Below are 144,179 nucleotides of genomic sequence, written 5' to 3' on the forward strand. Positions count from 1 at the left end.
TAGCTGAGCTGTGAATAGAATCATAAGACTGGAAGGCACCTCTAGAGGTCTTCTAGTCTAGTCCCCTGCACTCCTGGCAGGACTAAGTATTATCTAGACCAGGGGTCCCCAACGCGGTGCCCATGGACGCCATGGTGCCCACTGGAGTGTCTAAGTGCACCCGCGTACTGTCCAGCAGATGAGCATCTGCCAAAATGCCGCCGACAAGCTGCGTCATCCAGAGGCGTCACCACAGAAATGCTGCCAATTTTCGGCGGTATTTTGGCAGCAATGCATCTGGATGACGCTACTTGTGGGTGGCATTTTGGCAGCGACGCCTATGGACGTTGCCGCTTGTCAGCAGAATTTCAGCGGATGGTTGTCCGCCACCACAGTCCTCCGTGGCTCGTCGTCTGGCGCCCGCCAGACAAAAAAGGTTGGGGACCACTGATCTAGACCATCCCTGTCAGGTATTTGTCTAAACTGCTCTTAAAAATATCCAATGATGGAGATTCCATAACCTCCTTAGGCAAATTATTCCAGTGCTTAACTACCCTGACAGTTAAGAAGTTTTTCCTAATATCCAACCTAAACCTCCCTTGCTGCAATTTAAGCCCATTGCTGCTTGTCCTATCCTCAGAGATTAAAGAGAACATTTTTTTCTTCCTTCTCCTTGTAACAACTTTCTATGTATCTTTACTCAGCCCATGCCCCATTATGCATTGGTTATAAGGTGTGCAGATGCTAATATGCACTGAGGGGTTATGTTTTTTGTTTTGTTTTTTTGTTTGGCTTTTTGATAATTTATGCCATATTATGCACCCCTCCAATAAACACAAAGATACCTGTATAAAATAGGTAACTATGAAGAAAGGGGGCCTCAAAATTCACTATAAGAGGGCTAAGCTATACGACTCAGAATACATCTTCATGAAGGCATGCTGAGTTTGTTGACTTTAAGGCCACAGAGGAGTTCATTAACTTGAGTCTATCAAAGATATTATCTGAACAAGAGACTTACTGAGATAAGCTTCTGCACATATTTGAATTTTCTTATGATGATGTTGATATCCAGGATTGTATATCATGTTAAAAAAAAAAAAAAGACTCAGATCCAGGTGTAATTAAAGAGTTCTCACTAAATGTATGTTCTGGTTTTGTTAACGTTATAATGCTAAACAAGACAAGAAAAAATTGTGATGCCTAATGCTCACTTGTGACTGAATCACCTTATCTCATCTTAACTGTACAGTATTTGGTATTGATAATTGGATGCAAAACTATTCGGCACTAGGTTATCTGTTAAAATCTAGACCAGATCAGGTGGAGCTTTGAGTTGCTATTAGAACTAATCAGGAGACAGGAGAAAAAAAATCCACAGAAAACTGTGCTGAATTTTCTTTCCCCTTTCCCTGACTAGCTCTAGTCACTACCATTTAGTGCTGTCCCACCTTGGGGATATTTATTTTTATTTAGATTTATAAAACTTGCTGCATCCATTCTCTGGATGTATTTAAAAAAAATGAGTTAAAGGCTGAATACACATGGAGACTGTTTCTTACTCTTTCCCAGAAGTGTCACTTCCTAATCAAGGTCAAGACATGGAGAAATTCTAGGGGGACATTTTTTACAGGAGTAGCCCTAGCTGTTTTGCAAGCCAGGAAGAAAACATTTTTGGTGCTCTCCTCCCCTCCCCTTTCCTTCCTGTCCCCCCAAAAAAATACAGCCCCAAAAGCCCAGTGGCAAAGCAGAATGACACCCCCTGAAAGTTGTCTCCTACGGTGAACTCCCTGCTCACCTGCCCCCATGACCAATCCTGTACTTTTACTGTCTGTGCTTCATCAATTCAAGATTTTCAAATTGACACTCTTCAGGGGCAAAAAAATAAAATAAAATGAATGAATAAAGAAGATTGATCTGCTCACTTTTTGACTAACTGTTTTCTATATATCATCTCCCTGTCAGTCAGCTTCCCTATTTTTGCTGACTCACCAGATTCCTAATTAAATATCACTAGGAACATTTTCCATATGATTTTTCTTTTAATCCTTTATAATGTACTACAGTATCTTGCATAAATGATCCATAACAATCTTACAATAGTGCTACTATACGAGGTATCTGGTTGTTGTGTAATACTATAGTATCTTTAGTAAGGAATGCCAGAATGACTGGTGTAGAAAAATAGAGGCAATTTTGAATTGTGCTATTTAAAGGAAGCAAAAATGCTCCTAAAAATTATCTCTGGAGAAACTTTTTTTTTTTTTACACTGTGCTTCATGCATGCAGAATGTTTAGCATTTGGTCATCCAAATGTGACTGAGAAAGCAGTTCTGCAGAAAATACAGCTAAGCAAACTGGAGTATTAAAAAAAGGGATTAGAATTATGATGGGTTATTGTCCAACCTGGAAGTGGAGTGCAATTTTGTTCATTCAATTTTTATTTCTGGGACCTAGTTTCAAATCTCATTTTGATCAAAATGACACGATGTGATTTCAGCCGAATGTCTGCTGCCCAGGTAAGAACTAAAATGGGTCCATGTGGATTAATATAGCCCCACATCCAGAGGAGAATTCAACACAGAGATAATCAAAAATATCATTAATTCAGAGGTGTCCACACATAGGAGGTATCATAAGTGACAGTGTTATGCAGCACCCTGTAACAGTTGACCTTTGAATCCAATTACCATCATATTCTATTTTGCGAAACCTGGAAGATTTTTACTAGTGGCTTATGGGTGGGTAGCTATTTGCAGAGTTGAACTGCATGCAAATAATTTGAAATATCCTACCCCATCTCTGAAAATGTGACCTAATATTCTATTCTACATGTTTTAAAGAAAACTCTGGCCTCCTATTGCTTAAGCAAGCTGCATATATGAAATATTGTCACTTACTGTTCAGTAAAAAAATGTCTGAGAAATTAAATTAAATTAAGAATGAAAATGTGAGGGGGAAATGATCATGATAGAACCCAGAAGGTTCACTTTCATGATTTTTTTTTTTAAGGCAAAATCAGTGACAGTACTAATCAACCCCTGAAACTCTTTGGATTTCAAAGATCTGATGAGAAATATTTAGATTTGTCAATGTAATATGAATTGGAATTTATATATATGGCATATTTGTTATGCTTTAAATGTATGTGGCACTTTACAAAACACAGACTAAGACATGATCCCTGCCCGAAGAGTTCACAACCTGTATCAAACAAAATACATTAGCAACAACATTTCAGATTGGCACTGATTTGGAAACATTAGACATACAGTAATGAAGACTCACATTAACACCTTTTGAATATGTAATATGGTATGCCCCTTTTAAGGACCAGAAGCCTGGAGCCGGCTAGCCCTGTCCACCACACCTGGGATGGAGTGTGTGGTTTAATTAGTAGAACCAGCTGGTTAAGGAGTTGCTGATTTCCCTGTGAAGAGCAGCAGGAAGCTAGGAAGAAAGACAACTGGAGTGAAGCTGGAGTGAAAGACTTCAATGGAGGCCTATCAAGGCAGGGAATTGCTGCTAGGAAAAGAGTGGCTTTTAGGTTTACTAGAGGAGAAAGTATTGAAAAGCAGAGAGACCAGAGAAGAAAAGTGGAAAATAATGAAGCTATGGATAAGACTTTTATCAGTTGAGATGGAAAGGAAGGGATGGATTTTGTTGATAATGTATAGGAAGTGGTAGCAGCACTTTCCAAGAGCCAAGGTACAGAGGCAGGAGGATACGGGAGATGAAGATGACACATACATTGTGATCCCGATTATAACAGTTGATACTGTAGTTGTCTCTGGTAGACAAGAAAGTGGAGAGGAAGGATAGGAAGTGCATTTTTTTTGGCATATTAAGTTTAAGATGTTTATGGAGATCTAGATGCTGGGGAAATAGTTAGTTATATGTTGCTTGAGACAGGAGGGGGTGCTTTGTATCCAGGTAGCTTTGAGAGGCAGCAGTATAGTTATTTCAGCTAAAATTGTGGATGTAGATGAGGTCACCTGAAGAAAGAGTATAGAGAAAAAGTGAATCAAATGGACTCATACTATCCAAGCCCTGGTCAATTCTAATAATGAATCAGAAGTCAATAAAAAATACTGGAACATTTCAGAATCTTATAACATATGCAATTCAAGTTCAGAATGAGCAACGTTTTGAACTATATGTATTAGAGTGAATCTTTGCAAGTGAGGAGGTCTTTTTTTTAACAATTACTATCTTCATTTATTAACTAAAACTTGAGAAATAGCAAGAATTTGTTGTTACAAGGTAAATAAGTAGTTATGATTACTGTTTTTGGTGACACTAACCCCTGATTCAAAATTATCAGACCATTAAGGTTCTGCCTACAAAATAATCACCTTTTCTTAGTGTGTATATATAGTACTTCTAGTAAGAGAAAAGAAATGGATTGAGAAATCTTAAGGTTGTTACAATTAGTGCAGAATTCAGAGAGAGAGAGATGTTCACCACTGTTTGACAAAGGGGGAAAAATGTTTGGAATAGAAGATACCCTATAATGAATGTGTTGAATTTATGTATGTGTTTAGATTTAGTTGAAACCTTCAATTCCAGTTCTAGCTGCTAATTCTTCAGTCTTTGGAGGACTCTTGTATGACATCTCTTATTAATGCTTATAAAATCTCGTGGGCACACATTTTAGTTAGTGTTTTCTAAAAATGCTGCTTGGATCCTCCTCACATCAGCAAATTAAACATGAGCGGGCTGATGATGATGATTTTATATTTTCTGTATAATAATTTATTTAAGGGGTAGCGTCCCCACCCTTCTAACTGACTTCCAAATATTTACCTGTATTTGAGTATCTACAAGATGAATGTGTTTGTGAAACAGGAGTGCGTGGATGACACGCACACTTACTGACAGCAAGTGTAACATTTTATCACAGCTATTAGTGCTGTACATGATCATGGGTAATGATCATTAAGTGGTAGAATATTTTAGTATTTGGAATTTTATTTTGGGAAATTGAATCTTAAATTGTTCTTTGCCATTGGGAATGTCAAATGGAGCAGAGCAGAATGATGGTATAATTCGCTAGTTCTTTCTAGTTCTGATATGGGATGATCATGGATAATGTCTCAGACATAAGGGAGATCCTAAAATATCTGTACTTACTGTCTGCTGTCATTCAGATTGTGCATATGTGTGTATGCATAGAGAACTTTTTTTAAAAAATCTAACTACTAAAACTAAAATAGTTTTCTAATGTGCCTGATAGTTTCATGTGCCTGGTGTAAAACTGAGCTGTTGAGGTTGTCTTTATAAAAGATATATACACAAGAAATAGAGGAGTGACTCACATGTCTGAATATAGCCCACTGTCTTCACAACTCTATTCATCCTGCACAGTGGGAGCTTAGAATGTAGGATGAAGTCCTAAAATCTGGACTTGACCTTGATAAAGTTTCATTGAAGGATAGCTTAGTGTTAATTAGAATATAACACTTCATTATTCATCTTTCCTTCTGTTTATAAATTGTATGCACTTTTTCAAATCATGTTGTTTTTTCAAAACAAAACCAAACCAACATACTTGAAACCGTATGTCTGATTGCTGAAAATGGTCAGGACTGATATTGTGCTCATCTCCAATAAAACTATTGGAATCATAGCTAACATAGCCATCAGCAAATCACTCTTTTGGAGAGGATGGAAGGGAAGAGGAATGGAAATTATGGGCTAAACAGTGGCTGGCAATTTAAATGCAATTAGCTGGGCATTACTGTCAGTATTAATATGTTGACAGTGAGTATTCACAATGAATATGCCTATGCATTGGTTATTCCCTTTTACTTTCAATGGGACAGATCTTAGTGTTTCTATGATCCAAATTATCCTCATTTAGACTGAAGTAAATAGAATTGTATACCAGGGTAATCATGTTGTTGAAATACTATTTCCTTTCACACCACAACTAACACTATATAATCACATTCTTCAGAACAACACATATCAAATAGTGATTTACAAAAGAGAAAATACATATGATGTATATTGAGTATATCTATGCATTCCAAATGTCCCCATCGCTGTGGTCTTTTGGTTGCTACCCGTGAGTAAATAAACATATAATTTTGAATAAATGCTTATAGGATAGCTAAGTTCCCTCACTGTGAGTTTCAGCTGCTATTACTATTTCTTTGTTTTGTTTAAATGAGGAAAGGCATATTTATAGCGTGTGTGTGTGTGTGTGTGTGTGTGTGTGTGTGTGTGTGTGTGTGTGTGTGTGTGTAAAATATATATATGGTACTTAGTCTTAACTGAGATGTATTGGAGGACAATTGTAAAAATTTCAAACCTCTTAGTACTAATTAGAGTTTTTAAAAAGTGCCAATAAAATGACACGATTCAGCTGTAGGATAGGCAAATATTTGGTACTGGTAATAGTTTCAGGTCCACTACTTTCAAACCATTAGAAAAACAAAATGGTCTTGTAACCAGGTTTTAGATTCACGCTACAGCTCAATATTATATTGAGGCAATCTGAATTGACATGGGGAGGTTTTTTTAAAAAACAAAAACACAAGTCTGCAGCATTTCTCTATTTTTTTTCTGTAAAATGTGCCAAAATATGGTAACCACAAATTAGTTGTGTGGTTCACCTTAAACAAATAGCAATAAAACCTTTTATACCACATGACTCCAAATGGCAATTGTCAAGATTTTAATAATCGCCAGTTTGGGCATGATGTGTATTACTTAGAACCAATCTCCCTAGCCTTCCAAAAATACACCCAACAAATGATGATAAATGTGTGTGTCTATAAATATATGGAACTATGAGCTAGTTTCCTCCCCACTTTATGCTGATATTGACTTGAGGGAGGCTGTTCAGAGTATAAATGAAGACCAAATTTGGATTACTGTTTTATTTACACTATGGTTTGGCTGAAGTTTCTCTGTGCGTTGTCAGTCATTACACTCAATTCCCAATCTTCATTAGGACTGTCAATAATCCATATCTTATTAGTGCCCACAGAATATGTGCTGAAACTATTTGAACTGATGTTTATGATGCAAGCTAAGTCCTCTCCAAAAACCTGTAGTAAGAAAGGTCCCTGCTATCAGGCATAATTAGATTTTAATTATCATTGACACGTTACTTTGAAAGTGGCTTTGTCAGAACTTGTTTGTTTCTCCTTTTCTCTGCTCTTCCTTTCTTTCTTGTACTTAGAATGCCCACCATTTCCTTTGGAATATGTCAGTTTTCTTTTCTTAGGTAAAATAATTATTTTAAACTTACGGTTACAAAAATGTATTTGTAATAAAAGCCTAATGAGCAAACTCTGCATATTTATATGCAGGCTTCACTTAACCTATTCTAATTCTCCAGTTCAGCTGAGTTGTACACTAGACCAAAGAACATGTGGGTCAACACCTGTGTCACAAAAAATGCTTTGAGGGAGGCTTGTATTCCCTCTTTGTCAATGGCAAGTGATATGTTGAACAATCTAACCAATTATCTATCTGTTATCACTCTTCCCTTTTTGGATAAGGTGGCAGAGAAAGTTGTGGAAAGACACTTGTTACAGCTTGTTACTTCAGCTATCCGTTACCCTGGTCACAGACACACCTGGTTATGGATGTATGATACAGAAACCACGCTTATTCTTTGGCTGACAATTTCCTCCTACTAATGCATAATGATCTGATTGTCTATCCTGAAGCTATTAGATTTGTCAGCAGGCTTGGATATCATTGATCATGAGGTGGTGCTGCTAGCTGCTGTTGTATGCACGAGTTGATAGGGCTGATTTTGACTTGTTCTATTCCTTCCTGGTTGGGAGAACCCAAAAGGTTGTGTTGGGAAATTGCCCATTAAATTTGAGAGCACCCTCTGTCATAAACAGATAGTTAAGGGTTAATGCCTCTTTTACCTGTAAAGGGTTAAAAAGTTCACCTAGCCTAGCTGACACCTGACCAGAGGAACCAATGGGGGAACAAGATGTTTCAAAAGGAAGAAGGGAAGTTTCCTTTGTTTAGTCAGTTTCAGTTTCAGCCAGAGTGGAAAAGATCAAGAAACCAGCCTCTTATCAGAGTAGTAAGTTTTAGAAAGGAATAAATAGGTTTATGTTTATTTTCTTTTTTAACTTGTCTTTGTGCAATTAAGGAAATTATCAAATTGGGTATTATTGTGTGTATTAAGGTTTTTGCCCAGGGAAACACGCTGTGTTTTAAATCTTGTCTGTGAAATTAGCTGGTATGCTGTCTCTCAGAGGTTTTTTTTCCTTTTACCTTTCTTTTCTTTAATTAAAAGCCTTCTTTTTAAAAACCTAATTGATTTTGTCCCCTGTTTTTTAGATCTAAGGGAATTGGATCTGGACTCACCAGGGAATTGGTGGAGTCATCTCTCAAGGCTACCCAGGGAGGGGAAGGTTTTTTTGGGGGAAGAGAGTTTTCCAGGTACTCAAAAATCTAGATGGTGGCAGCGAGACCAAATCTAAGCTGGTAGTTAAGCTTAGAGGTGTTCATGCAGGTCCCCACATCTGTACCCTAAAGTTCAGAGTGGGGGTAAAACCTATGACACCCTCATACAAGGTGTTATAGGGGTTACATCATTCTATCACTCCTATTCATTAGCATTCATTACCAGTTGCTACTGCATATCTCCCATTAGTTAAATCCATTTTCCTGTCTTTCTTTAAACAAACAAACAAACTTTTGTGCCAGATGCATCATTTTCTCTCCTCTTCTCTCCTACCACCAGAGAAATGGAGAAAGTAGCAGTAGCTGAAAGTGAGGCATGGGTAGTAGCTGCTGGCATATACTAGCCACTTCAGTAAAGCAGGACTATAGAGTGCAGTCTGGGGCGGGGGAGGGGGCCTTAAGCCTCTGAGAGTGCCTCCCTCCATTGAAAGAAGAGAACAGGGATACAATCAGAGCAGGCTCAATCCTTGCCTTCTCAGTCCTTTTGGGGACTAAGTAAAATTTTCCCCAAAGAGTCTGAGCAGTTTTATCAGGGCCAGATTAAGCAAAATCACCACAGATCCGTGCCAGGAGTGGTGGCTCCTGAAGGCATGTGATTTAAATCAGTGTTTTCATTTTATTATATGTATAGTGTGCTAAATAAAAGTAAGCTTCTGTTCTTCAAGTTTAGGAAGAAAAGTTTGAAAATGTGACTTGAGCATAATCAACAGTGATGACTTCTGGATTCTGCAGAAAGCCTGAAACAAGAGCTATGTACTGTCACAGGCATCTCATTGGGGTTAACTCAAATACCCTGACTATCTACCCCAGGAGAGAACTCTGGTAAAAGAATGAAGTGAGCCCAGTCTGCTCACCAAAGCTGATTTCTGAACTACTGCCTCTCCTCATCCTATGCTGCTTACTCTGCCTTTCTGGGTTTGCTGGTGGCAAAGGAGAGTGGATCCAATTGCTACTCATAAAAGGGGTCAGTGGGGCCCATGCTACTGCCTCTGCCTCCTTGGGAGGGAAGGACCTTCCTTTATTGCCACCACCCTTTTCAAATTGGTATCGGTGTACCAGCAGTAAAAAAAAAATCCTCAGTGAGGTGAGAGAAACAATGGGAAGTAACGGACAAGCTTGATATAGCCTCCAGAGCAGACAGCATGTGCTCACCTTTGGGAACAACCATTAATAATCTAGGAATCATCTTGAATTCTGAAAGAAGGAAATAAAGAATAGCTGATAAGAAATTATTTCATCTTTTTCAGTTTATACTCAATGAACTGGAGCTATAAAACAGAAGCAGAGATCCCCAGGGTCAGACTGGGTTACCCCTAAAAGACATTTAATGCTGACAGACTCAATGCTGGTCCAGAGTCAGAATAATAGAATTCAAGGCCAGAAGAGACCACTAGATCATCTAGTCTGGTCATCTTTTGAAACCGTGATTCATTTGTGTATATGGTCTATATGCTTGCCTGCTTTAACGTTGAAATAATTCTCTCATTTACTTTCTTAGCTGATAAATTCTTACATAATTTACTATAGGATTGGCTACAAGTGTTGTCTTTGAAGTTACAAATTGACCAGATGTGAGTGACTGGTTTCTTGGGATTGTGAGCAACCTGAATATTTTATGATCTTTGGTGTATGGCAACCATCTATCGCTAAGTCCAGCTTGTCTGGGTCGCAAAATAGTCCCCTCGGACATTCCAGTCTATCTGTGACTCCATCGTAAGACTGTTACAGTGTTTCAGGAGTTCACACTTATCACTGAATTGATGAAATTGAATTATCGAACATAGAGACACTATAGGGGTTGGGGGTCTGCCCTGCTTCTTGATGATCTGCCCTGAGGTTGGCATTCACAGTAGTGATCCACTCCAGACAGTGTTAACATATGGTTCTTTCTTTTAGATGTAGTTTCATGCTTTTTTTCAATTCACAATTAGACTGGTGTAACATGCTGTACGTAGAACAGCATCTTCAGTCTTTCATCTATTAGGAACCTGAAACTCGTACACAAATTGCATGCTTTGTAATGGATACATGATACCTGTGCTTTGTAATCAGCAATTGTGGCCACTTGGCTCTTGGATAGAATTTTAATGTTAGTTTTGCGCTGTACAATTTTGTGTTGTTAGAGAGACTGGCTCTCTCTCTATGCTCTGTTGCCACAGTTTTATTCAGCAAAAGTGTTTAAGTTGGAACCCTCTCTATATAAGAGAGAGGCAACTGCAGGCAGGACATTCTCCCAGAAGAACCCTTGAATTTGGATTTCACTCTCTGCTTTGATCCAAAATACATAGTTACCCTTCAGAAAATACCATGAGGTCCATCATCTTACTGGGGTATCTGGGACTGCGGAGGGGTAGCATCTGAGCTGGATAAATAGGTATGCCAATGCCCCATTTTATCATGTGATTAAAGATTGATTTTTGTTAGGAGTTGAAGCCTACCAGGGAGTCTTGTTGTATTTTGCCGCCTTGTATGTGATTTCAGGTGGTGGCAAGGTTCCCAGACCATTTGGATGTATGCTTTTTTTTGTATTTGAAAAATCAAAGTAAAATTAATTTGCTGTCTAGTATCCCTGCACACAATGGTTTGCAGTCTGAACACCTGTATAATTAAACATTTAAAAAACAAAAAGCTTTTGGGAAAACAAGGTGATAAAATTAAAATAATTCTAGCTGTAAAGAATCGAAAACATGGCATCATCTTTTATTTATTTATTTATTTATTTTGACATGTAGTAATTTGTTACAGAAAACAGATCCCTACATTTGAGAGTCCTAGTGATGTGCAAGAGATTAGAGGGGAAAATTATGATTGATTTTATGTACGAATCCAGAGGTGAAACACACTCAAGATGGGGAGAGAAGGGGGAGAAACATTGTCCAATTTCAAGTGTTCACACTCTTTAAAGTAATGAGCACATATATGCAGGAGAAATTTAACTAATGAGCTGCTGATTCCTAATCAAAGAATAAAATCTAATGGCATAATGACAGGCTGCCCATTTCAATGTCATTCATGTATTTTAGTTTAATGACTCTAGAGAGTCTATTTATGTTAAAGTAAAACATTTTTTACTCAGTTACATCACAATATTTAATGATTGAAGGGAAAAGGAAAATATTGATAAATATCATTATAAAAGACTCTAAAAATGCTGTATCTTATAATAAATTAACTTAGTGTGCCATGTTCTGACTAGTAATGGAGGTAAGACTGATCACTGAAGAAATTATGGGTAGAAAATAGCAAAAGACTTTTGGCATTTAGAAAGAAAAAGAAGCGTTTTTTTTCTCTCAGAAAGAAAGCAGTGCTACATATCTTGCATCATTCTAAGTGAAAATACAGGACCGTACTTTTAATAAGATATTTCATGTTCTGTCCCAATAATGCACTCACATCAAAGAACTACAAAGAAAGATGTCCAACACATCTACAAGGGAGAGAATACAAGAGGGAAGGGAAGACCATAGTAAAAGAAGCAAAGAGGAGCATAAAAGAAAAAACAGAGAAAAAAACACATTAACAAATTTCCAGAAATTCGTAAAGATGCCTCCAATTCTGGATCCTCCTACTTTTAAATTAGCAGGCCATAGCCTTCCTGATTATCTACTGCATGGTCTAATCTTACACTGTGATGCTATTCAAATGTACCACTCTGTCTACTCTTTATTTAATGGGAAGTAGTATCTCAAGAAATTATGGGTGTGATTCCCTGGATTTTAAAACACTGGATATTATTCCAAAACTAAGCATTTAAAATTAATAAAAACAACCTTACCTGGCACTTTTCTGAATTTCTGTCCTAAACAAACTTGCCAGTGGCAAATTGTTCTGTTGAAATTCCTTTTTGCTTTCACTTAATAGAATAAAGATTGCTTTCAAACCAATACAGTTCTTTTAATAAAAGACAAAACCCAGAGGAGACAGTCAAATGAAAAAAAAAACATCAGCAGGGAGGTGGATGGGGTCAATCACTCTTCCTGTACCCTGCTGTACAATGGGCACATGGCTCTTGGGGAGAGCTAGCATGGGGATGGTCTGATAATCATTTCTGTCCCCACACTTTCCACAGTGTGGAATGATCTGATCATTATGGAAGATATCTCACTGCTGAGGGTGAGCAGGGAATCAAGGGAGTGTTTTCTCCAAGCCTGCAGCTTCCACCCTGGCCCCTATGCAGTTCACCTGTGTGCAGGCAATGGTGTGTCTTCTCCTACTCTGTGACAGCACAATGGTGCAGGAAAGTTACCGTTAATGGGGCAAGAAACAAAGCAGCTCTGCCAAGGAACCTGCGGCAGCAGATTGTCCAGTATATCCACAAGAATTTCCTGGAGATCTCTGAGGGAGATTCCCATAAAGTGAGGGAGTTTATCAACAGTCTGTTCTGCTGCTCAGACTAGGCGTGCAGTGGGGGACAAGCCTGCTTTCTGCAACCCTCCTTCCCCCAACAACTCGCTTCAGCAATTCCCCAAATCAGATCCACTTACCAGGGGCCTCCTCTCCTGTTTGCGCTTTGCGAAGATCCAACTGCTGTGACTGGCTAGGCTCCACCGGGATAGAAGAGAGCTCCTGGCTGTATGCATCTCTGGCCTCTGAGTCATCCTCTGCCTCTGGGTCCCGCCCTCTTTCTCCCTCCAAGATTTCCTTCTCCTGGCTTGGCTCACCACTGAGTATCATATACAGCTCTTTATAGAAGTGGTAGCTCATGAGCATAGCACCGGAGTAGTGGTTTGCCTCCCGCACCTTGGGGTAGGCGTTCTGCAGCTCCTTCACTTTGACCCTGCACTGCAATGTGTCCCAGTCATGGCCCCTTTCTGTCATGTGTCGTGAAATTTGTCTATAGGTATCATAATTCCTACAGCTAAAGTGCAGCTGTGACTGCACAAGCTCCTCTCCTCAAATGCTGATGGGGTCCAGCAACTATGTATTGCTCCAAACATGGGATCACCTGGTGCATGGAGCAGGCATGGCCACCTGGAAAGATGCATTGAGACCACTGCATGCATCACCGAGCAAACAGGAAGGGGACTTTCAATTTGCAAAGGGTGGAGATGACTCTTGGTCACCTGAGGGCAGTGCAGTCAAGTTAAAATTGATGACCAGAGAAGTGAGAACAGGCATTATTGGGAGATTGGAGGCCAATTGCAGTGCTGTAACTCCCATGGTGTCTACAGTGGCACTGTAGCCCCAGTGCAGAACGCCGCACGCCTCTCATTGGGATGTTTTTTTGAGCGCTACAGCTGCGCAGTTTCTACCACAAAGTGGCTTGGCAGTGTGTACACCATGGGAGTTACAGCACAGAAAGCTGCTTCATTGTGCAGAAACTTGCCAGTGTAGACAAGGCCTCAGTCCTTGGCTGCTGCATGAATTGTGATAACATAAAGATAGCTTGAAATTCCCTTTTTCTTCCCACTCCCCCTAAGCTGATATCAGGCAGCTTAGGATCTGGGTCCTTAATTGTTGCATTTCCTGACAATTTTGTATTTAAAAATGAACATTAATTTTGCTGCCCTCCAAGTTTGTTGTCTTAAACTTAACTATGATGTTTCTTTTCTACTTTCCCCCCTTCCTCCTCTCTTCTTTAATTCTTCTTCAATTGAGGGTTATTCATTCTGAATAAATGTTTCCTTTAGAATTTCTTTTACAAATTTAACAAAATGCACAACTGACACCACTCTCCTCACATTTAGTAATTCTTTGTTTTATTGATTCGGTGAAACACTCTTCATTCATACTGACTATTTCTCCCACCATCATCTTTGTTTGCCTTCTGCTGGCATACTAATGCCCACATTCAAGTATTGAACACAAGAAATAATAAGAATAGACTTGAAATTCCGTTCTCAGTATGAGTCTTTGGCTCTTTGTCAAACCAAGAAACAAAAGGATGGTTTCTTCAGTAAATGTGAAGATATTTATCAGACTTTCAGTGGTGTTTGAAAGATTAAAATTTGCATACAGAACTTGAGTGTATATATGCTAACTATTACTATTATCTTTCCAGATGTTGTTAAGCAGGAAGATATAAAAATATGTAAATTTATCGGCCTATATAGTAATTTATTATACTTTAAATACAACAAATAGCCACATATATTCCTTCCTTTACTCTATCATGCAGTTTGATGTAGTGGTAATTACCAGAATATATTTTTCTTTGCTAACTTGAATAAAAGAAAGAGATCTGCCTTTTTAATGACAAATTTAATCTTCATCTGGATTCAGCAAAGAAAGAGAAAATATCCAGCTCATAAGGATTTTTTTTTTAACTGGGGTTGCCCTTTTAAAATACAGTCACCATGGCTGACACAATTGCATGCATGCATGGAGTGCTTTATTTAATAAAATAAAATAAAATAAATAAAGTCCTCGGGGTTTATACCAAGCAGAAGTGTAAAATAAGTTTGACTGTTAAAGAACAAATTTGCATTTTATTTGGTAACATTCCATTGTGATTAAATAGGAATAGTGATTATTTTTGTTAATATTCAGCATTTTTTAAAATCCAAGTATTTTATGGAATGTATGCTATTGTGTTCAGTATTATGTAATATTATGTACTCCTTCAGTGCATAAAGCCATACTACCTGTGTCTTTGGTAAATTTAGAACAAATTACTAATACTGTGAATTTTTTTTAAAACCAATGCCATGAAATCCTGTCATGGTGGAAGCTGCTCATACTTTTTAACACACCTTTTCACCATGATTCCTAATGGGCTCCTATACAAGCTTTTGATTACTATGCTATATTTTTAATCACTTCTACTTTAAACCTGTAAGGTTAGGACAGGCAAAGGTATTCATATTCCAGGTTTGCTTCTAATTGATACGTTGTGGTATATATGATTAATGTACAATTTTAAATCAAAGTTAATGCCCCAACTTCCCCATCTCCAGCCTCAGAGGGAGGGAGGGATTTTGTCTGGGACAGCAGGGCAAAAAAAAGCCCTTTGTATTGCTGCATACCCTCCCTCACTAATCAGTTTGAAGGAAGTAGGAGGGGATCTCTGTGGCAATTGGTTGCATAGAAGGGTGCAGCATAAGCCCACTGTTTTCTGGGCACCCAAGATTTATAAAGCCTTGCCCAAGAACACCATTCTGTGCTGGGTTGAAATTCTCCTTCACCCACCCTTGGGATTAGAGTAGGACCAGGTGTTGTGTCCTTGCTGTGGGCATCATGCTAGTCACCTTTTTTGAGCTAGAAAAGGAATTTTCCCTTCACAGAGAGATTGAGGTGGGTGAAGTGGCATTTTTCAATTTCCTCTCAGGAGCCAGGGCCACAGTGGGTAGGTTATGTTGTAAAATACATGTCACAATTTGACAGGTGCCTAGTGCAGGTATTTGTTCAGTATTGAGTCCAGTTTCCTGATATACTGATATCAGAAGCAAAGTAGAAGAATAGGGCTGGGTAACTAATGTCTGGTAGGGTGAGAATATAACCCCCTATTTGCCCCCTCCATTACTTTCATATGACAGGAAGGCAATGGGGTCCTAGCACCAGATTAGTGGATAAGGGGTGTTGACATGACCAGATGGTATGGATTAGAAGGGAAGCGTAACCTGTGCTAACTAGTTATTGCCAAATAGTTTCCAGTTTAGTAGAATTTAAGGCCAGAAGGGATCATTAGTTCATCTAGTCAGGCTTCCTGTATAACACCAGCCATAGAATTTCACTTAATTATGCTAGACTGATCCTAAAAATTTGTGTTTGGCTAAAGCATATCTTCCAGAATGGTATCTTGTCTTGATCTGAAGAAATAGAGAGAAAATCTCGGCAAAGGGAGGGGGGCCCAGGGCCCGGCAGAGCCCCCGAGAGAGCCCCCCCTCTCCGCCGAGGCCTCCTGGAGCCTCAGCCCGATCTCGCCCCCGCCCCTGAGCCGCCCCCGCCCCCGAGGAGGAGGGGAGGGTGAGGGGCGGGGCTGGGAGGGGCCTGGGGGCCCGCGCCCCGCCCCGTGGGCTGGGAGCCGGAGGGAGCGGGGGGGGGAGGGGAGGCCCGCCCCGCTCGAGCGCAGAGGGGAGGGGGCGGCAGGGGCGGCCAGCCGGGGAGCTCTCCCCCCGCCCCGCCCCGCCTCACCACGCGGCACGAGACGGCGGCCAGGCCCGGCCGCGCTGGCCCCGAGGGAGAGAGAGAGGCTGGGGGAGAGGGGGGGGGGGGGGGGCGGGCCGCCCGCGCGCGCGGCGCCCGCCCGGCCGGGCGGCGGGGGCGGTTTTCGGGACCACGCCTGTGCCAAGTGCCCCTCGGGCGGGCGACCGCCACCGACCACCGCCACCGCCCCTGGCGCGGCGCGGGGCGCGGTCCCGGGCGGCAGCGCGGGGGGGGGGGGGGCGGCGCCGCCTCGGTCTTCTTCGGGGGCGGCGGTCCCCGGAAGGAAGGGCCCGCCGCGAAGACCCCCCGGCCCTCCCTCTGGGCGGCCCTGGAAAATCTATTAGTAGTTTGTTCTAATGACTAATTTTTCTAATCACCCTTGCTGTTAAAAATGTATTTGCATTCTAGTTAAACTACATTCTTGGTGTCTTGTCTTTCTTCCTACTGTGCATGGGACAATATTGACATTTTATCCACAGTCAATGTGTATTCTAATGTTACCGCATGCACAACATTTAGATTAAAAAAAATATGGCACACATTTAAATGGATTCAAAACTGACTGATAGGTCTCAAAATGTAATTGTAAATGGGGAATGGTCATTGAGTGGGTGTGGTTCCAATGGGCTCCCACGGGGATCGGTTCTTGGCCCATCATTATTTAACATTTTTAGCAATGACCTGGAAGAAAACATGAAATAATCACTGAAAAAGTTAGCAGATGACACTAAAGTTGGAGTGATAAACAATGACGAAGACTGATCCGGAGTGGTTTGGATCTTTTGTTAAACTAGGTGCAAACAAACAATATATGTTTTAATTTGGCTAAATGCAAATGTTTACATCCAGGAACAAAGAATGGAGGTTATATTTACATGATGGAAGACTCTATTCTGGGAAGCAGTGACTGAGAAAGAATTGGGGGTCAGGGTAGATAATCAGTTGATTATGAGGTCCCAGTGTGATGCTGTGGCCAAAAGAGCTAATGTAATCCTGAGATGCATAAACAGAGGAATCTTGAGTAGAAGTAGAGATGTTATTTTACCTTTTATATTTAGCACTGGTACAACCAAAGCTGGAATATTGTGTCCAGTTCTGGTGCCTATAACTCAAGGATGAAGTTGATAAATTGGAAAGGGTTCAGAGAAGAATCACAGTGAACGATTAGAGGGTTAGAAAACATTCCTAACAGTGATAGATGCAAAGAGTTCAAACTATTAAGCTTAACAAAGAAAAGGTTAAGAGGTGACTTGATTACAGTCTGTAAGTACCAACATGGGGAACAAATATTTAATAATGGGCTCTTCAGTCTAGCACAGAAAGGCATAATATGATCCAATGCCTAGAAGTTGATGCTAGAGAAACTCAGACTGGAAATAAGGTGTAAAGAGAGCAATTAACAACTGGAATAATCTACCAATGGCTGTTTTGGATTCCCAATCATGGGAAATTAAAAAAACATAAATCAATATTTGATATTTCTTAAATATATGTCCAAGGAATTATTATGGAGAAGTTCTATGTCATGCATTATACAGGAGGTCAGACTAGATAATCACTGTTGTCCTTTCTGACCTTGGAATCTATGAAACCATGAATGGGTATGATAGGTTTACATGCAGTAGCTTGCATAGCAATTTTGTGTTCATAGATTATAAAGCCAGATGGGATTATTTTGATTGTCTAATCTGACCTGTAAAACACAGGCCATACAACTTTCCTAAATAAATTTCTGTTTGAACTAAAGCATATCTTTAGAAATGCATGAAATCTTGATGTAAAACTTTCCCATGATGGTGAATCCACCATAATCCTTGGTAAATTGTTCTAGTGGTTAATGCCCTCACTGTTAAAAATGTGTCCTTAATTTGAAAGAGAAGGCGAGTGAGGTACTGTCTTTTATTGGACCAACCTTTGTTGATGATAGAAACATCTTTAATTGAAGACTTAGTCTTTAAATCATGATTTGAGGACTTCAGTATCTCAGCCAGGGGTTAGGGGTCTATTACAGGAGTGAGTGGGTGAGGTTCTGTGGCCTGAAATGTGTAGGAGTTTAGACTAGATGATCATGATGGTCACTTCTGGCCTAAATCTGAGTTTGTATCTGCCTAGTTTCAACAGGTGGCCAGTTCCTTTTTTTCCTCAAATCCAGCAGGATGGTGATTTCCTAAACTGGCTGTCCAATAATTCCTCACCATCACTGTAGTATCTGTACCTTATCCTTCCAGATCACAAATCTTTTCTTCCAGAATAGCATTAACCTTAAGTTCATGATCCAGATTTGTTCACTGTCAGCTTCCACTGAAATATCACTTCTCTTTCCAGGGAAAGAGAGAATCTTTTGTTTGTTAGCAACTGTCTTGATAACAAAATCTGACTAACAAGATGTAAGGAAAAGACCCTCTAAAGTCCTGGAACTGATGATTACATGGGTGTCGCTAAGACAAGCTGTGTATGGGGGAAGTGGGGCAGAGAGAGAGAGGGAGGAGAAAGTGGCTAATGCAGTAATAATTCATCCTTGTAGCCAGCTTTACGGTGGGCAACCGGGGTAACAAATGCACGGCAACTGCTTTATCTAAAGTATCTTGAACATAAACTGATCTAACAATATAATACTGTGGCATGCAGCCAGCTAGTTTTATATCTTAAATCTCAGGAGCACCACCAGCTTACAGCATACATTCATCTCTGAACTTTAAGAGTGCCCAATATAATAATGTCAGTTAGTTACAGTAAATAATGAACAAATGGCTGTCCATAACATTAACGCTGCCACATAATGGCTGTTTAGAGAGGGAAAATGTCAGTGGCTAGAGGCATAGAACTCTAATTTTTGTTAGACGAACACAGCCCTTGGCACTAATAATTCAATAAACATTTGTTTTAGAAAGGCTCTATCTTACTGGTGGCTATTCTATAATGGTGGTTTTACAACAAGTACATTGTGATGTCACTAAATTCTACTATTTCAAATGGTTCCTTCTAATGAAGGCTCAGAAAATGAATGAATAATGAAGGCTGAGGGTAAGCCCTGCAAACTGTACATGAAATTCAATATGATTGGTGGAGATAATGTATGCTGTTATGAGTACTATATAAAAAAATAAAACCCTCACACAAAATAGTGAAAGCTTGTCTCTCATAATTCAGGGGGTTTTATCCATATTTATTAATATTGCACTGAAATTTAGGTACAACAAAGAAAAATGAGGATAAACAGTTTGGGGGTTTTAGAAGAAAGGTTTGAAGAATAAAATGTTGTTTTTTCAGGATACAATAGCAGAGAAAACTATGGAGTAAAATGGTAAGGAGAGACTTCCTTTAACTTAAGAGTTGTTTGGTCTTTTCAAGTATATCTTTGGTTTTGACTTTATAGAAAGAAATGTGTCAAATGTCAATAATGCACTTCTAAATTTGATGGGTTTTTTTCCACAACAAAAATCCCATACTGCACAGACCTGTGATATTTTCATTTTTCTTTGATTGTGCAGTGTGTGTATTGCTTTGCTAATCTATGTTAGCTGCATGAGTTAGGGCAGAACAGGACCCTAGAGTGTGTACTTAAGTAAATATTGAGTATATAGTATGACTTTTTTCAGTGTGGCTATCTCCTTGATATGAAAGGAGACCCACAGCTTTGCCTTTTATATTAAAATATGCGGTACAAAGAAAATGTAATAGTTACAGTTCCTCTACATTTCTATAGCTACATAGACCTTAAGCCATGACTCTTCTTTGTTCTGTACTTTGTTCTGTTCAGCACTTAACTAATAACTGGACCTGACTGAAAAATTGTCCCCCAAAATAAATAAATTCATAAATCAAATCTGTTTATCAGAAAATCTTGACAAATTTTCAACTACCTATAACAATAACAAAATGGTAGCAATTATTTAATAAATGTTGCTGATACTTAGGTGATCTTTATAAAATAATGAAAGATTATACTATGCTATGTTAAGTTAAACTGTATGTGCTTTTGCATTTTCTTTTAATAATGATAATAAAAAAGCACCTTTAATCCAACTCTTTTTTGGCTGCATTTTGAAGATGTAAAATTTAGCTTTAAACAGAAACATAACTTAGTGGGAGTAAATTACATTCTCCCCTCCTCCGGCCCTTTTTTATATAGCCACCACTCCCGCTGTATGCTCGCTTTACATTGCCTGAGCAGTAAAAAGGGGTCTTAGTGTTCATGTGAATCAGTTCCATCTTGCTGTCGTGACTAAAATAAGATTTAGTACATCTCCTCCTGCTTGCCCTAGGAGCCAACACAGCTTGGAAAAGAGTGAGCTAGATTCTATTCCTTTTCATATACGGTAAACAGAAGGATAGATTCGCTACTACGTGCTGCCTTAGGGATGCATAACAGCTGTAAAACCATCTTAACCAGTTAGTTACACCAGGTTTATGGCTGCTTTGCATTGCTGAAGCAGTAAAAAGTAACTAGCACATACCAGCAAATCTGAATCCGAATTTAAATTTAAATTTCAAGAAATAATTATGCCCTCCATTGTATTTGTGAATCCCTATTTAAGACAGTGGAGCTACACAAGTGTAACTTAAAACAGAATATGAAGACAATGGAGGTTACACAGGTATTGCTAGGGATAAAATTTGGCTCTCAAAATTACCCCCCCCCAAAAGTGTGAACAATTCCAAATTATGCAAAACACAGTAATATCATGGAGGTCAGAACTGGATAAATTGTTCACAGTGAATACTGATAATTTTACTAATCTTTGGTATGTCAAATCATTTAACAACTTGTTTATCAAACATATATCAGAGTATGGAATGATCACAAACCATTGCTTTGAATATTTGCTTTTCATTCTGATTGGTCACTTCAGTCACCTGGTGGTGTTTCTGCTCCCTGACTGGATGATTCTCAACCCCTCACAAAAAAATTTAAGATGGCCACACAAACCTTTCCATTGCTAGTACTCATGCAAATACACCAACAATTCTGTGTATGCTAATATTTTGATTTGTATACACAGACATATTTGGGGTACTCTAATTGGGTACTTTATTAGTGCTTCAAGGTCAGTTTGCATGCACAAATCTGAGGTTTTTCTCAGTGCTAAAACTTGGGCAACAAGTTGGTACAGTTTTAGAAGTATTTGAAATGTAACCTCTCTCCCTATTTCCCCATCCATGCAAGAGACAACTGCAGCATTTTTGACCTTGTACTCCTATAGCATTGTTGATCTTGTACTCCTTTAGGACCATTTTTAGAACTGGAATACTACTTTTTTAAGTGACCTTGGGGTTTGCGTTTTCTGTATTTTTTTTTTTGCCTGATGTGCAAACTTGCCTTTACCTGTCTGCCAATCAATTTCAGTGCTGACCTCCAGCAACACCTTCTCTGATATGAGACTCCTAATCAATTCAAACTGTGCCAGATAAATAATGGAATCATTTCCTTGTCTCATAACTCTTTCCTAAATTCCTATAAATATTTATTCAGTATTTTTATTATCTAGTATTTAGTCCAAGTGAACATATGCTTGAATACTGAGCAGAAAAAAATGTTAAGGTGAATTCCCTCTGTAGAACTGTGGAAATATTAATTTTTCTGTTAAATGAATATTCCAGATGTTTGCAGGAACACGAGAGCAGAGTGAAAGAATTAAATTCAGTAATGATGTACCATTTAGCTTAGACTGGTTATGAGAGGTCTAAATGTCAGAATCATCATCTTCTGTGCTGTCTCACAGATGAGATTCCAACTCCACTGGGGCTCCATGGTTCTGTCACTATGCAGAGTTGTTCTGCGTTTGGACAGTTTTTTTGTTTTGTTTGTTTTGCTGTGAGCTTATCCCCAATAAGAAAATAAATTGATGTCATTTGTAAAGGAATAAAAGTGACTGATTCATGGTTATAGATTGTTTAATAATCACTGATAAGTAGAAAACAAATAAAAGTAATAGAGAATCTGGTTTGTCAGATACAGGACATAAACATTAGTCAAGGCAATCAACATACATTAATCATTCTTTGCTACTACACATTTGCAAAGTATTTACACAGTGATAAAAAGACAATGTTTGCTTGTGGCATCTCAAGCTGCAAAACATTAATATTTTATCATTCCTTCTTTATGAGGAAAAAAATAGAAATATTTGAAGTTTGCCTAGCAGAATTATACTAATTCCGAGTGATGAGAAGGACATGAGCTCCAAATGAGCTCCTGAGTTACATGGATTGTCCAAAATGTAAAATAAAAACACATTTTTGATCAAAAGCAATTATCTTTTTTCCCTCTGAAGTATGACATTTCACTGTGTAACTGCACAGGAAATTAAAACTCTTTTCACAGGTTTAATAATAGATGAGATATAGGCTTTAAAATAATTGTTTTTATTGAGTTCTGTCATTCTCTAGCACAGCATGCAAGCTGTGGTTCACAACTTGCACCTCTGTCAACTCCAAGACAGATTAGAAAAAAGCAATAAAGGGTTCCATTTGGAGCCCCCCAGGAAACAAACAGGTGTCGGAAACAAAAGCAAATTTCCAACATTTTCCTTTTCATTCAGATTGCTTTTTTTCAGTCATGTTTGCTTGCCTGACAGAGTTCAGTGCAGTATCATACTTCTCATGCCAAATTTCTAATGAACATGCCTCTATAGTCCATGTGGCAGCCACTGCCTGTTTTCATACCTATAGATCAGATTCTGTTTTCATGTAAAAGGACACTTTTAAATTTCTATGTAGTGCCCAGAGGAATGTAAGTGTGAATTAATATCACATCTTATTAGATATGGGCCCCCATCAGAACAACCCCAAACTATGGGATTGTTGAACACTGTATCCGGATCTTAATGTTGCAAATGGAATCATAAAAAGTTAGGGCTGGAAGCGACCTCCAGAAGTTATCAAGTCCTGCCCTCTGCAATGTGACAGGACCAAGTAAATGTAGACTATCACTGACAGATGTTTGTCCAGGCTGTTTGTTTTTAAAAATCTCTGGTGATGTATCTTCATAATAAGCTGAATCACAACACCAGATCCAAACTTACAAGTGTTTGAGATCCAGATCAAGAGTTGAATTCTGGACTTAATTCACTATAATATTACTCCAGTTTCACAGTGGTGTAATTGCATTGAAGTTATAGCAGTCTAAAAGTAGAGTAACACACTAATGAATCAGGACACTCTTTCATTCTATCCCTGTATACTATTCGGTGGGCTAGGTCCTGCAGTCCTTACTGAAGAATTACACAGACCACGCTCTCATTTAAGTTGTCAGTTTTGCTTGAGTGTGCCTTGCATAAGGATGACAGGCTCTGCTCTTATGTGTATGAAGAAATTAGAATGACTTTTATTCCTGATACAGGCTGAAAAGGGAATGTGCTGTAAATTATAGCATTATGTTTGTTGGGCAGGAATTCAAAAAGCCAGTTTTACACATTTGTCAGGAATGATGGCTTCTGTTTTCCCTTTCCTTTCATTTTCTGGTTTGAAAATAAAAGTTTTGTGGTGGATGATGATTCAGAAGCAGAGAAATTAAAATTGGTGACACCTGTTGAGGAAAAATCAGAGGTGGGGCTGCATGAGATGTGTTGCCTAGTAACCATCAATAGGCAAGCATTTAAATAGAGGGAAGTGAATGAATCTGAATCTCCTCTCATGTACTCTGGTTTTACAGGGACACCATTGATTTCAAAAGTGTTACTTTTTGCTCTACAATTGGTGTAAGAGGAGAATCAGGCTGTGTTTTGTTTGTTGTTGTTTTTCTTGTCCCTTCAGTATCAATGAAAGATGGAAAGCAGAAAAGTCATTCTTTGAAAACTCTGTAGCATGGCATATGCTATACAGTACCATTGTGAATTCCCTGTCTCTTGATAATGTTGTGAACCCGTTTGTCTTCCTAATGCTGGGCCCAGCTGTGCAAGGGGCCAAGCACACTCAACTCCCATTGGCTTAAATGGGAGATGAGTGTGTTCTATTCCTCTCAGGAGTTGCTCAGCATCTTGCAAGGTCTAGCTTTGTCAGTACAGTGGGCAGTGGTGCCATATGCTCTAATTAGAAAAAAGGAATAGCATGATGCAGCAAAAAAACTTCCTCTAGGAACTTCTCAAGCAAAAAGCATGATTGTATTCCAGTCAGTCACATTTGTGTCATACTTTATATTAAGGTTACATGTATAAATGGTTTATAAAATGTTAATAAATCATAGAATATCAGGGTTGGCCAGGACCTCCTGAGATCCCATCCAAGCCCCTGCTTAAAGCAGGACCTATCCCCAGACAGACTTTTGTGCCGTATCCTTAAATGGCCTGCTCATGGATTGAGCTCACAACCCTGGGTTTAGCAGGCCAATGCTCAAACCACTGAGCTATCCCTCCCCTGTGAATAGATGTTTGAAGAAATGGCTAACAAGGTTGTTAATGTGCTAACGATTTATCAATGGCTTATAGCTATGCTGTATAACTATCTATAGTACAACTTTTAGATAATGTTTTCACCTCTTAGCTCAGAGAGTCAAGAAGCGAAAACATTATCTAAAAGTTGTACTACTCATGTAGTCACATGCTTGTAACATCTATTCATCATTTATTAATGCTTTATAAGCCATTTATAAATGTGCCCTTAGTATAAAGTGTGAGCCACATTTGTATAGCATCATATAAGTATGATGTGATGGAAGTAGAACTGATATATAATATTGTTATGAATAACGTAGGAGATATTACACAATAATCTAAGACTACTGAGCTGTAACAATTTTATTAACCCTATAGATGACCTGGTTAGTGAGGGGAAGTTTTGTATATTGGTTTAAAAGACTGCTGTGTATGAATGTATATATGGACAGAAGGGCTTGGCAGACCTGGAGGTCCCTTCCAGTTCATGTCTTATGTTCCTAAAATTTCATCCATCATGGTTTCAGCTGATCACCTGTAGGGGTCAGAAAGGGATATTTTTCTCACCAGTGCATTCTGGGTTTTTGTTTTGTTTTGTTCCTCTGAAACCTCAGAGATGACCACAGCTGGAGATGGGACCCTAGATGGGGTGGGCCAGGGCTCTGAAATGGTCCTGAGAATTCTAAGGTGCTTGGCTAGGTGTTGTTCTTATTCACATGTTCAGGGTCTAACTTATCCCATATGTGGAGTCACAAAGGAATTTTCCTGCAGGTATGATTGACAATGATCTTTGGGAGGGGATGGGTCTCCTTCAACATGCGGTGCAGATCACTTGCCAGGATCACCTGGGTATTTCTCACTTAAGCAGTTCCCTGCCATTACAGGAGCCTCAGGCAATGGTACACCTCTGTCCTTCCTGTTCTCAGTACGTGGCACACAATAGTTTAGTCTCCTGAGGACTGTAATACTTTTTGTCTACCTCAGGTTGTTTGGTTTAGTGTGTGAGTGGCCTATGAGACATATATATAAATCAAAGTAGATGATCTGCCTTGAATTCTATCACACTATATTTGCATTGATCTAGCTTAATAGGGGGCAGTGGAAAGAATGAACAGGAAGGGGACACAGTGGCTGCCCAGAAAAGTAATCTCCAACTGAACACTTGAGGTGGCAGGTGTAAGACAATTGCTTACTTCCAGATTGAAATGACCCAGCTGTTTTGCCAGGTTGAGAACAAGAGAGAAAAGGGAAAGCTAAAAAGTTACATAAATTCTTCTCAAAAGAAGGGGGCTCAATTGTCAGTGAACTCTGACAGTTAAGCAGTCTGACAGGCTCTGAGGAGGAGTCTGTTCCATTCTAAGCCAGGTGGCAACTTGAGGCCTGAGACCTGGAAAGGGGGAGCACTCAAGAAGACCCAGAGGAGTGGAAGATGCAGTTTGCCTAGTAACTGTGAAATATATTCTAATACCATGTATCTATACTTATATCACCACATATTTCCCTTTGCTTAGCAGAAAAGAGATTCTATTAGAACGCTATTAAATTCAGATAATATTAAACTGTTTCCAGATGTCAAAAGCAAAAAAGTAGGTATGAATTACTCAAAATGTTGTCCATGTTCAAACATAACAGAGAAAACTCAACATGAATACATTAAAAAACAGATGTATTTACATTCTTTTGACACACACTTCAGTCTCTGACCCAGTCAGCTGTGTATCATAGAATCATAGAAATGTAGAGCTGGATGGGACTTCAAGAGGTCATGAAGTCCAGCCCCTGTGCTGAGGCAGGACCAAGCATTCATATTCAAATGCTACGGTAATTTGGTAAAACTTCATTTCACTGAGAAATGTATGTAGGTAGTAAGGAGACACTGTTGCTCTGAATATCAAGAGAGCACAAATACAGACTCTCCATTTTCAATGGGCATGTCCAATATATAGTATTACATATATTAATTAAGCCCCACTTAACATCCTTGAAACTGTTCTATTAGACTGGACTTAATTCATTGTGAGTATGCAGAAGTAACTGTGGTTATGATTCTAGGCCATGGTTTCTCAGCCTGAGAGTTGACTCCTAAAGTGATCACAAACCAGTCTATAGCGGGTTTTGATCACTCACCCATTTATGTTAGATATAGTTCCCTGTTTATTTTGTAGCTAAAGGTTCTGTTGTAATATGGAGTCATAGTATAAAAAACTTGTGAACCACTGTGTAGGCAAAATAAAATCAAACAAGGTAAGCAATACGTTTTGACCCTAACCTATTCAAGTCTAGGTTGAACAGTATTGGGGCATAGATATCCAGTAAAAGAGACTGCAGATCTGCAGGGATCCACACATGTTTCCTAATTTGGAATAATGTGGCAGACCACAAGTTACATTGACTAAAATAATGTACAGTGATCATATATATTGGTTTGAGTGTTTGTGTGACTATTACCATTTTTCTTCTGGTCAAAGGTTATACCCCTTTCGGAGATCACATGTCTCAAACAAGAAAGCTTTATCTGTCTAGCATGATACTTAAAAACATTCCTTTTCAGTAAAGCCTTATCTACACATTTAACCACAGATCTCAAATTTTCTTTATGGTATGTCAGAGTGTTTCTGTACACTTTAATAGCATCCAGAATCCCCTAGACTGGCCTTTCAACATCAGTGACATTAACAATTTGTAGGCTTAAATCTGTAAAAAGGACCATTAGCAGTTTCAAATTTCAGATCTGAAAACTCTGCAGGTATACAAGTGTCACCAGTGTATTAAGGCAGCAAAGCACAGGGATTGCTTTCTTCAAATAAGTCACAAAGCACAGATGAGATTTTGTAAGCTGTGCACTCTGAAAACATTGTAGGTAAATAGATTGTCACGACTGACACAACTAAATCAGCATCTAGCATCAGTTTATTGGAGTGTATATTTTCTCCAGAGGTTCAAATGTCAAGATAGTAAAGTATTTTTTGAACAGGTTAAGGTGAACTGCAGTTATCTACACTAAGGACCGTTAATGCCAAGGGGCAGTAACTTCATGTAACTGATTTCTGTGGTGAGAAGTTGAGGCATATTTAAGCAAAATCTCCCCCCCTCCGCCCCCCTGCATTGATGACTGTGATCATCTTTTGCAAAGAATCCTATATTGCAAGCTATGTTGAGCATGACTGATGCATGGAAGTGGCTGACATTCATGATGCTTACTATATATATGAACCATAATGTGTTTATGACTCTTCCAGTCTGAAGCCAGTCTTGGAGACTGCAGTGTTAATTTAGTGTTTGAACATAGTGTACAATAGCCTGAGCAATTCCTTGTCCACTGCTATGGTTCATGCAGTTAATGTAACTATGCACAGAATTCTGAAAAGTGGCGTCTGTTTCAAGTAGTACTCACTCTCATAAGCTACAGTATAATTTCCCATTCATCCCACCTTAGGCGGCCATACAATGGTGGAGGAGGGTGTAAAGAGTCCTGACCCATGCTGGCCTAGGTAAGGGCTGGATAGCAGCCTGTGCACTTGGAGAGGGTCAGAGGCCACTAGCCAGTTGCTCCTTACTGGAAAAAACTCTTCTGTGGGAGGGAAGAAGGTGAAGCTGTTGTGCCCCTCTCAGGGGTGGCTCTAGCTTTTTTGCTGCCCCAAGCACGGCAGGCAGGCTGCCTTTGGTCCCGCAGATTCGGCGATATGCCTGCAGGAGGTCTGCCGGTCTCACGGCTTCAGCATACCGACCGCCGAATTGCCACTGAATCCGCGGGACTGGCAGACCTCCCACAGGCAAGCCACTGAAGGCTGCCTGACTGCCGCCCTCGCAAAGACCAGCAGGCCCCCCCCCCACAACTTGCCGCCCCAGGTAAGTGCTTGGAGCTCTGGTGCCTGGAGCCGCCGCTGGCCCCTCTCTAGCAAGAGGGAGGCACCACTTAATGGGTGTAGCAACTTACTCCCTCAGCACAGGCAGGAATATCTAGGTATCCTTGTCCCTCCCTGAAGAATACCTGCCGATGTTCACCATTCGATGGAGTGGGCAGCAGAGAGCCTACTCAAAAAACGATAGAGAATTTTCACTTTAAAAAATTATGAATCACTTTGTTCCACAGGTTTCGATTCAGTTCAGTTGGTTTTTTTAACATGGACATTTTTATTTAAAAAAAAATCCGTTTTTAAATGGTTCAGATTTTTTCCTCCATTTCTCCTTCTCTCTCTCCTCTCCCCACCAGTCTTTTCCCCCTTTTCTTCCCTTGCCATTTGACATGGGCTGCAGATGAAAAAGGGGAATAAAAGGGGATTATCCCCCACTCTCCGAAAACTTTAAACAGCTCTACCTGTAGCTAACATTCAATATGATATGGTGCAAATTAGGAGTAATTCAACTGAAACCGATAGACTAGATCCCTGGGTACTGCCAAGGTGCTCTCTGTGTAACATCTAAAAGATAGATAGAAAGTGGCTGTAAACCACAATTCTGTTTCCCAATCCTGGAGAGAGCCTGGGGCTGCTATGAATTATTGTAACAGTAACGGTCCTCTAAAGCAGCGGTCCCCAACCTTTTTGGCACCAGGGACCGGTTTCGTAGAAAAAAAAAATTCCGCAGACCTGTGGGATGTTTTTGGGACAATTCAAGCGCATTACATTTATTTTTGTACTTTTATTTCTATTATGATTGTAATATATAATGAAATAATTATACAACTGACTATAATGCAGAATTAGTGGGAGCCCTGAGCTTGTTTTCCTGCAACTAGACGGTCCCATCTGGGGGTGATGGGAGACAGTGACACCCGAAGTGTGTTGCTTATGTCCAGTCTACTCAGTAATCTCGTTTTGGTTGCTGTCACTGCAGAAAACCCTGCTTCACAAAGATAGGATGTTGAAAATGGAAGTAAGCTTTTCAGTGCTTTTGTGGAAATCTCAGAATATTCCACCTTGACTTTAATCCAGAACGTATGGAGATTTGAAGTCATCTCAAACATACTTTTAAGGCCACTGTCATTTGTGATCTCAAGCAGTTGATCCTCTTCTAGCACAGATAAAGTTGATTCACCTGGCTTATTCACAAACGGGTCGCGGATCCATTCCTTCCCAGGTCGGGGGTCTTTTGTGGTTGGGAAGTAATGCTCAAACTCTTTTGAAAGCTGAGATAGGTGATCATGCACCAGCTGGGAAAAAGAAGGCCCTGGCTCAGTCTCTTTCAAAATCTCTGTTAATGTTTGAAACATGTCAAAAATCCCAATGTTCACTCGTCGCCCCCATAATTCTAGTTTGGCTTTGAATGCAGCCACTTTATCTGCCGACTTGAACACAGTTGTCGTTCTCCCCTGAAGTGACAGATTGAGTTCGTTGAGCAGGTTGAATATGTCACACAAGTAAGCAAGTTTTATGACCCATTCTGTGTCACTGAAATGTGCTGCCCGTGGTGACTGTTTTTCTAAAAGAAATCTCTGGAGCGGCTCTCGTAACTCAAAAACTCTGGCCAGTGATCTACCTTTAGGAAGCCATCTCACTTCTGTGTATAAGAGAAGACGTGTGTGCTCTGCGTCCATCTCTTCACAGAGCTGCATGAACAGACGTGAGTTAAGGGCATGTACTTTAATGTGGTTGATAATTTTAATCACATCCTGCAAAACTTTGTTAAGTTCAGATGACATTTTTTGGCTAGCTAGCATTTCTCTATGGATGACACAGTGCGTAGACTCACATTCAGAAGCGACCTCCTTGACCCGAGTAGTGAAACCAGAAAGCCGTCCAGTCATGGCAGCTGCTCCGTCCGTGCATATAGAGACACAAAATGACCAATTCAGTTTTCCTGACATGTAATCATTCAAAGACTTGAATAGTTCTGCAGCTGTGGTGTTGGTTGGCAACAAAAGTGCACATAACATATCCTCATGCACATCCTCCTGAAAAATATATTGCACAAAAACAAGCATTGTTGCCTTCTTGTCAACATCGGTAGACTCGTCAACCTGGATTGCATACCATGGTGACTCATTCATCCTCTCTAACAATTGTGCCTCAATATCCTCTGCTATTTCATCAATTCGTCTAGTTATGGTGCTAGCCGAAAGAGGAACACGTGCCTCTCCTAAAAGTTCACGACAAATGTCCTTAGCAGCAGGCAGGATCAACTCTCCACCAATAGTAAAGGGCTTCTTAGCTTTAGCAATGCGGTTAGCCACTAAGAATGATGCTTTCAGTGCAGACACATTTGATGAAGTGGTGGCCTTCAGTAATTGCTTCTGTTCTTAGTGTTCACATTTTTTTCTTTTGAAAAACTCCAAAGGCTTGTCTTTTAATGCAGGGTGCTTGGTCTCCATGTGGCGAAGCAGTTTTGAAGGTTTCATGGCTTCGTTGGATAGCCGGTCGCCACATACTATACAAAGCGGGAGTGGAGAATGTGAGTCACCTGTTGCAATGAACCCGTAATTTAAGTAGGACTCTTGGTATTTTCTTTTAAATGCAGCTTTCTTTTTGTTGGCCGTCTTAGAGTCTTCTGCTGTCTCATCATTGGGTCTTTCCCCCTTTTCAAAGAAGCTTTGCAGCGACGTTTGTTTTTTACTCATTTTGGCCAGGGTTAGCTTGTGGGCTTACCAAAACTGTGCGGGAAAGAGACACGGACGGAAGTGGTAAATAAAATAATGGGCGGGCCACGTGCGGACTAATATAAGTATCGGATTCTGACTTAAAGCCTGCCACCAGATGCAGCTGTAAATTGAAGTACATCAACTCACTTGCCACTATAAAGCCTGCAACCAGATGCAGCTTAATTGTCACTTGCCACTCACTGATAGGGTTCTGATATTAGTCTGCAAGCGATTGATTTATTATGGTCTCTGTGCAGTGAAACCTCTGCTAATGTAATCTGTTTTTGCAGCCGCTCCCCAGCGCTAGCATCATGGCCTCAGCTCCACCTCAGATCATCAGGCGTTAGATTCTCATAAGGAGTGCAAAACTCCCTCCATCGCATGTGCAGTTTACAGTAGGGTTCGCGCTCCTATGAGAATCTAACATCTGACAGAAGGCGGAGCTCAGGCAGTAATGCAAGCGACGGGGAGCGGCTCTAAACACAGATGAAGCTTTGCTAGCTCACTCACCGCTCATGTCCTAGCCGCTCATGTCCTGCTGTGCACTCATCCCTCATGTCCTGCTGTGCGCTCGGTTTGCGGCCCGGTTCCTAACAGGCCATGGACCGGTACCGGTCCGCGGCCTGGGGGTTGGGGACCCCTGCTCTAAAGAACCCTTCCATTAACTGCTGATTCCTTTTTCCCCTATGTCCCAGGGCAAAGACTGGGTGGCATAGAACTGATGTTGGCTTTATGCCACAGAATGATTCTTTTACATCACTGGAATCCTGAGATCAGGGCCGGCTCCAGATCCCAGCGCGCCAAGCGCGTGCTTGGGGCGGCGTGCCTGCGGGAGGTCCACCGGAGCCACAGGACCAGCGGACCCTCTGCAGGCACGTCTGCAGGAGGTCCACTGGAGCCGTGGGACCAGCGACCACCAGAGCGCCCCCCGCGGCGTGCCGCCCTGCTTGGGGCAGCGCAATTCCTAGAGCCGCCCCTGCCTGAGATGCTCCATTGGAGTAGTTTTCCAGCTCTTAATTTGCTGCTGGAGTAGCAAGAAGCAACTGGAAAGGACGGTCAAGGATCTGGTCCAGTGGCATTATGAAACTGCTATGAGGGGAGAATCAGGCAAATAATTTTGAACCTCATGAGAGTCATCTGGCTAGTTTATTCCAACAGCAACTAAAATCAATACGTAACATTGGTTCTACTCTCTTGTGATGACAGAAGTTATCTGCAGGTATTCTATGATTTTGGTGTGTCCAATAGCTTTGGAATAAAATTATTTTTAACAGAAATATATCCATATGCAGCAGAGAATAATACCAGGATTTCCAACATACAATTCTGGAGCCTTAATGTTTCATCTGTCCTATAATAAAGATGGTTGTGGTGTTTTTTGGTTTTGTTTTGTTTTTTTCCCTGCAAGTTCTCAGAGGCATTGTGAATTTGCCGTACATGGCAGTAATCTCCTGGAGGAGAATAGAACTCTATAACTATTCTGGTTACACTTCTTGGGGCAGAGCAGAAATCTCCAAGTAAACAATCATAAAATTAATGCATAAGAACATAAGAATGGCCATGCTGGGTCAGACCAAAGGTCCATCTAGCCCAGTATCCTGTCTGCCGACAGTGGCCAATGCAAGGTGCCCCAGAGGGAGTAAACCTAACAGGTAATGATCAAGTGATCTCTCTCCTGCCATCCATCTCCACCTTTTAACAAATAGAGGCTAGGGACACCATTCCTTACACATCCTTGCTAATAGACATTAATGGACTTAACCTCCATGAATTTATCTAGTTCTCTTTTAATCCCTGTTATAGTCCTACCCTTCACAACCTCCTCAGGCAAGGAGTTCCACATGTTGACTGTGCGCTATGTGAAGAAGAACTTCCTTTTATTTGTTTTAAACCTGCTGCCCATTAATTTCATTTGGTGGCCCCTAGTTCTTATATTATGGGAACAAGTAAATAATGTTTCCTTATTCACTTTCTCCACGACTCATGATTTTATATACCTCTATCATATCTCCCTTTAGTCTCCTCTTTTCTAAGCTGAAAAGTCCTAGCCTCTTTAATCTCTCCTCATATGGGACCCGTTCCAAACCCCTAATCATTTTAGTTGCCCTTTTCTGAACCTTTTCTAATGCCAGTATATCTTTTTTGAGATGAGGAGACCACGCAGTATTCAAGATATGGGCATACCATGAATTTATATAAGGGCAATAAAATATTCTGTCTTATTCTGTATCCCCTTTTTAATGATTCCTAACATCCTGTTTGCTTTTCTGACTGCCGCTGCACACTGCCTGGATGTCTTCAGAGAACTATCCACCATGACTCAAGATCTTTCCTGATTAATTGTAGCTAAATTTGCCCCCATCATATTGTATGTATAGTTAGGGTTATTTTTTCCAATGTGCATTACTTTACATTTATCCACATTAAATTTCATTTGCCATTTTGTTGCCCAATCACTTAGTTTTGTTAGTTCTTTTTTGAAGTTCTTAACAGTCTGCTTTGGTCTTAACTATCTTGAGCAGTTTAGTATCGTCTGCAAACTTTGCCACCTCACTGTTTATCTCTTTCTCTAGTTACCCCTCTCCATTCTGAAAATTTACCATTTATTCCTACCCTTTGTTCCCTATCTTTTAACCAGTTCTCAGTCCTTTCAATCCTCTTATCCCATTACAATTTAATTTATGTAAGAGACTTTGGTGAGGGACCTTGTCAAAAGACTTTCTGGAAATCTGTCCCCACTGGATCCCCCTTGTCCACATGTTTGACCCCTTCAAAGAACTCTAATAGATTAGTAAGACATGATTTCTCTTTACAGAAACCATGTTGATTTTTGTCCAACAATTTATGTTCTTCCATGTGTACAACAATTTTATTCTTTACTATTGTTTCAACTAATTTGCCCGGTACTGACGTTAAGACTCACCAGTATGTAATTGCCGGGATCACCTCTAGAGCCCGTTTGAAATATTGGTGTTACATTAACTATCTTCCAGTCATTGGGTACAGAAGCTGATTTAAAGGACAGGTTACAAACCATAGTTAACAGTTCCACAATTTCACATTTCAATTCTTTCAGAACTTCTGGGTGGATGCCATCTGGTCCCAGTGACTTGTTACTGTTAAATTTATCAATTAATTCCAAAAACCTCCTCTAATGGAACTTCAATCTGTGACAATTCCTCTGATTTCTCACCTACAAAAGCCGGCCCAGGTTTGGGAATCCTCAGCCATAAAGACTGAAGCAAAGAATTCATTTAGTTTCTCTGCAATGACTTTATCATCTTTAAGTGCTCCTTTTGTATCTTGATCATCCAGGAGCCCCACTGGTTATTTAGCAGGCTTCCTGCTACTGATGTAATTAAAAAACATTGTTATTACCTTTTTAGTTTTTGGCTAGTTGTTCTTCAAACTCCTTTTTGTTTTTTTTCTTATGTTTTTACACTTAATTTGGCAGTGTTTATGCTCCTTTCTATTTACCTCACTAATATTTGACTTCCACTTTTCAAAGGATGCCTTTTTATCTCTCACTGCTTCTTTTACTTGGCTGTTAAGCCACAGTGGCTCTTTTTTAGTTCTTTTACTGTGTTTCTTAATTTGAGGTATACATTTAAGTTGGGCCTCTATTATGGTGTCTTTGAAAACTGTCCATGCAGCTTGCAGGGATTTCACTCTAGTCACCGTACCTTTTAATTTCTGTTGAACTAACCTCCTCATTTTTGCATAGTTCCCCTTTCTGAAATTAAATGCCACAATATTGGGCTGTTGAGGTGTTCTTCTCACCACAGGAATGTTAAATGTTATTTCCAAGATAATGCCAAAGATAATATATTCCTAAACAAGATGCATCTTGTAGCTCCAAATTCCTATGTCTCAAGATGACAAAAATAATAAATAAAAGAGCAAGGCAACAAAAAACTGTAAACCTACATAAATCATTTTAGAAGTGCACAATGGTCTTGCCATTTCTCAAATAAAAGAATGCTGTATGTGGAGGCTGCTTGTGAAGCCTCTCAGTAGCTGTCCAGAGGGCCTCTGGCATAGAAGGCACAAATGAAGGGGGTAAATAAAGTTTAAATGAGTTTCATGAGACAGGTTGATAAGGTCACTGAATATACATAAATTGAGAGAGAGAGAAACAGAGGTGTCAGTACTGTGGCTCTTCTGTGCATCTATGTAAGCTTTTGGGGCTGAAGTGCCTAGAATTTGAACTGGCAAATTTTATTTTTGGTCATTGCTCACATCCCTCGTTTGAGCAAAACTATTTTAATGATTTAGACCAAATTCTGCAGGTGCAAATCTGGAATAATTTACTTGGTTTCAATGGCTTCAATTTACCTCTTGGTCCATAATTGGCAATGGCTCCTGAAGTCTCTCTTCTGCTGCTGTGGGTGTTCTCACTTCACTCTCTCTCTCTCTCTCTCTCTCAAAAAAAATTCAAAATATAGGCCAAATTTTCAATAGATTATGCATGTTCCAGTGTCAGGAAGCAGAAGATATAAAAAATCAGATTAGAAATTAGGTGCACATTTTTCACAGTGACGGTATTCAACCATTAGAACAACTTACCTAGGGAAGCAGTGAATTCTCTCTAACTTGTAGTCTTTAAATCAAGATTGGATATAATTCTAAAGAATATGTTGTAGTGCATCCAGACGTTAGGGGCTTGATACAAAAATCACTTGGGTAATTCTATGGCCTGTGTTGCATAAGTCAGACTAGATGGGGAAGGTAATATCTTTTATTGGAACAACTTCTGTTGGTGAGAGAGACATCAACTTATTCAGAGGCTATTCTTGAAAGCTGGTCTCTCTCACCAAGAGAAGTTGGTCTAATAAAATATATTACCTCATCCACCTTGTCTCTCTCATATCCTTGGCCTGACACAGCTACAACAACACTGCATAGGTCAGACTAGATAATCAGTCAGCCCAATAATGTCCATTAATTTTATATTTATTTTTTCTCCCACTGTTTTCTCTTGCAAAGATCAAACATCTGGATGGTGTTGCACAGCTACCAGAGGCTAATGTTACCACAAGGCGATAATATATTATATACAAGAGTTTGGTGGCAGTGGGCTAGTAAAACAGTTAACATATTTTTAAAATGTGTAGGTGGCGAGAGCATGAAGAGTTCAGTTTGTTAATTAACCTTGCAGCATAGACCTAGCACTGCTATGAAGTCAATGCAGTTATTTCATATACAATGGATGTAACTGATTGGTCCAGTGGGTTGATTTTATCCCATTTATTTTAATGCAGTTCTACCAGGAATGAATTTGGCCCGCTCTATCTTGCATAAGTGTTTCTCTAGAGAATGTCTGTCTGAGCTTGCTAAATTCTCAATAAAACACTTTTTTAATACTTCACTTTAATTATGTATTTATTTATCTGTCTGCTGTTAGCCTGGCAGCCTCATGTGCAGTTCCTGTAAAGTGATGATTTACAATTCTTGTACTCTGAATATTTATGCATGGTCCTTGGGGGCTCAGTAAGTAAGATCTACATAGTGTACTGTACACAATTTATAAGGTTGTGGTGACTAGTGTCTGAGAACTTGAATTCACTAAATAGGGACTTATTGTAGACTAGAATTAATCAGACAATGATAAATTTAAAAATAGATTTTTTTTGGTAAATATAAAAAAATATTCTTATTTCTGCCTGCTTGTTATCTGGCACTATGTTATTGACTCTAGGAATATTATTTGTGTAGCAATTACTTGTGTCATCTTAGGGTTGAATAAGACCTATCTAAGCTACCAGCAAATCAGATCAGGTGACCTACTTGTAAATTGGTTGCAAAATGCTTAGCAGGCAAGGTAATTAGCAAATATTTTTCAAAGATTGTAACAAATATGAGGTGCACAAATACCCTTTCTATTCTAAACTCATAGTCCTCTTTGCACCCTGCACTGCTAATAAATGCAAGAAACCTGAAGAATATCTTTTTACATAAGAATATTTTAGGATAATATATATAAAAAGAAGGCAATTTGTAGGTAATCCTTAAATCCCATTCGAACCAACAACAACAACAACAACAAAAAGTTTTGCAAAGTGAAATTTGTTTTTCCCACTTCTATCAAATTTCCATGTGTGCAAATGGTAGCAGGCAAAACTGTGACTGCTTGGGAGTTTTGTTTTACAAAACAAAACCAGAGATGTTTTCAGATATGGCATCCTTTTAGTCTGAAACCTTCTTGCCTCCTAAAGTTCTGGAAAAAGGAGTGCAGATATAGTGTTATACCTCAGACCCATCTATATTAATTCTGCAAAATTTAAAGAGGGAAAAAAACCCACACTCCTTTGATCTTTGAAGGCAAAACACCTTTTTATAAATGCATTTGTTTGTTTAGAGGGGAAATGTGTGCTATATTTGGTAATAGGTAATACTATTCATCTATGGTCTCTACCATGAGAAGAAGGATGATTCAGTGGTTAGAGCAGTAGCCTGGCATTCATTTGAACCAGCAGATATTCTTTCCTGTGCTAAAGACTTCCTATGTGTCTTTGGACAAGTCACTTCAGAGTATGTCTACTTTGGAGTTGGAGATATAATTTCTCTCTCAGATTGCCATAGGCCCACTAGTTCTGATTGAGCCACAATGCATAAAACAGTGGTGCAGTAGTGGCGATGCTACTGGCAGCATAATAGGCTAGATGCCTCAAGTACAATACAGTCTTAAACCCCAGGGACCTAGTCCATCCCACTGTCCATGCAGCCATGTCTGCACTGCTATTTTTAGTGTGCTAGGTGGATCAGAACTAATGCAGATATGTCTACCCAAGATGGAATTTACACCTCCAGCTCCAGTGCAGACATACCCTTAGTCATCAAGGCCCAGATCCTCAAAGGGAGTTCCCCATCTGTAAAAGAGAATAATATTACTGCCCTACCTCACAGAGGTGTTGAGGATAAATATTATTTTAAAATGTGAGATGTTCAGATACTTCAGTAATGGTGGCTTTATAAATACCTAAGAGAGATTAAAGGTTTTCAACCCTCCAGCCATAACTATAATATACATTTTAAATATGTTGTGATGAAAGCAAGGGAAAAATACTGTGTTGTAAATTGTTTCTTTCACACCATTTTATCAGAAGTAAAGATGGTGCCTTAACCCATGATTACAAATTTCTATTCCAAACTCCATGATTGTGACTTTGAAAAAAAATCTTTGTTGATAGACTGATAAATTATATCTATGAAAACATAAATCATCCAGTTGTGTGGAATATTGCATTATACAATCTATTATATTTAAATGTAAGGAGTTTGTGGTTTTGTTTTTTTTAAACACCTCTTGTTCTTCCTCTTAGTTCACAATTGTCATAATGCAGAAGAAAAAGCAATCATTTTATCTTAGAACTTCTTCTGGAAATATATATAAATGTATATTTAAAGCACATATTCCATTCCAATATAGCACCCAGTAGATAACTCAAACAACTTGATTCTCCAGTTAGAAGTGGATGAAAATTTACAGTGTGATATTACTTTGAAAAATTTCTGCTGCTGATGGTAGAAACCAAAACTCAATAATACTAATTACTAGAAAAATACATTTTACAAGTACATATTACAATGCATTTCTTAAACATACACATTTGTTAATAAAGAGGATCATAAAGGCAGAAGAGGTTTTTTTCCTACTGAAAATTTGTCTAATTAGAGAGGACACAAATCATAACCTTTTAATCCTCCCTCTCTTACCAACACTGTCTTAAAACTGGGGAGGGGGGCATTCTGTATAATTCAGATAAAATGAAGCTCAGTTTGGTTTAGCTTTATAAATCAAGTCCCTCCCTTTTTTTCCTCCTGTTTTCCTTCCCCAAAATTTCCTTTTCCTATTGCCTGCATCAATTTTCTCAAGAAATTAGTGTAATTTAGAGGTTTGATTTTGCAAAACCTCCATTCACACATTTTCTGCTAGACAGAGCTTTGATGACTACATATAATTAACTAACTTTCTTTAGTTTATATTGTGCTAATCAAATTGTCTTAGGTAAAAAAATTGTCTTGCCCCAACCTTCTGTTCGTTAACAGTGCAGGCTCTGGAGTAGGACCATGAATTTAGAACAGCAAGGATATTTGTGTACCTTCTCATGTATGCTGCAATCTTTGCAACACAAATATATCTCTTCTCTTAGGTTGCTTCTTGATACTCTCCCTATCTTCAGGGGATGGTATCAGACTCTTCCTGCCTATCTTATCATCTGAGATATAAATTAAGTAATAGATGAGAAATCACATACAAAATGGTTATACTACTATACTAGCGCTAAAATGGCTTATGATGTATCTGGATCTCAGGATTTAGTTTACTTTTGTTACATTTTATAAAAAATACAGTATCTAAAATTCCATGTGCTCTTAACTAAAACAACAAGCAAAATCACTTTACTGCAGTGGCACTTGCTTCAGCCTCTGCAATCAGTGAAAGTTTCAATTACCTGCCTAGCTAGTGTAGGGTGATTCTGTACACAGAACAGTACAGATGGATGTGTGCGCGCACACACATCTTTTTGCTGAAGTGCATATTATCCTTACACATTATTCTGAAGACACAGCCATATGTATTAATACCTTTCACTGTCAGGCAAATGTATTCTGGAGGCATTATCCAGATTTATGTGAAACTTGACAGTTTTAATTCATAGTGTTTAGTTTAACTTTTGCTTTGTTTTCAATTCAAGTATGTTTGCAAAGCAGGAGTTTTGCACTGAGTTTTGTGTTCAAACCTAATTCAAAGTGAAACTCAGCTGAACTGATTGTGTTTCACCTACGTTTGTACCATGCCATGCAAAAGTCATTTCTCATTGTTCAAAAGGAAAACAATAAATCAGCCCAGCTTATGTCACAAATTGAGCCAGGTTTGCCTGTGAAAGTTTGCAAACATTAGTAAATCTTACAATCTACCTGTACAGACCTGAAGAAGAGTTCTGTGTAGCACCACCCAAATACAAATAAATTTCCTAGCCACCAGATAGGAAATTCAACTAACAATAAATCCATGGTAGGATTTGGCTACTAGTTGGCAAATAAAGCAGATTAATACTGAAATGTCTGGATTTCTGAACCGTCTCTAAGTACTCAAAAATACCCAACCTACCTCTGGAAGCTCAGTATCCATAATTGCTATATATCCTATATTATAATTCAATCATTGAAGGGATTTTCTTTTTAATTATTGAAATTTAAAGTTATTTGAAAATCTGTGCTGTTATAAAAGCTTTATATTGAACTTCAGAAGTTAAACTAGAGGCCAAAGAAAAGGGCTAACTAGCTCTGAGAATATTAATGTCATTGAGCACTAAACTATTCTCCTTTAGCCTTTCAGTATTCTGTACCTTATAGTGCATTAATTCCAGCTCTCCTGCCACCATCACTCATATCTAATTTCAGGTGACACACTCACATTGGCCAGACTTGACTTACTGCCACTTATGTCCTAATATTGGCTCAGCTGTGATCCCAGTGGTTACTCAGTACAACAAAATGGAGAACTAGCCAAGAGGAAGTTCCCCCTTCCCCAAAGTTCTGCCTGAGATACAGAAAAGGCCTCACTACTAAAATCCAAATGATTTTCAAGGGAAGTAACAGAAGACTAGTGCCTTCTGAAGTCAAGGTGCACACAAATTAAATGTATTGCATAAAATACTGACATTATTCCCAAAATGGGTTGCTTGAGATGCATGAGCCAATGAATCTCAAGCCAACTAATGATGCAAAAATGATAATAATCATAAACAGCCCATGAAGAAACAGAGGGAAAAAACACCATATCTAGGACTGATTTCTCCCTCTCTCCGTCAACACTGTTTAACAGAAAATTGCTTTTTGTTTTGTTTTTTAAACAGAGTAAGAAAGTTTTGACTTTTTCTTCAAAAACCAAGACACTTTTCAAAATTTGGTTTGATGCTAAAAATGTTCTTTTTTTTTTTTTTTTTTCCTGAAAAGACAGAATTTTTCAGGGCATGGGAACAAGCTTTTTCAGACTAGAACCTATAGGTAAGAAACTGAAACAGTAGTTGTAAGAAGGGTTTTACCACAAGTTTGTGGACATCATTTCTGGATGTAGAGGCTGAAAGCATCTATAGTTGCAGAAGGGCGAGGATTCACCTTGAGCTTTGAGATGCCATTTCCTGTGCTGGTAGGAGGAAGGGAATGTGGGGGCTAGTATCTAGCACCTTGAGGAAGGAGGGAAGGGTTTTTCACCAATACCCTTTACTGAACTGCAGCCCCATCACATACATGAAAGCTCAGAAAGAGATCCATTCCACTACTTCTGAAATAGATTCTTGTCCTTCCCTGCTACTGATGTCTGCAAAGAATAACTAGGTCAACTACTACGGGAAATTATCAATGCCTTTTTCAGAAAGTGCAATTAGCCGACTAAAGAATGCAGTGAAAAGAATTTCCTTCCCTCCATCCCAAAATGTTGACAGATCTTTGATTTTGCCCAACTTTTCTTCTTATTCTCACTGACTTCTTCCTATACATTTATGACTTGGAGCTCAATCAGTGTTGTAGGTGTTCAACTCTTCCTAAAAGAGACTTACAAATTGAAAGGATTAAGCCCTTAGAGAGTAAAAAAAGATCGTGTTTGCCACTTGATGTTTTCCAAGTTTCCACTGCTTCAGTTATGTATAATATAACTTTTCCAGCAAGCTTCCAAATTTCATATTCCACAAATAAGAACATTTATACATAATGTGTGTGTGTGTGTGTGTGTGTATATGTATATATATATATATAAATTTGTAGAATATGAAATTTGGAAGCTTACAGGAAAAGTAAATTATTCTTTAATAGTCAGAATTTGTCCAGACTAGTGTGTAGCACATATCTTCAGATTGAGCAACCTAATAAGAACTGAAACATTGACATCTTTTTCATTAGGTGAAAATGTCACTGCTCAGTTCTGGATGTGAAGTACATTTGGTTGGGAGTGCTAATAAGCAGGAAGTAGGTAACTGGATTTTTTAGTTATACTCTAACTCTTTATATGAAAGTGTTATGAAGTTCAGAGACGTTGCCTGCCAAAAGCTCCTGGAGTTAGTATTCCTCATTTATCCTTTACTTTGATTGACACATGTTGGAGGTTCTATAAATAAATAACTGGATTTTTTTTCAAGGTTCATTTGGTGTCAAGACCAACATAGGCCTTGCCAGAATGTTTGAGGGAGATTACTTTAGCTTATGAGTGAGTAATGCTAAGCTCTTTGAACATGTTGATAGAGATGTTCACTCTAGCTTCCTTGCCTCAGAATGGCTGCTGTATTTTGCATCTCAAAGAACTATAGTCAGGAAAGAGGTCTTTTGTGCAAAATACTTAAACTATTTTTTATGCATTTTTTTATGCAGGCTAATCTTTCTGAATCACAATATTGAAACACTTAATGGTGTACCCTTGAATGTAAATCAGCTGTTACATTTGTTTTATCTTTTAAGACCGTTACAAACACAGTGAGTGCTGATGGGACAAAATCTGAAGTGTTTACTCTTTAGGATGCATAAATTGCTTACAAACCATACCTTTTAGTTATGTTACTAAGAGTCATGCACAGAGATATGTTATCATGATTTATATAGAAAGGAACAACCACATTAATCCAGTTATTTAAAACATGTTCTACTAAAGGTAAAGTTTTCAGCAACAAAATGGGTTTGCTGCATATCAAGGCTCACTACTTTCATCTTCTTTAACCTTCTCGGTGCTCTGAAGTATAGATAGTTCTGTATTGATTTTAGTGACATCTATACTTTTTACTTGCAGAGTGAATAAAAATGATTAACAGAGGAAGTTAATGTTTTTGACTGACAGAATATGGCCAGAAGTTGAGAGCGCTTCTGTGTCTCTTTTTGTATCTGTTCCCTGAAGCCATCAAAGGCCAGCCAGGTCTTCAGCAACTCAAACATTTATCCCACATCATGGGTCCATAGGTCTTGCTAGATTGTTTTTATTTTATTTTATTTTATTTTTAATACTGCCTCTTTACCTTCCTTTTATTCCTTCCTGAGCACAATGGCCAATCCTAAACAGTCCCAGGCGATATGTCCAAAAGAATGTATTTTTTCCCCTGGAAAGCCCCTCACAACATCTACATAGAATGTCTCTGCACCTTTGTTTTCAAAATAAGAGGATGCATAAGCCACGCCTTTCCTTTTACTAAAGGGAAATGATTAAATTAGATTTGAAGTAGGGATTTGTTTTTGGCTGGAGGGGGTGGGGGGGTAATAGCATTACTATAGCCTCACATTATGGGTAGTGTGGCTCCATCCACCCAAGAGGGTGCATCAGGAATCATGAAAGATATAAAGGCTCAGATCATCATCTGGTGTGATTTGGCATAGAGATCTATTGATTTCACTGGAACTACACCAGTTTGCATCAGCTAAAGATCTAGCCCACACTCCTGAATCTTCCTAGTGGTACTTGGTGCAGAATTTCCCTCTTTTCCCCCACCCAGCTGGTGGGTGCATGGGATGCAGGGAGAGCAGGAGCATGATTCTGACTGTTCCTCACCTCCTTTCTATTGAGATCTTGGGTTGGAGGGGAAGGGAAGTATCTTGGTATCTTCAAGATCAGGGATGAAACTCTGGACAGTTCCTACATGGGTGATGCAATTGGGGGATGGCTCCTTACTCCCTTTGTCTCCTTTCTCCCTTTCACTCCAACAGTAAAGCCATGTAATAAAGGTCACAATCTGGCCCATAATATGCTAGTGGTAGCTGAAATGTGCTACTGGAGCATGGTTCCAATATGTTTTACATAAGCCAGGATCTGTTAACTCTTTTCTATTAGAAAATGTCGTTCTAGCTATGTTTTACAGATGATGATTATCTTTTCTGTGTAGTCAAGTCTTTGCTTGAACTGCTAACAATTTCTGTCTTACATTAACTTATTAGAGGAAACAGTTACTCATTATATTGGAACAGCTTCTGCCCTTCTTACTAATACTGAATAGCACCTATTTTGTTAGGAGTCCAGTTATTTTAAATAGGGTTACTCAGAGACTAAGATTCTGCAGTCTGAATAAAGGCAAATAATTTTTCACTGGAATGTGAACTTTCCAGATAAAAAAACCTTTTTTGGTGGGGTGATAGAGGTGACGATGTAAAGAAGAATAGAGAGAAGGCAAATATGCTTGTTCCACTGAATTTCAACCTAGTTGGATAGGATTTCTTATCCTACAGCTACTGTCACTCGTGTGAGAGATGACTGACTGCTGTAATGTACTCTTATGCATCAGGAGAGTCCTAGCTGAGCATGCATCAATATACAGCAGAAAGCACTGTAATCAGTCTGCAGTCTATGCTGAAGAAATCATATGTACTTGCATCTGCATCATGAATGCACATGAAGACAGCCATTCATTATAGTTGGCCCACATTCCATTGCTTCCTGTGGATTTTATCAGAGACTGTGACAACTTAAAACTCCCTGATTTAAATCCACCAGTCCCTCTGGGAAATGTGCAGGTAATAGTGGATGGCTTTGCTGCAATGGGTTTCCCTAACTGTGGTGGGGATAGATAGACGGAACGCATATCCCTATCTTGGCACCGGACCACCTTGCTAACAAGTGCATAAACCACAAGGGGTACTTTTCAATGGTGTTGCAAGCACTCGTGGATCACAAGGGACGTTTCACCAACATCAACGTGGGATGGCCGGGAAAGGTGCATGATGCTTGCATCTTTAGGAACTCCAGGCTGTTTGAGCAGCTGCAAGAAGGAACTTACTTCCCAGAACAGAAAATTACTGTGGGGATGTTGAAATGCCAATAGTTATCCTTGGAGACCCAGTCTACCCCTTGATCCCATAGTTCATGAAGCCATACACAGGCAGCTTGGACAGTAGTAAGGAGCAGTTCAACTACAGTCTGAGCAAGATCAGAATGGTGGTAGAATGTGTCTTTGGATGTTTAATAGCTCACTGGTGCTGTTTGCTGACTAGGTTAGACCTCAGCACAACCAATATTCCAATTTGTTATTAGTGCTTGCAGTGTGCTCCATAATATCTGTGAGAGTAAGGGAGAGATGTTTATGGCGGGGTTGGAGGTTGAGGCAAACTCCCCTGGTGGCCAATTTTGAACAGCCAGACACCAGTGCAATTAGAAGAGCACAGGTAGGAGCACTGCACATCAGAGAGGCTTTGAAAACCAGTTTCATGACTGGCCAGGCCATGGTGTGACAGTTGTATGTTTCTCCTTGATGCAAACCTGCCCCCTTTGTTGATTTTAATTCCCTGTAAGCCAACCACCCTCCCCCTTTTGATCACAGCTAGCAAAGGAAATAAAGTCACTATTGTTTTGAAACCATGCGTTCTTTCTTTATTAATTAAAAAAATAAAATAAAGGAGATAACTGATAAGGTAGCCCGAGTGGGTTTGGGTGGAGAAGCAAGGAGGGAAGGATAAGACCACATTGCTCATTGTAGCCACACTACAAATCAAAACTGTTTGAATGACAACCTTCTCTTGCTTGGGCCATCCTTTGGAGTGGAGTGGCTGGGTGCCGAGAGCCTCCTCCGCCCCGCCCCCCGCATTCTTGGTGAGGAGGATATGGAACTTGGAGAGGTGGGCAGGTGGTTGTACAGTGGATGCAGCAGTGGTCTGTACTCTTGCTGGCTTTCCTGCAGCTCCACCAGACGCCTGAGCATGTCTGTTTGCTCCCCCATTAGCCTCAGCATTGCATCCTGCCTCTTTTCATCATGCCCACTTAATGCTTAATGCCTAGACTCTGCCACAGAATGCCTCCATGCATTCAGCTGTGCTCTATCAGTGCAGGAGGACTTCATGAGCTCAGAAAACGTCATCGTAAGTGTGGTTTTTTTTTGTTTTTGTTTTTGTTTTTTTTGCCTTCTATTCTGAGATACCCTAAGGGACGGAGATGATAGGGGGAGCATAGAAACATTTGCACCTGTGGGGGGATATAAAGGGAGAGTAAAATTTAAGATGATACATTTCTGAGAACAAAAGGGAGACTCACAGTGAATCAAGCAATTCACAGCAGATAGCACATTTGCTTTAGGTACAAGGTTGCATTTTGCCTTTTATATTGAGCGCCTGCTGGTATGGTGACATATCACACGTGGCTGGGCAACAGAATTCGGTTTCCAGGCAGCCAAGGTAAGCCAAAGGGTACACAGGTTTGGTTTCTCATGCCTTCATAACGTGGGAATGTTTTCAAACTGCAGCGCCCTCCTTTCCCATAGCAAGCAATACCGGTTCGGTTTGCCATTTAAAAGGAGGGGCTGCAGTTTTCGAGTGGATGTGCAGCACACACCTGCTCCTGCCCCGCTGTGTGGCTATTTGGGATGATCTCTTCACCCTCCCCCTGCCACATGGCTATTCTCAGAGACGATCCCTTTTAGCCAAGCGCAAACAACCCAGCATGAATTGGGTTCTTTTATTGTTCCCTTACAAAAATTCCCCTATTTCAACCAGGTGACCATAAATGATATCACTCTCCTGAGGCTAACGCAGACAGATATAGACCGAATGTTGCTTGAATGCAACCAAAACCCAGGACCATTTGCTGCCATGCTTTGTGCTGCAATGATTCCAGCCCACTTGCTACTGGCTTGGAATGGTAAAGTGTCCTACCGTGGAGGTCAAAATAAGGCAGCCTTCCCCAGAAACCTTCTGCAAAGGCTTTCAGAGTACCTGAAGGAGTGCTTCATGGAGATGTCCCTAGAGGATTCCCGCTCCATCCCCAGACACGTTAACAGACTTTTCCAGTAGCTGTACTGGCCACGAATGCATCCCAAGTCTTCAGGGCAAATCAAACATTAAACACTATTGCTTTTAAACCCTGTACTTTAGTTACAAATGTGCACTCACCAGAGGTGACATCTCCACCTTCAGGGTCGGGGATCTCGCCTTGGGAGGGTATTGGCTTCAGGATGATGAAAAGGTCCTGACTGCCGGGGAGAATAGATTTACCACTTGCCTGCTGTGCATTCTCCTCCTCCTCCTCCTCCTCTTCCTCATCCACAAAATCCTCCTCCATGTTGCATGAGACTCCCCCCTTGCAGGTGTCCATGGACAGTGGTGGGGTAGTGGTAGGATCCCCCCAAAGAATGCCATGCAGCTGATCATAGATGTGGCATGTATAGGGATCTGACCCAGAGCAACCGTTTGCCTACTTTGTCTTTTGGTAGGCTTGCCTGAGCTTCTTGACTTCCATGCGGCACTGCTGTATGTCCCTGTTGTAGCCCCTGTCCATCATGCCCTGTGCGATTTTGGCATTTCTTCTTTTTAATCGGAGTTCTACCTGCACAGATTCTTCTCCCCATACAGCAATCAGCTCCAGTGTCTCCCGTTAGCTCTATGCTGGAGCTCATTTGCGATTCTGGGGGGACTGCATGGTCACCTGTGCTCTGAGCTCAAAACTGACCAAACAGGAAATGGAATTCAAAAGTTCCCAGGGCTTTTCCTGTGTACTTGGCTAGTGCATCGGAGTTGAAAGTGCTGTACAGAGCGGTCACATTGGAGCACTCTGAGATCGCTCCCGGAGGTCAATAACGTCAATTTGTGTCCACACTACCCCAAATTCAACCCAGGAAGGTAGATTTTAGTGCTAATCTCCTCACCAGGGAGAAGTACAAAAGTCGATTTTAAGAGCCCTTTATGTCGACAGAACGGAGTTGCTTGTGTAGACGCATTCATTATAAAATCCATCTAATGCAGCGAAATTCGACCTAACTCTGTAGTGTAGACCAGGGCTATGATTCTGTGATCTTCTCACCAGGAAGGGAGTAGGTGGAACCATGACACAGACCTCTCACGTGACCACCATCAGACCTGGCTATCTCCTAGAAGGGAATAGCCTGCAATACCCCTTTAAATAAATGACATAGTTATTTATGACATCATCAAAGCATGATTAATATATTCTAGCTTTTTATTATGTGATAAAAGCATAGGATTACATTTGAAGCCATATTACTGTTATGTTCAATAACATGAAATAAAATGGTCCTAAATCAACCATTTGCTAAAGTATATGCTTTGTTCTGGTAAATAAATTATGTGAACTGACTGGTGAATTGTGTGGAAATAAGAGAACTCTAAATAACAATTCCTCTAGCACTGAAAATATTTAATTTAGTTCCAGAAAGACAGGCATAACATATTGCCTAAGTTTCTCCAGGGCAAAGCAAAGTAGACCCTCCCTTTTGTCACAAAATTGAAAAGTATTAGGGAAATTCATATAAAATTTTAGGTTGAATATTATTTATTTTTCACAAAATCAAAGGATCCATGCCCATTTATTATTTAGAACCACATTATGATTTCACTGGAGTAATTGAAAACAGAATCCAGTCTGCATTTAACTTTTCCCCCCAGGCCTCAGAAGCATTCTGCCACCAACCTCCTCTGCCCCACTAGAAATGAATATATGCATAAATACGTGATTGACTTTATTTTTACTCCAGTCCCATTGAAGGAGCTCTAAATTACACCAACGGTGTGATACACCTTTGGGGAGCCCCTGGGTTGGGATGTTTCAAACACGGTTTACAGTCATCTTTGCCCGCATATTTCTACCCCTCTCTCTTGTGCCATATCCCAGATGCACCAGGAATATGTTGGCCACAGTTTGGGGTCTAGAATTGAGGTTAATGCTCAGTTTTTATTCAGTCCCCTGTTCAGGCAAAATTCCATGCAAAGTCATAGGAACTTTTGGATGAATAAGGTCTGGGAGGAAAAAATAAATGAATAGAGGACTTTAGGATTTGGCTTAATATGAGATCTCATACAAGGCACACTGAAATCAGTGGAAAGACTCCCATTGGCTTGAATATGCATTAAATTAGTACTTAACCATTGGAACAGTTTACCAAGGATCATGGTGGATTTTCTACTGACAATATTTAAATCAAGATTAGATTTTTTTTCTATAATATATGCTCTGTTAATTATTTTGGGGGAGGTACTATGTCCTATGTTATTCAGGAGGTCAGACTAGGTCATCAAAAGATCCTTTCTGGCTTGGAATCTACAAATCAATCCCATGGTAAATTTCATGGAATATTAATCATGAATATATTAATGTAAAGCAAAACAAAAGAAAAAAGCCGTACTAATTGCATTTAATCAGTGTCACTAGCTGAAAATAAATTTTCCTTTTTTGCAATTTATATAGGTGATTGTGGAGGCATATTTTTAAAAAGCCATGAAGTTACTATAGAGGTGCACCCATAGTTGTACCTTCTCATACCTCTTATCAAACTATGAGTAGATTTCTGTGCAAATGGATTTTCTCATATATATACTAAAAAGGCTAATGCCTTGTTCATCCAGTAACCCTGGGGGCTGTGAGGGGGAGAAGTTTTAATACATCAAAGCTGCTCATTTCTCAGCTCGGGTTTTCAGATAATTTAATGCCTTTGGAAATCACACAGGAGTTCTGACTGTCGATGTGGCATTAAACTGCATTTTAAGTGCCAGCATAAGATGCAACAACATCATTACCTTGAATTAAAGTGCAAGAAGAACATTCTACTGGGAGCATTATGGTATCCTACATGAAGAAAATAATTCATGAGTACTATTCATAAAATTAACTTTATATTTCTGTTCTAGAATAAATGAGAGAACATTCTAAGGAATGTGTGCTAAATCAGAAGAAGAGTGCCCCTCCTAAATCTCAATAACTGTCTAGGGTAATCTTTGACAGCTGGGTGCTATTACAATTCGTACTAACGGTGACAGTGTGGACTATGCTAACCCAGAGCTTATTGCTACTTATCTAGCATGGGCATGAAATGAGGTGACATGGTAATGAGTTGATACAAATGACTTTTATAACTTTTGCAGTGCTACCCAGCTGAGGCAGGCAATCAGAGGAAAGCTATTGTCTGCCTTTTGTGATCATTTTAATCATTGAATGTGTTCCATTTGATTTAATACTGATGGTTAAAATGCTAAAGAAAAATAAGTCCATTTTTCTTTCCCCATCCCTCTCACCCCCACAGATAACAAAATAACACTGTAGTGGTAATAAGATTTTATTCAAATAATAAAATATAGGTCCAGGAGCTATTTAATGTATTTGTTTACCATTACATTTGTTTACCATTTCCATGTTGAAGTTTTGAGACAGGAACCAGTCTATTATCCTTTCATGGATTTCTTAAAAGAATAGGCAAACAAATATGAATCTAAGCAAATATGTCACTAACTCATTTACTTCTAATTTCCCTATACTAATAAAATATAACACAAATTAAGGTTACAATTGAAATTCAATCAATAGATCAATCGTTCAGCTGATCTGGCTTGCCAATTATTACAACGAGTAATTACATCTGTTTATAAGGCTAACACAAGAATTACTTTGATACTTCACAGGAAAGTTAAGGAAGGAATGCCTTTAATTTAATCAATTGGGCTAAAAGTGTGTTAAAAGCAGAAGCTGACACTTGCCATTGTTTTAACAAAGTAGTAGCTTGCCAATTGTATTGTTCTGCATTAAGGTTCTCTGAACGTACAAAATTTGTTAGACTCTATTTATTTAGTTTATTCCCCCTTACCATATTATTTTTTCTTGCACTTTTATACAAATGCAGAAATAATTCTTAAATTGGGATCTTTGCAGCTTTGCACTGACAAGCTTTTTACACACACACTCTCTCTCTCTCTCTCTCTCTAAATTCCCTGCTAATTAAATAACAGATTTGGAGTTCTTTAATATCTATAAGTGAAAACAGTTAGTGATGCATAGGTGCTCTAATGGAATGTGGGAGAAATCCATACAAAACCACTCTCACATCATCATCATCATCATCTTAGGCCTGGTCTACACTAGGACTTTAATTCGAATTTAGCAGCGTTAATTCGAATTAACCGTGCACCCGTCCACACCAGGAAGCCATTTAATTCGACATAGAGGGCTCTTTAGTTCGAATTCTGTACTCCTCCCCGACGAGGGGAGTAGCGCTAAATTCGACATGGCTATGTCGAATTAGGCTAGGTGTGGATGCAAATCGAACTTAGTAGCTCCGGGAGCTATCCCACAGTGCACCACTCTGTTGACGCTCTGGACAGCAGTCCGAGCTTGGATGTTCTGACCAGCCACACAGGAAAAGCCCCGGGAAAATTTGAATTCCTTTTCCTGTCCGGACAGTTTGAATCTCATTTCATGGTAGGACATTGTGGCGAGCTCAGCAGCACCGGCAGCAATGCAGAGCTCTCCAGCAGAGGAGTTCATGTAATCTCTGAATAGAAAGAGGGACCCAGCATAGACTGACCGGGAAGTCTTGGATCTGATCGGTGTGTGGGGCGAGGAGTCTGTGCTTTTGGAGCTGCGCGCCAAAAAACGGAATGCAAAGACCTACGAGAAGGTCTCCAAAGCCATGAGAGACAGAGGATACAGGCGGGATGCAACGCAGCGCTGCGTGAAAATCAAGGACCCCAGACAAGGCTACCAAAAAATCAAAGCGGCAAACGGACGCTACGGAGCCTGCCACCACTGCCCCACCAGTGACCGTGGACTCTGACGATGGGGCAGTGTCGACGGCCAGTTCCTCGGCGATGTTCGCGGACGGGGAAGATGAGGAAGGGTTTGTGGAGGACGAGGCAGGTGACAGCACTTACAACGCTGGTTTCCCCGACAGCCAGAATCTCTTCATCACCCGCACGGAGATCCCCTACCAACCCTCCCCGTCCGTTAACCCGGACCCTGAATCAGGGGAAGGAGCAGTCGGTAAGTGCTTTAAACATGTAAACTTTTATTCTTAATATTACAGGATCTGAAGTATGTGAAAAGGAGGTCTCTATATATATGGGGATAGAACAGAAATCATCCTGGGAGATCTCCACGAAGCTCTCCAGGAGGGAATTGAAAAGGTTCCCTCCTGGAGGTTCCTGGGGAGAGCTGCCTTATTGGGTGCTCCGTGGTAGCACACTTTTCCGTGCCAGGCTTTCATGAGGTACTCAGGGAGCATTGCCTCCCCGAGCATGGCTGCATAGGCCCCTGGTTTGTGCTGGCTTTCACGCAGCATGCGCTCTCTATCTCCTTCAGTGACCGTCCTCAGGGTGATCTCGCTCGGAGACTCCTGCATCTAATTAGGGGAATTACTGTAATGTTACGCCTGGTCCAAAGTATTTTTAAAAAATCTCCAGACAGACAGCATAGCAGAGACTCAGCACGCTGCTGCGTGACAAGCGTAACAGAAAGCCAAAGAATCAAATGGACGCTCATGGAGGGAGGGGGGACTGAGGACGCAAGGTATCCCACAGTTCCTGCTGTCTCCGAAAAGCATTTGCATTCTTGGCTGAGCTCCAAATGCTTCATGGGTCAAACACAGTGTCTGCGCTGGGTCAGGGCATAGCTCGGCAATTTACGCACCCCCCGCCACACACTCCCAGAAGTGAAAGGGAAAACAATCCTCTGTTGACTCTTTTACATGTCACCATATCTTTACTGAATGCTGCAGATAGATGCGATGCTGCAGCACTCAACACCAATATCCTTGCTCCCCCCCCGCCATGGGTGGCTGACGGTACAATATGACTGATATCCATCGTCATCATCAGCCTATTGGCACATGGGGCAGTGCAAAAGGACTGGTAACCATGCCGACTAGCATCAGTGAGGTCGATCAAGAGCGCCTGCTCCTAATTTTTCCTGGTAGATGGTGCAGTATGGCTGGTAACCGTCCTCATCATAGCAACAGGGGGCTGAGCTCCATCAGCCCCCACCCTTCATGTGTAAAGAAAAGATTCAATTGCCCCTGGACTAGCAGAGGGATGATGGGCTCCTCTCCTCCACACTCCTTAATGTCCTGTCTGGACTATCATAGCAGCTGGAGTCTGCCTTCCACTCATTTCTCACTAACAAGTCACTGTGTCTTATTCCTGCATTCTTTATTACTTCATCACACAAGTGGGGGGACAATGCTATGGTAGCCCAGGAAGGCTGGGGGAAGAACGGAATCAACAGGTGGGGTTGTTGCAGGAGCACCCCCTGTGAATAGCATACAGCTCATAATTTATGCAGGATCTGACACAGAGCAGCTGTGCTCTCTGGTTCTCTGATACAGTGGTTCTCTAGTACTCTTGCCCATATTCTAGGCAGGACTGATTCTATTTTTAGATACCAAAAAGGAGGGATTGATTCAGGGAGTCATTCCCAATTTTGGCTTTTGCGCCCCTGGCTGATCTCAGCCGGGGCACTTATGACAGCAGCTAATGGTGCAGTGCAAAAGGACTGGTAACCATGATCATCTTATTACCAATTTATGGTATGGTAGATGGTACAGTATGGCTGGTAACCATCTCTGCTGTCATGCAAAAGCAAAAGCATGCTGCTGTGTAGTGCTGCTGGACCGCCTCTGTCAGCGGCATCTAGTACACATACGGTGACAAGCACAAAAGGCAAAACAGGCTCCATGGTTGCCACGCTGTGGCGATTGCCAGGGCAATCCAGGGAGAACGGGCTCGAAATGATTGTCTGCCGTTGTTTCCCGGAGGAAGGGATGACTGATGACATTTACCCAGAACCACCCGTGAAAATGGTTTTTGCCCCATCAGGCACTGGGATCTCAACCCAGAATTCACAGAGACAGAGTAGACTGTGTTCATTGTTCACAAAAATGTATCTTTGCAAGGAATTCACTCCCTTTTTCCCATCACACAGCTTCGACTGTCTCCAGACCTGCCACAGCATCCCCCTCTCAGAGGCTGGCAAAGATTAGGCGGCGAAAGAAAAAGACACGGGACGAGATTTTCGCTGAACTTATGGGCTGCTCCCGAGACGAGGCAGACCAGCAGAGCCAGTGGAGGGAGACCCTCTCTCTGTACCAGCGCTCACACAGCGAACGGGAGGAGAGGTGGCGTGAGGAAGACAAGCAGGCGACTCAAACGCTGCTTGGACTAATGAGGGAGCAAACGGACACGCTCTGGTGCCTTGTGCATGTTCTGCAGGACCGCAGGCAGGAGGACAGAGCCCCCCTGCAATGTATCTGCAACTGCCCTCCCCCGCCACAAAGTCCCAGACCTCCCTCACCCAAAATAACCAGAAGGAGAGGCGCCAGGGGCCGTGAAAACTGTCACTGCATGCCAGCAGAGTGCTCAAGTACCCAAAAGCTCTCATACCCTAAATTTTGAGAAGTCCTTTCCTTCCCGCCTCACCCAAGCCCCCGTCCCAGTTTCATCCCCTAACTGTCTAGTTGATAATAAAAAATACTTTTCTGTTAATTACTGTTTCCATCATGTTCTTTTAGAGGAGACTGTGTTTGAAGGGGGGAAGGGGGTTGGTAATTGGACAGGACAATCACCTTTACCAGGGTACAGACACGGGGGCAGGATCAGCAGCAGGTCACACACACAGTGCAGTCAGTAGGCACCCTGGTCGGTATGGGAGGTGGTTTGCAGGTTCTGTGTGGGTGGGGGGGTACGTGACTTTGTAGCGGGGGAGTGGGGTTACAGATCTCATGCAACGGTCCCTGTCCTGGACCACAGAGCCACGCAGCAGAGGAATCTGTATCCGTCCTCCCCCGCCAAAAGGCCACATAGCCCCCGCACACAGAGTCCCAAAAAGGAGGGATGGCAGGCTCCGGCACTGCAGACCGCTCTGGGAGCAGGAGCCTGTCATTCCTCGAGTTTAGAGGCGGTCTTTACATCACCGCACACCCTACCCAGCACAGTCCGCGTCCCAGTTTCAACCCTTTAACGCAAAGTCATCAATAAAGAAACCTTTGTAAAGTTACAGTGGAACATGTATTTTATTTTTAAACGTGTGTTGGAAGTGGGGGAAGCGGGGTGGATGGGGTATGTAACTGCAGATGCTAGTCAACAGTAACTTGGTAAAGAAACAGGGGCATGTTCAGCTTCTCTGTAAAGAAACTGAACAGTCACAGGTCACGCTGCTCACTGCTCGCTGGTACTTGAAGAGTTCCTTGTCGCTGTGCAAGGCACCTGCATAGGGCTTCACGAGCCAGGGCATTAGCGGGTAGGCTGGGTCCCCAATGATCACTATAGGCATCTGCACATCCCCAAGAGTTATTTTGTGGTCCGGGAAGAAACTACCTTCCTGCAGGCGTCTAAACAGAGCAGAGTTCCTGAAAACACGCGCGTCATGAACTTTGCCTGGCCACCCGACGTTGATGTTGGTAAAACGTCCCCCCATGGTCCACCAGTGCTCGCAGCACCATTGAAAAGTAGTCCTATTTCTCAGCAGCTGACTGTGGAAGAGGTGGACGATAAGGTGTGAGGAGTTGACAACGGCCATAACTGCAGCGGGCTCCGTGCTCGCAGTGCTATGGCGCCCATGCTGTCACTGAGCAGAAAAGTGCACGAACAGATTGCCCGCAGGCGCTTTCGGGGAGGGAGGGAGGGAGGGCGTGATTGACGGTTCAATGATGACAGTTACCCAAAACCACCCTCGACACATTTTTCCCCCAGCATGCATTGGGGGAAAATCCCAGAATTCCAATGGGCAGTGGGGAGTGCGGGAACTGTGGGATAGCTTCCCACAGTGCACCGCTTCCAAAGTCGACGCTGGCCCCGTTACTGTGGACTCACACAGTCGAATTAGTGTATTTAGTGTGGATACACAAATTCGACTTCATAAGGTCGATTCCACAAATTCGACTTAAGTTGATTCGAAATAGTCTTGTAGTGTAGACATACCCTTAGGGTAAGTCTATACTTAGAGTGACTTGTAGAGTATAGACACTGCATACCCAGTTAGCATGGGTATAAATAGCAGTATAGATTGTGAGGGACTGCTTAGGCAAGTAAAGTATAGTCCCTTGCCTGTATACCCTACTCAGCTCTCTACAAAAACAAGCAGTGCCTCCCACATCAGCAGTGCCAGAGCCTTTCCCTTATTGCTTCCCCTGCCAGAACCTTTCAGTGCTGTGTGTAGCTACACACCACAAATGCAGCCTGCCTTTCACTGCTGCACATAACTACACTTACTCTAGGCACCGCTGCAAGTATAAACAAGGCTTTGCAGTATCTAAATTGTGTGAATGGTCTTATTTAATGGTCTAAAAAAATCTGGTGGTGTAAATAACTTGAGCTCATTTTGCATGTGTGGAGATAGTTCATCTTTTCTCTCTCTTCAGACTTGGCTTAGCTGATACTTAGAATTTGTCATTTCTCCTTTTGTGGATGGCCACTCCAAAGGGAGGAGAACTGCGGCTTCACAGCTTCAGGTGTGATTAGTAGGGATAGAAAATCCTCCCCTTTCCTTCTGCATGGTTTGTCTTTTGTTGGGTTCTGTGTCCCTTAGCTCCACCTCAAGGATCACCTTTGTCCAATTAGATATTCCAGCATGTTGGCTATAGGTCATCATAGACCAGTAATGTGGTATCTTGATCTGAGATCATAGTAGCAGGTTCCAGCCTGAGAAGGCTATTCTGTTGCACAAAACTGCTGGTGACCACAAGATGACTTTGCATGCAAGAAATCTGAGAGGCCCACGGGAGAAAAAGTTCTCAACAGACTTCCATCTAGTGTCCCATTGTAAATTACCTAAATAATTACCTTTTCATGCATCCATTGTAATAGTAAGCATGACAAGAGAAAAGGAGCCCCAGGGGAGTTGGAGGGAGCCAAGCTTCAGTGAGTGCCTGGCCTTCTCCAGCACCCTTTCAACTAAGGTAGCCTTGCTTATTAATTCTAACCTTCATTTAATGTTTGACCAAATGAAATTATCCAGGCGCAAACTCAAATCTGCCCCATGTTCTCTACAACACTTATCTAGATTTAACAAAATAATATCTACTTTTGCTGTTGGAAAAAGACTTTGTGCTTATTTTAGATATGTTCCATGATCATTTTCTCTTCAAGTGCAGATTTAATATTAGAAAAAATTGCAGAATTTTTGTTAGCTCTGACCTTATTTATAGCAAATAAATACACAGGTAGTTAAAAAGTACATTTATAACCACTTTATACTGACACAGTAAAGAGCTGACATGAGTGAGGAAGGATCATATGCTTGATCCTGATGCATTCAAACCAATGGGAAAACTCCCATTGACTTAAATGGACCTAGGGAGAGAGTTGTCCCCGAGGTGTTGTCTTCCATCTATGAAAAAAAGTTCCTCTATTTAGTCTATCAAGAAAACTACAATCAGTCCTTCTGCAGATCTGTACACACAGGCAAGTGCTTCCTATGTTTCTTCCAGGCTTTCTGAACATGAAAATCTACATGAATTTTTGTTCTTAGCATATGTCTACACTGCAATAGAACACCCACAGCTAGCCTTTGTCAGCTGACTCAGGTTTCTGGGATTTAGACTGGGGAGGCTGTAAAATTCAGGCTTAGGCTGGAGCCAGGGCTGTGGAATCTCATGGGAGCTTGGGCACCTACATTGAAATTGTATACTTCTTCCCCAACCTCCCCCAAGGTGAGTCAGCTGACACAGGCCAGCTTGGTGTTTTATTTGCATTCTCTGAAAGCAGATACTGTACATGAAGAGCCTTTATGTTAGTCCACTTTCTGAAAAAGAAATGGGCAAAGAAAGATTTAAGTATTCAAGGAGTCTCCATGAAAGAACTACATGATGAATTTTCAGATTTAGAGATGTTCACATTTCACTATACGAATTATTCACCCCAGTCTGAATAAATTATTCATTATGTACCAGTGTATTAAGTTGATTTTTCTTTTTGTGAAATATCATGAACAGATTGCAATTTCCCCTAAATTTATTATTTGATTATTTTTTTACCAGAGTTTTAGTTTTAACTGTATGAAGTAATCCCAAACAGATTTCTGCAAGTATTTGATCCTATTCAAATTGTTGGTTAAGTGTTTAACCAGATAAAATCATATGATGTTTCTTTTCTCAGAGTAAATGAGCATAAAAACACGTGTGAAAACTCTTGGCTGTGAATTCATAATTTGATTTCTGCAACCAAGCATACCTGTAAAACTCAATACTTCATTATCATCGTTTATTGTATTGCAATAGTGCTTTGGGACCCCGGTCATAGACTAGGACCCTCTTCTGCTATGCTCGGTACAAACACAACACAAAAACATAGTTTATGCCCTGAGGAGCTGAAATGCTTGGGATAAGTAAACACAAAAGTGACAAAAATATGATAGAAGTAAATGTGATATATATATATATATATATATTTTCCTGACTATCCATAGATTTTTAGTTTCCTCTACATTGTAGTGTGATAGTGTATGCATACAGCAGAGTTGCATCCATGAGATAATTGATTCTATTGCAGTTACTTCAGTAAATCCCTAAGAAATTTCATAATTCACATGAAAAGTTGCAATCAAATTGAAGTTTCTTTCTTTCATCCAGCTGCAAAAATGTTAGAATATATATTTTAACAAACAACTATTTGCAAACATGAAAATGAAAACTGATTAAAGAAAAGGAAAGCCTTTTTTTAAATTTTTGCTGGTCTGTGGATGGAAGGATCCATGCTTATGGCTACAGTGGGATTATACCCAGTTGTAAAATCATGCTCTTAGTGTATAGTGAAAAAAAATATTCCATAGTATTTGAACGTTTGAGAATAGCTGCAGACTTTCACAGTTTAATATTTATTAGAAAATGTTTTGTTCTAGTTATATCAACCTTAAATAAAACTTTATAATGTGTTCATCTCCATATCAACAGTTGCTTTATCACAAACTATGGACCCAGGGACAGTTGCATACTGGCAGAACTACCAGCACAGACACAGGACAGAGGCAGCTTGTGCTATCTCTTTTAATGGATTTGTTCAGCTACTGTATTTGCCCTTGCTGCAGTAGTCCTTATGGGGCTTTTCAGGGTGCAGAAACCCCAAGCCACATCCCTCTGTTCCTGATCCGGTTGAGCCTCAGCAAACTTGTACAGGTGAAATAGGTGCTCACAGGAAACATGAAAGAACTTGTGATGCATCAAATAGGCATTCTCTCCAAAAACACTTAGCAGCGAGGAGTCAGAACATGTGGGCGATCAGCATCCCTTTTCTTCTTGTCATAGCATGAAGTAGTTACACAGATATATGCAAACGTATTACTATCTGTCCAGCACTGCTGTATCTTCATTACTATTAGCCCTGTTTCTTTATCCCCCAGGATGTTCTCTTCCAACAGCAATTTCTCCAGGCAATCTATCAAGGAAACTACACATGGTTCTTCTGCATATCTGTACACCCGCCAGTGTTGCTTGTGTTTTTTTCTAGGTTTCCTGTGCATGCCATCTTTGATTTTATTCTGTAAAATAGCAGCAATCATTGAGAAGGTTTCTAGAACCTTTTATAAGTATAGGAAATATTTATTGAATATTTCTAAATGTATACCTAAATCAATATATAATTGTAAAATAATATTAATTTAGCTTTCTAATGACCAGTCTGCAGCCACTCCACATATAGGACTCCATTTGAATGTGGGTTTCTTCACCAAGCAACTGAAAAATCACTCTACTGTATATTCCTCTAATGAATATGGTTTCTCAAATAATGTGACTAATATTTCATGCCTTTTTTGTATATGCAAAATAGCAATATTTATTCTGTGATTTTGGGACTTTTTTTTAATTGGTGTATTTTGGGTGGTATGCCTACAGATGGCATTACCTGAACTTTTCCCTAGTCTTTTATCTGAGATGCACAGATTTCAAAATATGTGGATGTCAGAGAAGCTCATATTTGAAATGGCTTAATTTTCCACAATATGTAATATTGCATCACTAGATGTCTACTTAAATTAGATTGTGTGTCAGACAGGCAGATGCTGTAAGATGCAGCATACTGGAGCGTGAGAGGGCAGCTAAATACAGCTCTGCATACAACACTTTTCAAAAGGTACAGTTGCAATTTAATGTTATGCATATCTACCATAGGTCATCAACTGACTTCTATTTAGATATTTGAAAAATTAATAGCATATTAAATTTGTGCAAAACTTAATAGTATGAAAGTATTATCCAGTTGCAAGAAAATTCAAGTTATTTCTTGAAAAAGCAGCAAAGAGTCTCGTGGAACCAATCATTGAGAAGGTTTCTAGAACCTGATACTTGACACCATGCAAGTTATTTCTTGTGAATTTCTTTGTTAAAGCTTAAAAGTAAGTCATTAAGTATACATAGAGATTCTCTCTCTCTCTCTCTCTTCAGTAATGTGTCTCTCATTTTATGATCTATTTTCTTTGTTTGTTTAGCCTACAGATATATGGTAACTGTTGCTAATATGAATATATATGTCAAATTGCTTAGATGAGATGCTAGTTTCTTCACTCCTTATACTCTCCTGCTCCCACCTGGTGGCTATCACTATCCATCTTCTTCATATGAACCTGATGCCAGACTCACTTCTTCCATCTTGTTCTAAAAAGAAAACATTCTTGCTTCATAGCTGGTGTGAATATAGCCAACCATCCAGGTAGTGAGAAAAACTGCTCCTTTATGTAAGAAATAAGCAAAGTTGCTATACTCCTTCTCCCCACATTACCTTAACAAAGACTTATGAGGAACTGGTGCAGAGTCTTGACCTGCCATACACTGGTATTATGGATTCCCTCTGCGTGCCTCCTCTGAACCGCTCTCTCTCCTTATACCAAACACACCATGTTTTTTTATCTGTTTGAGGCCCTTGCAAGTCTCCTATACCTAGAGATGAATGTCATTGTGGAAATGATTTTTGGATCTGATGCTCTGCTTATGGGATTCTCAGTTCCTCCTGTAATATTCCATACTTCAGCTCTGCATAGCTCAGAGTTAAGTGTTGTGAGTTTTAGTTAGGAGACAAAGAAAGAGGCTTTTATTGAGAGGAAAAACATTTCAAATTTAAAAATCAAAATAAAATGCACTCCCATGTTTGTAATCATAACTATGAAAACAAGAGGATGATGTAGGAGGATGCAAGAAAATTTGAATGTTTATCTTAACAATAAAAAGAACATCCGAAGAAGTGAGCTGTAGCCCACGAAAGCTTATGCTGAAATAAATTTGTTAGTCTCTAAGGTGCCACAAGTACTCCTGTTCTTTTTGCGGATACAGACTAACACAGCTGCTACTTTGAAACAATACAGACACATAGGAGACCCTGCAAGCCTCTTTCCAACAACAACAACCCCTCCCTCAACAGACCACCTCTGGTCTGTTCAAGGAGTGAACAGTAGGATTTTTCCCAATCCTTCTGACATCCTTAGGTGACATATTACTTCTGAGAGTCCCCTTATCTTTTTAATCAAGTCTGTCCTACTTCTCTTCCTTCTCCCCAGTTGAATCTGTGCCACCCAACTTCTCCAGCCATGGTGGCTTCTGTGCTCCTTGTCTCACAGCCATCGTCCATTGCAAAAAGACTACAAGCAATAGTATTTCAGAGAGAGCAGCATCTTGCTTAGCCTCCAAATCTTTTTTTAATTCACTGCATAAGACCCATTTATTCAGATGGTAAAAGGAATGAATTTCACTGAAAGAGACTAAACATTCAAAAAGTAGAATAAAACTGAGAATTAAACCTAAGCTATAATGTGAAATCAAAGCAATGACGAATATGTCAAAGTATATTCCCACACCTTGAAAAATAAAAGGAGAAAATGGACTTTTATAACATAATATTATGTTAAGAGACACCTAATAAAAATAGCAAGATTAAACAGCACTTGAAAAATGTCTGCTGTGCAGTCATAATGAGAGACTTCTTAATAGAAAAGTGATGATTTTCAAAATTTCAATTACACCTACAAAATTTGCTATGCTTTTATACTATTATTTTCACTGCTTCAGTTGCTGGGCATTAGACAGTTCATTTACTTACAATGCCTCAACAGCATATTAATCATCACTCATGTCCATTCTTTCCTCCTCATACTATGTTTTCATCTAATATCTCCACTTTCTTTTTTGCTAAATTTTGAAAAATGTCATTAGTTACTGCCAACTTAAAGATATTTTTAAAGTTTCAGATTAAAGATATCCCATAACTCGGTTTTTTTATTGCATAAGGAGGACAGCTGAGTGGCTTAGCATCTATGTTTGGCATGAAAGACTCAGTGGTGATCAGGTAAAGAGCATATGTGCTTTATTTCATGGTTGAAGGTGATTCTAATGGCTAGAGTGACAGGCACTCACTGCATGGTCACCATCTGCTTCCTGATTTATTGTGTAGCAGAGGACATCAGTTTCAGAAGTGGCTGCTGTCATCCAGAAGAGGAGACTTAACATTTCTTGACATGGAAAATGGCCAGCAGTAGAGCTGATATAACAATTTGAGATTTGGCCCTTTTTTTTCCGTTTACAAGCTGTCTACAAGCAGGTCATTATATGTAGAAATTAGTTTATTTGTAATTATTTTACAAATAGTTTTTACAAACATATATATGATCCAATTAAATGTTTTCAAACTGTTCCTGGGTCCCCATTCAGTAAAGCACTTAAGTGCATGCTTAACTTCAGATAAACATATTCCTTAACGTATCCCTATCATTAAATGCTTAAGCATATGCTTAACTTTAAAATCAATAGGAGGTAAGAACATGCCTAAGTTTTTTGCTAAATTGGAGCCCTAAGTGATATTCAGAATTTGCTAATTGAGCTGTGTGAGTAGCCATTTGAGTTACATGACATGTTTTTTGTTTTCTGTTTGGATAGTATAATGCACACACCGTTTGTTCAAATATACTAATTTGTATCCTCAATACCCACAGAAATGAAAGCTCATTCCCAAACATTTGTCTAAACAAAACAGTGGCATGAATGTTCATGAAAAGTAAGTAAAAGGGGTGTCAGATGAAATCATGATTCAGATTTAGCAAATATCCATTAAACACTTGTTCCCCTACTGTGCACCCAGCTCTAGACATTACCAAAATTAAAAGCTGATATCCTCGCAATCTTCCTTTGTTTGTTGGGTTGAACATGAATGCAAAAAAATACTTACTTGGATGGCCAAGTGTAATGCCAACAAGACAAGCCTGTATCTGAAAAAATATGTAGGGGCCTCTCTGTGTTGTTGGGATAAGAATTGTAAATACTAATATTAATATTTAAGAGTCAGAGAATGAGAATTATCAAATGCCATGGCTTTCTTCAGGCTAGTTTTTTTAAACAAGATTTTTCAATATTTTCTCCTGAGACAAGGACGATAATCTTACGTGGCTCTTTCTTTTTTCATTTTCCTCAGAGGAACTCAGAGACTTGAGTAATAAATAAATATTTTCCTTTCTTCTTTTACTCCACATCTGGATGGCAAATTTTAGGTCATAAAAATAACATGAATAAACCCTTAAAGTATTTCAGTTGAAGTACAATTAAAATCACCACTTCATTATCATATGAAATTTGGATTTAGTCCTACTAATCGCCTATATTTAGGTTTATACATATAGCTACAAAGCCATATTGTATTATGAAGGCATGAATTGTACTCCACTGTCAAGTTTATAATAAGATGTGCCTTTAAAAACAAGATTAAAATCCCTGTTTCACACTTTACAGAATAACTGTCTCAAGTGTGGTACCACTGATTTTTCTATCTCAATTTTTAGTAAAGCAATTACTGACTTTTGCAAAGGAAACATTTTATATAAATTTAAAAAAAAATTGCATTGTTTCCTTTACACTTCTTCATGTTTCCCTAACTAAACTCTCACAGTCCCCACAAAACTCAAAGCCCCCTATCTCCCATCTCCACACACATTCTGACAACATTTTGGATATAAGTGACTACTGAAAATTTTAAAATGAAAGGCATAAAAAGTTGTTCCTTTTATTCAGGAGGTTATATATATTATATTAAAAAATAGGCCTACACTCTCATTAGTTGGTTATCTTCATTTTATGTTTCTGAGACATGGGTGATATAATATATTTTACTGGACGAACTTCTACTGGTGAAAGACAAGATTTCAAGCTACACAGAGCTCTTCTTTAGATCTGAGAAAAGTACCCAGAGTGTCACAGCTAAGTACAAACTGGAACAGATTATTTAGCATAAGTAGTTGACACACATTCAAAGGGATCAATCACGGTGAAGTGGCCCGTTAACACCTCTGCAGGCATAGGATTAAAAAAAGGGGGAGAAGGTAGTGGATTACAGATTGTTGTAATAAACCATAAATCCAATGTCTTTTATTAAGACTGATTTTTTAATGTCTAGCAAGATTCTGAATGTAAGCACTTAGACTCCTTTTTTGAAGGAATTGTGCAGCTGCCTTTTGAGGATGAGGACTGAGAGGTAAGATATGGAGTGATCATTTTTGTGAAAAGTGTTCACCCACAGTGTTATTGTCTGTTATCATTTTCCTGTGTGAGTTGATCTGAGAGAATAGTGACTATCTGGTTTCACCTAAAAAGTTGTTGTTGGGCATTTAGTGCACTGGATATGGTACACCAAATGTTGTGAAAGCTATTTGTAGGATCCATCAGTCTTGAAAGGTGTGTTGTATGGGTGCTGATTCTTGTAGAAATTTCAGAGAGGTAGCCGTGTTAGCCTGTATCAGTAAAAACAACGAAGAGTCCTTGTGACACCTTAGAGACTAACAAATTTATTTGGGCATAAGCTTTCGTGGGCTATAACCCACTTCACTGGATGCAGGGAGTGGAAAATACAGTATGCAGGTATAAATATACAGCACATGAAAAGATGGGTGTTGCCTACCAAGTCGGGAGGCAATCTAACAAGGCCAATTCAATCAAAGTGGATATGGTCCATTCCCAGCAGTTGACAAGAAGGTATGAGTATCAGAGGGAAAATTATTTTTTGTAGTGACCCAGCCATTCCCAGTCTTTATTCAGGCCTAATTTGATGGTGCCCAGTTTTCAAATTAATTCCAGTTCTGCAGTTTCTCGTCGAAGTCTGTTTTCGAAGGTTTTTTTGTTGAAGAATGGTGACTTAAGTCTGTTATTGAGTCTCCAGGGAGATTGAAGTGCTCTTATACTGGTTTTTGAATGTTACAATCTTGATATCTGATTTGTGTCCATTTATTCTTTTGTGTAGAGATTGGCCAATGTATATGGCAGAGGGGCATTGCTGGCACATATAACTTTGGTAGATGGTTTAAATAGAGACTGGGAATGGTTGGGTCATTACACTAATTGAATCTATTTCCCTATGTTAAGTTCTCCTCACACCTTCTATCGGTCATCTCAATTATTACTTCAAACATTTTTTTTTCTCCTGCTGATGATAGCTCATCTCAATTGATTAGACTCTTCCTGTTGGTATGCATACTTCCACCTTTTCATGTTCTCTGTATGTATAAATATCTCCTGTCTGTGTGTTCCATTCTATGCATCTGAAGAAGTGAGCTGTAGACCATGAAAGCTTATGCTGAAATAACTTTGTTAGTCTCTAAGGTGCCACAAGTACTCCTGTTCTTTTTGCGGATACAGACTAACATGGCTGCTACTCTGAAACAAGTCCTTGATGGTGTGGCTGATGTGGTTGGGTCTTATGATGGTGTCCCTTGAATAGATATGCGGACAGAGTTGACAACGAAGTTTGTTGCAGGGGTTGGTTCCTGGGTTAGTGTTTCTGTTGTGTGGTATGTAGTTGCTGGTGAGTATTTGCTTCAGGTTTGGGGGCTGTCTGTAGTCGAGGACTGGTCTGTCTCCCAAGGTCTGTGATAGTGAGGGATCGTCCTTCAGGATAGGTTGTAGATCCTTGATGCGCTGCAGAGGTTTTAGTTGGGGGCTGTAGATGATGGCTAGTGGTGTTCTGTTACTTTCTTTGTTGGGCCTGTCCTGTAGTAGGTGACTTCTGGTTACCTTTCTGGCTCTGTCAATCTGTAAAAAATGGTCTCTACAAGTCTTACATCTGTTGTTCTGGCAGGGAATGGTTCCAGTTGGACCTGGGGGACCCTGGTCTATTGGGAACTTGCTTCTTCTGATTTAAAAAGTCTGGGACAATTCAGCTTGGAAAAGAGATGACTAAGGAGGATATGATAAAAGTCTATAAAATCATGAATGGGGTAGAGAAAGTGAATAAAGAAGCATTATTTACTCCTTCACAGAGGAAAAGAATCAGAAGTCACCCAATGAATTTAATGGGCAGCAGGTTTAAAACAACCAAAGGACGTACTTTGTCACACAATGTACAATCTGTAGAACTCATTGCCAGGGATGTTGTGAAGGCCAAAACTCTAACATGGATCAAAAAATAACTGGATGACTTCATGGATAATAGGTCCATCAATGGCTATTAGCCAAAATGGTCAAGGACTCAACTCCATGATCTAGGTGCCCTAGCCTCTGACTGCCAGAAGCTGGGAGTGGATGACAGGGATGGATCACCTGATGATTGCTGTTCTGTTCATTCACTCTGAAGCAAGAGGCATTGGCCAGTGTTGGAAGACAGGATACTGGGCTAGATGGACCATTTGTCTGACCCAGTACAGTCATTCTGATGCTCTTATGATGAACTTGGCAAGGTTGGGAGGTTGTTTGAAGAGCGGGGGTTGGGAAAGATTTCTTTCAGGGTGTGTTGTGATTGTTTGACGATACTCCATATGGCGTATCCTAGACAGTCTACACATCAGAGAACTATTGTCTTCTCAATAGCACATTTTTTAACTCATTGCTGCACTTCATACACAGCATCCTAATCTTCGATAATATTTATAAATAAAATTACGATAAACTCTCCAATTGTATCAAACTATTTTCTAAGAGATCTAATGGGAGACTTATTGTGACCTTCTTTTTAGAGTGCTAAAAGATGAAACTTCCTCTAAGGAAGTGATTTTTTTAAAATCAAATATTTAGAAGACAAAGAATATCTAACTCGATTACAAACTAATGTTGTAGTTTTATTTTCAGTCAGATTTCTACCACCCAGAGCATTTAAGGGTATTTGCAGATCCTTAGAGCTGTATGTCTAATTAGCCTAGTTAAATTAAAATATAACTCTCTGTGGGATAATAGATTGTCAATATAGAAAAGATAATCTAATAATCAGAATTTCTCCTAGAAGGACTTTCCCCAAAGCAATTTCTTTTACTCTTGTTAGCCTGTGCCTTTGGGGTTTGGGGACTGAAAGTGATTAGGGCTGATGAACCCTAATAATGAAAGAATACCAGAGGTATAAATTTTTCATTAAATAAAATATGTCTCTCAGATGGATTCTACTCATGCAGTTGCCCACATTATTAACAGGTAACAAAGATTAAAAAAAAAGGTTACAGCTATTTTAGCTAGTTTGAAAAAAAAAATTGAATTAAAGTACATCCTTTTATAAGAAGTAATTTAAGAAAGCTGTGGACATTGTCAGTATGTTTGTACTATTGATTTTACTCAGTCAAGACATAAAAGCAAGAGGGGCTTGGGAAGTACTAAGCAGAAGATATAAAACAAAGTGTAACTGTTTTCCTTATTCTAATGAAGGTTCTTGTTCAATGTTTGAAGAAAGTGACATTTTCTGTAGTTCTGTACTATTACATGACACTTGCTAGGTCTCATAATTGCAGGAAGAGCTGACTTAGTCAACCACGCAAACAAAGCTTATGGTCACTTTAGTTCAGGGATTCAAGATAATTTAATGTATTTGGCCTGAAATGGTTCATCCAGCGCTAGTGACAACTGTAGTCTAGATTCTGCTTTGTTAAACTGTGTATGTTTCATGTGACCATGAAGTTTATTTCACAAACTGCCTAATAATGTAATCCTACACTACTTGAAAAAGTTGTTGCCCTCCTTAGGTTTTCACATTGCTACTATCTCACAATCAAAATTCTGGCCTGCCTGCATGACTTTCTTATCTGTAGTGACATTTTCTGATATTAATTTCTGATCTTCTAATTTTGCTTTGTAAAGTTGCAACATATTTTGTATGACTACTTTATAATGATGTAAAAACTAATGCTTTGAATATTGACAAGATGCATTCACAATGTTGCAGGCAAAAGTTACAATGACATAATTACTGATGGCATAAATCAGGATGAGAAAATGTTGTAATTTTCCCATTGTGTCAAAGTAACTCCTATGAGAGAAGATTTAAGATTATGTATATCAGACAATCAGGTGCTTATGACAAAGGAAGACTTCAGAAATTGAAATTGGAACCCACCTAAATACAGCTTGACTTTGCCCTTGTGTAGGGAATATGCCACTGATAGCTTCAAATAGTCATTGAGCTAGTGGTCCTTTATCTCTGTCAATAGAGGCTTGTGTTTTAACCAAGGACCGCTGGATCTCAATTCCGCAAAGATAATCCAACAAGGGCAACTGTTACAAGTACTAGCCTCTACAGGTGTTGATGGAGACTTTCCTTGATCTTAATTGTGGATCTGCCACTGCCTCACTGTGGCTCACTTATTTCATCTCTAGTCGTTAGATCATGAATGTGATACCCTAGTTCAGTCATCTATTGAGGTTGAACTCTGGAGATATGGATCAAAAAGTATGAGTCTCATGGAAGCCTACATTACAACTCAGTCAGATGAATTGGGCTACAAGGTGTTACCCTGCATCAACACTAAGCGAAAAGTCAGGTTAAGCTGGCATGTTTTAGCTCCCTGCCACACTCTCCATTGTGCTGATGGAAAGAAGGCAGAAGAGAGAGAGATTTGTCACAATGTTGTTGTTTTTTTTGTTTGGTTGGTTTTTTTATATGTTTAAAGAAATAAAGCAAGGGAGAGGATTATACAGGCTTGTCTTAACCCCATAATCCCCTAATTAACAGCCTCCCCTGAGTCACTGTATTAAGCATCAACAATACTTTATACACACTAACAACTGTCCTCGTCATTTACTTCAGACCCCACTTGTATAAGAGAGCGCTCTGTGTGCTCCATGAGAGCTTTCATCCATGACCCCCAATCAGTTTAGTGGTCCCCAAATGCCAGTTATGAACCTTTTCTCCTCAAAGCCTTTTCTCCCTCCTCTGGCAGACTGCCAAAAATCATTAGGCTCATGTCAAGGCTGAATACCACTTTGTCACTTTGAGTACAGAAGGTGGGGGCCCGCAAGGATTTTAAAAATTAATACTGGCCATTCCAGGCTTGTATTAAACTCCCAAGGTTACAGCTTTTCTCTGACCTTGACTTGGTAAACACTGCCATCACCTAAATGCAAAAAAAACCCTTGAACCCAGGAAGGAGCACTTGGGAATTCCTCCCTGTGTGGTACCCTCAAGCCTTTTCACACTCCTCCCCCAAGGAAGAGTTGAGAAAGAAAACAAAGGAAATTTACTGTTGCTACCAGCTAATCAAACATTCACAAACCTCTTAGGACACCAAAAATCCAATCCTGTTCTTTAAAAAAGGTAAATTTTATTAAAAACAAAAAGGAAAAAAATACATCTGGAACTTAGGATTTTGCTAGATTTTAAAAGCGCAATTCCAAAAATTAAGCACCCAAAATAGCTTTCTTGGGGGTTAACTTAAAGGTACAAGCAAAGGAAAGTATCCGGGGTTAACACAGAGGAGTCCACAAGCCTTAAAAAATGAACAGAAATAAACCTAATGGCATTTTCCTAAACATTCCTAATTTACTTAAATATTTGGGTTGTTAAAAGTAGTTCTAGATATGATCTGATTGTTTTCATATCTGGTTCAAATTTTACACCACATTCCTGCTGCCCGTCTCTTCAGCCCTGAGAGAACAACCCCCAAAGGGAAAGTTTTTCCCAATTTTAAAAAGTTCTAGCCTTCCCACTGGCTCTTTTGGTCAGGTGCCCACTTTTTTTTCTTTACCTGGGGGACTTTTTAACCCTTTACAGGTAAAGCAAGTAGAGAACAGCTACCAAGAGGGATTTTACAGCTAACTGGCTGGCTGGATGTCCATCAAAGGGAACTACCTCTCTTCACCCCCCACCCCTTCATTTATCACAGCTCACATGATGTGCCAGCAATCCAGGGGAAGGATGCCAGGGGAAGATATGTTGTATGGATAATTGTTATATTTAATCCACACAAACTGCTGTGTCTTAAAGAAATTCATGGATCTATAAACACTTCAGACATCTGGCACACATTTTCAGAGCCATTGTCACACACTTAGAGGGCTGGAGGTGGAGAGTTCTTCATGCTGGCAGAGATAGGAGTCTCAAAGAGAAGGGGGAGCACAATAGACAGACTGCCTGGTGGAGTGTAGGCATGCATCATGCTGTTGCAGCTGCTCTTGGATGTTTGCAGTGTTACAGAAGTGGGTCAGAGGCTGTGGTATGTTTCAGGAAGTGAATGACAAACTCAGACTCCTTCATAGATATTCCCTCTAACTGACAGGTTATGTTAATATTGCTAAATATGGTAGGTTGCTCTTGAGGTTATTAGAAGTAACTATATCAACCATAAAAAAATGTGTGTAGTGAAAGAACTTCCCAAGCCCTTTTTCAGCCCCCCATCTTCCTACAGAAGGATTGACACAGTCAGGAGAAGTTGCTCTCTCTGATGCCTGAAGCGGCTTCATTTTGTCCCCCTCCATCCTTAAGCATAATTTCAGCAATGTTAATGCAGAATAGCTTTCCAAATGAATGCACTGTTTGACTGTCAACTGTACTGATCTATTGCTGTAGGGTATGTGCTGAATTTGTTGACCCTTTATGGAGGATGTAATGGGGTGTTCCCCCCATGCTGGCCCTGAAAAGGTTAATGCAGTTTGAGAAGGGAATTAATTAATCTGACAGGTCAGGCTGAGGGGAATCAGGTGGCTAAGCAATCCCTTTATTGAGTGAGGGAGCCCAGCTGAGGAGGAATGAGCTGATCAGTTACTCCCTGGAAGAAGAGAGGAGTGTTGCCTGTAGCCTGTGGTTGCTCCCTGGGAGGAAGGCATGGTGAAGTTGGTAAGCCAGGATGCCAGAAGGTAAAGAAAGGGCTCAGGGAAAGCTTTAAAAGAGAATAGACCTTGGCTACTGACTAGAGGGTCCTTGAGCTGGAACCCAGGCAGGATCAGGTTCCTTGCCAGCTGCTGAGGGAGTGGCTCTGTGAGGCAGTGAATGGGAAGGCTGCTCAGTATGGCAGAAGAAAGACTTTGGTACCTCAAAAGGAGAAAATGTGTACAGTGACCTGACCAGAGTCATGAAGAGGCAGCAGCAGCTCATGGAGCAAAAGTGAGACTGCACAGATGCAGGGAGATGGAAAGGGGCATCAACCTGGCAAGATATTCCCCGGAGTGACCAGGAGACAGCACCATCCTAATGGTGAGTGAGGCACCCATCTCAGAGGGGCATTAAGGTTTTCTGAGAGATTGTGAATCAGAGGGATTTGGGCTATATGTTACCTTTCGACATGTATAGGAGATGGCAGTGAATGCCTTAATAGGTACTGGAGCATGGTATCACCAGCACTGTGAAGTTTGCAAGTAATTTCTTATTTTTATGCTTTCAGGAATTTGGGAGCGTGTGATGAATCCTGATTTAAAAATTACATTTAATGAAAGTTTAGGTTTATTTGTGTGTATATATGAGACAGATTAGGATAGTTCTTGCTAACAGTAGAAAAGGCAGTTATGCAACAGCAATTAAGGTCACCCAAATATGATAAAATACAGATAATATTGCATCAGTATAATTTGCCTTTTTGCAGCTAGACTCATTAAAAGTCTATGTAAAAATGAAATTATTTTGTCACCCACTTTTAAAGATGATTGAAATATGTAAATGCTCTAAAGTACAATTTCATTGTTATGCATGAGCTGCTTCTTATTAGTAAAATAAATATGGCAAGGAATGTTGTTGTTATAACGTTTATGGGAAAGCACAGTGTTATTGTACTAATGAGAACACCTCCAATATTTTATGAAGGGTATAGTGAAATCTGTTTACTTTCCTTTTATCTTGCTATATAACAGTGCATGAACAAGGGCACATAATTAAATTAAAAGGTAATAGACTTTAAAACAAATAAAACAGACTCTACATCGACTAAAAACATCACTAGATTATTTGAAAACTATTCATTTTTTAGCTCTGAAGACATTAGTTATCTGTATTGTCATAGCATTGAAAGGCCCAGTCAAGACTGGTGCTCATTGTTCCAGACACTGTACAAACAAAGAAATAATAGAGAACATACTGTGTCAAAGAAGATATAATTTCAGTTCTGGACAGCAAAGGAAACATCTTGTGTATCTGTCTTTTCTCTTACTGTCCTACTTACCTTCAATTGAAATTCCCTTAATAGGTTTTTGAATTACATTGATCCAATATATGTTCTTGCAATGAGCTCCTGTATTTTTTCATTTAAATTAAAAACTGCAAAATGTTGGCTTTTCACTTAATTAGTTTTAATAAGTTTCTCCATAAATGAACTGATGTGAAATCTAAAGGTTTATCTTGGTCCCTTACACTTAGTCAAATTCTGTAATGACTTACACAGAAATTTAAGTCAAACTCTTGGTACAAGAGGATCTGCCTAACAGTCTGACTTTCACTGCTAATGCCTGGTCCACCCTAAAAATTAGGATGACTTAGCTATGGTGCTCATGGGTGTGAAATATTCACACCACTGTGTGATGTAGCTATGCCTACCAAGCCCCTGTTGTAGACACAGCTAGGTCTATGGAAGAATATTCCGTTGCTCTAATTACTGTTGTATGGGGAGATGGTGTTCCTATAGTGATGGGGATGATGTGGGGTGGAATTCTTCCATCACTGTAGGCTGCAACACACTATGGGGTTATGCTGGTATAGCTAAAGTGCCATAGATATGCCATTATAGTCTCAGTAGTGTAGACATGCCCTGAGGCATTCTGTATGGGTCAAGTTCTCCACTGAGTTACACTGGTACAATTATTTGAAGTTGGTATTGCTTTGACAACAATATGTATACAAAAGGGCAGAAGCTAGACATTAGCAGGAAAACATAATTTAGCTGGCCAAAAGGAGGTACAAATTCAACTAATCTATTTTGCTGTTGGGCAAGTAGGTCAAAACTAGGACGATATGGGGAAATAAGGATAACTAAAGAGTTCCGTACAAATCCACTTTAAAATTTGACTGAACAACAGTGGATGTTCTTGTCAAAACCCACAGAGTTCTCCACCCTTCATTACACATACACAGGAGTGCCATGGTCAGCATTCACCCTTGGTTTCTGGGGCGGCATAGTCCCAGTCTGCGTATTGATGCAAAGCCCCAAAAGGGGTGGGATAAAGATGGCTTGGCCAATCCAGCTTCTCCCATTTCATCCCTAATTTTGAAGACTAGCTAAAAGCTAGTGCAAATTAGAGTAGCAATACTCCAGTCATGCCTCCACCACTGGTTATACCTCCACACATCAGTATCTTCAAGGGGGATGGTACAGAGCTGGCATACACTGCTGTGCACGGTGTAGAGGTTCACCTACAGTGAGGGAATTGTTAGTTGCCTATGCACATTTGAGCCACTGGTCCATAGAGGCCACAAAAGGGCTGCATCAGGTTTGGAATACTTAAACAATGCTTTGTTGTGTTGCTATATTTTATATAGTGTAAATTTTATTTGCTATGTAAACCTTCACAGATATTCGATAACCTTCACCCTCTCATATAAGTCAAGATGTCTGAAAAATAGACTTAGTAGTTTTCCATTTCAAAATGTGAACATATTCTGTTTTTCATGATAATAATCAAATAGGAATTAACATAAAAATACCTAGGGTGATAGCATGAGTGAAGGAGACCTTATAATAAACAACCCAATCCATAGCACACAAATTTGACAGACTAGTTAGCTCATTAAAAGGTAACAGTACAAACAAATGCATGAAATACTGTATGCATAAAATGATCGGCATGTTGCAAAAACATAATACAAACAATATGCTCAATAGTTCAGCAAACAGCCAGTCTAATTGGCATTGAAGCATATCCAATAAGATTAACATATTTCAGATTATCCTTTTCCTATATGTTAAAGAATAAACATCATATTCTTAGAGAAATTAACATAAATTTATTGCATTTTTAAAGACCAGTAGCCTGCAGTTCTGACTTCTGTCATTCATACCAATGGTCTCAGGTAAAGGCTGTTTGGACTTATTGCATTGACACTCATTGATGTACCGTTATACCTTGACATAATTTATATCAGTTCCATGGCTCCCTGCATACTCATGCTCCATTACAGACCACTAAATCCCCTTCCTCACCTTCCCCCATCTTCTCTCTCATCCCCATCCTCAGTCTTTCATCTCCCATCTCCATATGCCCCCATGCCCCCTTTCCTCTTCTGTCCATCCAACACACCCCCCCCTGCCTTCTTCCTCTCATCATCTGTTATTATATATTATATATTATTTATTTATTATATTACATTATAAATATGCTATTATAATTATTTATTTATAATACTTAGACTGGAAAGAATGACACTCTTTTAACTATGAGACTTACAGCTACTTAGACTTAAAAATAGTTATAGGTTATTTATAACAAGCACAAACAAAATTCATTATTAAATACAATTCATAAAGTATTCCTCAACATACAACAAATCATCTCTCCTTTTTTAATTTATCAAATGGCTTTAGATGTTGGGGTGATAACTAACTCATTTCTGGGGTAGTTGTGACAACTCAAAACAGTGTTGAGTTTGAGATTTTTCCAGATTCTCACAATATTTTTTTTTTTGATTTTCCTGAATTTTATCATTTTTTTCATTAATTTTGAAATTGAATTTATTAGAGATTTGATTGAAATGAGATGGATTAGAGTGAAGAGGTGAGGACAGAGATTTCTGGATGGATGGGATGAAGAGGAGGGGGAGAGAGGGGGAGAGGGAGGAGAGGAGAGGAGGAGGAGGAGGGAGAGGAAGGAGAATGAAGAAGGATTATTAGAGAATTTTTATATTAGGAGAATTTTTTTGATTTTTTATTTAGATTTTTTAGATTTTTCTTTAGGTTAGATTTATAGTCCAATGGACCAGCAAGCCCCCACCAAGCCCTTTAAGCCCTTTTTTTTTTTTTTGATTTATTTTTTTTTTTCTTTACTTCACCTCCGCCTTTGGGGACAAATTTTGGGGGTAGTGTGGATGGGGCTGGGGTGGTGGTGGGTGCATGGGTGGTATTGGTTGGCCTCCATCCAGAGTGCTCCATTGTCCATCCTAACAGCTCTGGACACCTCTCTGCTCAGCAGCAGCACTGGCCAGGTAGATGGAAAAGGCAAGTTTTTTTTTTTTTTTATTTTTTGTTTTGCCAGTGTTGCGAGCTGATCAGCATTGGTGAGCATCATCAGCAGTCATCATGCAGCTTCATCAGCATGAGAGCTTTGATGAGCTCCATTCTTTTTTTCCATTTCTCATCTATCTGCATCATCGGCTGGCAGCAGGCGGTGCAGCCATGCGGTCCTCCTCATATCATCTCCTGGTGTGCGGCAGAGTCTCTGAGACACCTCTGTCTGAGTCACTCCCATGCTGCCCAGCCCTCCCCTGACGACCTCAAAACCTCTCAGAAAACACCAAAAAATATGGCTGAATATATGAACGCTTGCAACCAAAGCGCAACAAGCAGCTGCAGCTGGCAATGAGCTGCAGCTGCATCTGCCAGCATTCAGGATACATCCACGTGGACGGGTACGGTGAGGTGCTCCATGCTTGGGCTCCATGTGCATCATGGCAGCAGGTGCCAAAAAAAAAAAAAAAAAAAAAAAAAGCGATGTTCTGCCGTTGAGGGAGGAGGAGGGAGGAGGGAGGGAGAGAGATGATGCCTGATGAACCCCACAACCACCTTTGACACTGTTTTTTCCCCCATCAGGCATTCAATCTCAAATTCCAATGGGTGGTGGTGTGGAGGAACTGGAACGGAAACTGACCCACCCACAGTACAACTGGAAGTCGGCCTTTAGCCTCGATCTCTGGATGCAGGATGCAGTCTTTAACTTACTTTGGAGCATGAGCAGGGGGACACACACACAACTGTATAAAAACGATTTCTAAAAAAAGATTTCTATAAATTCAACCTAATTTCGTAGTGTAGACATACCCTTAGTTATTTTTTCAGAGGAAAACATGAAGACATGCACTAGGAATTAAAATTGGCTGGATCTGGTTATATGCCCATTTGGGGTCCTTTCAGTAATAGTTTAGTTATTTCAAAAGTGTGTTTACTTTGTTCTTGCACTACCTGATATTATATGACAGTTTGAAAATAAAGAATTGGACATCGGCAGACATGTGTGATGGTTAAACAGCATAACGGTTACTTAGTCAGCATGATACTAGCATTCAATAGTCTAGTGTTATATTAGCTCTGCCATATAAACTACAGTGCTGTGAACTGCTCTTGTTAAACAAGAGATCTTTGCTCCTACCTATTCATTCCAATTATATTTAATTATTTTTTGGATATATTGATGACAACAATCCTTGTTGGGGAGTGCTGTAGCAGTTGGCATGCATTCTGTATTGACTGCCAACTAAGTCAAAAATTATACTTGGTTAATTGAACAATGTTCCTTGCAATGACAGTTAATAGGACGCTGGTTTCTGGGTCCAAGTATGTTACTGTCACTGGTACAGTATTCTTGGTGATCGGCCATAGTATAATACACGTCTCATTCCAGGTTAGGATGTTCAAAACATGCATTATGTGTCATCCTCAAATAGGACTTGCATGCAATTTTTAAAATTATATTTTTATTAATACAGTGATGCTAGTACAACAATAAGGTTGTACGATAAAGATCATAAAAAGTCAGGAAATATGAAGGTTCAAACAGTAATGTGAACTCATCCATATAATGTGTTTTAAATGTATAGCATAACTTTATATAATATAAAGAATAACATTTTAAATATGTTCCAAATGGATCCAAATTTTGGATGTTGGATGTTGGGTCTACTAAACTACAAAATTAAGTCAAAAATCAGGAATTACTATAATATTGACATTTATGGAACTTTTGCGTTTCTTAAAAATGTAATTACAATGTTGCATTAAAAAATTAAGCTTGCACTTTTTTTGCTTTTTGTGATGTTTAAAGATTTGAAGCCATTATATTTATTTTGCCAGATAGCTTGTTATTTATGGTGGGTGGGTGTTTGGTTTTTGGTTTACAGAAACAAGATTGTATTTATTTATCTCCATTTGTTTTTAGATTAGAATTTCAGGTCTCATCTCCCATGTACTTCTATATCAACTTAAGTCTCTAGTCAGTGATGACCTGCCAAATTTTTAACAACGGGTTCCCTCCTCCCTCCAAAATTTTAACAACGGGTTCCCTCCTCCCCCCCACTCCGGGGGGGGGGGTTGTGCCCCATCCAACCCCTCATGTTCCTTGACACACACACTCCGAGACCCCTGACCCATCCCCCCCTTCCCTGTCCCCTGACTGCCCCTTGCCGCCCCACCCAACCCCTCCTCTCATTCTCAATGGCCCCCCAGAACCCCTACCCCATACAACTACCCCTTCTCTCTGTCCCTGAGTGCCCCCACCACCTCATCCAACCCTGCTCTTTCCTGACTGCTCCCCGGGACCCTTGCCCCCATTCAATCCCCCTGTTCCCTGCCCTCTGACTGCCCTGACCCCTATCCACCCCCACAACCCACCCCTCCCTGCCTCCTTACCACACTGCCTGGGGACTGGGTCCACTCTGCCAGGACCACGACCGGCGCCCCGGGGCCCAACTCCCCGAGCCCGGCTGGACCAGAGCAGGCACCGCTCGGCGGCAGCCGCTCGGCCCGATTCCCCGGGCCGGCACCGGGCCCAGCCGCCCCAGGGACCCCTACCCCATCCACCCCTTCCCTGTACCCTGAGTACCCTCTGCCACCCCATCCAACCCCTCCTCTCATTCCTGATGGACCCCCAGGACCCCAGCCCCATCCAACCACCCCTTCTCTCTGTCCCCTGACTGCCCCTGGAATCCTTGCCCCTGACTGCCTCCCACTGCCCCATCCAACCCCTGATCCTTTCTGACTGCCCCCCCAGGACCCTGGCCCCTGTTCAATCCCCCTGTTCCCTGCCCTCTGACCCCCCCACCCCCAAACTCCCCTACCCTCTCTCCAGCACCCCCTCCCTGCCCCCTTACCGTGCTGCCTGGACGTGGCTGGGCCGGGACAGGAGTCGCGCGGCCGGAGTGGGAGGATGCGGCGGGAACCCAGTGGCCGGAGCCAGGTGGCTGGCCGGGTGGAGCCAGGTGGCTGGCCGGGTGGAGCCAGGGAGGGCTGCGGCCAGAGCTGGAGCTGGGCAGCCGGGGCCGCCGCCATGCCCAGACCCGCGCTGCCGGAGCCCGGCCCCCTGGCAAAACAGCAGGGGCGGCTGGAGCCACGGGGCCAGGCCGGGCTGGAGGTGGGGGGCCGTGTCCAGAGCCAAGCATCCCGGTAGGTGGGAGCACGGCAGGGCCGGGGGTGTGTGTGGCCGGAGCCGGGCGGCCGGGAGGGGTTCGGGGGTCGGGACGCTGGGCCGGGAGGGTCGCGGCCGGGAACGCGGGGCGCGGCCAGGAGGGTCGGGCAGGGACCAGGGAGGGTGCGGCCGAGCCGGGCGGCCGGGAGGGGTGGGGTCGGGGACGCGGGGCAGTGCCGCAGCCGGTGAGGGTCGGGCGGGACCCGGGGGCAGGGTTGCGGCCGAACGCGGGGCTGGGAACGCGGGGCGCAGCCAGGGAGGGTCGGGTGGGGACCCGGGAGGGTGCGGCCGGAGCCGGACGGCCGGGAGTGGTTCGGGGAGTCAGGGACGCGGGCCGGGAGGGTCGCGCCGGGCCGGGGGACGCGGGCCGTGCCGCAGCCGGTGAGGGTCGGGCGGGGACCCGGGGCCGGGGGGGGCTGGGCAGGGTCGCGGGGGGGGGGGGCCGCGGCCCGGGCGGGGCGGGCGGGGCCCCGGGGCCGGGGGGGGCGGGTGGCCGGGCAGGGTCGCGGCCGGGGAGGCGGGGACGGGCCGCGGCCAGGGACCGGCCGGGGCACACGCCCCCTCCCCTAGTTTCCTACCTCAGCGTCCTCTTCCTGGGCCGGGGAAGCCTGCTTGCTTCTCAGCCCTCCCAGGCTTCCCGCGCGAACAGCTGATTCGCAGGAAGCCATGGGGGAGGAGAAGCAAGGAGGAGCTTCATGGCAGGAGGTGGAGGCAGAATTCGCAACGGTTCACGCGAACCGTTTGCTAAAATTAGACGCCGGACAGAGAACTTTAGCATCCGGTTCGCTGTCCGGCGTCTAATTTTAGCAAACGGTTCGCGCGAACCGTTGCGAACCATCTGCAGCTCACCCCTGTCTCTAGTGAATATAGTTGATCAATAGGGCTTCTTGGTAAGGTGTCTACCACCACTAGAGAGTTTCCTAGTCTATATTAATAGGTTTAGCCTCTATAGTTACTGGAGACCTAATGAAATAACAACACATGAGGCTTCAAGAGAGCAACTGAGAGGGGAAGGTTTCAGACTGTCTAAATGCTTTGGGTTTTTGTTTAGTTTGGGTAACACTTTATTTATTTGTAGTACCTGATAGTCATCTGGGGAAAAATACATCTTGTTAAAGATGTAATAGCCTCTGAGTCCCCCAGGAGGTGTTCCAGCAAAACCAGAGGAGACCAGACTTTTCACTTCTGATATTTCTAAAGTAATAATAATAGGAGATATACCTATCTCCTAGAACTGGAATGGACCTTGAAAGTTCATTGAGTCCAGCCCCCTGGCTTCACTAGCAGGAGCAAGCACTGATTTTTGCCCTTGATGCCTAAGTGGCCCCCTTAAGGATTGAACTCATAACCCTGGGTTTAGCAGGCTAGTGCTCAAACCACTGAGCTATCCCTCCCCTCACAACCCAAGACAAAACAACCCTAAAAAAACTAAATAATTATTTTGGGCTTTCTATATATAGGAAAAAGGCTCTGATGCAACATTTTAAGTCCTTTGCAAGTCAGTTATCAAATAATTTGGGCATTTAATATTCTTTAAACAGCCAATGAAAAAGAAAAAAATGAGCAATTGCCCATGCTCGCTAATGTTGCTTTGGTAGGGCTTCCCTAAAATTTTCTTCCAGAACTGTCTTGCAATGGAAACTTGTTTTGCAATGGGTTTTTGACAAAACATCCCTCCTCCCCCACAAACACACAAACAAAGTGTCTGAAGGTTACATAGAATGGGGATGAGAATGAGGGGTGTGTGACTGAGCGTCAGTGTAGTCCAGTTATACATTCAAGACTTAATCAGGTGCCATTGGCCTGTGTACAGGCTCATAAGGGTCGTGCGGGGGATGCCCAGTGGCACTGGAACACTTTCTTGATAGTGGGGATGCTGAAAGCCAGCTCCCTTGCCCCTGTTGCTGCCCCCCCTCAACCCCCTGTGCTGGGGCCAGGAGGAGGGGACCTGGACAAGGATAAGGGGGCCGAGGCTGGGGACAGCAACCGGAACCCCTCCTGCGGAGCCCCACAGGAAACTTGGGGGTACTGCAGCACCCCCCCACACACACATCTATGGGGAAGTTTCCTTGCATCCACACCCTATGCACACTTGCACTGTGCCAATCTGTTCCTAAGATGATGTATGTAACTAGGAAACTTGGATACATTTTCTTTTGTGTACTCCATGTTTACATTTCTAGGAAACTCAGAGTTTTGAGTTTGGAAGCCATTTTATTTCAGTGTCAATCCAGCCAGTAACAGAGTAAATACAAACAGAGTGCTCTCTGATGGAAAGTTTACCTTTTTTTCCTCCTTGCTGTTTTTCCTAAACTAATTCTGTTTAGAGTGAAAGGATGTGTTTCCCTTTTGGTGTACAGAAACATAACATAAGGATTTGGGGAGACAATATGTGAAAAGGGATTTCAATAGTTAATGTGAAACATATTAAAGAAGTTGGTCTTGTGAAGAGTCATTTTAAGACAACCTGACAGTAACAGATGCAATGTTTTTAGCTCCTCAACATACAACACAAAACTCTTTTTCTGCTTCTGTCTTGCTTATTTTTTCTTCCACCACTCTTCTCCCATTTTGTTTCTAATTATATGATGATCACCTGAATGAATGTAAAAGCCACCTAAGACAATGTGCTAAGGTATTTCAAACACCAGGGGGAAAAGGAGCTCAGTTAAGGAATCTGACATGCAGCAGAGCAGGCCATACACCAAAAGAGCATTTCCATTATGGGATACTTGCAGCACTTAATTCAATTTTTTGAGGTGGTTTAGGAGTAACTAAACTTTGAATAACTTTTGATCAAAACAATGGGTTCCTGGTCCATAAGGCAGTCTCTGAGAGCACTGTGGTAATACAAATAATAAATACTAATAATGTTTTCATATTTCTGGCCCAACTAGTGGTTCCCTCCCCCACGCTCCAAAAAAATCTGTAAGAATCTATTTTCATGTTTCTAGACCAATTTTACAAGGGCTAAATAATTCAGGTATAAATAAGACTGCAAACCTCACTAATATCAATGTGAGAGACCAAACAGCCTTAGAATAAATTCATGCAATTCCCAGGCAACTGAGTGGAGCCTAAGCCAATTTGCTCCAGGGCTGATTTGATGCAAACACAATGGTTAAACTTGGTGAGCATGGAATTAGGCAGCAGGCACTACCCACCCATCACCCATACGCTCCTATCTGAGCCATTTAATTGGTTCCAGTGTGGGGTCACAAGGCTCCTTCACATATAACTCATAACATGATAGGCTCTCCTCAACTTAGCCGTCATGACTCAGCTCTCAGCACCTTCCCTGCCCTGTGAACTCAGCCTGCAAAGGACCACAAGGTCTGACCTGATCCTAGGAGGTGAAGTCCCACCACCTAATCCCAGGTCTTTTATCTCTGGGAACTCTTCATTTTATCCTTTTTAAGCACAATGGAATCTGGCTGCAAATTGTGATAAATTAACTCACCCAAGTATCTCAGTCAGGTACTAAGTGCATTCCCACTTAACCCACTGTGGGTTGAAGATGCTCCAAGGAAGGCAAAAAGCTCCCTAGTCCTCCACTAATCAGGGGCGGCTCCAGGCACCAGCGCACCAAGCATGTGCCTGGGGCGGCAAGCCACGGGGGGTGGCCTGCCGGTTGCCGTGAGGGTGGCAATCAGGATGCCTTTGGTGGTGGTTCTGCAGGAGGTCCGCCGGTCCCGCGGCTTCAGTGGCAATTCGGTGGCAGGTACGCTAAAGGCGCGGGACCGGTGGACCTCCCGCAGGCATGCTGCTGAAAGCCGCCTGACTGCCATGCTTGGGGCAGCAAAATACATAGAGCTGCCCCTGCTACTAATTGACCCATGGGGAAAAACAATCCTTCCTGACCCCCAAACAGGTGATCCAATAGACCCACAGCATCTGTCAGGCTGGGTTCCCATTCCTACTGTAGGGTGGAGCTGCTGGAATGGAGCCAGAAGAGGTGCTGCATGGCCCCCACTCTAGGTTAAATTCTGAGAGTTGGAGAATGCTGACCAATCAGCACCCTTCCCCCCAGCTGGTCATTGAGTGCCAGAGATCCCAGAGAAGTGGAGAAAGAGCTTTCTGGTGTCCCTTAGCAAGTGTCTCCTCCCTCGCTGCTGGGACTTTCCCACTTCACCACCAGCCCCATCAAGTTCTCCCACCCACTGGGGCATTTTGGCTTGATGTCTCCAGCTAGCCTTTGCTGGTTTAGGAAAGTTTTGAATACTTGTCTACACATACACTTTTTTACAATTTCTTGCAGAATTATGCTTTTCTACCCTAAGTATAAAGAATAAAACCTATTTTGCTATTGTTTCCTTTCTAATTCACCCAGCAGAACAGTTTACTTTATTAATTATTCATTGCTGGGAAATCAAGCATGATTTTGAAGCTTAAAAAGAAAGATTAAGAAAAATGAAATGTTAACTAACTTGTGAGCAGAAGGTTCAAGCCATATCAAATCAGACTTTGTACAGTAAATTAACTCTCAAAACGTAAAACTTCTTCAGATGGAAAGGGCAATGATGAATTATTTTAAGCAAGCATATCCGACCAGATTCTTCTAATAAAAAGTCCTGACCCGTGAATGTTCAATAATCTGCTGATCTCAATTGAGCAGAAAGATTGCAGAATTTTAAATGCACCGGCCAGATGATTGAGTCTCTTATTTCCAGCATACATGCATGGTGTAAATAACTCTATTAGCATTCCCATATACTACAGCTTCTGTTTTCCACAAAGCCATTCTTCAAGCGTGTGGAGAAAAACTGTTTCTGTAAGATGTAACTAAGAATCACATTAATGCAAGTGCAGAGAGGGTAGCAAAAAATAGTTTCAGTAAGGGGAGAGGAGACCTTTAGTTATGGAACAGCAAATACATATTAAAACTATTTGGCTACAATAATGATGTGAAGATGACTTGTTTTGCTAATACACAATCATTCTGCTGACAATATGAAAGGATTACAAAATCGAAAATAATGGAACTTATCTAAAGTGGTACATACTTTTGGTGGCATTTAACAAATAACTTAAAGATGCTTTTTATATGTGAAAGTGAAAATTATATTTTTGATGGAAACAAATGAAGTTTGCTGAAATAAAATCAAACCTGCTCAGATTTAGTGGGTTTTAAATACCCTAAAGCAATTCTTAACATTTATGTTGACATTTGAAATCGGCTTAGACTTTTGCAAACCACGTAATAGTGACGTGTAAAGATATTGTACTAGTGGATTTTCAATTAACTACAATGTTCTGAATGTGAATTTTTATGAACAGCACTCTGCGTCTAAAAGTAAAGCCTGCTTACCCTTCTGTGATCTTAACTTGTAAAAATAAGTATTTGCCCTCAGTGTGGCTTGATCTGTTTGGTCAAACTGAAAACTTTTCAGGAGCACATACAATTGTGGGGCTAGATCATTATCAAAAAGAGCTAAAGTTCAGGTTCTCAGCAGCCTTCCCAAAAGGCGATATTAAGGCTTAAATTGCCTTCTGCTTATTTTTTCCAGAACTTTCAATTAATGAAATATCAAAAGAAACGGCATGTTCATGAACACAATTTTAAAACTAGTTTTGTTGGAGATCAATACTGCATTGAAGAAAAATGGTTAAAATAGCAAATAAAATCATACACATCCAGATCACGCCTGTGGGGTGGAGGGGAGTGGGGAATCCTATGTTAGGCTGGAAAAGATCAGCATAACTGAAAGAATGGGGCAATTTGGGGGGAACTATGAGCCTAAAATTAATTGTCCCTCCCAACTTCAAGGAAGCCTCGTCCAATAGATAGTGACTTGGCTGGTGTGGTGTGGCTGTTTGAGGAGGGTAGAGGATAGTTTGTTGCTGTCTATGGCATCCTCTTCCTCAACTTTACAGGGATTTTGTAGTGCAAGCTAAAAATGTGCCCCTCAGCATTATCTTACACTGAATCCCCTCTGCAGTGTGAATCCCCCATCTACAGCATGTGTGTGAGGAATCTAGAGAATGAGAGAGAGCTGTTCTTTAGTGGACAAATGAGAGAGCTAACTTTCAGAGTCTCCTGGTTCATCTATACATTTTTCTCACAGTAGGGATGACTGGGCGCAGAATGTGGGACACGTGTGTACTATCTAAATTTAATTATAGTACTTATTTTTGGCCAGATCCTAATACTTTTACTCACAATGAGCAGTACCTTATTCAACATGTAGTGCCACTGAAGTCAGTGGAGCTGCTAGGGGAGTGTGGTGCTATTAAGTGTGAGAAAAGGGTTATCACAATCTAGCCCTTGGGTAAAAACATTTTAATCTTACAGGATTTAAATTCAAGGGAAACTCTTTCATAGTTATATTGTCACTATCCTCATGTGGAATGTACACTACTTTCTATTAAGTATCATAAATCTTGCTACCTATAAATAATAAATAATAATTAGCCGGAATATAGCATGCTTCATCTGAGGTACTGAAAACATTAATTGATTATGCGTCATATCATGTCTGTGTGGTAAGTGTATATCCCACCCTTTTAATGAAGTAACCTTTCTTTAAGATTCTGTTCACAGATAGGTTTCAGTAAAACAAAACAATTCATATGGAAGAAGGAAAGGAAAATGGTTGTCTTGGATACCACAGTAAATAACAAACAGTATAAACTGTTTTTAAAGGCAACCATGTTGACAGTTGATGATGAAGAGGAGGTCACATTCCAATAGCATCCTTTTTCCTCTTCAATCCATTTAGTTATTTTGCTGTGCTATTTTCCAAATAGGGAAAAATATATTCTGCTATTTAAACATCCATTAAGAATCAACAGCATGCAGATATGTAAATTAATCAATGTCCTTGGTGATCTGGAAATTCTTTGAGTATTTTAGTTTTAGTATGAAACATGAAGGTATGCACATTATTGAAATGAAAAACCCCAATACAATATCTTTAAAAGATTGAAGTTATTACAATAATATTCATAATGTGACATCTGTGGCACTTTGAATAACAATGAATGGAATTTGGGTGGAAACAAAAATAATCTTTTATGAAATACTGAAAATTCAGAAAGTAGTAGACCAGAAAATTAAAACAGCTCTGTAACATCGCATTTGTTTCAGTTCTTTGGCCAAATTCTGCATTGACTTACACCTAGTTCAATTTAACTGAAGTTGATGCAGAATTGGATCTAGTAAAGATAAGGCAGGCACAAAGTTCTGACTCTCTTCTCTGTTTTTAATCATCTCTAGAGGCTCAGGCTCAAACTCAAAACCTTAAAATACAATTGAGTAAAAACATGCTAAATTTAATCCTGTTTTGAGGTCAAGGACATATATTCAGAGAGGAATTTATGGCTGTGTGGATCCCACTGTAGGTGTGCAAGTGCCTCATGCATGCAAGACGATAATCTCTGAACAACTGAGCGTTGTCCTTTGAGCTGCCCTACTGCTTTGCATGTACCAGTCCCCAATCTGAAAGTATAAAGGGCAGAGCTGTAAAAGTGAGATGGAACAAGAATTATTCACCCCTTTTATCGATTTGCTTCTTGTAGTTAATGAATTAGAGTTAATTCTCTTCTGTTTTCCTCTCATTTATTGTATTTTTGCAAATAAATAAATACAATAATTTCCTCGGTGCTTTGCACCACTACCTTTGCATAAAATAAGGGATTCAAAGTTCTCTGGTTTCAAACCATGCTTCTCTTGTGGTGGACTCATTCTAGTCCTTACAGACTGCCATAGTCCCGTTTTTTGTTTGTTTGGGTTTTTTTAAGGCTATGTCTACATTTTGAGCTGCAGTAGTAAATTCCAGCTTGTGGAGACACTGAAATGCTAGCTCTGACTGAGCTATTATGCAATAAATAGAGAATAGCTGCCACAGTGCAAGTGGTAGAAGAAGATATCCACCCAAGTTCATACCTAGTGTCTCAGATGAAATTGTTCTTGAGGTGGCAAGCCCCTCCTGCCACTTGTGCTGCTGTGGCTAAACTTCTCTTCTTAGCTGTGTCCTCAAACTGGAAATTCCATCTTCACCTTTTAAATGAAGACATAACCTTTGTCTTGGTGAAAATCATGCACCTGACCGCTGCTCAGTTTGCCAGTCCTTTTCAATCAAGACAAGAAAATCCAGGGACACTCAGCTGAATTTACACCTCCTCAAACAATCTTTAGGATCTAAAGAACTTCTCAAACAAGAAGTGAGAAGTTCTTTAGATCCTAAGGAATGAGGATTGTCCTTCAAGATGGGAGCAGTCTCTCCTAAATCCCAATCAGCCAATGTCCCTGCCAGCTGCTATAAAAGACCCAAGATTGGTACTGGCAAAACATAGCACTGTCAGGATCTGGTCCCACCGAAGACTTTCCTATCTCAGTACTGCTACCGCCTGCTGGTTATCACTTGGTTTGCCCGCGTCTGGATTTGATAACCTTTGGGACATGCTGCAAGACTTCTCAAGCCTTTCCCAGGGTGTGTTGCTGGGAGTATTATAGGGTAGAATTCATTCTGGTGAGAAGATTTTGATGAGATCCACCTTTAATCAGGAAGAAGCAAATGAATTGTTAGTTAAATATTTGTACTGCTCAGCATATTTAATGTTTGATGTATCCAATCCTACTACACTATTGATAATTCTGTGGAGATTGATGTTTTGCTTTTTCATGGGAACTGAATTAGGAAATGGTGTTATGTTCATAAAGCTCCCAGTAACAAGAGATATGGGAAACCAATTATCAGACTCAAAAGACAATGCGGTAATACTTACCATGAAAATGAAGCCTTTTATATTTAAAAGTGACTTAATAAAAACACCTGAAAACATGTGCACACCTGAAGAGTGGGAAACCTGATTTTTACATATAAATGTGTACATATTGATCAGTTTTGAACATTGGTCCTCAAATACTACCTAAATTTTGCATCTATTGCTGAGTAAATAGGAGGAAATGAATGACGAAAATGTAGGCCCTTCCCAAAATAAGATGGTCTCAATTGTTTTTCCAGAGGAAAATCAACCGGTACTTTGGAAGATGCTGAAGGACACTTTTACCTTTCTCATTTCAAATTCTGGAACTCTTATTTTGGTATAGTGAGTGTGTTTTACTGATAAGGATGACTTTTAGAATATAATTTAATATTTAACTTGTAGCGTATCCATAGGATGATTTATTATTGCTAGCTAGGAATAATACGTAATATCTTATATCAAGATTAGATTTTTCCAACTTGGTCCTTTATAACCAAACTTGTATTACAGTCCAAGTACTCTTAACATTTTTATTGTTAATCAAGGGTTGGCAAGATTCCATATTATGTAGCTCTTCCTTGCTTCAAAAATACAATATCCTGAAGTACAGATTGGGAGGGGGAATCTGAGATTGAAAATATTTCTAATAAAAAAGTAGGGCTGGATTGGGAGTAAAGCTTTGGTAATCAGACACCATTGGGGCGGGGGAATCAATAACTTGGGAAAGCAATATTTGTGCATAGAGTAGCATTTTATTTTATTGAAAATTATTCCATAACAAGGAGAGTAAAGGGGGGGTACTATGGGGGAAAAACACATCTACCAATGTCCCTATTTTTAAATTAATTCTCTTCACATTGCTCATTTGTTTTCTGCTGATGTTTGTGCAATAGAATTTTATTTGTCTATAAACATTCATACAATGTCAAAGTTGTATGCATGAGTTTTTTACATAAACTGACTACAAATGTGCAAAATTAATGCCAAATGTGCTTGCACCTTTGCAACAAATTCTTTGCCTAGCACCCAGCCCAAGTGGATGCACAGGGTAAGGGAGCAGGATTCCTCCTCCACTTGCCATAGAACAGCTCCAGAGGCACATTGTGTTTCAATAGAACTGACAATAGGGAGGAAGGAAGACCTTCATAGCACAGGATCTTCCAGTATCTGCTCCTTCTCAGGGTCACTTATCCTTTGCTCCCTCCTACCACCAGTGCACTGCTGTACTGCTCTCCTTGGTGCCTTCCCCCGACATAGCCAGTATAATGACACCAGTTACACTACCAAGGGACCCTCCATGGCTATGGGATCAGAGGCAATTCCCTGTGACTCATCTGACCAATCACAAATAACCAGTACAGGTCAAATGTTGAATACACACAACTGTTCACACAAAAATAGCAGAGTTAAAGATTCACAGAATCAACCTGATAGCTTTCTTTGACAGGGTAACAAGCCTTGTGGATGGTGGGGGGAGTGGTAGATGTGGTATATCTTCATTTTAGTAAGGCTTTTGATACTGTCCTGCCTTCTCATAAACTAGGGAAATACAACCTAGACAACCAGTGCATAACTGGTTGGAAAATCATTCCCAGAGAGTAATCATCAGTGTTTCACACTCTTTCTGGAAGGGCATAATGAGTGGGGTCCAGAAGGGATAGGTTCTGGGTCTGGTTCTGTTCAATATCTTTATCAATTATTTAGATAATAGCAGAGAGAGTACACTTATAAAGTTGGTGGACAATATCAAGCTGGGAGGGGTTGCAAGTGCTTTGGAGGATAGGATTAAAATTAAAAATGATCTGGAGAAATGGTCTGAAGTAAATAGGATGAAATTCAATAAGGACAAATGCAAAGTACTCCACTTAGGAAGGAACAATCAGTTCCACACATACAAAATGGGAAATGACTGCCTAGGAAGGAGTACTGCAGATAGGGATCTGGGGGTCATAGTGGATCACAAGCTAAATGAGAGTCAATATATAATGCTGTTGCAAAAAAAGCAAACCTCATTCTGGGATGTATTAGCAGGAATATTGTAAGTAAGACATGAGAAGTAATTCTTCCACTCTACTCCTCACTGATTAGGCCTCAGCTGGATAATTGTGTCAAGTTCTGGACGCCACATTTCAGGAAAGATGTGCACAAATTGGAGAAAGTCCAGAGAAGAGCAACAAAAATGATTAAAGGACTAGGAAACATGACCTATGTGGGAAGAGAGAAAAAATTGGGTTATTTAGTCTGGAGAAGAGAAGGCTGAGAGGGGCCACGATAACAGTTTTCAAGTATGTAAAAGGTTGTTACAAGGAAGAGGGAGAAAATTTATTGTTCTTAACCTTTGAGGATAGGACAAGAAGCAATGGGCTTAATTTGCAGCAAGGGTGGTTTAGGTTGGACATTAGGAAAAACTTCCTAACTGTTAGAGTGGTTAAATACTGGAATAAATTGCCTAGGAAGATTGTGAAACCTCCATCATTGGGGATTTTTAAGAGCATGTTGGACAAACACCCGTTAAGGATGGTCTAGATAATACTTAGTCCTGCCTTGAGTGCAGGGGACTGGACTAGATGACCTCTTGAGATCCCTTCTAGTTCTATGATCCTATGAAAAGACAGGAAATCACAGTTCATTTTGGAATATCCCAGAACAATCTTCAATTAATTTGTTACAAATTTCTTGCTTAGTTCTAATGGCTAACAAAACACTTTAACAGTGTTGATCTGTGTCCTAGGCTAGGATAAAGAATTGAAAGTAGCATTGTGCCTGAATACCATTTGTTTTATACTTGGATAATATTTATGAAGAAGAATTAATGTTTCTTTTGTTGTTTGCTTATAATGCCTCCAAATGACTAGTATTATAAAACAGGCACAAGTACAGTTTCTTTAGATGATGATGATAATGCCTTCCTGGCAGTGATTGCTTATGGTTTTTGAGGCTCTAACTGGGTAATTTCAAAATGATACCTAATGCAATTAAAACCACATTTAAGACATGTGAGTCAGCTTGTTGGGTGTGCAAGATTAGAACTGCTAAATCATAATTTAAAAAGCTGGTTTTTAGATAGGATGATACGTTATTCATTTACCACTGCTTAAGAAACATGAGGAATAGGTGTTGCTCTATGCACTAGGTAAAAAGCAAATCATAGCTGTCACTATGCTCAAGCTTGCCACAAAGCTGTAAATCTCTTGTCATACAAAGATAGATGGAGAGTAGATTATCTGCATTTTTTTAAATCAATATGATGATGATGATATTAATCGGCTCTTACTGCCTCCTATAAAAATATTAAGAGGTTTATAACCTTAACTCCACAACCTGCAATGTCTCTTCTGTGAGGTCCCATTATCAGACATGAAAAAGTTAAGTTATAAAAATATTGCTATAATTGCTAATGAAATTACTCTTTTAAGTTTAGACGGAAATGCGGGTATTATACACCCTATTATCAGGCTGTAGCTGTTACAGCTAATATACAGGATACTTAAGAAAACCTCCGCAATCAATAGAATGTTTTCTGCTTCATTGAGTCATGTACATTTTGGAGTGACATAAAACTTTATTTCTTATTTATGGTGTTATGCAGTGGAATGGATCCTAAACTTTTCACTAGAAGTGTGTATTTTATTTTCTCACTTGCAAGGGCAGAACATCGCTTTGTATATTGCTCTTGAAATGTTCAATGGAAACTTAAAAAGTTCAAAGTGATTAAAGATCCACAGAGATGTTCTACAGTGTGACTGGAAAGATGTCTTTGGCAAAAGAGTTAATTTAGAAAATTATGAATGGTCCAGACTAAATCTCCTAAAAGTTTATAGATTATAATGGAAACATTTGCTGCAGCAAGAAAGCTCCACCTCTGGAATAAAATTGGTGATCATAATGTGACTTTCCATTGCATCTTCTGAGATGAGAAAATTCATTTGCATTTTTTTCAAGTGTAAAATTAAAAGCTATAAATTGCAAGTGAATTTAATGAATATCATGCTATAGCTGTGCCATCTAAATGTGTTTTGTATCATGTGCCCACAAAAGCAGTGTTCAGGAAACACCACTAAATAGTCATGCTTAAACTTTTGTACAGAAAAAAATACATGGTGTTTGAATATACTCAAGCAGGGGAAAACAGTACACTCACCAATGAAGTGCAGATGAGACATTTCCTGGTTCAAGAGGGTAACCCAGCCAATCAGTAACCTACCTTGGTAGGTTTATAGCCGTAATAACTATGCCTATTTCCTTACAGAGTAGTTCCCTTTTTTTGGTGGAAGGAGGGGGGTATCCTACTGCTTCCCAAAATATATGCTGCTTCTGAGGTATTTTGTTTAACTTGCTGAATTTTTCTTTTATGTTAATTACTAGAGCACCAATTCAGCAGTGCACAAAAACTTGTGCTTCACTTTAGGCATGTACTTAAATGCTTTGTCAGACTGGGGCCTCTTCACAGTAGTCAGTGGTAGTCAAGTACACTGCTCAGTTGGTGCAATTTGAGCTGGAATGGGAGGGGTTGATGTCTGAGAATATTCTCTTCTGGGAATCAAATCCCCAGTGCAATCTGGTCCATTCCCAGAACAAACCCTTGGAAAAAAATCCTTCAAAACATTTCCCTTGACACATTGTTTTATGAACCACAGGGAAAAGCCATTTCTGGATGGGAGGAAATAGTGGCAGGCAGAAAGAGTGTGATTTTTATCTATGACATGGAAATAATCTGAGCCTTCCCTTCACTTTGCTGACAGAATTTTTAACGAGGAGCTGCTGCCTTCTCCTGCTCTCAGAGACTAAGTAAGAAGTGGCAGGTAGGGGTAAAGAGGGCAGAGCAATTGCAGAAGGTAGCATATTCCAGTCTGATAGAGTACACTTGAGATCCAGAAAAAAGGTAAAATCATCTCATCACTATTAGTAACATATACCATTTGGGTCCATGGTTCATCCTGTTAAATGGCCTGTCTCAAATAGAGACTTGATACTTTACCAGAAGCAGGGGCGGCTCTAGAAAATAGGCTGCCCCAGGCAGCGCGGTGTGCTGCGCCGCCCTTCCTCGGTCCCGCGGCGGGTCCCCTCTTCCCGCGGCTCCGGTTGAGCTCCCGCGGCAGGTCCACCGGAGCCCCGGGACGAGCGGACCTGCTGCAGGCATGACTGCGGGAGCTCCACCGGAGCCGCGGGAACAGCGGACCTCCCGCGGGCACGGCTGCGGACGGTTCCCGTGTCCGGCGGCTCCGCTTGAGCTGCCGCAGTCATGCCTGCGGGAGGTCCAGCCGAGCCGCGGGACGAGCGCCCCCTCCGCAGTCATGCCTGCGGCAGGTCCGGTCGTCCAGCTTGGTTTGCTGGTGCCTAGAGCCGCCCCTGACCAGAAGAATGCCATACCGCCTCTAGCCATTGTGTATGACAAGACAGAGAGGAGAAGGAAATGTCTTCCTGAACTCTGCAGTAATTACCTAGCTCCACAAAAAATGACATTGCAATAGTCCCATTTAGCCTATAAAATACAGGTGTTAAATTAAAACCATTTTTACTGGTAATAAAATAATCCATCCCTCTATAATACATAAATAATAAAATTAGAAGGCTCATTTATATTCTATAGAATTTAAAAAAATCTGAAAACAGTGGTTTAAAATAAGAATAACCATGACTAATCCCATTGAAGTCAATGGGACTACTCACCTGTTCTAAGTTAAGCATGCATATAAGCATTTGGGTCTAGGACTGAAGTTGCTTAACAGAGCTATAAGTGGAAGTTTACACTTGGTCTTCTGAGCCTATGCCTGAATCAAACCTGTGCTATCTTGGTAGTCCTACACATTGATAAATCTTGTAAATAATCAAGTATAATATTGTTTTAATTAAAAAATATTTTAATTAGGCATTGAACACAGTTGTATACATTAGTAATATTATTTAAAGTGGAAGAGTTAAATGTGTTTTTTTTATTACTGTTGTAAAATATTCTTACTTTGTGTTGCACTGAATATCTTTTTTTATGAATGATTAGTACATCTTGCTCTGTATCTCATCACTTACAAAACATCAATAGACCCAAATAGCTTTAGTTCAACAAATTAGAATGCAAATTGACATTTGGCTGCCCCAAAGAATGTTGGAGCATATTGATATTTTATGAATGATGAATGTTGCACTGCACCTAATTATTCACAAACTATCAATAAGCCAAACATTTATTCATTTCAGCAAATCAGAATGAAAAATGAAATGTGAAAATGCACAGTATAAAAATGAAGTGAAATGAAAATAGTACTCCATACAAGTAGATTTACACACTTTGTGCTTCACTTTATATTGTTACTAAACTAGGCTTTGATCCTGTAATGAAGCACATGCTTAACTTTGTGTATATGTAGTCCTATCGACTTTAATCTGACTGCTTACGTGCATAAAGTTAAGCATGTGTTTAAAAATTACCACTAGGACTTTGCTTCAGTAATGGCTGTTCTTTATTTACTATCAAAGAGATAAAGAAGGTTTACTTTAAAGGGTGGGATTTTTCAAAAGCACCTGAGGATTTAGAAGCACAAGTTCCATACTGAGAACTATAAAACCTATTTTAAAAATTTCTACATAGCTTCTTTTTATTTGTCTCACATACATGCTCTTTGATTTAAAAAAATCAGTCAGCGTGGAAAAGCACAAAATAGTTGGAATTAGGAGTCTGACGATCCAAATGTATTAATTTAGATGGACTAAATGGGCCAAAAGATGTTAACATAACCCAGTCACTGTACAACATTAAACAGTGTTAGAGGTTAAGAGGTTTGGGGGTTTATGTACAGAGACCACAGCCTGCTTAGTACTATGGCAAACACACTATAAAAATCACTTTAACTGTCTATATTTTTTTCTATATCTTTAACAAAGTATTTGAAATGTAAAGTATTAGGTAAAGCTTTAATTTTTACCAACTTTTTTTTTACTCCTGTTTTTCTTTAGGTGTATAGAGTTCTAGAAAGAAAAACAAACAAACTTTGACAGTTTCTTGGATGGTATTGACTATGGTAAAACTGTCCTTTTGGGTAAAAGAAAGCAGCTGCTGCTGCTGCTGCCGTTAGTCTGATCCTGTTTTTCTTCAGAGGGATTCTGAAGGAGCTGGTGAGGGTTGTCTAGCCCAATTTGGTCAGAACATCTCTCAGGATTAGACTGAAGAAGGTGTAGGGCCCCAGGAGATGATGGGAGTGGCAGCAATGATGAATCTCACTTTAATAGTCTCTGTCCATATTTTCATATTTTTTCTCACTCTCCTTTTTTAATAAGGATGTAAAAAGGAAGTGATAGGTGAAATAGTCTATCCCCTTATTATTTTGTTTACTGGTTAGGCTTAGCTCTTGAGAAAATATTTGTTTTATTGATTTCTGTAGTTAGTTTTATTTTTTTATATTTTATTTTATTTTTTTTTTACTAAAGGCATGTATACACTACGAAATTAGGTTGATTTTTATAGAAGTCTATCTTTAGCAACCGATTTAATAAAATCAATCGTGCGTGTCCCCACTAAGCTCATTAGGTCAGCAGAGTGCGTCCTCAATACTGTGGCTAGCATCGACTCACAGAGTGGTGCACTGTGGGTAGCTACCCCACAGTCCCCGCTGTCCATTGGAATTCTGGGTTAAGCTCCAAATGCCTGATGGGGCAAAAACATTGTTGCAGGTAGTTTTGGGTACATGTCATCAGTCTCCCCTCCCTCCTTCCCTCCCTGAAAGCAATGGCAAACAATAATTTCGCACCTTTTTTCCTGGGTTATCCGTGCAGATGCCATAGCACAGTAAGCATGGAGTCCGCTCAGCTACACATTGCTTTTGTGAGCATTGTAAACACCTCACGCATTATTCTGCAGTATGTGCAGAGCCTAGCTAGGAGCCACCAGTACGAGGAAGATTGTGAGGAGGACGTGGACAAAGATGTTTCTGAAAGCAAGGAATGTGGCAATTGAGATATCGTGGCGGCATTGGGGAATGTTGATACAGTGGTTTGCCGGGCCCAGAATTGGCATTCAAACACAGACTGGTAGGACCACATAGTGTTGCAGGTATGGGATGATTCCCAGTAGCTGAAACATTTTCGCATGCGTAAGCCCACTGTCATGGAACTTTGTGAGTTGCTTTCCCCCACCCTGAAGCGCAGGAATACCAAGATGAGTGCTGCCCTGACAGTTGAGAAGTGAGTGGCAATAGCCCTGTGGAAGCTTGCAATACCTGACTGCTACTGGTCAGTCAGAAATCAATTGGGAGTGGGCAAATCAACTGTGGAGGCTGCTGTGATCCAAGTAGCGAAGGCAATCAATAACCTTCTGCTAACAAGGGTAGTGACTCTTGGAAATGTGCATGTCATAGTGGATGGCTTTGCTGCAATGGGTTTCCCTAACTGAGGTGGGGCAATAGATGGAAAGCATATCCCTATCTTGGCACTGGACCACCTTGCCAAAGAGTACATAAACCGCAAGGGGGTACTTATCATGGTGTTGCAAGCACTGGTGGATCACAAGGGCCATTTCACCGATATCAATGTGTGATGGTTGGGAAAGGTGCATGACACTCGCATCTTTCAAGCTGTTCAAAAAGTGGCAAGAAGGGACTTTCTTCCAGACCAGAAAATTACTGTTGGGGATATAGAAATGCCAATAGTTATCCTTGGGGACCCAGCTAACCCTTTGCTCCCATGGCTCGTGAAGCTGTACACAGGCAGCCTGGACAGCAGTAAGGAGCAGTTCAACTATAGGCTGAGCAAGTGCAGAATGGTGGTAGAACATGCCTTTGGACATTTTAATGACAGCCTTCTGTTGCTTGGGCCATCCCCTGGAGTTGAGTGGCTGGGTGCCCGGAGCCTCGCCTCGCCTCCCCCCTGCTGCGTTCTTGGGCATCTGGAGGAGGAGGATATGGAACTTGGGGAGGAGGGCAGGCGGTTACACAATTGATGCAGCGGGGGTCAGTACTCTAATTGCCTTTCCTGCAGCCCCACCAGACGCCTTGAGGCTGAGGTTGATGGTGGGGTGGAAATTGTTGAAATCCTGGTGGAATTCCTCAAGGGCCTTTTTCCCATGGGTGAAGATGTTATCAATGTAGTGCAAGTAGAGTAGGGGCATTAAGGATGAGAACTGAGGAAGTGTTGTTCTATATCAGCCATAAAAATGTTGGCATACTATGGGGCCATGTGGGTACCCATAGCAGTGCCGCTGACTTGAAGGTATACTGTGTGTGTGTGTGTGTGTGTGTGTGTGAGAGAGAGAGAGAGAGAGAGAGAGAGAGCTTTTTGGAAAGGAGGAAATGAAAAATTGTTTGGGCATGCATTTGTTTTGCAGCCTATACTTGGGATTTGGCCCAATTTAATATAGATCTTGATACGAACTCCAATAATAGCTCTAGATAATATGAGATGGACATAAACAAAAGGATGTATGCAGTGGTGGTGTAGCTGTGTCAGTTTCATGATATTAGAGAGGAAAGGTGAGTGAGGTAAATCTTTTATTGGACCTACTTCTGTTGGTGAGAGAGACAAGGTTTTTGAGCTACCCAGAGCTCTTCAGAAAGAGGAAGAATTTTGTGGCTTGAAAGCTTGACTCTGTCACCCACCTTGTCTTGCTAATAAACAAAATGACATCATTAACTTGTAGTTTCCATTTATTTTTTTCAATATCTGAGATTTTGCATGTGTGATTTATGTCTGGCATATTTAATTTTACTTGTATCATAACAATCCAAAATACCAATTTTTTGTTTGTTTTTATATATAATATAGGGTTGCCAAATTTCTAGTTGCACAAAACAGAACACCCTTCCCCAAGGTGCCATCCCCACTCGCTCCATCCCCCACAGGTCAGAGTTTAGGGTGCCGGACAGGGCTTTGTGCTGAGGTAAAGGGATTGGGGTACAAGGTGGGATGAGGACTCTGGGGGTGCAAGCTCTGGGTTGTGGCTGGGAATGAGGGGTTTGGGGTGCAGGAGGGAGCTCTCGGCTGGGGTAAGAGGGTTGGGGTGAGGGAGGGAGGTGAGGGCACTGAGTCGGGGTTGGGATGAGGGGTTTGTGGTCCCAGAGGGGGCTCAGAGCTGGGGCAAGGGGTTGGGGAGGTTAGGGGGTGGGGGCTCAGCGAGGGGGTTTAGGTGTGGGAGGGGACTCCAGGCTGGGGCAGGGGGTTGGGATGCAGGAGGGGGTGAGGGACCCACAGGGAATCTCCACACAATATCCTTGCACCCGCAGGTGCTACCCCTGCAGCTCCCAGCTAATGGGCCCTGTGGAGCCTCCCTGGCTGACATGCATCTAGGGGCTGCAGGGTCCTGGCAGTAGCTTCCGGGAGCTGCACGGAGCTAGCTCTGGCAGGGAGCCTGCCTTAGCCCTGGGCCCCTGCTGCGCCACCCACCAGACTTTTAACGGCCTGGCCGGCGGTGCTGACTGGAGCCGCCAAGGTCCCTTTTCGACTGGGTGTTCCGGTTGGAAATCTGACGTCTGGCAACCCTACTTGTATAGTCCTGGTTGCAAACATCCATTGTGCAGCCAATCTGTTTGGTTTTGTAATTTTAGTGTGTTCTGCTTTGATCATGAAGTGTTATATTACACAGAAATCAAGGACCCGTTCTACCTTTAAAATTAATCATTATATTCTTTTTTTCTGCAACTAAGCGCTTGCTCTTAATCCTTGTTCTCATTCTTTCCATACACAGTTTGGTTTTATGGCTGTAGTAATACATTCCTGTAACAGGGTCTCTCAAAATATTAGGGACATAGATAACTTATTTTTTAATCAAGGTGATCTCAAATACTAACTCTGTGTTATGCTTCAAGAAACCTGTGTCTGTGCTACAGAACATGACCAGGCTAATTGGAATAGTGATCTATTTTATTTTTTCCAATGAAGCTAAAAGCAGGGGAGAAAATCATAAGTGAAAGAATGATTTTTGAAACATTGTAAATCCATTGATGATTATGATTACAGGGGGGCTCTGATGTTGTTTTACTTCAATTTGTATACAAGTCCTGATCCCTCCCCATATTTTAAACAAAATTTCCGTAAATCTCTTCTGACACAAAGGTTATTTGAGGTAAATTTTAAAAGCAAATATTTATAGCCATCTGGCTATAATCCTGTAAAACTGTATTCATGTGCTTAACTTTATGCACTATGTGCAGTCTGACTGAAGTCAATGGAACCACTCACATTGCATAAAGTAAAACACGTGCATATTTTTTTTTGCCTGAGTGGGGCCTTTTAAAGGAAAAAAGATGAGATTTGAGTTCTTTGACGGAATGCTCAATACTTTTAAATTGTAAATTGGTGATTAGATACATTATGTGTGTTAGAAGTAACAAAGGACCAAGTACTTTGTGCACATGAGTATCTCCTTTATGGAACTACTCGTGTACTTGCACATGTGATAAGTCCACGAGTGTAAGTGCTCGCATAATTGGTTGTGTCTTAAATGATAAATAGATAGCAAGATCCTTACCCCTGTCTCTGAAACCTTTAGGCCAGGAAAAAAAGGATCAGAGAGGAATAAATGGGCTCCAAAAATTCCATATCTGGCCAATTTTCCCAGCACAGACACTGTGGGATATGGTCTTCTAGGGACCCCCTTGAAAATCCTGGCGTAGCATGCTTGGGGTAGGGACATTGTATAGAGCATAGTGATGATTCCAGGCATCACTGTTCATAGGACAGCCTAAGGAGACTGGTATAACTTAGACACACCTCAACGGCTGTCTAAGTGATGCTGTGGACCACTCTAGCCCCTGGATCAGCCCAGGATCAGGAAGGCCCAAAGGTGGCTTAAAACCACCTTTCCCATGTAGCCCTGAGGATTAATCTGTTGGTCTGTATAAAATGTCTTTTTGATAAAAGTGTGTAGGCTGCATAGATTAATAGAATTTGCAATAAGCTGTAATGAAGATACCTAGAAACTTCTAGACCAGACATCCTGACCTATTTCCTCTGTGATGCTGAAAGCAACCTTTAAGACCCTTACTCAGAAAAGTAATAATAGGAGACAAACCTACGCAAATTGTCTAGGGACTTTTCGAATATCTGCTAACCTTTCACCTAGTTAGGTGCAAAAGGAGAGTATTTCTGCCCACAAATGTAACACGTACACCCGCAAGCTACTATATTGCTGTCATTAGTACGCACACAAAAGGTCAGCCAATGAAAACAGGTACCCTCACCTTTCTATGGGGGAAAGACAAATTTGGGCATAGGAGGAAGGATTTCTCCCTATAAAAGGTGTGATAATCCACCATTAGGCAGGCGATACACCCATCCTTCTCTTCTCCATCGCCTCACCCTGCCTACACCTACGAAAGCTGTCAACTACTGATAAGTCATAGTGTTCTGTCCTTTCACAGCTGTAAGTATGAAATAATTCTTAATTTCTACTTCACCTCTAAAGCATCTATGCTAAGAAGGGTTTAACTCATAACCAGTTTCTTTATAACTATACTTCCTCTAGCAGAGGTGTGAAATTCACTCTGGTACTCTTTGCTGCAAAGTGCATTAGAACTGTGTAATATCATATCATATCTCTTAAAGAACTGTGATAGTTTGTAACTTTGTAATCAAACTGCTTTTAACATTTTACATTTACTTCTTGTTTCATTGATTTTAAATAAAAGGTCTTGTTTGACTAAACTTTGTCTCAGTGTAATTCCTGTTATACCCCAATCTCCTTGTATTAAATTCTGTGAAGCCTGATTCAAGACGAACTTTATCTTCTGATCACACATACTGGCGAGCCATACCCATATTATTAATATCTATTAATTATTACTAACATTCTTAATTAATTAGAAAATTAATTATTAAATAAAACCAAATTGAGTGGATAAATTCCACTGTCCCTACTAACCCTCCCCAAATCAGGCTACACCCACCATCTCCTCCTCTGTGTTCTTTGAGGAGCAATGCAGAGTTTCACCAGAGTACTGTAGATGAGTGCTTTGTTCCAAACTGATTGATACTGTGGAAGAAATTGTTTATAGAATCATGGTAAACTACAAAGAAAATATAAATGTAAATATGCTATTCTAGCTCTAAATCTTGCATGGTATTTCTTGTTGTTTTTGGTTTGATAAAATATTGGCCAGTATCCTTACTAGTTGTAAGTACTGACTTCTTTGCAATATATAATGTCATTCCTCTGATTTTAGGACTTCTCTTGTGCTACTTAAATCTTCTTGACTTAGCTGGATTCCACTCAGGATTCCTTTCCTGTGTAGGAAAGTACAGGAGAATCATAATTTCTCTAAATTATAATAGTCTTAATACCAAAGACTTTCTACAGTTAAAGTTGACAGAGAAGTCAAGTTGATTCTGTCTCATTTGCTATAAAACTAGAATAAAAATGTGAAGAATTCTTGGAATTAGAGAATAAACACAAAATGACCTATAACTTTGCTCTTTAAAACGAAACTACACAGATAGCATTTTGTACTTAAATTAATTAAAAAGCCCAAAAGATTTTGACTCCCACCTGCCCCCTCTTCTCTCAAAAAAGGTTAATCAAGGTCTTTGTTTGGATTCTAAAACTAAGGCAAATCCTCAGAAGTCATGAAACTTGCAGGCTGTGTCCTCTCTATGTTCTGAGGCTGCAAACTCCTCCCTTTGGAGAGAAGGATAAAAAAGATCCTCCAGGGGGTGATCCTTGCACAGATTCAAACTGAAACAGGGTTTTGTTCAGTGGGAAATGTTGAGCTCCTAAAGTTTCACCTAAAGACCAAGTCAAAACTTTATTTTGCTGTGGAAAAAGGATTAACTTGTAAAAAGAAAACTACCCTCACTATCTTTTCTCAATTTCTAGAATTCACACAATAATTTATGATACAATCATATTTCAGCCAATGAGATTTGATTAATCATAATTAGTTACTTGTGTTGTGATTGGTCACATGTTGTTTATTCTTCCTGATCAAATGACACCAATTCTTGAGAAATTATTCCCCCCCACACACACCTTTTACAGCCAGAGTGTGATACTCCTTCATACATTGGGTAGTACCATTCACACTTCAAGTAGTCTAACTGCTCAAGAAGGTACATTTCAGCATGCGGAAGTATGGCACAATCTAGCCTAAGTCAAGTCAAAAAAGAATTTTTGGAGCTATACACAAGCATTAATAAAGAGGTACAACTCATCCAAGGTATGATCCTGTAAGCACTTACACGTGCAACTATCTTGGCTCATGTTTAAGTATTTTGCAGGACTGGATGATCTGGATAACATTCTCAGTTAAATCTTCCCATGCTTAAATAAGGCTGACATTTTTCAGTGACTATTAAGTGTGTCAAATATGGGGTTCTCAATTTGACGCTTTTAAAAGTGTCCTGATTTTCAGAGTGGTGCTCAGCACTTTCTGACAATCAGACCTCTTTAACCACCCCAAACTTGAAGTGCCCAAAATTACTTTTGAAATCCTTGCCCTGAACATATTGCCTAAAATATTAAAAAAGTGCAAAATATGATAATGATACAATTACTTCTTTCCCTCTGACTTTCAAGCACTATATTTGGGCTGCTATCTTCCCTCCCATCCCACCTGAACTATTTTACCAGTGTAATATTGACAATGAGCAGGAGGCTCTACTAGTAGACTTTTTTTCTTGTATGTCATCTCTATTAGTGGAGGTTTGCAACCAGCTGATCTCTTTGTGGATAAACAGTCATTTTGATCCACCAGGACCACATCATCCAAGAGATTCTTTTTCTGCCTCATGTTCTTCTGCAATCAACTTTCCCTTCCAGTGCCTGTAAACATGCATCCCTTGCGGAATCTGTTAACAGACTTTAACACGCCGAATAAGATGGCTATAAAATACAAGCTGAGTAATTGTAGTTCAGTTTAGCACACATTTCTAGTTGGTGGTTTGGGTTTTTTTAAGCATACAGATAATTCCATAAGGGCTGATGCTATTTTGAAACAAAGCTATTACAAGCCAAATCCTGCCTGTGTGACTCACAAGTAGTCCTGTGTGTTCAGCTCAATCTTTGGTTCTTCACAGCCTTATTGAAGAGTTGGTTGATCGGAGTTCCTACACTGCTGACTGGTACTGACAGAGGCTCTACACCTCTCTGCCACTTCTTGGACACCAGAGGAGTACTTAAGAAGCAGTACCTGTGTTCCTCCTAGCTCAGAGGCTGTAGTTCTGCCCAGCTTCTACATGGACAACCCAAGGGATGAGGAGGAGGTCTCCTTACTACTTCTCTCAGGGCACAGTCAGATAAAGGCCAGGCAGACTCTGACCCCTAAGGATTATCCATGAGTAAGAATCACAACATTGTGTCATACAACTAGGAAATTAATCAGTATTTATTTTTTCATAACACTCCTGACCCTAATAGAAGTGAGCACTTCCAACTTCCTTTAAAGTCAGTAGGAATTGTTAGATGCGGTGTGTTCTCAGCACCTTGCAGGATCAGTCCCTTATTCAGCCTGTAAAATATATGCAACTGAAAATCAGCCATGAGTGTTGCTGATTGAAAGTTATAATAGTGGCAAGAATATAGCTGCAAATATGCTAGTGTGACAAACTTTAAAAGATATTTGACATGTCAAGTTTACCAGTTCCTAACAGAATACCCACACATCATGATTTCTTTCAGCTGTTTTAATCCATTTACTCATGAACAGAAGGTGTACCTTTCATGAGAGAAGAGAATTGATCTTTTTCCTCTCAATCTCAACATTTCTGATGCCTGTCTAGCATACTTCATAAAATGTAAGAAATAGTGAAAAGAAAAGTTATGCTGCATCAAATCCCCCAAAAACTCCTATTGGAGGGAAAGATTTTATAAAATTTTAGCAATGCTCTTAGGATCTAGTGAGATAACTACTGCCCCCCCTCCCATCCCCCAATATTCAGCATGCTTAGTTTTCAGCTAGAAGGTTGAAAATCTTGCAAATAGCTTATAAACCAGTTAGTCTTTTCTGTTAGACTATAACTTCTAATATATCCTTCGAAAACTATGCCTTCCTATTCCTTCCTTCCTTTAAAAAACCAAAACAAAACTTAGTTTTGAAAAGATTTACCTGCATTTCATCTGCTGTGTGCATTAGAAGTCTGTTCTGGGGTTACAAAATGAAGATGCACTATTTAGAATGAACTCTTTCTATGGAGAGGGTTGTGACAATTAAGGCACTCAACTAGGATTAATAAGTAAGGCTTAGGCTCTAAAGCAGGCCTCTTTGGTTTTAGCTCTGGGAGAGGAAAGAACAAGAGAGACCAGAAGCTACTTACTGCTTACAGCTACACTTTGAACTGGATGTATAATTTCCTTCTTCACAAGACATTCACACTAGCTCTGATTGAGCTAGCATGCTAAATATAGAGATATTACAGAAGTGGCATGAAGAGCTAGATGGGATTGTACTCATGGTGGTTAGGCCCTCTCACCACTCACTCCATCACAGCTGCACTTCTATTTTTAGCATGTTACCGATGGTAGCTTTGACAGATATGTCTCCTCCCATTGGAAATTACACCTCCAGCTCAAAATGTAGACATACTCTGAAGGCTATGAACACATACTCACTCCAATGCCTTTTACAGAATTATAAGTATTAATGCTCACCAAAATATGAAACTCACTCCTATGCTGGGGCCACCACAAGGCCTATGTTCCACTTCAATCACATTTATACCCTCAAAATAGGTCTTAGGCTTTGTGCAGGTTCCAGTAAAGGAATTTGTACAACCCTTGCCTTGGGGCTAAATAATCTACCTGCTAATTTGAATCCACCTGTCTCTGTACACACAGGAATGGGTATATATACTGTTATTTTATTCAATATGCTTGCTTTGGACCAGGGGCGGCTCTACAAAGTAGGCTGCCCCAAGCAGCGCGGAGCGCTGCGCCGCCCTTCCCCAGTCCCGCGGCGGGTCCCCTCTTCCCGCGGCTCCGGCTTCCTGGGGAGGGCGGCATTTGGCTCCGGTGGAGCTCCCGCCGGCATGCCTGCGGCAGGTCCACCGGAGCCCCGGACGAGCGGACCTGCCGCAGGCATGCCTGCGGGAGCTCAACCGGAGCCGCGGGAAGACGGGACCCGCCGCAGTCATGCCTGCGGCAGGTCCGCTCGTCCCGGGCTCCGGTGGACCTGCCGCAGGCATGACGGCGGGAGCTCCACCGGAGCCAAATGACGCCCTCCCCAGGACGCCGCCCCAAGCGGGCGCTTGGCCCGCTGGTGCCTAGAGCCGCCCCTGCTTTGGACACTGCCACTATTTTATAAAAATAAATTCTACATAACTGTACTCTTCCATGTGGAGAAATTAAACACCTTCTATTCCCCATCACACAGGATTGTGTAACAGCAGATATAAAATCATATGATAAGTAACATGTTGGTATATGTTTTGAAATGCTGTGGTTAATTCATATATCTCTGAGTTCACATTGTACTTAGGAGACACTGGGGAGGAGAGCAGGAGCAGTGAGTAAAAGTGCAACAAAATAGGGTGAAAATGAAACACAGTGTAAAAATAAATATAAAGACAGAGAGGATATAAGAGAAGAGGGGCAGAGAAAATAACCAAAATATAAATGCAGGATGTATATTATATATAGGGCACCAATTTTAAGGATGTTTTGTCTCCATTACACTTCTATTTTAGCATGCATATACTTCTGTTTATTTTAGAGTATGTTTAACTTTTTTTTAAATTGTATCTGCAGTAGGGAGGAAATATGAGTTTAAACTGCTGCCAGGGATCAGAGGAGGGAATTTAGGAATCTGAGCTAGTTTTGCATATACAAAATTTGTGGGGACTGCAGGACCTTAAAATCCACAAGGCTTCTTGATCCCTAGTTTCATTATCACCACATCCCTTTCAGAAATACTCCACTCAAATAAATTTGGGTGTTAAAAAGGCTCTGAGATGCACTCATTGTTTCTAATTACAAAGATAATTCATTTGTCATACTCTCATGAACACCTACTTTGTGACTGCTTGCTGTTTCACAGTGTCACCAAAATCAGGTCCAAAAATATAGGTATAAAATTGATTTTATATATACATACTAAATATATTTACTGTACAACACACTTGGGGAAAATGAATACAAAATCAAAATATTAAATGGGAGTTAGCATGATCACAGGCACCAAAATAGGCGTTAACATCTAATACAAAATCCTGGGGATAGCCAATCTGACTTCAGGCCAAATATGCAGAAGCCTATTCTATATGGCAGATATTGTAATGAGTAAAAGTGCCTCAAAACTCAAAAGATCGTAAATTGAAGGGAATTCAGAGAAGAGTATCAAATGTAAGTATCAATTTGTAAGGCACTATCGCTGTGGGCTACAGACATCAAACACACCCTACTAGTGTTAGCTCAATTGTTATGTCTACACTGCAACTAAAACCTCACATGCCTGCTGACTTAGGCTTGTGAGGCTCAGGCTGAGGGGCTGTTTAAATGCCATGTAGACTTCCTAGCCTGGGCTGCAGCCTGAGCTCTGGGACCCTCCCACCTCACATGGTCCTAGAGCATCCCAAGCCTAGAAGTCTACCCTGTAATTAAATAACCCTGCAGCCTGAGCCCTGCGAACCTGAGTCAGCTGGCACAGGCCAGCCATGGGTGTCAAATTGCAAAGTGTTCAAAAGACAATTCTGTGAGTTCAGCACTCTGGTTCTTCATGAATTCTTGCTTGTGTCTACGTGTATATGCTTTTGTGTAACTTGTATGTTTTTGTAAATGACAAGTAAGGAGATGAACTTAAGCAATGGGAAAAATTAGGAAGAATATCAAGAAATATTTTCTAATGATAAAATATTGTTGCTGAATCGTCTTCAATAGGCACTGGCAGTAGCCATGGTCATTGAATGGCTACATCTCTTCCAAATTTGTTATTCTTATGGCTGAATCTATATGCCATTCAAAATTTAAGCTTTGCGACACTCATTGACATTTTGACTATTTGAAAATAACATGAAATGTAAATGCCCAAATAGATTAAGGCAGGATATTTGCACTGATGTGTGCTGTATGGAAACATGTATAAAGTTTCCAATAGCCTCAATTTCAAGATCTCTAAGCTATGAATAAGATCCTGCCAGGTTAGATGGGCTGAAGGTATAGTAAATATGGGTCTAAATCATTATACTTTGTTGAGATGAGTTCCTGTCTGCATCCTGTAGAACTTGCCATACCAGTATTGCCCTGGCCTCTTCATTTGTCATTCTGTGTTAAACACATTCTAAGACAATATGCATTTCCTCACCTTTTGGGGGCGAAGCCAGACTTTAAGGCACCTGCTCCCCTATATGGTGTTAACTTCGCTTGTGCCAATCAGAAACAAACACAAACAGGTTTTGGGCCCCGTCCCCTATGACACTTCTATGATGTCATTGTGGGTACTTTATGGCCTGCCATGTGCAGGCAGGAAGAGGAGAAAGAAAAACTAATCCTGTGTATACCCGTGTATCCTGTGTATACCCGTGTATCCTGTGTATGCCCGTAACCGAGCCTGATCACCTCGAAGCCTCTCTCTCAGCTCACGTGTTTCAAACAGAGCTTCTACGTTTGCCGGTCGTTATGCATTGGTTTGTATTTGTAAGTATCAGTTATTACTAAATGCTGCATCTTTGTTTATAAATATTGTTAGTAGATATTTTAGTCATTGTGTGTTTTAAGTTTCATTAACTCTATTAGCTAATCATACACTGCTCCCTTACCCCTTGTAATTATCCCCAATAAAACTTTTAAATTGATTAAGTTGTGTGTGTGTGTGTGTGTCTGCAGTTTGCATCGTGACCCACACTCTCCTTGCATCCCTTACCAATATAGTCTGTTGCCACGTGCAGCCTGGTAAATAACAGGCCTGCATTTTCTTTCGCCCCTGTGAGTCCGTGGCAATCCACATACTTGAGAGACAATCCCTGATGATCCCTTTTGACCAGTGATTTTTGACTGCTATTGTCAGAGTGCTCTTTATACCATAGAATTTTATAACTTAGTTGTATCGACTGATTTGATTGCCTCCAACTCATGGTATGTTTCTAAAGGTGAAGAGACCTGCAGTTAAGGGCATCCAGTGTGGAAATTACTTACAGGAAATGGTTTCATGGCTTCGACTTAAAATTCAGATGGGCTCTTATAGGAAAGAAGTTTTAACTAGGTCTGTAACCTAAACCCCAAGGCTGCTCTGCAACTGAGCTTAGCAGCTGAAAATCTTTAAATCTATCATATCATCAAGATTGAAAGGAAGCACTTAAAATCTATTCCCTTTGCAGCCACATTTAACAGTTTTAATTAGCATCCTAAACAGTGTAAGTTTACTGTTGGGAAAAGCATGTAAGGAGATACAGAATTTGTCAAATTAGATAAGAACTGCTAAAATACCAGCTCCAACAATTTCTTGAACTGAAAAGGCCATGCTTTCCACACACAAATTATACCTTTTAAAATGGACAGATATATATTTTTCTAAAGTACTGGACACTTTCTTTTATTATTTTTAAGTCCATTGGTTAATCGCCAGGGTATTGCTAGCCTGAAAACATTAACCTGAACTTGATCTACTTGAATATTTTCAAAGATTTCAGGCTAAGAGCTCAGGAGTGGGGAGTCTGCCATGAGCATGGGCCCACAAGCCAGGGATATTAACTCCACAAATCCTCAGAAGTCATGGAATTTGCAGGCTGCATCCTCTCTATGTTTTGAGGCTGCAAACTCCTCCCTTTGGAGAGAAGGATAAAAAAGATCCTCCAGGGGGTGCACAGATTCAAACTGAAACAGGGTTTTGTTCAGTGGGAAATGTTGAGCTCCTAAAGTTTCACCTAAAAACTAAGTCAAAACTTTATTTTGCTGTGGAAAAAGGATTAACTTCGTGTAAAAGAAAACCACCCTCACTATCTTTTCTCAAGTTCTAGTATTCACACAATAATTGGCTGAAATATGATTGTATTATTAATGAGATTAAATTACTCATAATTAGTTACTTGTGTTGTGATTGGTCACATGTAATTTATTCTTCCTGATCAAATGGTTTTTAAGGTCAGGCTTGACAAAGCCTTGGCTGGGATGATTTAGTTGGGTTTGGTCCTGCTTTGAGCAGGGGGTTGGACTAGATGACCTCCTGAGGTCCTTTCCAACCCTGAGATTCTATGATTCTATGACAGTAACTTTATATACATGAAAATAGTGAATAACTAATTAGAGAAATGTTCTTGTTTGTGCACAAATATCCCTTTTTAGTTGCAGATACAGGTATTTGAAAAAAAAACCAGGCCATTCCTGAAACTTTTGATTCAAACAAAAACCTGCTTGTCAGGAGCTAATATCATAGGAAGGGGCACAAACATGGTTGAACCAAACAGCTATTTGGGATTCTGATTAACGTTCATGTTGTTGCAATATTTGTTCCTTCAGATCTATCCTGTTTCATAGTGGCATCTCAGAAGAAACTTTTTTTTATCTTTTGCATCAAAGAGTTAAATGAAAATCTTACATTCACAAAACAGAACCAGACTTGGTTCATATGTTAATGAGTGAGGCTAATTGTAGCTTTCCGTAGGCAAACTCAATGTCAGTTATTTATGAACCATTGACAGCAGACATAACATTTCCAACTGACAACCTTCAATCATTTTGTTTACAATTATGAAATATTCAAGGTGATTTAGGTAAGAGATTAAATGATATTATTTAGAAGAGAAAAGAAATTTAAAAAGATACAATAGAAAACAGAGATGTAGGAAATTAAAGCACTTTAAAACACACTACTTAAAGGGCTGAGAAAGCTGTTCCAGCCCTTGGATTGCAGTTGCCTCTACAGTGGGCATGGAGCCATGCCATGACCTGGAGAGAAGTTTCCAACAACCCAGAGATCTTCCTGAACTGCATCTGCAGGCGTCTCCCAGCTCATTCTGGCTAGCACTGTATTATATACAGTATCTGGTATGCATCAGACGTTCTTCTCCTCTTTCTGTTTAAACCTTAATCTACTATAACCCTAACACTGCTCTCAAACACACAACAGTTCTGGCCACATTACCCATTCCCTTCCTTTAGTACTGAAGTCACCCAGCTGGCAGAGCAGCACAGGATTTGGGAACACAGTGGTCGCAAAGTGACTCTTGGTCTTTGTGGCAGGGGCCCAATTGTAAAACTTTGCAAGGGACATTAGATTTGTTTGAACAGGCCCTGCTGCTAGATGCCTAAAATGACTACTCAGGCTGAATACCAGGCTTAGCATTTGCTTCTAAATTTTCAAGACTCCAGTTTAAGTGAGTGACACTTCTATGCATGTAAAGAGGCCAGGATATAGCTAGTTTCTGTATCTGAGAATAGAATGTTGTCTATAATTTTTAGCCAACATAATTTGTATACTCCTGGTACTGAATATTATAGTAGTTAAAAACTGTAACAAATACTACAATAGAATATAGATAGTCCCTTCAAAGCCATCTAACTCCCCTTGAAAGTCAATGAGAATTGGGTGCATAACTCCTTTAGGTACCTTTGAAAATCTCAAACTATATCTACTGTTCTCATACTTCAGAGGATATTAGACTATGCCAGCACCTTCCCTGATAGATAATGCAATGGGGCCTGATTCTTAATGGTATTGAGGTGCCTAAATATGTAGATAAGTTCCCCACTAAGTGCCTAATTCCCATTAGGAGTGAGTATAATGAGATTCAGTGTACTGATACTTTATTTTCCTTTTTTCATCCTAAACAGTCATCATAACAACACCCAGCTGGCTGAAACCTGTGACTTTCTGAACAAACTGCATATTGCCTTCTGATTGCTGTTGTTTCACTTGCATTTAACATGAAATACAATAATAAGATAAATTATCTTCATTATTATGCTCAAATCACTGCTTCAGGAAATAGTCCTCAATCTTAGAAACAATATTCTTCCTGCAATTGATATAGTATTTATACAGACGCTCTCCGTGTTACGCAAGACCAGACTTACGCAAATTTGCACTTACGAAAAAAGTTCCATAAGCCAGAAATAGGATTTTCAAGTTGTGGAAATTTTTGCGTAACATATGGGTATATGTTTCTGACTTATGCAAAATTCAAGTTATGCAAGGCTTTCCAGAATGGAATGATTGCGTAAGTTGGTGGGCATCTCTATTCATTTTAACCAAATTATCTCTAATTTAAATGTAGATACTTAAATAACTCTTTCATTTAATATTTAAGGTTTTTATTTTTGTTTTTTAAACAAGGGAATTGGCTCTGCTAATGAAACAAATGGGGTTTTAGTGACATTGAATGAGAACATCTAGCTAATAAGAGATGCTAATGCTTAGGTTGCTTTTACCTATAGTGCAAGTCATTCCCTCCTTCAGAGAAACACATGGGAAATGTCTGTAGGGTAGAAAATCTTCAAGAAGATCCTTCGCTTTCTCTGCCCTGGTAGAAGAGCAATGTGGCCAACCTTCCAAACAAGGTTTGTCCTGAATCTTCATACTGTCTCTAGTCTTGTTGCATTGCTTTCCCCTTGTTCCCTGACTGTTCCATTATGATATCAGGGACTCTGTTGAACTGTGGCTACTCTTGGAACCCCAGAAAGTGTGAGGGTATCTCAGTGGAAAAGAGAAGTGTTCCAGGCTGCATGGTCTTTTCTTACTGATTTCTTTGTGTCCATAGAAGGAGAAGATTTGCACATATTCAAATTAAATGCCATTTACATCAGCCTATTTAAAGTTGCATCCTTTAGGCTTTCAGTGGTTTTAAAAGTGGATAATGGTAATACAGTTTCACCATGGTCATAACATTTTGCCATAGATTTGTTTTCCTTTTTTCATCCTAAACAGTCATCATAACAACACCCAGCTGGCTGAAACCTGTGACTTTCTGAACAAACTGCATATTGCCTTCTGATTGCTGTTGTTTCACTTGCATTTAACATGAAATACAATAATAAGATAAATTATCTTCATTATTATGCTCAAATCACTGCTTCAGGAAATAGTCCTCAATCTTAGAAACAATATTCTTCCTGCAATTGATATAGTATTTATACAGACGCTCTCCGTGTTACGCAAGACCAGACTTACGCAAATTTGCACTTACGAAAAAAGTTCCATAAGCCAGAAATAGGATTTTCAAGTTGTGGAAATTTTTGCGTAACATATGGGTATATGTTTCTGACTTATGCAAAATTCAAGTTATGCAAGGCTTTCCAGAATGGAATGATTGCGTAAGTTGGTGGGCATCTCTATTCATTTTAACCAAATTATCTCTAATTTAAATGTAGATACTTAAATAACTCTTTCATTTAATATTTAAGGTTTTATTTTTGTTTTTTAAACAAGGGAATTGGCTCTGCTAATGAAACAAATGGGGTTTTAGTGACATTGAATGAGAACATCTAGCTAATAAGAGATGCTAATGCTTAGGTTGCTTTTACCTATAGTGCAAGTCATTCCCTCCTTCAGAGAAACACATGGGAAATGTCTGTAGGGTAGAAAATCTTCAAGAAGATCCTTCGCTTTCTCTGCCCTGGTAGAAGAGCAATGTGGCCAACCTTCCAAACAAGGTTTGTCCTGAATCTTCATACTGTCTCTAGTCTTGTTGCATTGCTTTCCCCTTGTTCCCTGACTGTTCCATTATGATATCAGGGACTCTGTTGAACTGTGGCTACTCTTGGAACCCCAGAAAGTGTGAGGGTATCTCAGTGGAAAAGAGAAGTGTTCCAGGCTGCATGGTCTTTTCTTACTGATTTCTTTGTGTCCATAGAAGGAGAAGATTTGCACATATTCAAATTAAATGCCATTTACATCAGCCTATTTAAAGTTGCATCCTTTAGGCTTTCAGTGGTTTTAAAAGTGGATAATGGTAATACAGTTTCACCATGGTCATAACATTTTGCCATAGATTTGTTTTCCTTTTTTCATCCTAAACAGTCATCATAACAACACCCAGCTGGCTGAAACCTGTGACTTTCTGAACAAACTGCATATTGCCTTCTGATTGCTGTTGTTTCACTTGCATTTAACATGAAATACAATAATAAGATAAATTATCTTCATTATTATGCTCAAATCACTGCTTCAGGAAATAGTCCTCAATCTTAGAAACAATATTCTTCCTGCAATTGATATAGTATTTATACAGACGCTCTCCGTGTTACGCAAGACCAGACTTACGCAAATTTGCACTTACGAAAAAAGTTCCATAAGCCAGAAATAGGATTTTCAAGTTGTGGAAATTTTTGCGTAACATATGGGTATATGTTTCTGACTTATGCAAAATTCAAGTTACGCAAGGCTTTCCAGAATGGAATGATTGCGTAAGTTGGTGGGCATCTCTATTCATTTTAACCAAATTATCTCTAATTTAAATGTAGATACTTAAATAACTCTTTCATTTAATATTTAATATTGAAATAGCAAATTTAATCATTCACAATGTAATAGCCTCAGTGACCGCTTGAGTAACATAATAATGCTAGTTGTGATGGAAATGAAAATCATTGAACACCCTTTTTGTCAGACAGCTCCACTGCTAAGAGATATATTGCAATTGTTCAGCACCTCTCTGGATAGGTTCTACATGAGCATCTCACTGCTTTTATTTATTACTAAATATTTAACACTTGTAAATATCTGCTCAGAGATCAACTTGAGAAAGTATTTACTGTTTCCGTTCATTGTGTGTCAAATTGAAGAGAGATTAGTGGATTTTTAGCCAGTTTGTGTGTGAGCGTGCGTGTGTGCGTGCGTGTGTGTGTGCACGAGCCAAAACTTTAATCCAAAACTGATTGGATGAGCTACCACTATTATGCTTATTCATCTAAACTATAGTGTATAATGTAACAGGTACTTTTATTTCAGGGGCTGATAATCTTTACAAATATTTTTGTTTAAAAAAATCATTTATCTAATTTTCAAAATGTGGTTGAGGACACACACACACACTGTCATATAAATGCATACATACATTTTAAGGAAACACATGTAATGACTCCATAGGCAAGATTGTAATGAGATTTGCACTTAAAACAGGACTCAAATACTTCTGTTTCACACAGTAATGATTGAAGTTAGCTGGAAAATTTGGCCCAGTAATTCTCCTCACAATTATATTTCTAATGTAGGTTTTTAGTAGAATATTTTTCTAAGTGTTTCTAAGAGGAAATAGTAGAAATTCCCCACCTCCATCTCACAGTTCCTTTGAGTGCCTCTAACTAAATAAATAATTAAATGCACATCTCTTCCATCATGCTGGCATTTGTAGTCTTAACTATGACCATATTTAGAATACACCAATTCTCTCACACAGAATTCATTTCTGTAGTTCCTATATAAAATACAAAATCTAGAACAATCATCATATATCACCCACTCTCATAACTTTTCCTGAACATTGCAGAAAAATTGCAATCATTTGCAGTCTGAGTCCATATCTCATTTACGTATGTCAATACAAAATCACTTGCAGAACGATAAGAAATACAATTTAAGAAAGGTACACATAATCTGTTAATCATTAAAATATATTAACACACACACAACCTCTAAACATGGTCAAGATATCATAATGACCATTAATTGTTCATGACTGGAGCTCTAGACGGGAGGTGACTGAGGTTGAGAATGGGAACTAGCGAGCAGAGCTTAGTGGAGATAGTGAATAAACTATGCCTTATTTCCTTGCTTTTTATAGTTTGCATAGGTGAGATGTATAATTAGTATTTAAAATCAAATGTAACAGCTGTTAACTGTTTTTTGTGTGTGTGTATGTATATATAAAATACACACAAATTACAAGTACGCAAGTGCACACAGAATGTATGATAGATTATGGAAGTAGGCATGAGGACTACATCTAACTAGGACTAACTGTGGCACCAAAAATGTCATATATGCTTATACAAGCTACTGTGCAAGATGACTGTCATGATGGAGACACATGTATTGCACATAATTCAGTTTATTCATGAAAAATTTACGTAAGCATTTTGCGATACCATGCCTGTCATTTGTAGTCTTCCTTGGGGTTAGAGTTATTTTGTTCCTTTTTTTCTTTTTTCTTTTTTAGCAGGATTGTATTGGTGGAAGCGGGGATAATAGAGCTTTATTTGTGCTTTTTTGTTTTTGTGCTGTAATTTTTTTTTAAAATAACTGTTTTTAAATTTATTTTTAAAAGTGCAAAGTAAGACCTTTAAATTGAAATAACTTAGCAAAAGTATGAAGTGGAATAATTGGATTAATTTACTGAAAGTGTTCTAGTAAAACAGGCTGCGTTCTCATACCTCTGCATGAATTTGTTTTCAGTTCCTTGGCTCTCATATGAGAATGTTTGCTGGTTAGCAGACGACAGATGCACTCTCAGATCTATTCTTCCTTTTCAATGCACCCCACAAGTCCCACTTCTATTACTGAAAGCTGCACATAAACCTTAAGGGGGGGAAATTAAAATAGAACACGCTGTTCTTAAAATGACACAGTTAGGAAAATAACCCATACTACACAGCCTGTCAGTATTAAAAACCACTATATTTGTTGATGAAGATGACAATTTATAATCTTACAGCTGTAATTCCATCTTTTCTCTGCCACCCCAAAAATGTGATATAAAGACGACTGTCCGAATGCCTTCCCCTCCCCCTGCCCCTTCACCCTCAACTGTCTTTGGCTGTTCTGGCAAGAAAAAAGGGTAGTAGTTTCTTTAAGGGCCCACTCTCAGGAGATTGAGGGACAGGAATGGGACAAGGCACCATCTGAACAAGTGGATGGGCTAGTGGTACTAGGTTACTAGGTTATTGGCTCTGTGGACTTTAGGGAAGTATAGTTCACCGAAAGATGGTGAACTATGCCTGGGCAGAGCGAAGCCAGAGGAAACTCTGGTGGAGGTCCGTAGCGGTCCTGACGTGCAAATATGAACACTGTTGCTCTACCTAAGCCCCTTTCACACCCAACTGACATCTGCAAGGACGTGGCAGAGGGGCCTCCTGTGGTTATCTGTGGCCCTGGGGGGTCCCCTTTGTGGGGTTCGGAGCCACAGGTCAGGGCCTCTGTCGTGTTCCAGCAAGGATTGACTGAAATCATCTCAGGATCACAACAGCAGCATGCAGAAGAAGGACCCAGAGTGTGGGTATTTCCCCCTGGCAGAGGCTTTTCCTTGATTGGGGGAAGGTGAGTAGACCCCTTTGGAGGCAGAAAGTTGGTTCCATCAGGGTTCAAAGTGGTTGGATAGGCTCTTTCCCTTCTCTCTTGCATGGGGCAGTCCACCATGGCTTTCCTCTCATCCCTCAGAGGTGGAGGGGGAGTGGGAGTAACCCCTGGGGCAAGGGGCAGATGGCTAGCTTGGCTCTCCCCACTACACAGGGTACAGCTATACTGAAGCTGGGAAAATTCCTCACAGTGTGAGCAGACAGACACATGACAATGGTGGTAGAGCTAGCATGCTAAAAATAGCAGCATAGTCCCAGTAGCATGGACTAGATGCCTGAGTACAATCCTGACTGACATACTTGGGCAGCTAGCTTGAGCCACCACCTATGTGGCCTCTGGCCACACTCAAGGATAGCTACTCTGTGTCTGTCTGCACAGGGAAGCACACCAAGCTGCTGTGTAGGCAAAGCCAGTCATGCGTAAGTGACCCCTTGTGGAGGAGGCCAGAGTGGCTGTTTGGGCTGTCCCTGCCAAGATAAAGCCCATGAGAGGCAGGAATGAAATTGCGAGGAAGCCTCAGAATCTGTGGAGTCATGGCTAGGAGGGTCAGCCTCTTTCAGGGCTAGTCAGAGGTTCGGCAAGGAAAGGTTTAGAGAGGGCTTAGGAATTTAGCGGTCTCCAGAGGGAAGGACTGTTAGGGATGGCAAAATGACATAATACCAAAAGAGTATAGGGAGGCTGGGATTGACCCAGGCAAAGCAGCACAAACAGGTCTAATGTCAAGGCTGCTGCTGTCAGTCCTCTCTTTCTTCAGTTCGTGGTGATGTCAAAGAGCATATGTTGTTGAGGTTGTCCATGTGAACTGGAATCCCATCCATTCAGGATTGGAATGGTTAGATTCTCAGCACAGGTTATAACCTATCATACTCCTTTTCTAAGCTATCAATGGTGGCATCTGAATGCATACAAGAGTATGGGGGTCACTACTGAGCATAAGAGTTCAGTGGTATATGTCACACTGTCTGAAGTAGCTCACAACTCTGAGTGCCTACCTCCAGGCAGACTGTCAAAAAACAAGGAAGACTCCTCAAGCTTGTGGTGTATTACAGAATTAGATTTCACCAAGCCAGTAACAAATATGAACTCCTAAATCACTATACCCATCTTACGATAGAGCAGGGATCAGCAGCCTTTGGCACACAGCCTATCAGGGAAATCTGCTGGCAGGCCGGGATGGTTTGTTTACCTGCAGTGTCCACAGGTTCAGCCGATTGCAGCTCCCACTGGCCATGGTTCGCCATTCCAGGCCAATGGGGGTTGTGGGAAGCAGCAGCCAGCACAGTCCTCGGCCCGTGCCACTTCCCGCAGCCCCCATTGCCCTGAACGGTGAACCGCGGCCAGTGGGAGCTGCAATCGGCTGAACCTGCGGACCCTGCAGGTTAACAAAACATCCTGGCCCACCAGCGGATTTCCCTGTTGGGCTGCATGCCAAAGGTTGCCAATCCCTGCCACAGAGTTATCTTGCCACCCAGACAAACTGGATTTAGTGATAATAGTCACTTATACCAAAAATCACATCACATTTAGGTTGCTTCTAATCCCAAGAGACCAGTCACTTAACCAGATCAACTGCTACTCTCAATCTTATACCAAAGACAACACTGGTAATTAGCTAACTAAAAGTTTATTAAGTAAGAAAAGGAGTTATTGAGCAGCTAAATACGGTAAAATATATGTACAGGTGAGTCACAATTTGAAATGGTGGTAATGATGTAATCAACTGTCAGTTTCCCAAAAGATTTTTTTCAGGATACCCAGACTATCTCTGGGGATCTTTGCTTTTCATCTTCTGTGTAAGAATCTAAACAGTCCAGAGATTGATGGATTTTTGCTTGAATCCATTCTTATAGCTTCCTCTCATAGAAAACAAGCTGATGATCACTATCCATATCGGTTTTCCTTTGATGACAGACAGTGAGAAAGTCATTTTGAGTCTTTGATCTCTGATCATCACACACAATAACCATTTGTTTTGAAATTGGAACTTGAAAAAGATCATGTGGAAAGGGTTGGTGACTGGATATGTGGATATGTGGGCAAAATACTGTATATTTTTTTGCTGCAGAGCCTTCAGGGTGAAGAAGCTTTGAGTTGGCATGGATGGAGAGTCATGGTCTGGGGAGCAAGGAATAGGTTATGAGAGCCAGTGTTTGGATATGCACATGTTGGGTCCATAGATGTGAAGCCAGTTTAGCTGGAGGTTTACAGCTAGGCTTCAGTAGTGAGGTGAATCTAAGTTGGCATGGAAAGAAGGGAATGGTCTGGGATCATGCCGTTCTTATATGCTTTGGCAGCCCTGAAGCAGCCACTTGAAATTATTATTGTACATCTGGGTGAAAACTATTTGTGATTTTCTAATGGGGTTGTCTTAATCATCAGGCACAGAGAAATTTACAGCAGATCCATGACATTTTCCCAGGAGTGTGAAATGCTGCAATGGAGTGTGTGGTGAGGAATCAGTAGGCCTCACAGGTTAATTTATAAATCCCCTGACCTTGGTATCTGTAACAGGGTGAATTGGTAATTACCTACCAAAAATATCATATTGGTACCAGAGTTATTCAGAGACTATGGAAATGCACTGTATGAGTTATTGCTGGATAGTTGCTAGCAGAATTAATAAATTTGTGGCCTAATTAAACCACAGCCCTTGCATATTGCTTTTGTGTGTGCCTTGGAAAAATTTGTCTTAACACTGCTGTATGCCTGAAGTGACACCATGGAGACTGAGAGCAATATTTGGCTCAATAGTTGTTTGGGAATAAGGTAGTTTTTGACTCTCTAAATGCTTATACCTGATTTAAGGCTGAAAGCTACATCAGGCACACTTGAAAAAACATGTAACAATATTGGTACTTCTCCCCAATCATCACTGCTCGTTTGTAACTTCCATGTGTCTTGGGTCTCCAGCTAGAAGAGAAAGTGTTGCAATAGCAGTATCATGGAATAGTGCCTCTGCTCTCCAGCCAACTGTGGCTGTCTCCTATTGAGGACCACAAAGAGGGACAGAATCTCCTACCAATCTTTTTCCCTTTGCACACACATGCAGGGACAGCTACAGTCTCTTATATTCAATGTTATAGTGTTGTCTTTTTGTAATCAGTTATGTTTGAGTTATTTAGGGATAACACAACTTAATGTATTGTTCCCTGAGGAATTAAAATGCTGATATTATGAAACTTCAATTAAAATGCCTGAGGAAGTAATAATATATCTTAGAAAAATCTAAATATATTAATGTTGAAAAAACAAATTTTCTTTTAATTTAAGATCTTGAGTGACTTTAAACCACTTGATATTCTAAAAGTATTTCAAATAAAAGACAAACATGACCTTTCACCATGATCATATTCCCAAGATGTTCCTGCCTGTTTGTATACACACACAAGTAGATATTGTATTGACTTCCAAAGATCCTCCATATATGCCACAAAAAGTTAAAATCTCTTATTCTAAAAAGTTTAATACCTTACAGTATTTGTCTAGTATGTATGCTGAACAGTACATCCCAGATTAGAGTCACTGTATAGGCTGCCACCATGATTTTCCAATAATTAACCTATTGACTTTTTTGTTTGTGGCTATTGTTTTTGCTTTTATTCCTGACATGAGTGCAAAATGGAAATCCAGGTATTTAGATATTCAGCAAATTCTTCTTTAAAAGCCTTATAGTCTTGGCCAACCCAAATGCTGTTTCATAATATGCAACCAATTTCCATTAGTTTCACTTGTGACTACTCATAGCTTCACAACTCTACATTTTATACATAATTATTATTTTATTGTAAAATTTTCATGAACCTCCATGGAGGATGAGGAACCACAGAAGAGTTTTGAAATGGACTTAGAGGTAAAGATTTGCAGATTCAAAACATGGAATTGGAGCTTGTACTCACCTACAGATAAAAACATTCAAGTGCACACACATGCAACACTTCCTATACTTGAAAATAAAGATATCTGATGTGAGATTAAGAATTTACTTTTTTCCCCTTTACTTAAATTTTGAACTGCATTGTACAGAGGAAAGGGTAGAAATAAATCCAACATCCCTCAAACTTTGAGCATTGAAATAAGATGAGAAATGAGCTGAACTGAGTGTCCAGTTTTGGAAAGCTTGAAACCAAGGCAACATAGTCAAACCATCAGCTTCTTTGCCCATCTCTAGATTTAAACTGTAAAGAGCACTGATTCAAAATAGAGACAAAATAAGCAAAGGCAAGCAGAAGAGAGAATTATGGAGCTATAAACAGGAAACTGATGTTAGAAATGTGGAGAACCAGTAGCACAGAGACATTCACACTAACTTTGAAAATAACTTTTGTATTATTATAGATAAGACAGATGCAACATTTTTTGAGGGGTGGGGGAGTTGTTAAAAGAACTTACCACCTGACATATCAAATCAGTATTATAAATGTCTTCCCCTTCCACTTCACTTTACAGGTCTCTTCGTTCCTTGAAATATGTGGTGACTGCTTATGCTAAACAATCTGTTTCACCATGTATTTAGTTGTGATATTCTCAGTACATTATTATGTGAGACGGTATCAAAAGCCTTTCTAAAGTCAAGATATACCACATCTGCTGCTTCCTCTCTATCCACAAAGCTTGTTGCCCTGTTAAAGAAAGCTCTCAGGTTGGTTTGACAAGATTTGATTGGTTTGACACATCCATGCTGACTGTTACTTAGCATTATCTTCTAGTATTTGCAAATTGCTTAATTATTTGCTCCATTATTTTTATGGATACCAAAGTTAAGATGACTGGTCTATCATTCCCCAGGTTGTCCTTATTTCCCCTTTTAGAGCTTGGCACTATATTTATCCTTTTCAGTCCTGGAATCTCTCCCATCTTCCATGACTTTTTGAAGATAACCACTAATTGCTCAGATATCTCTTTGGGTCAGTTTCTTGAGTATTCTAGGATGTGTTTCATCAGGCTCCGGTGACTTGAAGACATCTAACTTGTCTAATTTTTAACTTGTTCTTTCCCTATTTTAACCTCAGATCCTATCTCATTTTCATTGGTATTCTCTGTATTAGATATCCAATTGCTACTAACCTTTTCATTGAAAACGGAAACAAAAAAGTCATTTAACACTTCTGCCATTTCCACATTTTCTATTACTGTTTTTTCCCTCTAATTTAGTAATGGATCTACCCTATCCTTGGTCTTCCTCTTGCCTCTAATCTATTTGTTTTCTTGTTACCCTTTATGTCTTTAGCTAGTTTAATCTCATTTTGTGACTTGGCCTTTCTAATTTTGTCCCTATGTACTGTTGGAAAATGATTCCCAGAAAGTAATCATCAGTGGTTCACAGTCAAGATGGAAGGGCATATCAAGTGGCATCCTTCAGGGATCGCTTCTGGGTCCAATTCTGGTCAATACCTTAATGAATGATTTAGATAAAGTCAGAGAGAGAACAGTTATAAAGTTTGTGGATGATACTAACCTGGGAGGGGTTGTAAGGAACAGAGAGAGAATGTTCTGGAGCATAGGATTACAATTCAAAATGATCTGGACAAATGGTCTGAAGCAAATATTGAATTTCATCCTAAGGACAAATGCAAAGTACTCCACTTAGGAAGGAACAATCAGTTGCACACATACAAAATGTGAAATGACTGCCTAGGAAAGGGTGCTGCAGAAAGGGATCTGGGGATCATAGTGGATCAGAATTCAAATATAAGTTAACGGTGTAACACCGTGGCCAAAAAAAAAAAAAAAAATTCTGGGATGTATTGATAGGAGTGTTGTAACCAAGGCTCAAAAAGTAATTTTTCCACTCTGCTCTGCATTGAATAGGCCTCAACTGCAGTATTGTCTCCAGTTCTGGATGCCATGTTTCAGGAAAGATGTGGACAAGTAAGAGGAAGTCCAAAGAAAAGCACCAAAAAAAAAAAAAGAAAAAGAAAAAGAAAAAATTGGATTTGTTTAGTCTGGAGCAGAGAAGACTGAGAGGGGACATAAGTTTTTTAAATACATAAAGGTTATTACTACAAGAAGAAGGGAGAAAAATTGTTATCCTTAACAGATGAGGACAGGACAAGAAGCAATGGGCTGAAATTGCAGCGTTTTAGGACAGTTTAGAGTGGACATTAGGAAAAATGTCCTAACTTTCTGGGTAGTTAAGCACTGGAATAAATTGCCTGGGGAGATTGTGGAATCTCAATCACTGCAGATTTTTAATAGCAGGTTAGACAAAACACCTGTCAAAGATGGTCTATATAATAACACTGCTCTACAGCCAAAATGTTTCTGAAATAAATGTAGTCAAACTTTACTAATTCTGGGTCACTGAGAACGAAAATGATGCTTAAAATTGTTGATTGGCTCTAGTTTTCAAGTTATGCTATTGGGTCAGTATATACGACCCTTGACTTGGGAATGGCGGAGGATAAGTGAGTTATAAAGGGAAGGGATCTCAATTTAAACCAGAAATGACTAAAATACATCTTTGACTGGATCTATGAATAAATCTATGACTGGGTTTGGACAGTACTTGCTTTTTAGGCAAAACAATGAATGATGCAATCTGAAGCTGGTATTGCATCATACATGATATGAATTGCATCATGTTATTCCTAGAAGTCATGGATGATGCAATCATAATGAAGCTTACATCACTCTGCTGAACAAATTGCCCTATATCAGCTCTAGAAATCATACAGTGTCATGTTCTCTTATTTGTCAGTGTTTGATTTTGCAAAGGGACACATTTCTGTTTAGCCAAAGTGAGCAGAGATGCCTCGTACTTGTGTGAACAGTGCAGATAACTTCTGCTATGTTTGTGGTGAAGTGACTTTTGCATCACAAAAGCGCAGTATAACCACTATGGTTAAGAAAGCCTATCACCTTTATTTTGGCTGCAAAATTGGAGATCAGGACAAAAGGTGGGCCCCACACATATGCTGCAACACTTGTGCAACAAATCTTCTCCAGTGGTTGAACAGGAAAAGGAAATCTATGCCTTTTGCAGTGCCAATGATTTGGAGAGAACCAACAGATCATACCAGCAATTGTTACCTCCAATTGGGAAAGGTGTGTCAAAGACAAAAAAGTGGACTGTGCATTATCCAAACATTCCATCAGCTATAAGCCCAGTACCCCACGGAGAAGGACTGCTGGTTCCTGATGCACCAGAATCATTCTCACTTGAGTCAGACAAGGAAGAGGATGAAACTTCTGGTCCTGAACCATCAATGTCACAGGACCCACATTTTCTCCCATCCTCCTCCTCTGAACCACACCTCATAACACAAGGTGAACTGAATGACCTTGTCAGGGATTTGGAACTACCCAAGAGTAAGGCAGAGCTGTTGGGCTCCAGACTACAGCAGTGGAATCTCCTGGCAGGTGATGTTAGGGTTTCCATGTTCCGTGACCGTCAAAAGGATCTTGTCCCATTCTTCTTCATGGAAGGTGATCTTGTAGCCTGCAACAACATCGATGGTGTGATGGCAGCCCTCAACATCGTTCACGATCCAGATGAGTGGAGACTGTTCACTGATTCATCGAAGACGAGTCTTAAAGCTGTTTTACTGCATAATGGCAATGTTTTGCCATCAATTCCAGTTGGTCATGCAGTCCCATATGAAGGAAACCTATGACAACATGAAACAACTTTTGAGGTGCATAAACTATGACCAACATCAGTGGCAGCTTTGTGGCGATTTGAAGGTTGTTGCTCTCTTGCTTGGTCTGCAGACTGGATACACAAAGTACTGCTGTTTTCTCTGCGAATGGGATAGTCGTGCAAGAGATTCCCACTATATCAAGAAAGATTGGCCACTCCGACAGTCATTGGAGCCTGGGAGGAAAAGTGTTCAGCATCCACCACTTGTTGAATCAAGGAAGATTTTGTTACCACCCTTACACATCAAGCTGGGTCTGATGAAGAACTTTGTCAAGGCCATTGACAAAAACAAGCAGCTTTTAAGTACCTCCGTTGAAAATTTCCAAGGTTAAGTGAAGATAAAGATAAAGATAAAGGAAGTGTCTTTGTTGGTCCTCAGATTCGTGAACTTCTTCGAGATGATGTATTTGACCATGCACTGCGTGGCAAGGAAAAGACGGCATGGAAAGCCTTCCAGTTAGTGGCAATACATTTTCTCGGAAACAACAAGGCAGACAACTGCAGGTTGTTGGTGGAAAACCTCCTCAAGGCATACAAAAGCCTTGGTTGCAACATGTCACTAAAGATACATTTTTTGCACTCTCATCTAGATTTTTTCCCACCGAACTGCGGAGCAGTGAGCGACGAGCACGGCGAGTGATTTCACCAGGACATTGCAACAATGGAGAAACGCTATCAGGGCAAATGGAGCCCATCAATGCTTGCAGACTATTGCTGGACAGTGACAAGAGATGCTCCATTTAATGAATACAAGAGACAAGCCAAGAAGCGCCGAGTAGACACTGAATAGGACTAAACTATGTACATAATAGTTTTTTGCCTTTTGTTTCATAATACATTTTAGTTATATAACCCTTTTGCTGATTTTTAATGTGTTACATAAACAGGACAGGTGAAATATTATCATGTAAAGCAACCATAAACACATGAAAAGACCTAGGTTTACAATTTATGATTAAAACTCTACTATCTACACAATATACATAGACATAAAATGTAAAAACTTAAATATCTTAGAAACAGTAGCCAATCAGTTGTTTTAATTGTCATATTTGAATTCAGCACATCAAAATACATAATAAATACCACATTTTATCTCTGAAGCAGATGACTTCTCAAAAATTGTAGACCGGTGTAATTAGTCCTGCCATGAGTGCAGGGGACAGGACTAGATCTCTTGAGGTCCCTTCCAGGCCTATAATTCTATGATTCCATATATTTTCCAGACCTGAGGAAGAGCTTTGAGTAAGCTCAAAATCCTGTCTTTCTCATCAACCAAAGTTGGTTCAATAAAAAATATTAGTTTACCTACCTTGTTTCCCCTTTCAAGACAAACAGAAGTTCAAAAGAAAACAATACAATTCCAACACATTTCCTCTTGATTCAAAATCTCTGTAAAGTCTCTCTCTGTCCCTGGAATCACTCTCTCTAGAGCCTCTGTCACTTCTGCCTTTCCATTTTTTAGATTCATACATTGTAGTTATCTAGTTTGATCTCCTGTATAATACAGGCCATAAACGTCTCCCAAAATAATTTCTAGAGCACATGTTTTAGAAAAAAAATCCAATCTTGATTTAAAAATTGTCAGACATTGATAATCCACCATGGCATTTTGTAAATTTTTCCAATTGTTAACTACTCTCATTGTTAAAAATTTAAACCTTATTTCCAGTCAGAATTTGTCAAGCTGCAAGTTCCAGCCATTGGATCATGTTACACCTTCTCTGTGAAGTTGGAGATCCCATTATTAAATTTGTTCCCCATGTAGGTGTGATGAGTTTACCCTTCCCCAAGGATGCATGGAACTGGAGTAATGCTGAGCCCTCTGTCTCACCAGACTGAGCTCCCTCTCACACTGTGCTGCTGTGACAAGCTGCAGACCACTCTCGGTCCTGCACTCCCACCAGCATTCATACAGGGACACATCTGGCTGCAGTTAGGTGAATGCTTCTCCTAAGCCACTCAAGACCTGAAAACAGAGCGAGGCTCCAGCCACAATATCCCTAGCCTAGGGCCCTGGAGCTGTACCATCCTGCCCCTGGTCAAAAGCCTGATCAGTGTATGTGTTATTACCTAGTCTGCCACTTCTACAAAGAAAAGTGGACCTGCACCAACTCTTGTTCCTGAGCTGAGATTTTTCCCCAAGCACTTCACTCAAACCACACTGTTTTTGGTCAAATAAAATAAATAAAATCTATCTTTCTGTAGTTAATAAATCTGTTTTATAAGTGATTATAAATTATAACAAATAGATCAAAGTAGATTACCTAGCAAATAAACATAAACACAATGTAAGCCTAATATACTAGATAGGATTTGAATTAGGCAGTCTCACCCTGTTAGTATAAACAGTCCACCAAGATTTCATACACAGGCAGGCTTCCTTCTTTACTCCTGTGAACAGCACTTCCCCCAGTTCAATCTGTTCCTCATATGTTTCCAGGTGTTCTCTTTTGTGAGGAGTGAGGCCCAGTCATGATGTCACTTCCCCCTTTTATATCTTCTTCCAACCTGCTGGAAAGATCTTTTGATGTGACCTGAGTCACACATTCCTCATTGTGTTGTGCTATCTCTAAGAGGTTTCTCTTGTACCCAGTTCTGGGCTAACACTTGTGAGTGTATGTATTTCCTCAATAGGCCATAAAAATTGTTTGGCCTTTCTATTGCCGTACATGAAAGGCTGCTTGTGGGTGTTCCCAACCTCACAATGTTTCAGTAGTACATACACAGGAAAAAATCATATACAATGGCAGAAAACAAGATATTAATGTTCAACAGATTAAAACATTTAAAATGATACCTCATAAGGCATACTTTGTACAATCATTATATCACCATGGTGAAAATGAGATGCAGAGGATCTCTTTGGAACACAGAGTATCACAGTAGGTACTCGCAGACTGTAATCAACCTTTGCTGACCTAAACCTTTTCTTTTTTAGACTCAAAGATCCCAATCTGTTTAGATTATCATTATGAGGCTTGTTTTCTAATATTTTAATCATTCTGGTGGCTCTTTTCTAAACCCTCTATAATTTATCAACCTCCTTCTCCAACTGCGTGCACCAGAACTGGATACAATATTCCAGCAGTTGTTGCAACAGTGCCAAATACAGAAGTGAAATTACAATTCTACTCCTACTCAAGAATACATATGAGACTTCCTCTCACTTTCAATATGTATATATTTTCTGTTTCTCTTTTCCCAGTGTTTCTTGGAATGAGCAGTCTTCTAAAATTTCATAAGACTATCTGAAAAAAATTGAGTACCGTGTATAGGTTTTTTTAGTTTGCTTCTAAAACTATCTTTAATAGGCAATATTCAACAATAAAAAAGAAAATTCATTTTATACAGAGAGCTAACATTTTAATCAAAACTCAGTCCAAATCTACTTTACTAATTTCTGGTTTTGTACAATAAATCAAAGTTTTAATTTGAATACAACCAATCTGGCAATCTCTAGTTCTGGAAGTAATATATATTGGAATTGATTTACAGTGTACTGTATTGTTATAAAATTATAAGAATTCTAAACACTTTTGAAATATGTAGACACCAAGATCTGAAAGTGGCCATTCAGTCTCCAATGTGTTATATAAGATGTCCTTGAAGTGTCAGTCATTCAATTCAAATAACATCAGCAAGCTACTGCTGCCAGAACTGAAAGCTGAGAATGCAGAATCTGAAAATCTAATATAGAAATTAAGGTAAAATGCAGTGAAATATGAAGACTGTGCTTAGTCATAGTTATACTTTTAAGCATATTTGTGCACTGCTTACTATACAAAAAATCTAAATTCAGGCTGTGTTTCGAGTAAACATCGGATAGACTATAGTACAAAACCCCACAGCCTTTGATAGTGATGCTGGGGAGGATGAGGTCAGATTTCAAACCTGGGGTCAATTCTGAATCTCACAGCTAATTTCTACGTCTATGGAGACCTGAAGCAAAATCCCAGATCCAAACATAGACACAATATTGTAATCATTTTATTATTGTTATTAGCTCCACTCTTTATGGTGAGATTTATCTTTACAGCTTAATCAAAACCACATAGTCAAATCCTAGAGTGGTTTGTACCTATGCATTGTTAGTTGATCTTTTGTCAAAAGTTGTACACAATTCCCTCCATCCCCATTTCCTATTCTAGTAAGAAGGAACACAGCATTTCACAATGTTGCTTTAAGGAAGCTAGGTTGAAGCACTAACCCAGCCATGCACTGGTGCATATACTTAAAGGATTTCATAGGTCTCATATGCTTCAGCAGATATATTGCTATCATACAATGGTAATTGTGTAATAGAAAATAAAAAGGATTACTTTAAGCAGTGCAGTTAAAATTACAAGTGTTCTAGAACATCTAAGAGAACACACCAAATGAGAATAAGAAAAAGAGGAGTAATGCCCACACACTTTGGACCTTGATCAACTGTGGTATATTGGATTTGTTTTGTGACTTCACTCTAGCATGTTAAACACACACTGAACTGAAAAATCCAGTTATTGGCTTAGTTCTAGACTCTAGGCACAACTGTAAATATACAATAATAAACAAGACAACTGTTAACATTCATATTGGGTTACAGTTTCGCAGTCTAGGCACAAAGGTGGTGTTTGCTATTCTTTAATTTTGAATAAAACCATTATTTTTGTGTGGGAGACAGTGTTTGGCATTTTAAAAACAATTGAATATAAGGCATAATTTATAATGAATGTATCACATCAACTTTTCTTTTCCATTCCTGGAATGTAATTTGTTTTTCAAAATTATTAAATGAATTTTTGGGCAGTTTTGCTTACCTCTGGATTTCTTGCAAATAGTTTTCAGTGAATATTCAAGATGTTTTGGTTAGTTGTATTCATTCAGGTAAGTCACAGGATATTGTTTCAAGTTCCTGATTGGATTTGCTTTTCACTAATACTTGCAGATGCAGGTGTTTGACATTCACTTTTTTTAGACAGTCGTGGCAATAGATTTTATCACTCAGATGTTCACAGATCACAAATCATCAAGGTTGTGAACATGAGGAAATTTTGTAGTTGCTTTTTTACAACATTGATTCAGCTCTAATCACTAATAAACTGATTATTGACTAATCCTGTTTACCTTTACATAGATTCCTAACTCTTAAATTCATTGGGGATATTCATGTGAGTAAAGATAAGCATCTGAATAAGTGTTTGCAAGATCAGATTTTAAATAGTATATTATGTATTAATAATCTTCAAAATATTTTACTGTGCTTGGATTTGGGAGGGGAGATTTTGTAGTGTGTAATCTTCCTTTGGGAATATGTTTTATTGCACAAATGAACTAATTTTTAAAATAAAAACTCCATGGGTGAAATCCTGGACTCATTGAAGTTCATGCCTAAACTCTCATTGATTTCACTTACAGACAGAATTTTCACCCCATAAAAATTGTTAGCCCACAGCACCAACCATGAAACAATGGAATACAATAGTTCTAATTACCTGCAATGTGAAAAACTCCAGTCTCTAGTTCAGCATTACCATGTTAGACCTTTTTGACTCACTGTAAATAAAAATAAAAATCCATAATTATATATTTACTCAGATTGTAGTAACTGCTCACTCAACTAAGAACATTTACCTGCTGTTTCAAAAGTCTCACATTATTTATTTACATTTTAGACTGTAAGAGCTTTGAAGGAGTTATTAACTGCTATCTCTTTTATTGGCCTGTAGACACACAAGGTGGATTTTTAAAAATGATTGTAAAAAAACCAAAACAATTAAAGGCAAACAGAACAACAAAGGAAGTTTGACTCCAAAAAAGTACATTTACTAAAAATAATATCTAGGGGTTTGTTTTCAGCTCACAGAAACAAGTAAATTTACAGATGCTGCTATAAATTCAGTCTGTACACAAGCTGCAACTTCTTTTTTTGTTCTCTCCTTTAAAAAAAAAAGAACATGAATAAAAGTCAGAGTTTTAACTGAAGTTTCCCTTTCTTCTACTTTTCTCTTTATAATTTACTCTTCTCGCTGTCTTTCCTCTTTTGTCTTCCCTGCATCATACTTTTGCTTCTTTATTTCTCTATCTGTTCCTTTCATCAGTGCTTCTCAGTCCAAACCTCTGTCTCTCATTTCTAACTGCAAATTGGGCCTTCTCTGGTAATGCTCCTTCATATAACTGTCATTCGCCATTCTTTAATCTAAATTCCTTCTCCATTTTATGTCGATTCTCTTTTGATGCTCTCCCTTGTGATTACTTAAGATCACTGTATGAATTGTGCAGCTGAAATCAATAAGCCTGACTTTATTTCCACGGTCCACATAGCCTCTACTGACTCTGAGCCTCTGGGCTTGTGAGCCTGAGTTCACTATTTACTTCTTTTTCAGTTATGTTAATTGAAGTCTTCTCAAATGTCTAGTTGTTCTAAGCATCAAAAAACATGTGTTGATGAAGACAAGTTTTTCCAGGGTTAGCACAAAAATACAAAACAGCTGTGACTTGTTTGGCTAACGATAGTTTGAGATGAAATATTAAACTTCTTGGACTGTAACACCTTGAGTCTTATTTTACTCTCACTTGCACCATCATAAAGAAGGAGAAACTCTACTGAAGTCAATGGAATTAGCCCAATGCCTGAAGCCAAAGCAATTATGCTGTATTTTTCCAGAAAGAACTAGATATGTCTCCTATGAAGTGATTTTTAAAATTCCTCTCGTGTTAGATGCCAAAGTTTAGTTGCAAATAAACTTCTGGATTTCTATTTTAGAAGGCTCCAAAAAATGTTAATACTGTGACAAATATTTTAGTATTCAATTATCATATTTATTGAGGGGGAAATGACAAATAAGCAGAGGTCCGGAATAGGAGATTGAAAATTAATTTGTGTGTGTGTGTGTATTTCCAGCTGAAACCTCACGTTTTTTTTAATGAATCTGAAATTAATCAACATCAACATCATATTTTGAATTAGTTTCTGCTATGAGCAAATTTTAAAAGGAAGTGTAGGTTGTGTCTGAGACTTGCCTCTGAAGAGAGGCAATTTTGATCTGTGAAATGAATGCTTGATAAGATCAATTCTGGTATTTGATATGGTTTCAAATTTATTATAAGAACCTGCATATTTGCTATCAGTGAATTTTGCTAGACAAATCATTCTATTAGAAATACCTCTTGCACAAAAGTTGTTCATTTTCATGGTTTGTTTTATCTGTTTATAATGGACCAGCTCCTCAGCTGATGTAAATCAGCATTGGAACTACACTGATTTACCTTAGCTGAAGATTGGCCCCAGTATTCAGGACCTTTCTATTAATTATAGCCGAGGCTGGAAACATAGCTGAAATTTTTCAACACAACTGGGTTATATCTATATATATGGTATCTATTTAATTTTCCTATGCATCTTCTACAAGGTGATCTAATGAGTGAAACCATCACTATCTGAAAAGAATTTTTTGGTGATTAGAATTCTTTTACCTGAACTTCACCCCAATTTAAAAGAAGCTTAAGATTTATCAGGAGCGAGAGAACTCAACCTCTTCAAAGGGTGGTTTGCAAGCCTGCATACCAAGCAGAAATCATACACCTGGAAAGGATGACCTTGGAGGAACAAAGCAGTACCTGATTTACCTGTTAATGTTGCTGACATTCCTTTCAAGGTTCCAGTGGATTTTATTTTCAAATTATGCTCATGTCAAACAATGAATCATAGTTTTCTGTTCATATTGAAAGAAACTGAACTGACATTGCTCGGTCTGGCTCGACTAAGGTTCAAGATGACCAAGATTTAAAAAAAACCAAACAAACCACAGTCTGCATTATCTTATTCAAGCAACACTGAAGTGGGTGAAGGAGAGTGGTAACAAACATAATCAGTTTCCTGAGCCATTTTACTAGTGCAGGGCAGATACAAGCAGAATGTGGAAGGAAGTGGGGCAGAAAATGCATTGAACGCACTCCTCACAACTCATTCAAATGAGATGTGCGAGCTACTCCCTGGTACCTTCTCCCAGGTGCTAGCAGAGGGTGGGAAGGGAGATTTGCACTGATACAGTAGAATCTCAGAGTTACAAACAAACACCTTGGGAATGGAGGTTATTTGTAACGCTGAACAAAACGTTATGGTTGTTCTTTCAAAAGTTTACAACTGACTTTAATATACCTTTGAAACTTTACTATGCAGAAGAAAAACACTGCTTTCCATTTATTATTTTAGTAGTTTGTTTAATACAGTACTGTACTGTATTTGCTTTTTGTCTCTGCTATTGCTTGATTGTGTACTTCCAGTTCCAAATGAGGTGTGTGATTGGCTGGTCAGTTCGTAACTCTGGTATTTATAACTTTGATCTTCTGTAGTATCAATGGAAGAAATCTGGGGGCGAGGGGGAGGCTAGTATGGACAAAGCTATTGATGGATACCAAACCAGAGATGCTGAAAAACTGACAGTGCAGGGGCAGCTCTAGGGACCAGCAAAGCAAGCAGCTGCTTGGGGCAGCCCATTTTCAGGGGCGGCAGCCAGCAGGGATCCAGCCTGGGAGCTCAGAACCAACAGGGGGCCCTGGGATCTGTAGTTCCTTGGTTAGCTCCCTGCGTATAGAGCCAGTCCTGGAGCAGGGAAAGAACTACATTTCCAAGCATTCCCTTGGCTACTATCAACAGGAAAGGGAGGGGGAGGGAGTATGGTAGCTGAAACCTCATGCTGCAGCTTGCTGTGAATGGAGAGCTCACTGCTAGAGTGGGGTGGCACTGTGAATGGGGAACAAGTGTGTCCAAGGAGTAGAAGCCTTTGGCCCAGATATCCCCTTCACAAGACATCCCCAGACTGGATTAGGGATACTGGTGTGATCTCACCTTGCAGCCCTCAAAGAAGGAATTGGGTGGACTAAATAGACAGTGCCCCTGTCTATCTGAAGCCTAGCAAGGGAGGTACGTGGATCCCACTAGAATTTAAAATGAAAAGGGAGGGGAGGCTCTACTGGACCTGGGCAGCTTTAGATACAGTACCAGGCACGTAGGAGGATTCCACTTCTGAGCCATGGAAGCAGAAATTGACTTTTCCTTCCCAGATTTAGCTAATATTCAGAAAGGGAATCTAGCACCTGCCTTCCAGATTTGAACACCTCAAAATTCAGGAGTGCTCAACTCAATTTGGGCAGCTGTTACTTCATTTCTCCCAAATCAAATATACTGAGCCACTGTAATTTGCTGTGGAAAAAGTAGAATAAAATTGAGCAAGAAATGCTTCCCAGTGGTTTTTAGGACTGGAATTGTTATTTTCAACAGCCATTGCCTTTGTAGTTTTATTTGTTTAAAAGGAAGACAGTGATATTGCATTGGCAAATTCCCCATAGAAACAAAGAGTGGAACAAAAGAATAAAGGCACCTCAACTTTTCCTCATTTATGGAAGACAGTCTTATAATATGCATCCAGATATCCTCCAGTCACACAAGCTGAACATTGTTCCACTTTACTGCAGTTCTGTAACCATATGGGAACCAATCCTGTCTGTGTTCTGTGCACATCCAAAACTCCTGCTGAATGACCTGCCCTGAGAGCAAGTTACCAGTGACCCAGGGCTGGGGCAGCAGCGGGTGTGGGTGGGGGGGCACTGGTGAGGGGAAAGGGGGAAGCCCAGAGCTGGGGCAGCACGGGGTGTGTGGGGGGGAGAGCCCAGGGCTGGGGCGGCAGGGAGGTGTGGGGGAGGGCGGGGGGAGCCCAAGGCTGGGGTGGGGGCAGACAAAATTTTTTTTTGCTTGGGGCGGCAAAAAACCTAGAGCCGGCCCTGACTGACAGGTATGTGTGGAAAACAGTTTTGACTATATTTATCTCTACTGATGTATAAAGATTGTTACACACATCAAGAATTCATGAGGCAAGGTTTTTTGTTTTGGGGTTTTTTTTAAGATACAGTTCTGAGAGCAGATTTGTTTTTAGCTACCTCAGGTATTAGAACAAATAGCTGCCTCTTTAAATGAATTTAGCTAGGGTGTTTTCTAGTATTGTTTTCTGTGTGCTTTTCTGTTTGTAACATCTGGGGGATATCAACCAACTTTGTTGCCAATAGATAGGAAATATAGTAGATTAACAAAAATCCAAGCTTTAAACCCTGCACTTTTGTTTACACTATAGATATACAGTTTCAGAGTAACAGAGCAGAAGGACTATGCTTAAATCCTTAATCTTCTCAGGAGAGTGAGAGAGACACACTAGAGGAGTACTTAAAATGCAGGAATCTGCAAGTTGAAATTGGAGAACTGAAAGAGCTGGTTTTATATGGTATGTGTGTCCATAAGGAAAGTTTCTCAAATGGTGATGCAATAGTATGTTTGACTTAAGAAAGGCTTGAGGTCCAATCTCAAGCTCATTCCTACTGGTGTAAATCAGGTATAACTCTACTGAAGTCAATGTAGGGATGGAAAAGATCTTAAAACAAACATGGCAACATTATTCATTTAAGTATTCTGTAACTAATCATTTAAAACCAATTTAACTGATACTAAGTAAAATTCTGCCCTTCTTACCTCTCTCCCTAAATCTGAGTCTGTCACTTTTTGTGGATCTAAAGGATCACTCTGATGCGGGGGGGGGGGGGGGGGTGTTATAAGCTTGTGCTCTGTTTGCTTCTGTGTTTTAAGTAAAACTGGCAATGCATTTTTTTCCTTGATGGTGCTCTAATGTTTGAGTCTTTTTCCTTCCAAAGAAAGTTCATTGTGTGGCTACAAAGAGACTATTTTTGCTTTAATTAAAACATTTTGTACTGTAATTGAGAGAATAGACCTTTTGTGGACTTGAGCAGTTTTAATGAACTAACTGCAGCAGGAAAGAATGACTCCAGCTATAGATTAAATAAGCAGTGTTTTGGAATAGACTAGATGGAGCTCAAGAAAGTTCATACTTCTAGAGCTAATCATCTGTAGAACTGGAAAAGTTACATAATTATTTTGAGAGATGTGAATTCTCTCTGTCTTTGAAGTGTTAAACCTTTTGAATGTTTCTCAGCTAGCAAGGGCAAAATTCTGTTCCATATACATATCCATATACATTTACAGAAAATACTCTTGGATATCAAGGGGAGTCTGTCCATAGAAATTAATAGACTTTGGATAAATCTTCAATCTGGAGAAACTCCACTGATAATTGTAACAACGTAGATATAAAAGCTGAGAATTATGGCGCTGATTCAGATTTTACGTGCATTGGTATAAAATGTAGAGTAACTCCATGAGGCCAATAGAATTAAACTGGTCTAAATCACCATTATTAGAATCACGCACAATGACTGATCTCACACACCAGATTCATAATAATATAACAATGTGACATCTCCTAAGTAAACTAGGGAAATGTGGGCTAGATGAAATTACTATAAGGTGGATGCACAACTGAAAAACCATACTCAGAGTAGTTATCAATTGTTTGCTCTCAAACTGGGAGGACATATCTGGTGAGGTTTCACAGGAGTTTGTCCTAGGTTTTGAACTAGTCGTTATTAATGACTTTTAGTTAATGGAGCAGAGAGTATAAGAACGACCATACTGGATCAGATCAGTGGTCCATCTAGCCCAGTATCCTGTTTTCTGACCGTGGCCAATGCCAGGTGTTTCAGAGGGAATGAACAGAACAAGTAATCATCAAGTGATCCATCCCCTGTCACTTATTCCCAGACTTTTCCAAACAGAGGCTAGGGAAACTTCATAGCATGGTTTTGCATCCCTGCCCATTCTGGGTAGTAGCCACTGATGGACCTATCATCCATGTACTTATCTAGTTCTTTTTTAAACCCTATTATAATCTTGGCCTTTACAACATCCTCTGGCAAAGTGTTCCACTAGTTGACTGTGTGTGGTGTAGGGAAATACTTCCTTTTGTCTGTTTTAAACTTTCTGTCTATTAATTTCATTTGGTGAACCCTAATTCTTGTGTTACTAGATGGAGTAAATAACACTTCCTTATTTACTTTCTTCATACCAGTCATGATTTTATAGACCTATGTTGTATTCCTCCTTAGCAGTCTCTTTTCCAAGTTGAAAAGTTCCAGATTTATTAATCTCTCCTCCTACAGAAACTGTTCCATACACCTAATGATTTTTGTTGCCCTTTTCTTAACCTATTCCTCTATCTATCTAATCTATTTTTGAAATAGAGCGACTAGTTCTGCATGCCGTATTCAAGATGTGGGTGTACCATGGATCTATATACAGGCAATATATTTTCTGTTTTATCTCTTTTCTAATTATTCCAAACATTATATTAGCTTTTTTGACTCCTGCTGCACATTGAGTGAATGTTTTCAGAGAACTATTCACATAACTTCAAGATCTCTTTCTTGAGTCTTAACATCAAATTTAGGCTCCATCAGTTATATGTATAGCTGGGATTACGTTTTCCAATGAGCATTATTTTGCATTTATCAACACTGAATTTCATCTGCCATTGTGTCACCCAGTCACAAAGTTTTGTGAGCTCCTTTTGTAACTCTTCACAGTCTTCTTTGGCCTCAACTATCTTGAGTAGTTTTATATCATCTGCAAAATTTGCCACCTCACTGTTTAATCCTTTTCCCAGATCATTTTATGAACATGTTGAACAGTACTGGTCCCAGTAGAAACCCCTTAGGGACACCACAGTTTATCTCGCTCCATTCTGACAACTGACCCTTTATTCTTATCCTTCATTTCTTATCTTTTTAACCACTTACTGATCCATGAGGACCTTCCCTCTTATCCTATGCCAGCATACTTTGCTTGAGAGCTTTTGGTGAGGGACCTTGTCAAGGCTTTCTGAAAATCTAAGGATCACCCTTGTCCACTTGCTTGTTGACCCCCTCAAAGAATTCCTGTAGATTTAGTGAGGCATGATTTCCCTTTAGAAAAACCATGTTGACTCTTCCCCAACAAATCGTGTTCAACTATAGGTCTGATAATTCTGTTCTTTACTATAGTTTCAACCAATTTGCCTGGTACTGAAATTAGGCTTATTGGCCTGTAATTGCTGGGATCCCCTCTTGAGCCTTTTTTTAAAATTGGCATCATGTTAGCTATCCTCCAGTCCTCTGGTACCAAAGCTGATTTAAATGATATGTACATACCATAGTTAGTAGTTCTGCAATTTCACATTTGAGTTCCTTCAGAACTCTTGAGAAAATACCATCTGGTCTTAGTGACTTTTATTACTGTTTGTTTAATCATTTTGTTCCAAAACCACCTCAGACAGCTCAATCTGGGACATTTAATCAGATTTGTTACCTAAAAAGATAAATTCTGGTTTAGGAATAAGTCTCACATCCTCGGTTGTGAAGACTGATGCAAAGAATTCATTTAGTTTCTCCACAATGGCCTTATCTTCCTTGAGTACCATTTAGCATCTCGATCATCCAGTGACCCTTCTATTATAGTTTCTTTAAAAGGTGCAGTGCCAAAAGTGAAATCCCTGCAAGCTGCTTGGAAACTTAATTCCTGTTTAACTTCCTCATTTTGTATGTAGTTCCCCTTTCTGAAATTAAATGCTACTGTGGTGGGCTGCTTTGGTGTCCTCCCCTTCAGGGATGTTACATTTTATTATGTTTATTATTTATTATTTATTATGGGCCCTTTTTAAAGACACCATAATAGAGGCCCAACTTCAATGTATACCCCAAATTAAGAAAAACTGTAAAAGAACTAAAAAAGAGCCACCGTGGCTTAACCACCATGTAAAAGAAGCAGTGAAAGATAAAAAGACTTCCTTTAAAAAGTGGAAGTCAAATCCTAGTGAGGCAAATAGAAAGGAGCACAAACGCTGCCAACTTAAGTGCAAGAGTGTAATAAGAAAAGCCAAAGAGGAGTTTGAAGAACGGATAGCCAAAAACTCCAAAGGTAATAACAAAATGTTTTTTAAGTACATCAGAAGCAGGAAGCCTGCTAAACAACCAGTGGGGCCCCTTGACGATGAAAATACAAAAGGAGCGCTTAAAGATGATAAAGTCATTGCGGAGAAACTAAATGGATTCTTTGCCTCAGTCTTCACGGCTGAGGATGTTAGGGAGATTCCCAAACCTGAGCTGGCTTTTTTAGGTGACAAATCTGAGGAACTGTCACAGATTGAAGTATCAGTAGAGAAGGTTTTGGAATTAATTGATAAACTCAACATTAACAAGTCACCGGGACCAGATGGCATTCACCCAAGAGTTCTGAAAGAACTCAAATGTGAAGTTGCGGAACTATTAACTAAGGTTTGTAACCTGTCCTTTAAATCGGCTTCGGTACCCGATGACTGGAAGTTAGCTAATGTAACGCCAATATTTAAAAAGGGCTCTAGGGGTGATCCCGGCAATTACAGACCGGTAAGTCTAACGTCAGTACCGGGCAAATTAGTTGAAACAATAGTAAAGAATAAAATTGTCAGACACATAGAAAAACATAAACTCTTGAGCAATAGTCAACATGGTTTCTGTAAAGGGAAATCGTGTCTTACTAATCTATTAGAGTTCTTTGAAGGGGTCAACAAACATGTGGACAAGCGGGATCCGGTGGACATAGTGTACTTAGATTTCCAGAAAGCCTTTGACAAGGTCCCTCACCAAAGGCTCTTACGTAAATTAAGCTGTCATGGGATAAAAGGAAAGGTCCTTTCATGGATTGAGAACTGGTTAAAGGACAGGGAACAAAGGGTAGGAATTAATGGTAAATTCTCAGAATGGAGAGGGGTAACTAGTGGTGTTCCCCAAGGGTCAGTCCTAGGACCAATCCTATTCAATTTATTCATAAATGATCTGGAGAAAGGGGTAAACAGTGAGGTGGCAAAGTTTGCAGATGATACTAAACTACTCAAGATAGTTAAGACCAAAGCAGATTGTGAAGAACTTCAAAAGATCTCACAAAACTAAGTGATTGGGCAACAAAATGGCAAATGAAATTTAATGTGGATAAATGTAAAGTAATGCACATTGGAAAAAATAACCCCAACTATACATACAACATGATGGGGGCTAATTTAGCTACAACGAGTCAGGAAAAGATCTTGGAGTTATCGTGGATAGTTCTCTGAAGATGTCACGCAGTGTGCAGAGGCGGTCAAAAAGCAAACAGGATGTTAGGAATCATTAAAAAGGGGATAGAGAATAAGACTGAGAATATATTATTGCCCTTATATAAATCCATGGTACGCCCACATCTCGAATACTGTGTCCAGATGTGATCTTCACCTCAAAAAAGATATTCTAGCACTAGAAAAGGTTCAGAAAAGAGCAACTAAAATGATTAGGGGTTTAGAGAAGGTCCCATATGAGGAAAGATTAAAGAGGCTAGGACTCTTCAGTTTGGAAAAGAGAAGACTAAGGAGGGACATGATAGAGGTATATAAAATCATGAGTGATGTTGAGAAAGTGGATAAGGAAAAGTTATTTACTTATTCGCATAATACAAGAACTAGGGGTCACCAAATGAAATTAATAGGCAGCAGGTTTAAAACAAATAAAAGGAAGTTCTTCTTCACGCAGCGCACAGTCAACTTGTGGAACTCCTTACCTGAGGAGGTTGTGAAGGCTAGGACTATAACAATGTTTAAAAGGGGACTGGATAAATTCATGGTGGCTAAGTCCATAAATGGCTATTAGCCAGGATGGGTAAGAATGGTGTCCCTAGCCTCTGTTCGTCAGAGGATGGAGATGGATGGCAGGAGAGAGATCATTTGATCATTGCCTGTTAGGTTCACTCCCTCAGGGGCACCTGGCATTGGCCACTGTCGGTAGACAGATACTGGGCTAGATGGACCTTTGGTCTGACCCGGTACGGCCTTTCTTATGTTCTTATGTTCTTATGTTATGGTCACTATTACCAAGCAGTTCAGCTATATTCATCTCTTGGACCAGATCCTGAACCCCCTTAGGACTATATCAAGAATTGCCTTTCCTCTTTCAGGTTGCAGGATTAACTGCTCCAAGAAGCAGTACTTTAAGGTGTCAAAGAACTTTATCTCTGCATCCCATCTGGAGGTGACATGTACCCAGTCAATATGGGGATAGTTGAAATTGAGTTTATTTTTATAGCCTCTCTAATGTCCATGACCATATGTTCAATAGTGTGCTTATAACATTTGTAGATGACACCAACATGGGAGGGCTATAAGCACATTGGAGGACAGGATTAGAATTCAAAAAGATCTTGGAAAATTATAAAATTGGTCTGATAGAAACATGATGAAATTCTATAAAGAAAAGGACAAAGTACTGGACTTGGGAAGGAAAAAACAAATGCATGACAACAAAATGGGGAAGTACTGCTGAAAAGGATCTGAGGCTTTAAGAGATCATAAATTAGATATAAGATCACAATGCGATTCTGTTTTTAAAAAGATAACTTTCTGGGATGTATTAACGAAAGTGCCATATGTAAAACATGGAAGGTGCTCTACTTAGCACTGGTGAGGCCTCAGTTAGAGTGTAGTACCCAAAACTGGAGACAGTACTCCAAGAAAGGTGTGGACAAATTGGAGAGAGTTCAGAAACAGGGGGAAAAGGACAAAAAGTTTAGAAAACCTGACCTCTGAGGAGAAGTGTGGGTTTTTTTTTTTTTTTTTTTTTTTTAAAGAGTAGACTGTGTAGGAACAGGGGGACAGGGGGGACTTGTTAGGGACATGTTAATAAGAGTATTCTCCATGCCCATTGAAGGTATAACAAGAAGTAATTTGGCTTCAACTTCAGTGAAGGTGATTTAGGTTAGATATTAGGGAAAAGTTTCTTACTTTAAGGATAGTTAAGTGCTAGAGTAGGTTACCAAGGGAGATTGTGGAATCCCCATCATTGAAGAATGCATGTCATTTTAAGAACAGGTTAGATAAACACCTGCCAGGGATGGTCTATTTTATTTGATGCGGCCTCAGTGCAGGGGAGATGGACTAGATGACCTCTCTCCTCTCGTACATGGAAGAATAGTACACATTCTCCAACCATTAGGATGCAGAAGAGTGATCCACACAGTGCACTGATCCTGTTCTTTTGGCCAGTACTTGCAGAGTCAGTGGAGCCATGATGCATTTGCTCCATGCACCCTTTCCAGCATTCTTCATGGCTTGGAGGGGGTGGCTGACCCCGTTAGAAACAGAACACCAGACTAGATGAACCATTGTTTAGATTCAGTATGATAATTCTTGTATTGCCCACGAAGCAAAACTTACAAGCAAAGTATATATGAGAAACATAACAAAACTATGCTACATTAGTAAAATTGGATTTGTTTGCTATATACATTAATAGTGGCTCAGAATGTTCAAAATAACTTAAAGCTGGAATTTTTAACAAATAAAACATACATAATTTATTCATGAGAATATTCAGAAGTAAAATGATAATGTATTAAATTGCAAGGAGAATTTACTGAAAACTTTTATTTTGATTTGATTTGACATAATAAGCACCCAGACTACAGCTACAGATTCAAATTACTGATAACTAGCTTGGGTTGTTTCAGCTCATGCTTGGACTGTCAATGTTTCTTTTTACTCGTTTCATGCTTGACCTATTGGAGGGCAGCAATGGTATATACAAATGTATAGCATTTTTTTCTGGTCCCTGGCTAAAGTTTGTTAAAAAGAAAAATGTATCAGAAGAGCTATATTGAATTAATACCCATATAAAAACCTTATCTGTGAGACGCTTAAAAAGAAATTTGTGAACTGAAACCTCTGTTTGTCCAAAAAGTCAGACTACCTCTAATGAGCACCTGGCACCTTTAAGTGGAGCAGGGTTGTATTTTGCTGGCTGGCCGAATTAAGGGAACAGTGCTCTATGGCTGGGAAGTGGGTGGGGGGAAGGAGATGAAAACTGCTGCAAAAGGGTCAGTGTAGTTACTGACTCATCCCCTGGGAAGGAGGGATTGAAAAGTGGCAGCCCTGTGCCTTAACACTGCCTTTTGCATGGAGCAGGGTAAGGCAAGGAAGTATGTGATCAGGGATGTGGCCAAATTCCTTGGGACCCTAGGAGCAGTGGTAATGTCAACTCCTGGCATAGTATATGGGACACCAGAGTTGTTTCAGGAGGACGGGTTCATCTGTCAGACTTAGGAGCTGTAATGTTTTTGCCTGGTATAAAAGAGGGCAACCTGAGAACCTGACTGAATTTGGGGAGGAGGCAGCAAAGCTAATGCATGGGGGCTCTTTGTGGTGGATGTCCACTGCAGGTACTCCATAGGAATGGTATAAGATAAATGGCTTGGAAAGGGATTTAAAAAGAGGTGTTCATTAAAGGAACAATTAGGGGGTGGTTGGGGACTTCTATGATTGGTATGGCAGGGAGCCAACTCCCATTATTATAGGCCACCTTAACTCTACTATGAGGTGGGGTGGGGAGGGGGGTAGATGGTAATTTCACAGCAATGGATTTGCTGGAGGGATCTGGATGGAAAAAGAGGGGGAGCTGGTAAAAACCCACTGGGTAATTATGGCATAAATATGGGGTTAGTGTACTTTTATCTGCCAGGTAGTCCCAGACATCTAATAATAAAGTTACGGCCTCATTAAACCCATGTCAAATGTCTCCTGTCTTTCTTTCAGTATGGCCAGACAAAGATTAGCACTCAAATGCATTAACAGTGGAGCTCATCTTAACCATTACAGATTAAGGTACACAATTACATTTTTCACTGTCGACATTTTCACCTTAGTAGGCATAATAGTGCCATGCATATGCATACTAAAATCTGTAATTTCCGCACTCTTTCTACTCATATTGATTATAAGAAGGTATGGCGGTGAAGCATGCACAAACCTGCATTTAATTGTCAGCATAGCCCTTCCTTTAAACAAGTTAGTTAATGATATTCCTTTCACAGTGAATGTGGAAAACATCTCAAATAGCTGTAAAAAAACTGAGAAAGTTAAAAGGCTCAGTGTAACCCCCTACAAAAAAGCTGGTGAGGAGTAAATCCTTCTCCCCTCACCCTCAGGGGGAAACAAAATTGAAAATGCAAAAGAACAAGTTTACATCTGTAAAGGAGACAATGGGCCTGAGTCTTATCTCACAGCATTTTAAATGAGGAGCAATTCCACTGAAATCAGTTGTTACACCAATGCAAAGCCAGTGTAACTGAGATCAAAATCAAGCCCAATGTATGTATGAACAGAGAAGGACAATTTGCCCTTTGTTGGATGGGCATAGGATACTTTGTTAAATAATTCTCAAATGTATATAGGTTGTGGTATGTATTTTTTAAGAAAATGTTTAAAAAATTTTTTTTTCCCAGTTTAAAACTAAATGCAATCACAACTTTGTACCTCACCATCTCTGTGTCAGTGTTACTAAATAAATTCTGTGGGGAGGAAAATATACACTATATGGTAAATCTAGGCTGCGTTAGTTTACAGTGTTGGCCTGGGCATAAGGAACTCCACATAAATCACTTGCCTCATTTGTTAATAGGCCTGATTGGGAAGGTCAATGGAGCAGTAAGGTAGAAACAGGATGTCTGGATTAGCTGATATAAAGGGTGTAAGACCCTGGTACCATTTAAAATGGATGAGATAAACCTGTAACGTAAGTAGGTAAAGAACAGGGCCTGCATTTACAGTGTGTGGCTAGAGCATACTGTACAGGGATTGGTTCCCGCAGAGTAACCACACCAATTCAGAAACTTGTGGTGATTTGTATAATTAAGAATGCATGTGATGTTAGTGATATATAGCAAAACTTTTCTATATATATATATATATATATATATATATATATATATATATATATATATAGAAAAGTTTTGCTGTGTAACTTTGGATTTGTGATATACCCTATAACTATCCCCTATGCTTGATCATTAGATCACATGATTTAAACAAGGACAGTATCCATGCCCTAGATATAAAGTTGATCAGAAAAATATCCAGGTAGTAAGCAAGAAATAATTCTACCACAGTGTAATTTTACAGCATTTGTTCTTTGAGACAATGACCTTTTGTTGTTGTTTTTTCCTTTATTATAAGCAGGGCATTTCATGGAGCACCTTGACAGAAAACATCTATAGAATACTGAAATAGTCAGAATAGCGTAGCTTATCCATGGATATCTTCTTTGTATCCGCAGACCATTTTTGCAGATATTGGATCAGATGAGATACAAAATGTGTATCCGTGCAGGACTCTACTTATTTTACTGCCATGTAACAGAGTATTTTTTATGTTGACATATTACCTCAGTCATGTAGTTTAATATAACTGTTAGAAACAACATGAGGTGATCAAGACACTGTCCAAAATATAATCAGAGGATGGGAGTTTTGGGTGCTCTCAACCAATTGGTAACATTCTTTGTCACAATTTAAGAGCTTCATGAAACTGTTAAAAAGCAATTAAACTATATAATCACAAAATATTTTTTGTGGTTTGGAAGATAGTCTATATAGCCACTTATGCAACTTCAGGGACTGGTAGCTTTTCCAGATTTTTTTTTTTTAAACTTAGTGGTTGCCATTAAAAGTAGATTATTTTTCAAGAGTAGAGCTAGTCAAAAATTTTCCAATGGAACTGTTTCCCCCCAGAAAATGTTGATGTGATGGAAACAAAACATTCCATAAAAGCATATCAGTTCTGTTGAAACTGTCAATGCTTGCCAGCCATCTGGGTACATTTGCCTGCTGCCCAGCTTACTGGCTGTTCGGCCAGCTGCACAGCTATCTAGAGGGTGAGCCCTAAAATGGATGTTTCTGTTTTCATAGAATATCAGGGTAGGAAGGGACCTCAGGAGGTCATCTAGTCCAACCCCCTGCTCAAAGCAGGACCAATCCTCAGACAGATTTTTACTCCAGTTCCCTAAACGGCCCTCTCAAGGGTTGAACTCATAGCCCTGGGTTTAGCAGGCCAATGCTCAAAGCACTGAGCTATCTTTCCCCTCTAAGTGCTATAAAGATGGCAGTTTGTTCTGATGCTGAATGAAACACAACTTTGACAAAGGATTTTGAAATGAAAATTCCCTTTTCTGACAAGTTGTAGTCAAGAGTTACAATATCTGAAATGTTTCCCTACAAGCAGAATAGTAAATAACTCTTGTATATCAAATATTGTGGTCTACTAACTGTGGGTAAATGTTGACATATAATAGTAGCCA

General features: G+C 40.1%; 1 long non-coding RNA gene across 1 annotated transcript; it reads left to right on the forward strand.

Moving 5' to 3' along the window:
* Positions 1 to 19,503: 19,503 nt before the first annotated feature.
* On the forward strand, positions 19,504 to 92,198 carry LOC120406702. Its single transcript, XR_005599499.1, has 3 exons — positions 19,504 to 19,533; positions 19,780 to 19,813; positions 92,102 to 92,198. It is a non-coding gene; the product is annotated as an uncharacterized LOC120406702 (long non-coding RNA).
* The last annotated feature ends 51,981 nt before the right edge of the window (positions 92,199 to 144,179 follow it).

This window comes from Mauremys reevesii, linkage group 5, assembly GCF_016161935.1.
Source record: "Mauremys reevesii isolate NIE-2019 linkage group 5, ASM1616193v1, whole genome shotgun sequence".
Lineage (NCBI taxonomy): Eukaryota > Metazoa > Chordata > Testudines > Geoemydidae > Mauremys > Mauremys reevesii.